The 121896-nt window shown below is 39.5% G+C and overlaps 3 protein-coding genes, 1 long non-coding RNA gene and 1 pseudogene across 4 annotated transcripts; 3 read left to right on the top strand and 2 right to left on the bottom strand.

Annotated features, from left to right (window-relative positions):
• The first annotated feature begins 51637 nt into the window (after window positions 1–51637).
• LOC119727333 (calcium uptake protein 3, mitochondrial-like) lies at window positions 51638–87142 on the top strand. Its single transcript, XM_038199186.1, has 12 exons — window positions 51638–51744; window positions 52221–52268; window positions 53137–53219; window positions 53733–53822; window positions 59553–59594; window positions 63498–63583; window positions 64261–64300; window positions 64868–65005; window positions 81750–81858; window positions 82431–82520; window positions 83035–83102; window positions 85332–87142. Exons 1-12 carry the CDS (start codon window positions 51678–51680, stop codon window positions 85401–85403), a joined length of 933 nt encoding a protein of 310 aa, XP_038055114.1. The 5' UTR covers window positions 51638–51677; the 3' UTR covers window positions 85404–87142.
• Window positions 67790–69816, bottom strand: LOC119727332 (beta-4C adrenergic receptor-like). Its single transcript, XM_038199185.1, has one exon. It carries the CDS (start codon window positions 68898–68900, stop codon window positions 67902–67904), a length of 999 nt encoding a protein of 332 aa, XP_038055113.1. The 5' UTR covers window positions 68901–69816; the 3' UTR covers window positions 67790–67901.
• LOC119727331 (beta-2 adrenergic receptor-like) lies at window positions 77120–79075 on the bottom strand. Its single transcript, XM_038199183.1, has one exon. It carries the CDS (start codon window positions 78248–78250, stop codon window positions 77168–77170), a length of 1083 nt encoding a protein of 360 aa, XP_038055111.1. The 5' UTR covers window positions 78251–79075; the 3' UTR covers window positions 77120–77167.
• Window positions 87143–88077: 935 nt separating the features above from the next.
• On the top strand, window positions 88078–107891 carry LOC119727473. The gene is made up of 4 exons (XR_005270968.1): window positions 88078–88208; window positions 91568–94602; window positions 95088–95199; window positions 105089–107891. It is a non-coding gene; the product is annotated as an uncharacterized LOC119727473 (long non-coding RNA).
• Window positions 107892–120440: 12549 nt separating this feature from the next.
• Window positions 120441–121076, top strand: LOC119727209 (annotated as a pseudogene).
• Window positions 121077–121896: the final 820 nt, after the last annotated feature.

A 121896-nucleotide genomic window follows, 5' to 3' on the forward strand; every position in this document is an offset into this window, starting at 1 on the left:
CCGGAAGGATATTTGTGAGAGTTTAAAGGGATCGAAGCGTCATCTGCCACATCATAGTCAGCCGACATTTGAAGAAAAAAAAAGTAGGGGGAAAAAAAAAACGCGTCATAGCTGCACCACTTTTGGGGAAAGCTCCATACCAGAAACCGGAGACTTTTTTCTTTTACCTGAAGTGCCTTGGCATTTTTATGCCCCGCGGCGAAGCCGAAGGGGCATACTGTTTCCGCCTTGTCCTTCCGTGGGTGGGTGGGTGGGTGGGTGGGTGGGTGGGTGGGTGGGTGGGTGGGTGGGTGGGTGGGTGGGTGGGTGGGTGGGTGGGTGGGTGGGTGGGTGGGTGGGTGGGTGGGTGGGTGGGTGGGTGGGTGTGTGTGTGTGTGTGTGGGTGGGTGGGTGAGCTTGTCTTACATACGCAGTGTGGACTTCCGAACAAAAGACGTCCACATAATGTAGGTAGCACCGACGTTGTGTGGACTTGCCCACGTCCACACAGTGTTTCCCCATTTCTGGAAAACAGGTTTAGAGGCATTTTTGGGTTAGGTTTATCTGTAGCAGAATGAAGAGAAACACTAAAGGGAATCATAGAAAAAAAATTGGGTTGAAAGAGTTTTCACAGTTTGAAAAAAATTAGTTTTTTCACTGGTTTTTCTTAACTACACGAAAGCAATGGAAAGTCCACACTAGTCATGTGAAACAAGTATGGGTGTGTGGGTGTGTGTGTCCGGACAAATCTTGTCAGCGCGATAACTTGAGAAATACTTAACATATGAACTTCAAATTTGGTTTGTGGATTGTTGTTGGTAATCCTAAGAAGCTTTTCGCATTTGGGGCCAAAAGGCCAAAGGTCAAGTTCACAGTGGCTAAAACAATAGAAATCTTGTCAGCGCGATAACTTGAGAAATACTTTACATGTGAACTTCAAATTTGGTTTGTGGATTGTTTTTGACAATCCTAAGAAGCCTTTCACATTTGGGGCCAAAAGGCCAAAGGTCAAGTTCACAGTGGCTAAAACAATAGAAATCTTGTCAGCGCGATAACTTGAGAAATACTTTACATGTGAACTTCAAATTTGGTTTGTGGATTGTTTTTGGCAATCCTAAGAAGCCTTTTGCATTTGGGGCCAAAAGGCCAAAGGTCAAGTTCACAGTGGCTAAAACAATAGAAATCTTGTCAGCGCAATAACTTGAGAAATACTTTACATGTGAACTTCAAATTTGGTTTGTGGATTGTTCTTGGCAATCCTAAGAAGCCTATTGCATTTGGGGTCAAAAGGTCAAGTGTCAAGTTCACAGTGGCTAAAACAATAGAAATCTTGTCAGCGCGATAACTTGAGAAATACTTTACATATGAACTTCAAATTTGGTTTGTGGATTGTTCTTGGTAATCCTAAGAAGCCTATTGAATTTGGGGCCAAAAGGTCAAGGGTCAAGTTCACAGTGGCTAAAACAATAGAAATCTTTTTTTTATTCTGAGATTATAGGGATTAGGGATTAATTCATATAAAACCTACAGAAGACACTAATGCTGTCAATGAATGTTCCATGTGACCAAGGTACATGTAAGTTGATGTTAAAAGAGTGGTGTTATGTCATGGGAACAGTCACGGTTGCGGGGCATTTGTGTTTGTAAACACACCTGACTTGTTTGCTTTTAGTTCGAGTGTTTTGCAAACAAAAACAGGAAAAAAATAGAGGAAGAAGCAAAATGAAATGAAAACATTGCAACAAAAACAAAATTAATTTATTCACATACTGTATCTTTATCATCATACTTTGATTTCGGAGTTGAAATGCCCTTATAAATTTACGAGCAACATCACAATAATCAGTAACATCTGATTATAAAAAAAAGAAATTCAGAGAAATGTTAAACAGAAATATTTCGAGGAGTGTAAAGAAGCTCTACTCCTGGCCTTAGTAGGCTATAGAACAAAATATCGTAGGACTGTATTTTTTTGTGGAACTTAAGACTCCCAAAAACTTAGCTTTAATTATTTAGGAAAGCAAATACATGTATACATGTGTAACTTGTAAATATGTTTTTGCAACTAAAACACTTCCAGAGAGGCTCGTGGTCTGAAAGTCATCATTTCCTGCTTTGAGAACCTTCTCTGGGGAGGAAAAATCTCAGGAAATTATTTGTGTCACAGTATCTGTCTCACTCACATGTAAACCTGTTTTTAATTTACTGTACATATGTTAGTGGCCTTGAATGTACAGGATTATAAGTTCAAGATGTGTTGATGAAGATGTTACATTTGTGTAACCTATACAAGAAGTCTGATAAGAAACTCCATGCAATTTGTGAGCAATTAGGAGTTGGTTTGAGATAAAAATTCAAGATTTTAATCACTCATTTAAAGGGGATATACAAAATGCAAACATCAAAAAAAAAAAAAAAAACTAAATTATTATGCAATACCTTACTGGACTATTAATGAATTAAAGCATCCTGTAAAATCATCGCACCTGGTGTGCTGTCATTTTCAAGAAAATGGTAAAATTTGGAAACATTGATATCAATTTAAAACAATACTTTATTTTCAAATACTGCCCCCAATTTATCATATTTAGTTAGTCCGCCTTTTGTTTGCAATTGATAACGCACCTGTGAACAGTTACATGCCAGCTAGACTGGTTCCCTGACCTTACAATTCCCCGACAACTATGAATTGCTCCGTTTCATCCTCAGGGGGGTCAGGGAACCTGACTACAGGAACATGATTGTTTTTCTTGGTTTTTCAGCATCTACGAACACAAAACTTCAAACAAGTCAGTGTAACAATATTTGCTATAAAATACTAACCCCCAAATCCATCCATTTCTGAAAATTACAACAAAAGCAAATATTGTATTCCCTTTAACCCATATGGCAAAAATGGGGGTTTGTGGTTTTTGGCTAACAAAGTTGCCACTAAGGGTGTGTAGAATAGGCCAAAAACATGTCACATGGTTGTCTGATTTTTTTTTTTACACTTGCCAAAAAGTGGTGACTTTGGGCAAAGAAAGGCAGTCTGTACCAGATTCAGAGAAAATGATTCGACGAAGCAGTCAAATATCTAAGCACGCTATTTCCGAAAACTTTTCCAAGAGTTTTAATCATTTGGTTCTCAAGAAGAGCACTTACATAAAAATCACTGACGAAGTGAGTTGATCCCAATTGAAGCTGGCTGATTCCATCTGAAGCTGTACCAGATTCATAGAAAACGATTCAACGAAGCGGTCAAATATCTAAGCACGCTATTTCCAAAAACTTTTTCTAAAGTTTTAATCATTTGGTTCTCAAGAAGAGCACTTTTATAAAAATCACTGATGAAGAGAGTCGATTCCAACTGACATTGCCAATCACCTTAATTGTCTGCCCTCTTCTCATGTAACGTGCGAGGTACCGGTAGTATTTCCCTGAAAATAGACCACTCATTTTTGTCAGCACAGACACATTGTGTGAATGTTACCTTTCCTTGGGATGGTACTAATTCAATTCTTTCAAGGAGGTTTTGATTGTTGTGATTTATAACAGTGGTCCTTGGCGACTTTTGAAACAAGGACAGCTGTCACTAAAGGTATAGAGTCACAACTCTTGACGATCTAATTCAGTGTGATTCACACATTTAACTGATCAGGATCTGTACTTGGTTTAGTGTAAAAAGTAACCTATTTTTTTTTTTAATCTTTAAAAATGTATCAATTTTTTTTTTTAACCTGATTAAAAAAAATAAAATTTGATAGCTTTCTAGACAGTTTAATTGGTGATTGTTTTTCCTCTATCTGCAGTGGAATCTTGATAAGTCTAACCTGAGGGGAATTGGCTCAAATTTTGAGTTAAGCACAGTTTTGAGTTATCCTATGGATTTTCTGTTCAACAGCAATTGACAGGAATAAGTTTTCACTTTTGAGTTACAAGGGTTTTTGAGTTAACAGGTTTTGACTTAACGAGATTTCACTGTAGGAGGAGTAGGACCATTATTTTTGGCTTTCTTATATGGAGAGGTTTTAGTCCGAGGCACCGACACTGGTATTTTCTTATCGTTTCAAGTGTGAATGGGATACCCGCACATTATTTTATGAATTACAAATGACATTACATCTTGGTTTACACGCATTCTTCAAGAAAAAAAAAGAAGATTGCTGAGAGGTTCTGGATGAAGGATGAGCCCGAAATGTCAACACGGCAAATTGCTCTAAGTGGCCCGCTGAAGGAAAACTTGTCAGGAGGATATTACCAGTGGTGTAAACCGATCAAGGTGCTCGGCGGGAATCGTCTGCTTGTTAATAATCCATGGCATTAGCCGCTAATTGTGGCAATATCGGATTCCAAATGGAGAGGCCGGATAGTCTGACTTGTTTGGGTTCTATCATCTGCATGTTGTACTGACACGCCAATGGTAGTTTTGGTACATGTAGGAATATTTTTGCCCTTCACTTGTGTACATTACAGGTTTGATAACCCTACACCTTTCCATTGAAATTTGTAAGGCTTACACTAGTTGATCTCTCAGTAAAATCTCCTGTTGTAGAGATGAGTGAATCTGTTAAATTGTGCTACTAAGGTGAGTCTCAGGATATTCACGTTGGCAGAGCCACGGTCGAACGTCTGATATATCCTAACATGCAACTTTGATGCGACCCCGCGAGCCAGCCAATCGGAGTCCAAACTGTGAAACTCATTTCGATCAGAAATGTGGACTAAGCTGTTCATTGGTCAATTTGGATGCCATGTTTTTGTAATACAATAACGGGTTAGCGAAGTCCCAATATTAAAGGTGCACAAGGTCAAGACGCAGTCTTGTTTTGCATAATTCATCTCCGAATCTGCTCGCATATCATAGACCCCTGCTGTGCAACTTCAAGAGGATACTTCATGGACTGTACTTAAGGTATGGATGCCAGAACGATCACTTTTTGTCAGTTTGTGTTCTGGGAAAAGTTCTCTCTCTCCCTTTCTGCTTCAACTTTTGTTTGTGTCTTCCAGTAGTCAAAATTGTGTCCTACTTCACTGAAATGCATCTTACAGATGGAATAAATGCGAAGTAATTCCGATTCCAGGTAAAACTTGGTAGGTATAGCATGTGTATAGCATATGTCGTTTGGGCGAAATGAAACAAGACAGTTTTTATGGGTTTCCTTGGGTGCACTTTCCTTCTGTGGTACCTGGGAGGTTTCCACATGGCTCGCCTTGGGAAAGGTTAAGAAAACACAGGCACAGATCAAGGCAGAGTTGTCTTGTCCTGTGTATTATATGGGACTCTCAACTTTAAACAGTTAAATGTCATCAACCCTGGCTTTTTTTCCTGTGTGTGATGTGGCTATATAGCTCTGTCACATTGCCGACTTTTCTCAGCCCCGGCAAATCGTATGTCAGCTGGTATTTTGCGGGGCCCAAGAATGCGCCCCAAGAATGCCGGGACCTTAATTCAGTAACCCCCCTTTATTAATCCCGAGTCCTCCTTCAAGGGTGATTGAGAGAATTGACAGTTCTGTCACATTGGCAATAAACACTCGTAAATGAAGTTAACTGATTTGTGGGGAATTGTTTAGATCATTGCAATTAGGGGGCAGCTCAAAAAAAGCTGGATGGGTCCGTCGGATTGGAACTGTCACTAGGCCTATATGCCTAAAGTATCTTTTCTCAAAATTTTGAGATGCCTCTTCACTGAATAGCCCTGACTAGCAAGTTCAGCTTTAAGACGTGATCAAGTTGCTTGAAAAAGTATCAGGAAAACTAATCAGTTCATTAGTGCATGTTCAGTTAATCAAAGTTATTCAAGACTTTTTCAACATCTGCTTTCTCCGTTCTTCAAACTTAAAATTGTCTGCAAAATCCATCTGGTTGAATAACTTGCAATGCAACAATTCCATCATCATGTTATTATTAGATTACAGTTGTTGGTTAACAACTGGAGTCCCTTTTCCTCATCAAATCCTCCCCTAACTCTCGATTATGACATCGGTCATAGGGGGTTCCTGCAGGAATCCCTAGGCGCTCGTCATAATAATAATAATAGACCCAAGGGAGACCCTGAATCCTAGAGACCAGTCAGCCTGCAATTCTTGTATGCTGACAGGAGCCAGGCCGGCCCGTTACTCCACACAGCCTGGGGCAATCCACACCACATACTGACCAACTTTTTAGAAACACTTTGCGGTTGCTTTCCTCCACTGACCCGATTATCAAAGTCAAAAACCTTGATTTCAATTCCTCACTGTTTTTCAATCACAGGTCATTTTCCTCCTAGTGTTGGAGATGACCGGAGACTCACCTCCGATTTGTTAACCCATTTTCGCCCCATTAACCTTTCAGCGATTGTTAGGAAAGAAATCTGTCAAAAACACACTTGTCAAGGCTGCCAAGGTAAACGTTATCACCTAGAAGCTAGCGTGGAATTGCCACTCAGACTTGTACTACATGTAATTGCATTTATTTGTCACACTACAGTAATGACAACAACAACAAACTAAACTCTAGTTTATGTGTCTTTTTCTTCTTCTACTTCTTCTTCTAAATGACCAGCAATTTATCCTTGGTGTAGCATGTACAATAGATTTCACCTGACTGTACAGACACAGCACACGTGGCTACACCTGTGGCTCTGCAACGCTAGGCCCCTGATGTATCCGATAATTTGTTACTGAGTCTGATTCCAAACATGACACACATGGAACACACCTGTATCAAGTGCAAGGGGTTGAACTCTAAACACTCCCCGTGGGATGCCGCACTTGAAAGCCTTAATCATTTTTTTTTTTGGTTCACAATCACCTCCTCTTGTTTTTGTTTTGCCGGAGGGGCTATGTGTGAGGGGAAAAAAAGGTTACAATTTTGTTTGCATTACAGCAGGTGATATTTTGTACCTTATTTTCTTTTTTATGTTTTGGCCTGCATTAAAAACAGGTTTATGCTATGTATTTTGGCTGATTTTGTTTATATTATACCGGCATGGTACCGGACATAACCAGCCCCCCCCCCCATCACCTCAATCCCACTCCCCCCCCCCCACTATCAACAGGGAATAATACACCCCAAAAGATCATTCCTATTACTACAAAACATAACTATTCATTCAGTTAGAGGTGTCAATCGCTTATCAAAAGTGGGGGGAGGACATACTTGATCAGAACTAATGTGAGCGCAAAGCCCTAACGGTGTGGTGTTTGGGGCCCACTTAAGGGCCCCCAAAAATTTTGGATTTTATTTCTAGACACTCTGTGGTGCAATCTTAGGCAATTTCTGACCCCTTTTACCAATTTTTTTGAGCAAAGATGATCATTAAACATCATTTTCGAGTTTGTAGTCCTTGAATCAGCTATTCTGAGCTATAGAATCATTATGTAGGCTACAATTTATATTCGGGGACAAAAAAAATGGTGGGGACAAACGATATATCCCCACATTAACAAAAGGGGGTTGGGGGGTTGGGTTCCCCCCACCGATTGACGCCGATGGGAAGAAGGGTTAGAGGTGTTGTTTTGGACTTTTCAGTGCATGCATGTCCTCACTCAGGGTCCTTCCAACTTGTCTGCATTTTGAAACAAACAATGACACAAAGGCATATCCTAGGCCTACCTATTGTGTTGCACCCTCGAACATGATTCTAAATAAAAAGTGATAGTGAATTTCCTCTTCGTTTCGCGTATTGCCCCGGTGTGACATCCATTTCCGGCACACAGTCATTACCTCCCCGAGTACAGACAAGCCCAGCCTCTTGGGAATGCCGTATTGGGTGGATCCGATATCTTGGGTCAATTCTCCGCGGCAAATACTAATTTCCTCTCCAGAGTCCTTAATTTGGATGGCGCTTAACGCTCCCCTAAGTCTTGTACACATTAACAGTAAGGCACTGTACAGATGAATGGACAGCGTGGCCTGTTGTGTCATGTGCAGCAATTGGGAACGATTGTTAATTAATGTAAAATTGTCCCGCCTATTTCACTTAAGATGAACAGGAAGCACTACGAGGCCACACCATTGGTCCTTAGGGACTCTGTCATCACTTGAAATAGACCATATATAAGTTCAGAGGAATAAGTTAAACAGATTGTCTTTAGCTTCTTGACTAGTGTCTCTTATAAAAAGAGATATTGCACATTGGAGATATACTGTACATTTATTGTTCTGGCACAAATACACAAAGAGGTTGCTGAAACAGGACACAAATGGCCTGACCAATGGCAACAATACAAAATAGAGAATGCTCTTTTGAATTTCAAAAGAGTATAGGCCATTCAGTAGTCTGGTTCCCTGTCCCCATTGTCATTCGGACTTCGAATATGGGGACAGGTAGATAGCGGTGAATTTGTCATACATCAGGAGGCATCCCTCCTGATGTATGCAAATGATATGCATGACGTGAATCCCGCCTCCTGAATTGAAAATCACAACGGTAATGTTTGCCCGCAATCAGCCTATTGCAAAATGGCAATAGGACGCACTATGAATGTACAATTTCAGAGGTGATGAGCTTTGATTTTTGCTAATTTCAAAAGTGTCTCTGGCAAATATCAATCAAGAGAGAGAAATAACTGTTGCTTGAAAGTTACCTTCATGGAGACTCTGATGATTTTGTGTACTTTTTGTGGTAAGACAAGAGTGAGTTTTTGATGATCCTGTGGTCATTTACCGTCCATGCACGGAGCTGCTAAACAGCCATTTGAAAATAAACAATCATGATGCGCACATAGGTGATCCAATCAATGGCTTTAAATGGGAGCTAGCTATCGGTCCACATATTTTTAGGGGGCTAAGAAACAGTATAGCCATTCCATATTCAAATCATCATTAACATTCAAATGGATAAGTGAAAAGTATTTTCACTCAAAAAAATTATGTGTCTCAGAAGATTAAGCATAGGGCGTTTATGCCAACTCCGGTCAGCCTATAACAATTTGAAGATTTGGCCAAATGATGTGCCGTAGAAACAGTTCACTACAGTCTACCTCAGGGCCCAACATGCAACTTATGGGGCTACTTAGAAGCAGTGCAGTTTACTTGGTACTTGTGTCATGCTATTATCTGGAATTGCCTTGCATCCCAGATGGCTAGAAAACCCCGGACTGAAATCCTAGATGCAAACCAACTGCTGTGTCTCTGCTCACACAAAAGGCCAGAGGCCAGCCGGGCTCTCTCCCTGGTCCATGAAGTACAAGTTCAGCTCCAAGAACAACTCTTATTATCCTTGAAAGAGAACCTGGTGGTGCCTCAAATGGAGCAGGCGACACGGGCACAGCTAGAGCTTGTATCAGGCTGGTATTACGCTGATGGGACCTGGCAAGTAATCCAAGAATCATTTTCCAGGAGTAATTTCTAAGCATGCAGATAATTTGGCCCCCCAGAGATGGCTGGGACAACATGTACATTGCCGCAGCATCCAAGCTTACCGTGAATACAGAGGGGAAAAAAAGTAGGAGGATCAGCACACGTGATAATTGCAGGCGATTAAGCGACAAAGTTTTTGGATCTTAAATTCATTAAAGTAAAGGGCAACCCAACTCCTCTACCTTGTCAATAAGTGCTGTAAAATGTCCATCGCTAAGCAAACGCTGTAATTGACGAGCTCAAAGAATGCCGACAGGTAACCTGCTATAAGGCACCTTTGGGGGCAGGCCCGGGTGTTTTTGTTTTAAACCAAATGCAACACACTCCCTGCTCTGATGATCATGCGAGCGCCGTTGGCGGTCTCCTCTACCTGGCCGAGTTTATCGGGCCGGGGCTTGTGCCTTTGACCCCGGCAGCTATCGGGAATGACTTCACCCTAGGATGCTAATGTCTCAATTGTCAGTGATAGGGAGGCTGACAATCATGACAGCTAGTGGATAAGAGTGTGAATGTCCTGGGGGCTGGCCAGTCAACACACAGGTATTATCTAAATAAACTCAAACTGTCAGCTCAAGACATTTTTTCCCAATCACCAGTGTTCCCCCGCAGCATTTTCCTAAGCATCTCAAAACCACACGCTATACAAGGCAAGAAGTTAGACATGACTCCTCTGCCATGGTGCGGTAGCTAGCAGGGTCTGATCATGGGGGCTCTGGTGTGGTTAACCGTCCAAGTCCAAGTTGGGGGTTTGTAGTGGATGTGTTGTTTCCGCTTGTTCGGGAAAGCAGTTATTAAATGGATTACCCTATTTTTGTTGCACTACACAACTGCATTCTGAATACATTGCGTGACGGAATTTGGGTATCAATGACCTGTTGGTTGTTGGACCTGCTGGAATTGGCAAAGGCAAACTTTTCTTGGCATTTCAAGAGTGGAGTACAGACAATAATGGACACTATCTTGATTTGATAGTTTGGTTTGAAAAAAAAAATTATTTGTAGAGCGGCTGAAGTAACCAAGCTCACAAGGGGGCTATTCTCGTCACCATTTGAAATGCAATTGTCTCAAAACTCTTGAATCAACAAGCATAAGTGAGTGATTCACTAGTACACTGTATTAAGAATCAGTCTTGGTCATTGGGGGTGGGGGTGGGGCCAGTCCCCCACTTATATTTTCACCGATATCCGAACCTTGTTTCCATTGTTTCTTTTTACTTTAGATGCATGCGTACAACCAGCTTGGCACTTTTGGAATAATGTCAGGTGTTATTTATATATATTCTTTATGTATGCTTGTAGCTTATTTTATTTCTGAGAAAACTAATGCGGTACCTGGGAGCAGATCCCACAGTTTGTAGCCAACAAGGTTTTCCAGCGAGGTAACCTTCACCTGTTCAGTGGGAAGACAGATGACTCACTCACTGTGTCCCAAAACTCTGTTGGTTCTGCTCGGAGACGTCAAACTCAAAGTCAAACTCAAAGCCAACATTGACGTGTACTTGACTGGAAGCTGAGGCCACAGATACAGCATCTGTCTTTCCTTGAAAGAAGTTGGGAATTGATGACGCTGCTTGACAATATGTGCAATTTGTTCAGCTGTCAGCGTCTTTTTCAGTGAGATGTAGTGACATACATGTAATAGTGCCTTGGGACCATGCAACAAGAGGAGAGGGAGGGTGAACTGAATGTCGTTATGGTTTAGTAGGGGGTTACAAATTCTAAGCATTATCTCTGTTTTCAACTGCAGGTTAGGTTCCAGCTTCATTGTTTAGTTCCCTGACTTGATAGACTCCAGAAAAATATTGGTCCATTTTCTGCCATAGCTACACCAAACTCTATTACACACTGTCCATGTTTGGTATATTTTTTGGGGGTTTGATCATGGGATCCGTGCACAATTGCCCCATCAATGGCCAGAAAAGGAGAGTTGGGGGGTGACCTAAACTGGTTCCCGATCCAACCACTGCGTATTTCGAATGTATCCAAAGTTATTGGAGGCAGGGATTAGTCTCGGAGACCATCGCAAGTTGAATTCGAATGTATTTGCGCGCTGACGACGCCTGATGCTCTCGGGAAGACATGGTGGCTATAGCTTGTGCACATTAAGGAAGTCGCGCGTACTTTGCGCGCCAACAAGTACAGTACAGCACGCGCACTCTGTGTGTCCTGTCCACGGAGCTCTCCAAAGAAGAAAAACTCTCCCTCTTTTGTTTGTGCACGGAGCCCATAGCAGGGTTCTTGTGAATGTTTTAGCTGGAGACAAAGACAACGACACAAACTTCGCTTTTTGTGTATCATATTTAATTTAGAAGGCTCGTAATTTTTCAGAGTGATATAAACTCACTTTTACATGTTTTTTTTTGTATACATCTCTGCAGGCTGAGGACTATTCCAACTACCCAATATCAGACAAGGAGGAACGATTCAGAGCATTCGCATCTTGCGAATACAACGGCCAGATCTACATGACAATGCAGGATTTCTTGGAGTCTGTCACGGAAGAAAATCCTCGCCGTAAGTTTTTAATTACCCCTAGCTGTTCTGTTCTTCTTTTTTTCCCCTCAATAAATGTAGATGCTTGTTCAAACAAAAGTGACTAAATGAATTGTGCCAGCTGGCCGAGACTGCAACGTCATGGCGGCTTAGTCTGATCTGGTGGAATTTCTGTACAGTCATTCATGTGTATATAGCTAGGCACGCGGACAAGTTCCTTTTTAAACCCTGTTCTTTTTTGGAATCGTTCGGCACGAAAAACAGCGACCTTTGTGAAGGTATGGCATGTCTATTGAAATGCAATTGCTTTTATTGCATATGTAAATACAATTGTGCACATACAGAAACTGCATGGTGGATATGTTACCCTAGATTTCACCATGGGGGTCATATGATATGGAATGATATCAATGTCATGCTTGTAAAATGGCCAGCCAAGACATGGTGTGACATGTTGAGATAAGACACACCAACGTTTGAGAAAACGCATGCACCCGAATGTTCATGTACCGCTTTCAATTTGTTCACATGATAGGCCTACACTTTCTGACATACAGAGGGATCTTCTTTTCAGGGACTTTCTGATTTACCTGTTACATTACTTTGTAGAAGTAAGTTCCGAATACACCAGCCTCAACTCCATGGGCTGCGTGTGGTTCCTTCACTAACCCCTAACGCCCGTATTATGCGCTCGCGTTATCTCTGTCATGTCACGTATGAACAATTTTTCAAGACTGCGCAATGTCTGCATGATATGGGGTCTGGAAGCCTCATTTTACGCCAAAAATCTAGTATCTTGTAAAAGGGGACGAAAGAGGTACGTTAAGCCCATTTTATATGAATCCATGCTCTATAACACGACGTCGAAATTTCAACTTTGAAAAGATTGATTCAACAAAAAAAAAAACCTTCAAAAATTGAAAGCACTACGTTGCGCATTAAACGCATCAACTGCAGTCCTAATTTAAATTTCCCAAATCGTGGTATATTTCAATTACACAGTTCCAGGGGTTAAGATCGTGCAAGACATGATGGGAACCAACATGGGGAATGAGGTTGTGAATACGTACATGTGTTTGCTGGTGCCAGAGTTGGCCGGTCTGGTGTCCTGTTTGCACCTTTCTCACTGACTGACAGTTAAGACTTAGACTGGTGTAGACTACCGAAGAGACCTTGGCAGTGCTATCGTATAGGATTGCGCCAATGATTGGGCTCAATTGAGATTCATGAAAAGACTTCCTGGGAATGGCCAGTTTGAATCAAAAAGAAGTTTGTGTGTTTCTCTGGCATTGTTTTTCCTAATAATTCAGCTACCAATGGCTGCTTGTCTGTATTGCAAAGCAGCAGAGGTGTTGAATGCAAGATTTTTGTCTGGGACATCCGTACGTGGCAAGTTCGGTTATGAGATTGAACAGGACAGTTGTTGAGAGCCACCGTCTACCTGCTGTTCCGGCACCACTCTGCCTATACACTCACAGTGGGGTGGGGACCAGTTACACTTGGCCGGCCATGTCACTGCCACAACTTGTGAAGAGAGTGCCACTCAAGAAGTAGAAGGGGGCCCAAAAAGAAAAAAGGGAGAATGCGTTTTGATTGATCATTTAATTGGTGTTATTTCAAGCAGCGATTGGGCTGGAATGTGACATGAGTTTCTCTGAACCAATACAGTACATGTTCAGTCTTAATTGATTTAATTTCGGGTTGAACTTTGCTCAAGTCAAGTAAATTGTTTATCATTTTCGCGCGCCCAGGTTATACCAGATTATACCAGATTTACATTATGAAAAGATTGAAACGGGATTGTTCTCTCCATTAAAACTTATTTTCCGAGGTACATCTCAACAAGAAGAAATCACTTTTGAACACATTACAAATGTATCAAGTTGTTAGACTTTCAAATAAATCTCAAACAGTTTCATACTTCAAGTTACAACCATCAGTTACTGATAAAACAATTTTTGAAAACCTTGCAATATGAGCAGTTTGTGTGAGCCGTAATTTTGGCTTCTATTTGGTAGTTTCGTTTGGATATTTCAATTTGTTAGTTTGGATATTTCAATTGAAATTCATCACGTGATGTTGTGAAAGTTGAACGCTCTGACCCAGATAATTCAAGAGCAGATGCTGTGTGGTCTGTCATCACTCGCTTCTCCCTGTTACAAAGTGGAAGTTTCATTTATTATTTCATCTACTTTAGGAGCAGAACATATTGCTCAAGGTCTTAATAACCCGGTAGTAATTTTTTTTGTCTTTGGGAAATATTTACATAAGTTTCAAACCGCAGAAACCAGTGCGGCGCAGGGGAAGTGGTAAAAGCCAAGGCGGAGCTGTATGCGGTTTGCCAAATATAGTTTGCTTAATCGGCTTGATCTAAGCAACTTGCATCTTTAATCATCCTCTCTCCTGGCAACACAACTTAGTGTTTGTTTTTTTAACGTCTAGATGCAGCTGTATAGAAGGCCTGTGACAAAACAGTTTGCCCATAATAATGCCAGGAGTGCCAGCAAACGCCATATGTGGCGCAGACTGCCGTTAGTCCAAAAGAGAAAGTCTCTGCTTGCTCCCTTGTGATCTGTGTACAGCTAAACATCCCACCGTTTACACCAGGCCGGCATAAATTAAGCAGCGTATTTTATCACCAGGGTTTGTTTTCCCTCCGATTGACCCATTTTTCCACCGGTCATGTGTCACTTGCTATAAAGACACTACATTACACTGACTGGTCAGAAGTTTTTTTTTAACCCCAGTACGGCTGAGGAGTATTTGGATAAGGTCAGAGGGGTGCGGGTTGTGCAAGACTCTTAGGGTCTTCACACTTTTCCTCCCGGGCGGCGGCGATGTCGCAAGAAGAGTTTGGCTGTCCTCAAGAAAACAAATCCTAAAAGATATAAACACGCATCAGGAAGACAGAAAGAGATAATTTATAGTGTTTATCGAGCCTAAGTGAAATCTAGAAAGCTCTGCGAGGGACGGATTCGTCAGGTCCGTGTGCAGTTTCAGTTTGTACCGTGTACTGGGTAGAGGTCTTTCTGGCCCGGGGTGTTGTAATATCAAGAACCTGAGCAAGATTTAGTTTGCGAGGAAATTGAAATTGAAGCTTTTGTTTTAGGAAAAGTAATAAAATTCCCTGTTTGCCTCATAAACTGGCATTTTATGCACTTCATTTTTTTTTCTAGTCGCAAAATGATACAGTTAACGGCAGAAAATGTAACAAACAGTAACTTTCGAGAAGGGGCTATTTATTTTTCAATGTTTCTCTACAATTTGAACCCTTAGTGACCCCCCCAAAAAAGTAAGCAATCATTAGGTGTGATTGTGATGTGTCTTTGATAACAATCATTAAATTTAATTCCAATTATTTTCTTGTAATCTGAATTCCAAGAAGATGAAAATGAGCCAATTTTGTAAAGGTTTTTGGTACATGTTTCCTTGCCTCTTGTATAAAGTCAGTGCCATGGTCCTGACTAGTCGAAAAACAATTCACTAATTCGTTAGCCTGTTTTTTTATGAGTGGTGATCAATACCTTTTAACCAGTGCATTTTGGCTTCGGGCTCGCGTCGTTGTCATGCTACTTGTAGCACAATACTTAATTATGTACCCTATGTGAAAATAAAATTACATTTGCCTGAAAGAGTGTCAGAAGACAACTTCAGCTAATTTGTTATAGATTGGGGCATAGCATTCTGCCGCCTTACAAAAAACACCATATTGATACAAAGAAAAGAAAAGCTAGGGCAAACATATACTTGAATCATACGCTTACGAAACTACTGACCAGGAAAAACGAACAATTTCAAATGTCCCGCACTGCGAATTTGTCGACCATCTCCCACAATGCACTGGGAAAAATGAACTCTCCGTGGCAAACTCTTGGTGGCGCACTGCATTGTGAATCGCCCGAATTGCCGCCTCGGCAAGCATTTATCCTGCAACGCTAGCACATTTTTCCCGCGAACCTTTCGTCATGTTTGCATTCCTGTGGACTGTGATCCAGCCCTTACTCGACACATCGTGAACATCCCCAAAAGATCAGTAAACCGCAGCGCATATATCAGAAGGAAGGCCGGGCCTCCCTCACATTTTTTGAGGTATAAGATATCCAAACAAGCACATGATGTAGGCCGTACCCATGACCCAACTCCCGGCCGTAATATCGCTGTGATTCCCTTTAAGCACACAGGGATTATTTACAACTGAGGGGCAAGGCTTCCCGGGCCCTGCTGCGTGCAGACTCCCCTTCATAGATCAATGAATCATCTACCACCCTGTCAGATTTCATCACCGTGCCCATGCTGCTCTGATTTTTTTTCCCCCACCCCTCCTTTCGGAACAGCTTTTTTTTCTTTCTTCATACTTGGCAGTTCTTTGACCGTGATAATTTGTTGATTCTTAGGGCCCGGGATGAAAAAAAAAGTGATAAATTATACGCATGGAGATAGATATTTGGTTGTATAGTAGTTTATGCATAGATAGGACCCTGGTAGGAGCTGGTGGATATATACACGGTGAGGTAGACTGGAGTTCTAAAGGTGACGACTCTGACTAGCCAGTCATTCAAGCAGCAAGCTTGGAAATCTGACGAGCAAGCGATGTTGCCGTTTTCGGCTGACTCTGTATCCAAGTGCAAGACAGCGTTTACTATCAGTTTTATAGCAGTTTACTAGTTTATGTTGATTTACAACTTTTTATTCAAAGAAATGTGTTCCGAAAAGTTTGAGTTGAACAGTTGATCACACTTTTCAGAAATCTAGGGTGTGTTGCAGCAAGGTCCGTTATAACACTTTTATCCATTTTTTTTTGTGGTCCCTCTTCTTTCCAGAGCTTAATGAAGCTTTTTAGGGTTCATGGTAATAAATACTTAAATCGCAACATCTGAGTTAACACTCAAGCTGTAAGAACTGTCCTGAAATTTCTTAGAAAACCGAGATGTTGGGAAAATAGGGCCATGACTGCATGACCTCCATGGATTACGTTAATCTCTCTTCACGATCTCATTAACCATGGGATATCATGCAGTTCAGGAAAACTTTCTTCTACGAGTTTGTAAGCTTTGTGTCAAACATTCTACCGGTACCTCAAAAATCTGGCAATAATTCAACACCTGGAATGGTTTCGCAGTGTCCTTTCTGTCTAAATACGAAATGGTATCTTTTGTTGTGCATTCAGAGAGCTGGCCTATCAATCACCTACAGTCACATCATGGTTGAAACAAGTTACATAAACAGTCGGAGCCAGTCAATCCTGCATTATGTACATTGTACATGTATTAAGCTGTGGCTCTTAACTATTGAAAACAGTAACACAACTTTGCACAGAATGTATGTTCGCATAGGAGGGTTAAACCCCCCCCCCCCCCCCATAACAAAACCAAATACACAGAGATGACAACCATTACTCTTTTGGAGTAATTATTAGGATTTTGAGGCATGTTACTACTCTTGAAATTTCCAGCTGTCCTATATGCCAACATTGTGGTTACTCTGAAAAGTACTGTGGTTACTCTTAAACTTGACTGTTGTCCTATGGGCAATTCCATGGTTACTCACGTTACATTTTTGATGTACTTTGGAGTTTCCTTGGGCTGTAATTACCTTACTGAAAAGGTTCAATAACTGTTATCCCCATGGTAGATAGAGTAGACCTAGACCTACCTAAGCACCAAAGATGACATCCAGAAAAATGTGTTATGTATGATAAACAAGACGCACAAAATCGGTTACTCACGTTACGAAAATGTAACCCATTTTTCTGGATGTCATCTCTGGTGCTCAGGTAGGTCTAGGTCTACTCTATCTACCATGGGGATAACAATTATTAAACCTTTTCAGTAAGGTAATTACAGCCCAAGATAACTCAAAAGTACATCAAAAATGTAACGTGAGTAACCATGGAATTGCCCCTATGTATTTACATTAGCATTACTCTTTGCAGGAAGAATCATTACTATTTTGTAGTCTGTAAAGTTGGCATCTCTGAATACAGTTGACAATTCTGCCTGATCAAATGATATTTTTTTTTTTAAATGATGTCCATGTTGACCTACTAGAGCATGTTTTGAATTTTCACATAAGTTTTCCTTCTTTTATTTTGGTTAATCCTCTGTTCTAAGTTGACATGCATTTCCTCGTGTTTGTTAGTGCCTTTCAACCTACATGCGGGTCAGTGTGAGTGTGTTTTAAAGCGTGGGACTTGATTTCCACCTACGTACCTACACTTCCTCCTAAAAATAAATACATTTGTCAACTAAAAAATATCAGTGGGCAGGAATTATTGCGGTCGATGTGGTGGATTTCTGGGTCAAGTACTATTAATAGGCCTGTTTTAACTTTTAATTGATTGTGTATTAAACGGACATCTGTGCTGATTTTAGTATCATTAAAAGTCCTGTAATAGATTTTTGACTTGTTACCAAAATTTGCATTTACTGATTTTGATGTTCATACAAAAACAGATATTTTAATTTGACTACTTTACTCATTGATGAAGAGTGTCGATGGACTTGCTTAAATAACCTCATTTTAAGGATTATTGCCATTTTTCATGTACATAAACACCACTTTAAATGGTCCATGAAATTAATTTTACACTGGAGCATTTTTGAAGCAAAAATATCCATTCCTCTGCTGTGTATAAAAACTATAACACAACCTTTTTTGCTAAATATTTTTGCAAAGTGCACTTTTTTGAACATTTAAAATTTGTCATGCTTTCCCTGACAACTGAGAGTGTTGTTTCTGTGATGTCACTTTTAATAGGAACACCCTCTTCAGATTGGGGTTTCTCTTCAAATTGTTAACCCAAAATTCTGCTTACTAGAAACATTTGTGCATACAGTTTTCTCATAGTCTTACTGTCATAGACTGACACAATGAAGCATTGAAAGTATAAAAATAACCACAGCAAACCCCTAAAATTATGGTGACATTCTATGCACAAGCAGATGTGAAACTGAGATTTCTCTCATGAATGACATCACAGTCTTGCTCATGAATATGGAAATTTCCATCGCCACAAAAACCGAAAAGGCACCAAAATGTCCTTACAGTGTCAATAAGAAGAATAAAAATTAAGTTGAATGGAACACAAAGGTACATTTCAAGGTCTGCATTCACAAAAATTCTGTTACATAGGCCCTTTAAAACAATACAAATTTTCCCCTGGCATGCTTAAAATAAATAACATTTGTAAAAGTCTGCCATGATCGATTTCTATATAGATCCAGAAAAGAGCTGAATGTGATAAGTTTCCACAAGTGGGCCCCTTTCTAAAACGTGAACGAACTGATTGCATTCAGTAAAAATAAACATTTTATTCCATTGTTAATCCAGAACAGAAGCTAGTGTGAAAAAAAGTAGTACCGAAAAATTGCATAATCCCAAAAGTGCAACACTTTTTTTAGAGGTCAGGTGAGGAAAGGTGTGCGTGGGACGTGTACTTAAGAGTTCTTACTAGTAAAAAAAAAAACATTCCCAGGAAAAGGAAGTTTACAAGTTATACGCAAAGCCAAAAACAACGTTGAGAACAATGGTGTTCAGGGGATGAATTATGCAATAGCGATTTTCGTAAATATAAGTACATGTAACTGGTTAAAGGTCAATGTCTTCATTGAAAAAAAATAGAAGACCAAGGCATAGAGCAAACAAGAATTGATTCTAAATCTGTAGTGTGTAAAACAGTAAGCCTTGTTACGTAATTTACAAGTATGCCAATGGAGATCAGCATTTTGACCATTGGTCAGAATAAATTTGTGGTTTTCAGCCTCATTCTGACACAATTTTCTTTCAAATTCCACTTTCAACTCCGAGTTTAAAACAAGTGTCAGAATGTGGCCAGTTGTTCTCTGGTGGGGGTGGGGTGTGTTCTTCCTGTGTACATGAAGGAAAGGGGTGGTTGCGCTCGGGAGTTGAGTTTTTCCTTCCTGCTAAATAACCACATACATCCATTCACACGTGGCTGGCGTGGCAGCCTGGATGGCCGATTGGTTATTGACCCAGTTCAACATCGCAGCCCGTCTAAATGTTTCGCTCTTCCCCTAGAGGGAAGACCCAAAATGTGGTCTGAAGAATTCCCCAAGTTCCAATTTGACAGCATGTAATATTTCTCCCCGTAGTTGTTCACCGGGGTTCACAGCCCCGAGGAGTAAAACAACTTCATTCATCACTCTGACAGCCAGTCTGATTTTGGGAAGGATTTGGAGGTGGCCACACGGCCAAGGGTTTGGCATGCTTGTGTGTTACCAGACTAATGAGCTAACGTGTTTAGCATTTTATTTCTTCATATGTTCGGTCAGAAAGTTGTCAGTCAAGCATTGCTCTGTGGTCAAAGCTTGGCGCTTTTGATCTGGCTTCAAATGTATCGGTCTGTTGCCACTCCCAATCAAGGCTTTCGAGTTTGTGAGTTACAGTACCACAAAGAGATACTGGTATAAAAGTTTTTTTTTTATGTGACATAAAGCATCTTTATTGGGTCACATACAGGCACTTTTATAAATTAATTCATAAATACCTGAGACAGTTTACCAATTTCTATTGGTCGAGAGCCTGTCACGTGGGTGGTTTTAAACGGCTGGTAAAATACCGCTGCGTTCTGCGCCACATCGCGCAGTACGTGCTGTGCACACGCCAATTTCCATAGGATATTTTTTAGCACTACACGCGCAAGGCACATACCATATAGACATGGTCAGAGGGGTGTTTCACAAAACATGAAGTAAAATTATTGAACAAAATCGTTGGAAATTTGTGAATTTTTGACTTGTTTTGACTTTTTGACCGAAAGGTTTTTATGAATGGGAATAAATAATTGCTTGGCCGGTATTAAACAAACTTACAATGAACACCAGCGAGGGGTCTGGGCGTGGATAATGACCTTGCCTTCGGCTTGGGTCATTATCCACGTCCAGGCCCCTTGCTGGTTTCAAACGTTCTTGTTTAAAATCTGCCAGGCACATATTTATTCCCTTATTGATACACATGTACCTACATACAGTCTTGTTTCGTAGTTGTGGGGACATACACCCGTCTGTATGAGGTATTTTTGGGGACCGAAAATGCTATGGGGACAGCAGAAAGTCCCCATAACTTGCCTAACAATAAAAAAACTTCCCCATAACATGGTGTTGGCCAGGGCATGGTCATTCGCATATGGTGAAAACAGTCATGTTGGTAAAGTTCATCTCCCTTATCTGCTTTGTTTATAAAGGAACCACTGGTCCGATGCAGTTAAACCCAAATTGTTATTGTTTTTGTGGGTGCCCCCTGCCGCCCTCAAGCACGGGAAGTAATCAGGTATAAATACATGGAAAAGACTGTTCTGTCTGGTTTCTAAAACCATCGGTTTCCCTTGTCAACAAACCATTGTTCCCTGTGGTTAAATTCAAACTGTTTGACCAAAACCCCCATCCCTTGGTCAGGTGGATGGGAACTTCCTTTCCTGTGGCTACACAATATTATGGTTACTGACCCTCTCCTCCTCCAAAAATAGCTTCTTTTCCTCCATTTGCCGGCAGCCTTTTTATTCTTGATAACAAGTATCCCTCAAGGGATGTTAAGGACCACTCTTATCCTGTGACTCGACCCAGTCTGTGGTAGTTGTTGACTATCTGTGACAGATAGTGTAGTATCTTGGCTCGGATGACAATGGGGTGGGTGACAACAAGGAGGGCAGGAAAGGTAAGTGGCAGACATTTTATCTGACACCTTCAGAGAGTGAGTGGTGTGAAGAACTCAAGCTGTTTGTTTGACCTGGTTGGGGATGGTGTCTGACTCATCAAAGTGCAGAACATGAAGTGGAGTAGTACTAGCTACATGCAGCTTTGCAACTTTCTTCCACAGATGGTACTTTGTTTTGATGGGGTTGGAAGGAAATTGGTAATTTTGAATGAGAGCTTAGAGAGATTACATTTTTCTGGATTGTTAACCCTTAGTTCATTTACTTTTTTGTCATTCAAAAATGACCAGTTGGTCCCACATTTCAAGCGCTGTGTTTAGGGATATTTAGGGCCATCTTATCTGGCAATTGGGATTGTCAAAGAGTCAGTGGCCAGTCGTAGGACCTACCGTTAGGCACCAGTTTTGCCACCAGGCATCAGCACCTATTTCATTAGCACCAAGCACTGGAGCCTTGCATTTCATGTTGATGTTAAGCTGTACTTAAGCAAGCCAGGCCAAACTGGTAGCTCTAAAAGCCTGTTGGCACAGTGTGCTTTAGAACGACAAACTTTACATGTAAATTCTATACGTAATTGTACAAGTATGCAGCTACGTCAGCGTCAGTTGGTGAAATGAGACGGTAAGACTTTTAACTGCACTTTTCTTGTGTGTGGGTGTGCGTGTTTATGGTGTAAATCGAGGACACATACGTGCAACATCATCGGCGAATTGAGGACAGGAACCAAATCGAGGACGACCTCGATTAGAAAACGTGTACAACACCGAAGAGAGCCGTTGCAAAAAAATTTAAAAACAAAGGGAAAGGGAGGAGGAACAATGGAAAATCCTTGATAAACAAACGTGTATGGGTGCGTGTGTTTTATGGCACACTGTGGTATTTTTGGAGGCCCTCAAATTTTTTCGTAGCCCTCAATTTTTTCGTAGGCCCTCAACTTTTTCGTAGGCCCTATTCACAGTGCCTACTCTGCCTATTGGATAATCCGGGCCTGCAACCAGTCAGTGGCAAATGTGATTGTAAAGTATTATTGGGATCAGATCTACAGCTAATCATGTCCAAACCCGACTTTGGTTAGAGTTATTGGAATGATCCTATATGGATTTGAGTGTAAACTTCAATTGCCTACCCAAACCTTACAAAACGGCAGCCAATTTACCTCGTTAAACATCTGAAGCGAGCAATTACTGATGTGCCCCATCTCCAAGCAGCTCTATCCTGTCCAATTGGACAAACAAATTGAACCGAACAAAGAGAAACATTGTCCGCCTCAAAACGTTAGATCAGTGCGACTACTTGATGAGGACAGTTATTACTTGGGATATCCCACTGTGGAAGCTGTGTATCGGCCTCAGAATAAAAGGCAAAAAAAAAAGCTCCAGATGTGACTCAATTTTAAGCGGACCAGACAGAGCTTCAAAGAGATATGCTCAAAGGAATCCACTTTGAAGTCTTAATTCCATTAACAATGGTCTAGATTGACCGTTTACAATCAAACGTTCAGCCCTTTAGTCTAGCTTAAAACCCAGAATTTAACTGTCCAAGTGCTGAAAGGTAATCATCCAACGCTGCCAAATGACTGTGTGGTTTCTGGACCATCTAAGGCATTATTATGTGATCTGCCCAAGAATCATGTCTGCACAGTGTCATCCCCAACTGGACTGATAAAAAAAAAGATAAAATTAAAAAGGTGACAGCTAGAGTAGGACTTAAAACCAGCACTGGAGAACATAAGGGCCTCTCAGCGATATCAAGCTCTGGACAAGATCCTAGCTTATGTTTGTAGTTATCACAAACTCGTTTTCAAAAAACATTTATGGCTCATGTCCTTTAGAATCAGTGGGCGATAGGGGTAAAGGGGTGTTGTCGTAAAAACCAATCCTCACTTTTTCATTGCTTTGGTAGGCCGTTGACAGCATCTGTCATAAGTCAGGGTCTTTGGATTGTCCCGATTTAAGCTGTGGCTGATCTGCTTGAGATCTAATCTCGTCATTCTGTGGCTAAATGATACAGTGTTGGTGGTACGGTGAAGGGCTTTAAGGCATCGCGAAATTCTACCTGCAATCAAGCTTTTTAGTGCGGTTTCGTACCTACAGGTCATTTATCTGCTTGCTCTAAGCTTGACAACAAAATGGACCAGGAGCTAGAGGGTCCGTGACAACAGCGAAGATTCAGGGGAGAGGAGTTGTAAAGGTCACCATTGACAGAATGGTCATTTATTTCCTGGATCTGACTGACTACATGTTGTTGTCGCATTGTTGAATTGTCCACCTACGTGTAACCTGTTAGGCAGTTACAGCTTGTATCTGCCTGTCTAGAGTGCATTCAGTATACCGAACGAGGTCTATCTACCTTTGTATTGACACCAGGATGCAATTGAAACGGCACTGCAGGCCATATAGTCACACATTTCTGAACAGAAACCAGTTAAGTTATCAAAGTGGCTACTTTGTCATTGGGAGTCATGTGTGAGAGGTGCATTTTGATTGGTTGCCTACATCTAGCTTAAGACACATGGCAGACATTTACATCCAATCAGATCAAGGCAATCAAACCAAAGCTGTTGATCAATCCTAACCCAGCATTGTGTATGCATAGACAGGCAGATTAGGAATGGATATGTTGCAATGCATATATGCACGTAATGTGGTTTGATAGTATGTCTGAAAATTAAAAATAGATGCCATAAAAAAAAAAAAATCCTCTCAGTGGGTTTTTATTAGCAGACGCTGAGGAATACATATTTAGAAATCTTGCTCGGTGGGAGACAGAGCAAATTTCCACCATCTTACACACACAAAAAGTGATGAGACTTCTTAAGAAAATGACTTCCCACAAAGCAGACATTCAAGGAAATGCGGAACAGACAAAAAGGCCAAACCAGAACTTGCCCTCACACAGGGCACTGTCTTAGGGAGCTAGCTCTACTCCGGTAGCATGGATGCTGGGCCCATTAGCCAAACAGTAGGAGGTGTGGCCTTCACTTCCAAAAGTGCGCTATTTTGTTCCCCTCTTTTTTTCCCACTTAAATGAGGAAGGTGGGAGGTTACCCTCGAAAGTTTTGGCATGTCCGCAGCGGGACGCACTGCTAGTCTCCCACATGCATGCATGCAACCACCGCTTAGGTGGAACTTGGAAGGCATATCTTTTAGCCAATAGAGTACCTGACAAATCAGGGTGTATACTTGCGAAGGGTGGCACTGCAGTGCGGATTCGGATGTGTTAAGCACGCACGATGATGTACATTGATGTAATTGGACGATGTAATTTAACGGTTGGACACCTTTGGTTGGATATGGTTAACTACAATAGAGCATTTGCACTGCAACAGCCATGTTGGGGGTGTGTGTTTTAGGGCTACGCATGAGTAGACCTCTTGTGCATTCATTGTTAATGAATTAACATAACAAGACAAACCTCCAAGATGGCTGCTGAATGCAATCGATCTGTTTACATAAACTCACCTCGGCTTCACAGCTGCAGTCTTTTTGCAGGCCAAAGTTCCAATCAATCCACACAGCGACAGTAGTTTTTCGACCAGTTTTTCTCAATTCGAGGACGCTGTCGTTTGAACTTTTCAGGTGAATCAGTCCCGCATCTGGGAATCTCATCCAGGTATGCCCTTGCAATGTACACGCACGCGGACACAATTTGATCAGGTTTTGATCAAACATTAATTTGTGCTGGTATCAGTAGCCGCCTTTTTTTGTCCTGGCACATTTCCAAGAAAAATATATAAAAAAAAAAAATCCTCATAAATTGAAGTTTGTCTGGACTCTCTCGCACAGATTCCCTCAGTTTACTGTTTGCTGGAAGGCAGCCAAATGTTCTGCTTGTTTTTTCAATATTGCCATGGCGATCTGATCACGCAAGCTGTTAAGGAAGGGTTCATCAGTGCGTTGTGACGTAGTCGCAGCCACGGCAGACGCAGCCTCTGTCTTTGCAGTCCAGTTTTTGTCTGGAAACTATCAGAGTCCCGAAGTTGCACAACTCCACCTGATGGAGAATAAGTAACGGTCTGCCAGCTGATGTCGGGCATTTACTGCATACATGCTCCCATTTGTAGCAAGAGGGAACTACATTTGATCTCATTGCAGGCCCAAATTACTAGGTCCGCCCACTGTCCTCTAAGCATGCCCTCCCCTCAGACTCAAGGACTAGCCCACCGATCTTTTTTTATTGTCAAATTTGCAGATGCCCCGATCAAATTGTCTTGACATCTGCTTTAAACTGACAAACCAGGGCCCGTCAGACAGCTTGTGCCGTAACAGGTGCGTTTGAAATTGTCGGCTGGGTATCCCCTTACATTACAGAAATTGGTGTTATTACACTTGGTATGCTGGTTCAGAGGCAGAGAGCAACTGCAATAAATTTGTCAGACCTCCATCAGGCTGTCATGCCCTGGATTGTGTTTTTTTTTCTTTCCCCGTTTCAGTGCATGCGTGCAAGCTTATTTAATAGAGATGTAAAGGCAAGATGTTTGATTTCGTTCCGAAAGTTCATAGAAACCAGACTTATTAATTTGTGACAATTGCAAAGTGAGACATCTCATTCACTTGATTCCTTTAAAGGGTCCATGAAATTTTTTTATTTCTGAGGAACATGTTTTGTACAACTTTCTTCTACACCTCTCAAATGTATGAAAACTATTAGACATCCCTTTTTGGTTCATTTGATTAAAAAAATGCACTTCTTTAAACATTGAAATATTTTCAGTGCTTTTCCCCGATAACTGAGGGCGCTGTTGCGGTGATGTCGTTTCAGGAAGACACTGTTCAAACTAGGTGTTTTCTGTTCAAATTTATGAAATTGTGATCCCCAAAATTTGCTCATTCAAAACATTGGTGAGAAAGGTTTGCTCACTGGCTTACTGTAAAGGAACTGATGCAACAACGAATCACCAAAGAACAAAACCATTACGATAGCAAAATAACCAAAATTCTGGGAACTTTTGGTGCTGAAATAACTGTAAGTGTAAGATTGAGGTTTATGCCTGAAATTACACTTCTAGTTCTACTCATGAATATGGAAATTCACATTAGCATAAAAACCAAAAAAGGCACCAAAACTCCCTTGAAAATGGCAAAATAAAAACTGGGAAAAAAAAGGTTTAAATTGGACACAAAGGTGCATTTTCAAGAACTGCATTAATTTTTTTTCCTAACATGAACCTTTAATGAGGAAGGCAGACTCTGTTAAGTTATTGTCTCTTGAATTTTATGGGTCTGACCTAGAGTTGATCATTGACTTAGATGGACACTGTGTGAGACGAGAACAGAAGGTATTGTGTGGCATGGCCTATTCACAAGGACATGGGTGCTAACACGTGCTGCATCTTGCTTAATTGGTGGAAAATGGGGTGCGTGCGCAAACACGAGAGGGGGCTTTTTGACCCCTTTCTAGAGCCAAGTAATTATAAATGTGACACACCGAATGTGTGTCTGTGTGTACCGGTTTGCTTTTCAACAATAATTTTGTCAGTAATTTTTTGGAAAGCTGTTTGGGTTCAAAATTGTATCAGTTGCTACGTCAGCTCCAACATCATAGCCCATCATCTAAAAGATGGCAATTCATTCAGCAATCAAAGTGCTAACCCATCCCACTTCAGGAAAAGACCCTAAACCACCCCTTATCTTGTCTTGAGCGAGGGATTACTAGTCAGCAGCGTTCAGGGTGTGTGTAGGCTCAGAGACCACCCTTGTGCTGACACAATATCAGGTGTACTTGGCAGGTGAATAATTCAGGAAATGGATCATAAGTGGATTTGTTATATCATTACCCGCTTGGGTTGCGAAAGGGGGAAAAGTGTGACCTAAAACTAGTTTCTGGGGACTCCTTAGGCAGATTGTAAAACCCTCTTTGATGAACACCAGGAATGTAATCCTCTGTACCTTCTAACATGAGATTAATTAAATGTTAATCAAAGTTATTGTAGCAGCATGTATGTTTGGATTCCATCACGTTGATAAGAAATGTTAAAATTCCTTTTTGGAAATCAGAAATATTGCAGCGATGTAGCTTTCGATGTCATCGCGACATCTTCATGCAGCGTGGTGAATTAAACCACTCCGGTCATGTGACCACCTTTTGGGTGATCACAAACCAGCAGGTCATCATAGATGGTTGGCAGGTCGTATCCAGTGTCTCTATTAAGGGATGGCTTTTGTGTCCTGATTTCGATTTCGGGTATCTTCCTTTTCCAGAACTGGCTTCCCCGGTAATAACTTGGACATTTTCCAAGTCATCAGTGTTTTAATTACTATCAGTATGTACATAGCCCCAGTCCCCTTTTTAATGAAACTAAGATTCCGTCTCATTGAATTTTTTTTTTTTTTTTAAGTCTGCATTATGACAGAATATGACTGACCTTTCCCAATTTCATCCTATGTATTCTGGTCAGGGTCTGCCTTATGTTATGCGTAATTGAATGAGTAACAACAGCGAATTATCGTTTTAAGCCACAGAGTTTCGGACAGTGCATCACGATGTGTCAGTAACTGTACATGCACCATACATTTCAAGGATTGCGTGACGTTTACTAGATCAAGGTTGTCCACACAGTATAGTCGCAGCCGTTGATATTGATCCCAACAGGTGGACAGAAGACAAGAAAGTTCATATTTTTTTCTTTACATGTTGGGCATGCTGCTCGCCCCTCTAATTACTGTACAGTTATGCTTTGCCAGGGTAGGTATCGGAGATAAAATATTGCGTGACAGGTACATGTATATATCCATGACATTGACATGGCAACTCCATGTAGAATTCTCATCCAGATATCCATTTCATTAATTTGATACTTGCTGTCATAATAAACAGTTGCAATGCAAACAGTTTAGTTAAAGGTATTATACAACATTTGCAAACATCAGAAAACAAAACTACCAAATTTGTGGCGAATACGGTACCTTACTTGACTGTATGTGAATAATAGTCTCAAGCATCCTGTGAAATCATGGCACCCGGTGTGCTGTCATTTTCAAGAAAAAGTGGAATTTTTGTATCAATTTCCAAGGATGGTCGGCCAACTATTGTTGGAAAAAACTTGACTTTTGATACTGCCCCCACTTTACCAAATTAGGTAGTCCACATTGTGTTTGTAATCGGTTACACATCCGCGAACAGGTGCAAGCCAGCTAGTCTGGTTCCCTGACCTGGCAATTCCCCAACGTCTATAAATTGCTCCGTTTCGTCTGAAGTAGGGTCAGGGAACCAGACAACAAGAACAGCAATGTTTTTCTTGTTTTTCCCCAGCATCTATGAACACAAAACTTTAATCAGGTCAGTGTGACAATATTTCCTATAAATACTAACCCCCAAATCCATGCATTTCCAAGATTTAGGGAAGACTTCCATGTTCAAAGTTCAAGTAGGAGGATTCTATTCCTGTAATGCAATTTCAGCAGGCCCCTGGGCCTTCATTTCATAATTGACTTCATACTATGACTACTGCTGCTTGAGTTCCTGGAAAATTCAGGGAAGGCAGTTGTAGTAATCGTTGGTGAAATCCCAGTGCGATTATCTGTCAGTTTGACAAAAGTTGAGGGCAGGCCATTGTCAAGGTCGCACACAGCCCTTAAAGGGCCTCATTCCGAGCAAATCGGAATGCAAATCTAGATTAAAACATACATTAATCCATTAATCTGCACTCAAAAACTTTTTGCCAATTCTAAGTGTGTTTTAGGGCCTTTTAGGATGTTACATTCAGGCAAATTACCGTATTAGGGGCCATTCAAAATGTTCAATGATTTTAAATGTCAATTATTTTTTTGAAATTGTTTTGACCCACCCACCCACCCCAAAGTTTGTTCTTTAAATGTTGAACTGCTATCTAATAAGATGCTATCCAATATATCCTATACTCTGAGGAAAAAAGGAAATGAGCCAGCTATTTTAATGCTCGATCTCCCAGCTCAGGAGTTTTCACTGACAGTTGTTGCAGGCTTCCAGCATGCAACTTTGAAGTTGAAACAAGAGGAAATTGCCAATCATGCAAAACTTTGTAGTGTTTTTCAGTTTTCTTTTACCCTATATTTAAAAAAATGTAAAACAAATATAAACAAAAAAGGATTTCCTTATCAGCTGGAATGTTTTATGCCTGTATAATACCGGATTTTGGTACTGTTTTACTTTTAATTGATAGAACTTCACACAAAATGTGGACAGGGTATGCAAACACAACTTGAACATTTTCCATTGTTGCTGAGCGGTGGCAAAAGCTGCTTATTTAAAACTTTTGGACAACAAACTGGACGCACAAACAAAATGTTCATTGGGCGACCATGGATTACTCATCATCATCAGCTTTTGCTCTGTCAAACTGCAAAGATCTGCCGGTATCTTACACTGTATCTCACTCAGCCGATAGAAGCTACACGGTGTCGCGCACTTAGCCGACGAATTATAGCAACCGCGCGCGTGTGTGCATTGTGTCAATGCTTGCACACACTTTGCCGACTTTTAAAATCAAACTACTATCAGAAATGTCCAAGAATGCGTTTTTAGACGCATCGTTGGAATTGACCTTCTTTCATTGTTTCTTCAAAACGACAGCTTGCCAGAAAGAATAATGTCACAGGGAGTTGAGTGCCATATCACAATTTTTAAACCAAGTATGCTTTTCAACAGTAATTTTGTCAGTTACTTTTTGGATAGCTGCAAATGATGCACTTGTAGCTTTAAGGACGGTTTTTCTGACAGAGTTCACAATGTTCAGATCATGATTTGTACTGACATTTCCAGGGGATGGAAAAATATGGCGCCGAGCCAGCTGTTTCAAGATAAGAGCAGAAATCATGCATGCCTGTGTATAACATTGCCGAGCATCCGATGTATCTGTCTTCCAATATTGTGAGAGCATCTCTCTTCTCTGTCTCCGCAATAATCCTTCCAGTATATTTTCGAAGGAAGTGATTCCTTCCCCCTATGGCTTGTCACATGCGTGACTTAAATAAGCCCTCAGCAATCCCTAGGGAACATTGACGCGAATTAATTCTGTCTTATTTGGAGTGTCAATTTTCCCATCAGCTTTTCAGATTTTTATCGGCTGTTGTGACAGTTTCCTGAGCTAATTTCAGGCCAGGATGAGGGTGTATTTCAGTCATTTCTCGCTTAACATTTCTCGCTTAAGTTGTTTTTAAAAAAATTGAGAAAGGAAAAGTCCAAATTGCAAAAAAATCTCAGTTTATCATCCAAAAATGGGTTTAGTTTTAGGAAAGGGCATCCCTGTATTTGGTTATCCAGAAGTTGTATTTATTTGATAACCCCCTCCTCCCCCCCCCCCAATAAAACCCCCAGTTATCCTCCGTGTAAAATGTGTTTATGCCAAGAAACTTTTATCAACCACTTCGCGTCAGAGTGTATATTAACATGATCTGGCTGTTTCTATACACCGGCATGGCTGACGGGTTAAAACGCCAAGCGTGCCTGGACTCGCATCCAGATGACGTCTAAACACGCTAATCTTTTTAACACCATATTTTTTACACATACACAGAGTCCAAGAAGTCTATGGAAGCGGACCGTGTGTTGTACTTGAACTTGGCCACTGTGCATGGCCTACACTTTATACACTGTGGGCAAACCCTGGAGTGTGAAAAATATGAGGTTGCAGTAAGAAATATCGTACATATACTGTTGAAATGACTCTTGCGAATCAGTACTTTTATCAGCCGTTTATCAGAAGTTGGCTACTATATCTTGCCGAAAATCAAATGTTTGGCAAAAATAATCCCGGCGCGCGCTGGTCAAAAGATTTTACATCTGTTTCCACCCAGAAATCCCTCAGAAAATCCTTTTTTTTTTTTTTCAGATGGCCCCTCTGTGGGATTGGGCTTTTTTGTTTTTGGCGATCAGTTGGTCACAAGAATTGTTTATATTTCGCTTCCTACAAATTATTGTGAGGATATAAAAGTGGTAGCATCAGAAAATCGTCACCATCAAAAAGATCTGATTTCTGGTCTTCGGTTTCTCCCCCAAGATGAATTAGACCCTCCGGGACGGTCAAATAATCATCAAATAGTCATTGGTATTTGCATGTGCCTCTGGGGAGCCCTTCGTGTTGATTTAACATTCACAAGGGGCAAGTCGTTAACATTTCAATAATAATATTGGTCTGTTTTTTTTATGGCTAAAAGCATTGGTTTGCGGGTGGTGCAACAGGACACATTCTTGATGTGTTTGACTAACCCATTTCTGACATGCGTTTATGGAGTGGTGGGGGAGCCGTGCTCTTCAGGCAAGATACAAGCAGAATTTTAACTATACCTAACGGCCAAAAAAACAAGAAGTTGTATGTACAGTATCAGTTGTACATGGTTTTATCAATGAATGCTGTGATAACCAAAATAAGAAGGAGTGGCTGGGTTTTATTAATTAAAGAACATTTCCCTGTGACCGGTGGCAGGATGTTTGTTGTTAATAATAACAGGTTCTTATATAGCGCTTTTAACTAAGATCAAAGCGCTTTACATTATTATTGTTGTTGCTACTGCACAGTTGAAGTATAGAGCCTGAAAGCTCACCCTGAGTGGCGCACTTCAGGACCCCTTGAATAACGTGCAAAGGTTCTAAAATTTGCAGTTATTTTTGGCACATGGATTTCTTGAGAAAATCACCCTCGGAAAAAGCCTTTGAAAATCTAAAATACATATGCATAAACGAACAAGGAGACCTAGGAACGAAAATGCCAGATGTGAAAGGTCACAAGTAGAATTCGTTTTTACCCATGCCCAAGTGATTTTCTCAAAAAAATTTTCTTGAGGAATACCAAGATAAACATGAATGTTTCTTGGGGTGATTACAGTTAGAAATAGCAAGAAAAAGGCAACCTACAGCAGGCCGTACGAGGGTTCCAGAAGCTCTTAATACCAAATCATTCAGATTGGTACTTTGGAATCACAGAAAAATTGGCAATGGCCTGTGGTAGAAAAGACCAAGCTTATCTTGGGTTTATATCAATATTTTGAGTTTATATCAATATTTTGAAAACAATACCAGCTTCTGTGTTTATGGATGATTCCCCCCCAAGAAATCCAAACATAGTCAAGCTCAGCTATATATGAAATCAGCTCTTGAGATCACATGAAAAACGTTCGTACATCATATTCCTTGTTGGTATATTGGTCAATCCCTGCTCGTACTGTGTTGCCTTTTATGTCAAGATCCTCGCAGTATTCCCTTGGTAATATATGGAAACCCTTAATAGAACTGGCAACGGGAAATGGCTTGATTGATCTAATTCTGCGCTGTCTGTCAGTAGACGGCTTGTTGATCGCACATAACGTAGGAATTAATTCATTATCAAGCATCTCAAACCCGCGGGGGTCAATACTTCACTTCAGCGGATTATCATAAGGTCAAAAATGCCTCCACACTAAGTTTTGATAAACGGTGGCAAATTACACGTCTCTTATTTCAAGAAGGTGCGGGCAGATATTCTGATCGCAAATGACGCCTGAATCTATCCAAATTGAGGAGATGTTGTGGGCCATTCTTTGTCACGTGTGTGACATGAAATTGGGCTCGTCTGATTTTTGAAGCTTTACCCCTTGTTGACTACATCTGACAAAACTTTCACTGATTCAGATTAGTACTTTTTATTCCCTACCTCAGAGTATAGTTTCTACTTTCAAAAATTGTGTCAAAATATTAGGAGGGGTCATCAAAGTTTGGTCACGTGTGTGACATCAGACGTAAAAATGTTATCAGGCCCATATCAGAAATTCACATTTTTCTCCAAAGTTCTATAGCTATAAGGACACACCCACCCATACTTGAAGCAAGACTACTCTTTTGTGATTTACAGAATGCATAAACAATGTACATGTACACCCTCTGCTTTAGTTTTACTAAACAGGAATTGTTGTGTGGTGACGTGTGTGACGTTTTGATCGGTCACGTGTGTGACATTTTCAAATTAAATTTATGCTAGTTTATGCATGGAAAGACCAACTCATGAAATATCTTAAGAAATTTGCATCTTTACTTACTAGCAACACTTTTAGTGAACAATAAATGTTTGGATTATACAATAAAACCCCTTTTTTCCCTCCAAAAATTTAATTTAGTTTCAATTTCTGAATAGTCGCTAGGTAGCTAATTAATCTGATCATGATATTAGCTGTCGTTTTTGTTTGGCCCAAATCTCAAGTCTTGTCTTCAAACAGCCCTGAGAAGTCGAGATGTGTGAGGGCAGGCTTCTCTGATTTTGGTCCTGAATGAATACTGTTCATGTTGAGTGGCAAGTGGCCACACTGAACATTGTTTTCTCCTAGTGAATGGGGCCGAACTGCAACTAAAATACCAGCACTCTGAAGCATTATATTGGAAAGTCTTGCTCTTTGTATCAGCTCATCAGATGAAGAGATACACCACAAGGTCGGATTCCTAAGTCTATTACTGCCAGTGGATTTCTCATATTTGTGGTCTCAATTGTCCTGACCACCGTCTGAGAGGAGAAAAAAAAGAAAGAAACCCATGTGTAAACGCTTTTTTGCAAAGCCTGTTCTGATGTTTAATCTAGTAATAAACATACACGTGCACACTACACCAACTAAACACAAATACTGTCTGGTAGTATTAAATCAGTACTAGTAAGAGAGTCATCGGGTGGAGAGAGCTGTGGTATGGTTGTAAGGGCATCTCACCCCCAGGGCTCTAGAATTTATGAGGAGTTGGGGTAGAGAGAGGGGGTAACTCTGGCGCCCACTTCTAACCAGGGTCAGTCCCCGTTATATAGGCTGCCTGAACTAGGTCAGTGTCAGCTGGGTTGTACATGTAGACCGAATCAATCATATAAAAAGAACGACAGTCATTAGTAACAAAGACAATTTTACTGTGGATTTGCAACATTTAGAAATGAGAAGAAATGTGATTCGAGGATTGTCATCATCTTCCTGTAATTAATTGCAATTGAATGGACTACTTTAAGATTGGCTGGCTCTTCTGGCACAATACAATCCAGTTATCAGGTCTTTACTTGGGAGAGCGTTAGGCCGATGGGGTGCTGACAGTGATCCGTGCATGCAAATCAAGCCCAAATTACAGACTGCACTCAGCATAAGAAACCAGCTTCCTGTGAAAAGTGTGTTCAAAACTCTAATGTATTAAATGTGTGTCATTTGCCCATCTTCCATCTTTTATTGAAGTTCTCCACTTACTTTTAGGGCATACAGTATAATTATCATATGTGCCACGTGGCATATCGAGCTCAAAGCAACGTTACCCATACCACAGCAAAGTCTTGAGGATATCCCAGTCATTTCAACTGACTGAGAGTCAAGAATAGTAGCAATTGTGTTTGGCCCTGTGGTCCCATACGCCCGCAAGTTCACCCCTACCTTTCGATCCACCCTCCAAGTAAAATCCTGGCTATGATATGATTGGATAATCCAAATCACTGTATCTGCTTCTTTTTTTTTTGAGGGCAAACAAATAAACAGTGCTCACCTCCTGGGTCTATTACATGGTAAACAGGGGGGTGGGTTGGAAGCGGGAAGTGGTTTTTATCCTTGTTGGGCGCAGCGCTGATCAGTCGTGGGCAGACAGGAGGAGAGTCCGAGGTAAGCCGGGGCCTTAAATCTTGCCAGCAGTGTTGATGCTAACTGTCCTCGGGGGCTGCCATTGGCGCAGCTCCCAGAAACACAGCGCTAACAGATTTTTGACACTAATGATCCACGTACGGCGAGTTTGTGATACTGTTTTGCGGCGGGGCGCTCATTAATAAACGGGACGGGTAAAGAATCAATTTGTCACCTGATATAGGCAAGCCCAAACCCCCAAACTGGAGAGAATCATTCCCGCAGTCAACTAGATGTCGTCTTGCTTCCATCTGGGTCGTGAGGGAGGCTGAAATATTACCCAAATGCAAAACTGACATCTTCGCTTCACTGTGTCACAAAGGAGCAAATCATCGAGGCTATATTTCACACATAACACGACAAAAGCTCAAGTAACTGCTTCATGGTGTGAAACTCATGCCATTGTTGATCAGAAGTTGATGGAAATCTATGTTGAGGCCGTGATATCTTCCCCTAATTAACGGGTATCATCCCTAAAAAAGAAAGAAAAAAGATCTCCCCAGCCTTGTGTCTGGCGAATGCACTTTATAGCCGTGTCTGCGGTCTTTGATTAATGTTTCTTTTCTCACCCGGTGCCCATATTGGATGGAGTCTATTTAGTCTGTTTTTGATCATGCCTTTTTTTTTTTTTTTTTAATGTTTACATCCAAGTGCGGCCTAGTGATGACAGGGTTATCTGCCAGCAAGAAGCTCCCAGGAACACCGTAGTCCATATGCTGTTTCATTTTTTCAGAAGGGGTGAGGCAGGAATGTTTATCATCCTTTTCGGTAAAAAAAAACCCTCAGCTATCGGGCAATCCACAGCTGCCGGAAACAAGGTGCTGGGAAGAAAACTGGGTTGCTTGGGGTCAGGAACGGTGGGAAATCAACTAAGAGATGACAAGGTGTTGTCGCCTCGGTTCAGGCGTAGAGCAAGTTGCGATGGATAAGTGATTTAAATGCCGTTTAAACTGTTCCGTAATCTCCCTTCTTAACAATTGGCCGTCCCTACTCTGACCTATATTTCGATGGCAAAAATGTGGCAGTATGTTCATTTTTTCTCAATCATAACCTAATTAAACTCGTAAGGCACAGTTTGAAAAGTCGGAATTCCCTTGTTGCATCAAATAAGCGGGCAAGATGTCACTGATGAATACACAGTCATAATAGAGTCAAACCCAATCCCAACTCCCCCCCCCTCCCCCCCTCCAAAAAAAAAGGGGTGGGTGGAAAAAAGAAAGTGATTTTATAAATTGTTACATCAACTCCCGGTTCCTGACTGGTCAAGACCCTGAGGTCGCCCAAGAACGTCTTTAATAGAACAACTGAGACGACCAAGGAACGTAAACTGCACACAGAGCCAGGCTGTAAGACCTGGGCACCATAGGCCAACGGTGTCTCTGCCCAAGTTATTTTCATCGCAAAAGGTTGACCACCTCCAGGAAAGTTTCAGTACACCTCCCATAACTTCATGATCGCAAATCACATACTGATGTGAGGTTCATGATAAGAGAGATGTGTAGTGTGATTCATATCAATAAATTTACACTTGGCATGTGCCCAGGGTATGTAATCTTCCCAGTTTTGTCCCTGTCTGGTTAAGCTCTTCGGGAAACACCGAATTCGTCCCCTTGTGGATCCATGGTGTGATTTGTGGGCCTTCCGAGGAGCAGATGCAAACAAAGAGACAGCACAAGACAGAATTATGATTTAGTGGAGACTAGAAGAATATTGATGGCACTGGTGAGCATCTTGGCCCCGTTGTATGTCCTGGCAAAGGGCCCTTATATTTGTCCGTAAACCCGAAGCAGAAGAAAATGCAGATTTAAGTGGGCCACATTTCCAGGGTGGAGACCATCCTAAAGAAAAACAGATTTACGATGTGGTGCAGAAACATACTGCCCTGTTGTTGCTTACAGTCTACTTTCACTATCGCAGCATTTAAGCTAACTCCAATTTTTTTTTTATGCGTGTGTTATAAAAGATAATTCAGGAGTCCCATGTGAGATTTTGACAGTCCATTTCCATTTTGTTACCAGATATGAGCCAGCCTTGTTTAGCCAAGATTTGAACCCTAGGGCTGACAGTTTGGTCGTAAAACATTCCATATTATCATTTATGGGAGGAAATTTGGCCAGCTCTGTATACACTTTTCTAATTGTAGAACTATAAATCCAAAGCTAGTAGCTGGCTAGAAAAAAAGAAGAAAATAAAGGCTTGCTACCAGGTTTGACTTTTTGCTTTTATTTGTCTACCCCCTGCCATTCACCGAGCAGGATCTCACGCTTGCCGCTTGCTTGACTAGTACTCAGATATCCAGCCTGTTTAATCCTCTTAGATTCCTTTTGATCGCCACAGTGCTTCTGTTTTGTCATCCCCTGTCTCAATATTGTTAGTAGCCATGGTATCACCTGCCAACCCGTTTTCCCGGAGTCCGCCTCCCATCACACGGCCTTAGTCACATCAGATTGACATCTTACCCCCAGAAAAAAAAATGTCCTCTCTTTTTTTTCTCTCCCAATTTCCTTTTTGCCTTCTCCTAATCCGTAATATACACACACCACTCTACCTGCTGTAGTAGCTTGAATGATGGCATCAGTATCATTCTGGTCTATAAACCCACACCCATTGTCCCCTAGTCCAAATGTTTCATTAACTGATCCGACTCTCTCTTTTGTGTGGATGTTTTCAGGGTATTTCTTTTCCCCCCTGTCCTGCCATCAAAGCTCCATCTGCCGTCTGACTTTACGTCCTTGGAGAAGGCTGAGGGATGAATGGTGGACATAAGCTTCACTGATGCTCTCAATTAAACCATTTTTTATCGTTTTAGCATTGCCAGTTTAAAGGAGATCTGCCGCTAAAGCTTTCTTAGTTGGTCCATCTTGACAGATTGAAAATGATTGAGGGGGAGCGCACACAAACACATAGGACTAAAAGTGCCTGCCTCTTGCATGTTATGTGAAGGATTCAGTGGATTGGTTCTGCGTCTTTTTCTTATTTTTTTCTCTTTAAGATAACGACATACTTTTATTTATAGACAAATCTCTGTAATTTAACTGAAGTCATAAAATTGATCGCTGCATCATTTTCTGGCAGCGTGAAAATACTTAAGCCCATTATTGTTGGCCGACTGACTGCATTGCGTCTGTGTGTTGTTGTAGACATCGTTGGCGTTGATTTATTTTGCCTCTGTTTGCATTTAAGCCTTTTCTTAGCTCAGCCTGTTTAATGTGACAAATGTGTCATGACAAATTTATAAAGTACAAGAATATTACCGTGTGAGTGTTAAGTTCATGCATGGTTCAACCCAGGCCCGGTACAGCCACAGGGATGTATGTAATTGTTAATTTGCAAAAGGAAGGCTTCTCAATATTTTGACTTTTTGGGGTTGATATGCACTGTTATAAGCCAGTTCTGTATCTCGATGGAGTAGTCCAGGTCAAAGGTCATTCGGGATAAAATCGCTGAAGCGATGTTATACGATGTTATGCAAATGCCCAGTCTGCTCGTAATTAATGTGCGAGTGTCGTGCTCCCGTCTCCCTGCGCGTTCATGATGAGCGTTCGATTATCCCGACTGACCCACATCATTGTGCGCATGCGCAGTTGAAATACCTAACTGGCTTATTATCCAGAGTTAAAATCGTTCATGAACTTGCATTGCTTTTTCATCAGAGTTTTGCAAGTTTTAAGCAGTTTCGAGAAACATAAGTGTTCATTCACAGTTTTCATTCGCAGTTCAAACCGTTCGAACCCAATTTGGGAAGGATTTTTGTCAAAATTGTTTACACCTTTCTCATTTCTGAAGCCGTTGAACATACCAAAAAGATTGATACCTAATAAATTTGAAATCAAGGTAAAAAGCCGTTCTTCCTCAGTTTGGAGTATCAAGCATAAGATCAGAAGACACAAGATGTATACAATTTTATACAGAAGATGTTGGAATCTGTTCAGCTCAAGTTTGAGATTATTGTTTCTAGATGACCTCAATTTTGGATTGAAATGGTGATGTTGCTAATAATATTTGGAATGAATCGAATCATCAAGTGAAATGTCATTTATAAGTTTTACATAAAATCCCCAGCAGAGGGCAGCAGATAGAGTACATGTTATCTTGCCGTGATGGAGGCACTGGAGTTCAAGTTCGGGAAGGAGATGGCAATCAATGTTCAAAAGCTTTCAGCGCCCATCCACTTCATGTCAACCGATTAACTGATTGGTTACTTTGCATGGTGTAGAGTAAAATTTGAGGTAAACCCTTGGTTCTTCTCAGAATCGCACTTCTCTTATAGAGTCAGCCACTACAAACTTCTCAAACGTTTTGGAACTTTGGAAGGGGCCAAATGCCCCTCTTTTAAGCTGTATGAACCGTACTGGAGCACACAGTGAGGGATGTGCCTCTCTGAGTCCCCCCCCCAAAGATGAGGGAAGGGGGCGGAGCCTGAAAGCACTTCTCAAGGAGAAATCTTGTGTGGTCAGACATTATCGCTATATTGTTATCATGCACACAGTAGGCTTGCCGCTAATACGGGTACACACCGGTAAATCGATCCGCCAAGCTCATGAATAAAAGTTATACCCTCAAAATATTCTATATTAGAGAGTTCTGAGCGCCGTAAAATTGGGGAATTGAAGAAATATGGTAGTGAACCTCTGGCCCGGACTTGGGGCTTCCAATTCTGAGCATTTTGGATGCTATTGGGCTCGAAAGTGGCGCTATTTTGCCATGTTGTGGAGGGATCGTTTTTCAAGATGGCTACTTTTCCGCTTTGGGGAAAATAGGGGTCGTCTTCTTTGCGTGAAAATATCTCGAAAAGTCAATGGTCAACCCACCATAAATTGAAAAGAAATTGAAAGATGACACATTGATCATCATTTTTCTGTGCAGCTTGAATACCTGTGAGAGTTTTGAGTATTTTTAAAAGAATTTTGAAGTACGGGCATTTAGCACTAGTGTCTATGGGAGTTTATTTGCAGGTATGCACCCTATAAAGAATCACAAAGATGGCCGTTTCGCGCATGCGCTGTGCCGCGGCAGTGGTCTTTTCAGTGGGCGGAACCTACGGGGAGGGGGAAAAAGTGTTTTAAAGGTATCAACAAGGGTTTTTTTCCGTAACGGATGCTTCCAAATCATAAGGGAGCAGTAGGCTATCACCCGATTACAACAATTGATAGTTGAAAAGGGGGGGGGGGGGCATTTTGAGCTTTAAAGTAGCTGGAACTCAATTTATTGTCGCTGGGGGCGCTCTACAGCTTAGCAGGGGCAAAACAATCACTATTTTCGGGCTTAATATCGACCTCGGATAATATTTTTCTTTCATTTTTTTTTTCAAAATATTGACTTTGGAGATATTCTGCTTGTCCTGAATGTGATTTTGTGTTAAAATTTAAAAGTTGCCTGCTATTATAGGGTACACACCGGTAAATCGATCCGCCAAGCTCATGAATAAAAGTTATACCCTCAAAATATTCTATATTAGAGAGTTCTGAGCGCCGTAAAATTGGGGAATTGAAGAAATATGGTAGTGAACCTCTGGCCCGGACTTGGGGCTTCCAATTCTGAGCATTTTGGATGCTATTGGGCTCGAAAGTGGCGCTATTTTGCCATGTTGTGGAGGGATCGTTTTTCAAGATGGCTACTTTTCCGCTTTGGGGAAAATAGGGGTCGTCTTCTTTGCGTGAAAATATCTCGAAAAGTCAATGGTCAACCCACCATAAATTGAAAAGAAATTGAAAGATGACACATTGATCATCATTTTTCTGTGCAGCTTGAATACCTGTGAGAGTTTTGAGTATTTTTAAAAGAATTTTGAAGTACGGGCATTTAGCACTAGTGTCTATGGGAGTTTATTTGCAGGTATGCACCCTATAAAGAATCACAAAGATGGCCGTTTCGCGCATGCGCTGTGCCGCGGCAGTGGTCTTTTCAGTGGGCGGAACCTACGGGGAGGGGGAAAAAGTGTTTTAAAGGTATCAACAAGGGTTTTTTTCCGTAACGGATGCTTCCAAATCATAAGGGAGCAGTAGGCTATCACCCGATTACAACAATTGATAGTTGAAAAGGGGGGGGGGGGGGCATTTTGAGCTTTAAAGTAGCTGGAACTCAATTTATTGTCGCTGGGGGCGCTCTACAGCTTAGCAGGGGCAAAACAATCACTATTTTCGGGCTTAATATCGACCTCGGATAATATTTTTCTTTCATTTTTTTTTTCAAAATATTGACTTTGGAGATATTCTGCTTGTCCTGAATGTGATTTTGTGTTAAAATTTAAAAGTTGCCTGCTATTATAGGGTACACACCGGTAAATCGATCCGCCAAGCTCATGAATAAAAGTTATACCCTCAAAATATTCTATATTAGAGAGTTCTGAGCGCCGTAAAATTGGGGAATTGAAGAAATATGGTAGTGAACCTCTGGCCCGGACTTGGGGCTTCCAATTCTGAGCATTTTGGATGCTATTGGGCTCGAAAGTGGCGCTATTTTGCCATGTTGTGGAGGGATCGTTTTTCAAGATGGCTACTTTTCCGCTTTGGGGAAAATAGGGGTCGTCTTCTTTGCGTGAAAATATCTCGAAAAGTCAATGGTCAACCCACCATAAATTGAAAAGAAATTGAAAGATGACACATTGATCATCATTTTTCTGTGCAGCTTGAATACCTGTGAGAGTTTTGAGTATTTTTAAAAGAATTTTGAAGTACGGGCATTTAGCACTAGTGTCTATGGGAGTTTATTTGCAGGTATGCACCCATACCGTCTGAGATTTCATTTCCGGTTGGGGGGGTTGTTCTTTTATGTGGTGACATGCACTGCTTTAGATCCTAAACGTACCCTGTAGTGATAGGATTAGAGTGACTTAACGTCTTCCCCTGGTGTGATTCTCCGTCCCTGCAGGGTTTCTTCCTAAACTCTCTCGTTATTTCGCAAATCATTTCCAATTTGCTATAACTAAAATGCCCAGTGAGTTGTTTATCAACCAAAGTTTTTCATCTCTTGGTGTTGACACGTTTTTAAGCTCTTCTGGCTGGAGCTTCTACATGTCACTTGGTGGTTGGTCAGTCGTCTGTCTGTCCCCGAAAATTGACCAAAAATACTTGACCAAAAATTGACCAAATGCCATGCCGTGGTCGTATAAATGCACTCTTGCCGAAAGTTTTCGGAAGACAGGCTTTGCTTCGATCGATGCGGGTCTATGTTGTATATAGAGTGAGACACTCCCAAACCGGACCAGAGCTTATTGTGCACTCACTCTTGTTGAAATGAGAGTCACTTTTGAATTGACACCGGTGGGTTACGTTTTTTAGCTTGTCGAAGCAACTTGACAACCGTACCTTCCACGCAAAATAGGAACACAACATATGTTGGACATTTGACATAGTGTCGTATGTTACTATTGAATTGCTGCCTTGCTATTTGAATAAATTTACATATATGTACACATTAAATAGAAACTAGCTACATATGTTATCAGTGAATATTGTTATGTCCAGTTAACATTTGATGTCCTGTACATTAAACAATAGTTTTGAAACCGAAAACAAGAATAAGTTTTGTTGTTTGTATCCATAATGTCATTCAGTCATTGGCCTCTTGTTGCTTTGTCTCGATACATTCACATCCTTTGCTTAGGGTACAAAAAAATCCATTGTTCCTGACCACATAATTAATTTATTCACTTGAAATTTGCCAACAGGAAATGACAAATGCGAGCTTTTAGTTCTCTGAGATTCCAAAACAAGGAGTGCACTGTGTTTGTAATTTTTTTTGTGTTTATTGAGTGGACTTTGTAATCTCATGCAGTGGTATCCCTGGGCTTACCTAAGACTGCTCCTGCCAGGCCAACAGAAATTGAAAGTTGTCCTTGTGTAGAAAACAATTATGTACCTCATGCTGAAAACTGTGTTTTCCGTGCTGAAAGTTTGCATGTCTGTACTGAATGTGTATACAATTAAAATGAGAAGTGCCATCCTGAGAATCCTTTTCCCGAATTTGAGTCCCGGGTTTGAGTCCCACCTGAGTGATTTTTCCCAACTTTCACTCGGGAGGTAACACACTGAGTATACAGTGCTCAAACGTCGATGAAGGGCAAAATCTAATTTGATTGATAAATATATGTTTGAAAATTGGGTCTGTTTCACCTTATTAACCCTCCTATGCAAGCACACATTCTGTGCCAAGTTGTTCTTTCAGTCAAAATCAATCAAGTGACTGTTTTCAACAGTTAAGAACTCCCAACCTACATAAAGCAGGATTGACTGGCTGTGACTGTTTATATAACTTGATATAGATTTGCTTTGACTGTGTGTGATTGATAAGTAAGCTGTGCCCACAACTTGCCTGCTTTGTCTGTTCATGGTCTGTTGACTGAATTTTAACTAGTCACAGTGCTTGCTTGACATACATTGTATATGATCTGACTGTTGGTGACTAGCCTGTGTTAAAAATATATGCAGGGGAAGTGGATGGACATTTTGACTGCCTGTGACTGTTTAAATAGTAGGAGGGTTAACGTTATTAGCACACATTTATAACTTTTTTGGCCAGATAGAAAATTGTGGGAATTGGCTATTTCTGTGGGTGTACAATTGTAGTGTACCGGTACAGCGTAAAATGAATGCTTTGCCACCAAGTGTGCAATCACATACGGCATCATTTCTGAGTCACCCAAGAGTTCTCACATCCCTAGCTTGATCTGGAACTGCCATTTTGAAATTTCCCTACCCTGACTCCGTGAACCAAAAAGTTGATTTGACTGGTGCTTCCATCATGCACCATCGAGATTAAGTGGAGCTTCCATGTGGTGCTAATCTTTAACTTTAATTTCCAGTAATCACAAAAAAAATCCACTAAAGACTCACACAAGGACACAGAGATATAGATTTTTTTCAATAGTTGTAATCATGCTTCACTCTACCGTTATTTTTGTTTTTCATCAGTGAGCCCCCAAATTTACTGCCTTGTTGGTTGTTATTATGAGATAAAGTAGATTGCTTCTGGTTCCAATTTCCAATGGACGCTCTTAGTGTTATGTGTCAATTGATGACTCAGTCTCCTGTGTGAGACGACTGGAAGGATTTTACTGAGCAGTATCCTTTGGGGTAAACTAAGCGTGTTTCCACTCATATCGGCCTTTATGTGCAGTGAAATCAGAGGGAATAATCCCGCGGAGTTAATCCCCTAACTCAACACACTTGTCATGAGGGCTTAAAATCATCATTTCCTAACTGTGATGAGGGCTAATGTGTTATTCATGCATCATCATCTTCATTTTAAATTAACCAAAAGGAATCTTAAAGGGCCCATGTAATGTAATTTTTATCAATGCAGTCCTTGAAAATGCACCTTTGTGTCCCGTTCAACCCTGTTTTCAATTTACATTTTGCCATTTTTTAGGGTATTTTGGTGCCTTTTTGGTTTTGATGCCAATGCAAATTTCTCTATTCATGAGCAAAATTGTGATGTCATTTATGGGCAGAAATGTCAATTTAACAGTTGTTTCTGGACCAAAAGTTGCCAGAATTTTGGATACTTTGCTGTTGTAGATTTTACTTTTCTTTTGTGATTCGTTGTTGTGTCAGTACATGGCAGTAAGCCAGTGAGTTTTCTCACAAATCTTTTCAATGAGCCAATTTTGAGTTTACAATTTGAACAGAAAACCCATAGAGTGAACATTACCTTCCTGAAATGACATCACAGCAACAGTACCCTCATTTGTCTGGAAAAGCTTGGAAATAAACAAGTGCACTTTTCGATAAGATTAACCAAAAAAGGAAAGTCAAAAACTTTTCATACATTTAAGAGGAGTAGAAAGTTGCATCATGCTTCTAAGAAAAATCCATTGCTTGGGCCCTTTATGCAGAAACACCAAGATTGTATGTTAAATTGCCCATGTTGAGAATGTGTACAAGACTTGGTCAAGCGATCAGTAGTTTTCTCTATATATACGCTTTGTGCTAGGACAACCCGTTTTTGTGTTAACCTAACAATGTTAATAACAAGACCAACTCAGATCAAGATTTGCCAACATGAATGATGGCTTATTTTAATGTATTTAAGTTGTAAAGAAGTTTTAGCGTGAAAATGGGCCAAAATGGGTGAAATGTCCCATCACTTACTTGTAAGCCATGACAACATCTATACAGTTCATCTTTCTGCAAAGATCTGGGCAATCAATCCCCCCACCCCACCAACCCCCCCCCCCCCAAAAAAAATCCCCAAAGCCCAGTTGCAGTAGCATACACAAATCCTCCTTGTCTTCCTTTTAGTTGAAGCATAGAGCAAGGAACAGCTCTATGGTTGAAGGAGTTGGCGCCAATAGTTCAAACTTCATAATCTGTACAGTAGCATTGAAATTGGAGCAGTCATGTTTACTAAGAAAACTGACTGGGCTCCGCCAGCTAATGCTCTGACTAAGTCAGGTGCGTCACTTATTAGTGTTACCACAAAAGCACATGCAGAAAGCTTTTTTGGTTACTGAATGTAGCAAATTTCTTTAGGGAGCGGGGATGCGACAGGAGGGGCTGTTTATTTTGCTTGGAGGTAAAATGGAGAAACCACATCCATGAAGGAGGGGGGGGGGTGGAGGTTGAGGGGGGGATGTAATGCTAAGTGTCTTCGTGTAAATGTCTGTTCGTCTCATAATACTCAGTTGCAATGAACTCGGTTTATGGAGGGGTAGTAAGTACAGGGACAAGTGCATATAAAGAAATCTAAAAAATTAAGACGGCCTCACATTCCGATCTCAACAAGATCTTTAGAGAAAAAAAAGAGCCCCAAAACTTGCCTCTTATGAAGATCTTGTTAAGACCGGAACGTCAGGCCACTTTCAATTTTTAGATTCGTACAATCCAATCAGAAAACAGTTTGCAGCAGTCTTATTCATTTACAAAAAGAAAAATCACGACGGAAGAACATTAAAAGAAAATGTGTTTTCAGTGTTTTTCAAATCTAGTCTTTTGAGATAAACAAATTTGGAAATATTGTCTTTCTTTTGACAGCAATTTATTTCTCCAAGCAGATATGTAGGGCACGGTAATAGGACCCAAGCCTCTGCATGTTCCAAGTTAACTTTCTTTGATCTTCCCCCGCACTGTGAGCAACCTATCAAGTGTGACCACAGTTACGTGTGTGTACACACACATACACCACCGCAAACCGCACTGAAGGCTCCTATCTACCGACAGGAAATATTAATTTAGGAAAAGCTGTCGGCTCCCTGCAGTGTTGCCAACGATGGAGGGGATTTGTTCAGTTTTTTTCCCCTCTTTTTTTTTTGCGTGGGAGATGATGAGCTTTTCTTTTCCCAGTTGCAAATCTATCGGTCAGTATTGATCATGACGTTGGTTGCCACACTGGATTAGACAAACGTGCCCTCAGCACGCCATATTAAATTATTTCCCCAAAATATACTTTTTTTAAGGTCTTTTTTTGTCCCCAGCAGTGAAATCACCTGAAAATATCTTCTCCTGGTTGTTCACAAACATGACAAAGTTTTATGTGGTTCCAGACTCCAGTAAGCTCCGTCGATATCATAATTTTCATTAATCGATATATCGGAAATCCAATTTCGAGAATATTGGACATATCGATTATCCTTGGGATTGATTATCCCAGGTAAAAGTTAAAGACCGTAAAACGTTAAAGATGACACTTTGATTAAAAAAATACCAACTCTAACTCCCAATTTACCACGGCTTTCTCTTGAGCATATTGCTAAAACTTTTTAAAACAAATCTCAGCACAGAGAGTTTGTCCAGAACGGGTGGTTTCTTTTGAGCTTTTACATTTAGGGGGACCGCGAATTCCAGCAAACGCAGAACACAAAGCTACGCCGCTTGGCATCTCGCGATGTTTATATTTTGAGTCACAAGCACAAATTTCCGCCGAGTTTTATTTCACTATAGTACAGCAAACGTTAAACACAAAGTAAAAGCACAAACGGGAGATTATTTTGACAATTAATTTTCGATATCATTCCTCAATATAAAAAATTGTGATATTTCGATATGATTACAAAATTGCTATCGGCAATATCGATATCAAAATAATATCGAATAATTGAGTAATATCGACGGTGCTTACCTTAGTTGCAGTCTCTCACACATTTAAGTGTTGCTGATGGACAGTACTTGTTTGTTTTAGGTTTACTTGATAGGTTCAAGTTTACTTGATTGGTTCAGGTAGTTTATTTAAGGTTTACTAAATAATTTAAATTACAAAGACAAACAACAATATGAAGTCATTTTTTACCCACCTACGCAACACAGCTTGTGCGCTATACAGGTTTATTTTTGGACCTTCCTCCCACCGTCTTCCGTTTGTGTAATTGGGAAATAAATCTATTGATAAGTCAAACCCGCTAATAAAAATGAGGTACATCTAAGGGACTGGCATATTGCATTAAAAAGGATTAGCAATCACCTTAGCAATACTTTTGTGATCATCAATAATTACACACAATTTGTTTTACAGATTGCACTGATTTTTCTCTGTGATGTATTTTTTTCACTCCACCAAAGAACTGTATTGATCAGTTGCTTTAATTCCCACCCCCTCTCCCCCCACCCCCGCTTCAGTATAGTGAGTTGCATAAGAGCAATTCCAAGGTAACTTTCGTTTCATTTTTAGGCTCTTTTATATGCACTAAAGAGTCTCGCTACTTAATTTTTATAACTGTCCGAATTTGTTTAAAATTTGAACACTGTAACATCTATCTGTTTGAACATATGAACACAAACTGGGAAAGCTTCTTTTTGGGGGGCGGGGAGGGGGTGGCAACAGTTAAAACTTTGGTAAATTTTGTAAGATGAAAAGGACATGCATATTTTTTTGGAGGTCTTGATTCAAAAGTCTCCTCATACTGGACATGCATTGATAAAAGTAATGTATAGCATTTATTTGCTGGTGAAGTGAAGACACTCATTTGAAATTAGCTTGAAAATGTTTGATGTGTTCAGACCTTAATAGAGAGACCAAGCATTTTATAATTATCGGCATTTTGTGCCAAGTTGAATCAATCAAGTGACTGTTTTCAACAGTTACGAGCTCCCAGCCTACATAAAGCAGGATTGACTGGCTGTGACTGTTTATGTAACCTGATACAGTTATGCTTTGACTGTAGGTGATTGATAAGCCAGCTGTGCCTACTTCCTGCCTGCTTTTGTCTGTTGACTGAATTTGACTAGTCAGAGTGCTTGCTTTATCTGATATGATCTGACTGTTATTAACTAGCCTGTGTAAAAAGCATGGCAGGGGAAGAGTATTGATTTTTTTGACTGTCTGTGACTGTTCAAATAGCAATAGGGGTAATGGGTCCTGAATAAGCACTTTTTCCTCTGAATGGTCATTGAAAACTTCTCAGTTAACGGCACATCTGTTCAAAAAGTTTACAGTTGCAAGAATGGTACGCCCAAGTTTGGTATGTATATCTCTTCAGGCAATCAGAAGAGATCCACCATTTCAGATAAGAAAAAATGGATTGTGTTACCATCTTACTAAAAAGGAAAGGGTTTGGTGAAGAGTATATACTTTGTTTACTGAGAGTGCATTGTCATTTCTCTGGAGACAGAATTCTGTGGACTTGCTCGTCTTATAGCCTCATAACTCTGTATTTATGAACCCGTAAAACTCTAGTCAGGTTGGTCATTACTTACACATTGGAACGCCTCCGCTTTGTGCGCAGTTGACGCCTTCCGCTAAATAGAGCGTCACACGTTGTGTTGAAACTGTCGCTGTAATTTGTGAGTGCACACATAAAGCCCATATTAAACAAACTGAGAGGAGGCCCCATTGTCTCCTGGCGGTGTCGCAGACGTAATAAATTCAGAGACGCGGAGATGCTCTCGCATCTCTTTGGGGAACCCGCCCACGTCCCAAGCAAATAGGGAGTTAGATGCCATCGGTCACAGAGAATTGGTTTTTGCGGTAAATAATTGCTCTTCCCTCCTAATTGTGTTTGCGCTTGTGCCGTTATCTCAAGGATGTAGAACTTCTCCCGATCCCTGCACTTTGAAAGTGCTGTCTTGAATCCAGAGAGAGAGAACCGATACAAAAACCAAAGAGTGTCTATTGATTCTAGGGTATTGGTGGACAAACACAATCGGTTGATGACGACGATGCTGATGTCATAGTCTGACTTGTACGGTATTCATGAGGATTTGATCGGGAGCTTACATACACGCTTCAAGATTTCATAAGACCCTGTCTTAATGTAACATCTTCTGCTGTACTTTATTGGTGGTGTAATCTTCATGTGAAAATTGGAATTTTGTGTGCTTTCTTCCTTGACAAAAATACTCACTTTATTTTAATAATGGGTGTCAGAGAACATTTTGTGGTTGTAAAGCAACAAACCATTGGATTTGATGATAGGCATTCAGAAAGATTCTCATTTTTTTCTTTCAATACGTACTTTACTAGTTTTTCCGTAGGTTTTCATGTTTAGGTTTAACTGCATTGGTCCAACTGTCCGTGTGTACTTCTTGTTTCTGTTCTGTGGTAGTCCATCCAAGGCATCTCGCCACAAGCCTAGGCTTCTAGAAGATGCCTCCATCCCTATATTTTCCCTTCTTACACCTTTACGACAATTCCATTTACTTATTCATGTGTTCTCTGCTTATATTTTGCATTTGGTATGGAAATAAATGTGAGGTTGATTTAAATGGAATTGAATTTGAAATGAATTTGAAGTCAGAAGAATAGACCTTTGAATCTGCAGACAATTTCTCATTCCATTGAATCGGCCAAAACTTCTAAGACTGTTTCTGAATTGAATCTATTTGCCCTGCCTTTGCCTTACATATAGAGGCAGTTATACTGCCCTCATGTGGTAGTACTGTTTGCAACTTTTCCACAGTATGGGTGCATTCGAGTAGCTCACCCGGATTGACTCGGGTTAGCCCTGTGCCAGTCGAGTAACTCTGACGTCATTCTCGGGGCTCACCCTGATCAGCCACCCCAGACCCTGCTCATGGAGCAGAGTCACCGGTGGAAATACATCACAAGAAGCAGACAAATATGGCGGTCGGATAGCGGAAATCTCAAGTGGACTTAAAAATTAACTTTATTTGAAGACTAAGTGTAACCATTTATTGAGTTCATTGCGACTGTTGAGGCTGTAGTTCCAGCCCAAGTTTTTTTAGTTTTGCAATTGACTGAAAAGCAGTAAATCTCAAACTAAGACCCAGTCCGAAACGGACGTTTTGTCAGTGGCTAAGGCCGTTGCTACGGACATGACGTGAGGATCGTGATTGCCCACGGTTGAGCGTTTGATTAGCCCGGCTGCATGGCTAACCCGTCTGCCTTAAACCGAGTCAATCTGGGTGAGCTACGTGAACGCACCCTATGTGAGCTTCACTTCAAAACTCAGTGGTTGTTTCTGCATAATGTCCACATTACCATGTGCTAGCCAAGTTTACAGTACATGCATTCTTCCTGTTCAAAAGTCATGACAATGCAAAACATTACAAAACAGCAAATTGTAACTGATAAGTCATTAAACTTTCCATCAATGTGTATCTAGCCATCACGAATTAATTTCTCCTTCTTATCACTTGACTGACATTTACTACATGTTTACATTCGGGTATCATTTACCTTCCCTCACACATTACGGTGGCTTTACTTCCAACCCCCAGACCAATGTCTTGTTAATTGAAGTCTTTGCCGGCTTTTTTACGGAGCTGACCTAAATGTCAGATTAGTACACTGTGACGTATTCACCGCCTATATTGTGACAGGTAATTAACCTCCTTGGTAAATGTCAAAGATAATGACGCACATTTCATAACGCGTGCTCACTAACCCATCTCCTAGATTATGTGTTTGTTTGTGTGGGGAGGTAGCCGTCTTGGTGTAATTAAGTTTCATCATTATTGGGCAGTGTTAACACTTAGTCTTGATTAAACTCCTGGTGTTTTTCCCCCCTCAAAAACAGGTTCTTGAAATACTCACTGGATTGAGTCCGGTGATTAAAGCGTCAGTCTCGTGCCTTCTTTGATTAACTAGACTGGTGGTGAAGGGCTTTTTCACACATCTGACCTTTACAAGCAATATCAAATGTAGAGCCCGAATATACCGAATATTCGATTATTCGATCATCAACCAAACATTCCAATAGCTTTTAACCGCTTTAAAGATTCGAAGAAAAAAAATTTACGCTCATACTCACACCACTGTTACTTTATCATTGTGGCGTTTTATTGTCAGGTGCCACTTTTTTGTCCGGAAACTTTTTGTCGACGGCGTTGTTGTTTCTATCCTTTTAGCAGTTTAAAGTCCTTGACAGATAATTATATAATACAGCCGACCATCGTTGGAAATTGATACAAAAATTCAACTTTTTTTGAAAATAACAGCACACCAGGTGCCATGATTTCACAGGATGCTTGAGTCTATGATTCACTTTAATACAGAAGGTATTTCATAATAATTACAGGTAGTTTTGTTTTTTGATGATTGCAAGTTGTATATTGGCTTCAAGTGACATGTTGGACAATAAGGGACGACTGCCCAACATGGACGAAATTGAAGATGCTTACAGATTTGGACTGGGTTAGAATCTTAGATTGCTAATCTTTTTATTCCTTCTTTTTTTTGGGTCTTATTTCAGCTCGGATTGGCCGTTTCAAACTTCAGGCAGAGAAAGTGAAATTCATGCTGAATAACACCCCATCCAAGAAAAAGGGCTCCTCTCAACTCTTCCGATCATTTCTGGACAAAGGTAATTTCTAAAAAGAAAAGAAAAAAGAAGAAGTTGGTATTGCTGTGGGGGGGGGGGGGGGGGTTTACCATCCCCCCTCTTGTTACTCTTAAGAAAATTCTTTATTTAGTACACAATTGCATCCAAAGGATATTATGGCAAATGAGTACTTTTTACATCAGACATTACTGATATACAAGCCTTAATTTCCCAATAGAGGGCGCTATTCATTGTAAGGGGATGATCATGACTTGGGCAAAGTGGTGCATTTCTCTGATGTTGGGTATTTTTTATTTGATTGAACTTGAAGCATTTTCAATTATTGGGAGACCATCTACTCCATAAATAGAATAAAGAGTTCTTTGCTCTTAAATTGTTCCAATATTGTACTGATTAAACCATATTATAGCTGCTACTTTGAGTTGGTTTCATGGGAATTATGTACTGGTGCAACATCCAATTTTTACACTGTTAACTTTTTCGTCACTTCCGTACAGGTATCATCTCCTACACTGAATACCTGTTCCTGTTGTGCATACTGACAAGTAAGTATGATTCCCGGGGGCAGTGAAACAAACAAACAAACAAACAAACAAACTGACGTATTTCTGTTTATTGGGACTGTAAAGAGAAGTGGTTCTGGGAAAAACCAAAGATGATAACTCAGTTAACTCACAACGTAGTAAACTTAGTTGAGTTAACTAAAGTTGAGTTAACTTAGTTGAGTTAACGTAGTTGAGTTAACGTAGTTGAGTTAACGTAGTTGAGTTAACTTAGTTGAGTTAACTTAGTTGAGTTAACTTAGTTGAGTTAACGTAGTTGAGTTAACGTAGTTGAGTTACCTTAGTAGAGTTAACAGTTGAGTTAACTTAGTGAAATTAACTTGCGTGGATATGATTAAACACCTCTGCTTCTTTCCAGAACCACTTCTTATTTCAGATCCAGTTACTTCACAAGGTGTATCCACCATATAGTAAAGTCTGTCACAAGCCAATATGGCCCATCAGGCTGGCATTTATTTCAGGTTTTCATGGCAATGAGACAACCGAGAATATTCCTATGCCCCCTGGCCAGGATGCCTGTCCATCCAAGGTTACTGCCCAGCTAATGCCGGTACTCCTGGGTGGAGAGAGGCAAGTCTGGGTGAAGTGGCAAGTCTGGGTAAAGTGGCTTGCCCAAGGACACAACAAATGACCAGCGGGTGGATAGGAACCACTAATAATGAGTCATGAACCCTAACCACTAGGCCACAAGCCACCATATAAAGCCTCAAATATCATTTAAGTATCCACAATGAAATGCATTGTGTTAGCACCTCCAACTTTAGTTATTGCCGTTTAGATTTGTTGTATATGATGATGTCATGTATAATGATGACCCTGCTTAAATTCATCTTTTTGTTTTTTTTCTCAGAACCCAAGGCAGGATATGAGGTGGCATTCAAGATGTTTGATCGGGATGGAAACAACAAAATAGACCGCCGAGAATTTCTTCTGGTAACATTCTGAACTTAAATTTAGCTCTCCGTTTTCTTGCCTCTTTGTGTTACTGGCTCATCAGTCAAATATATGTGAATAAATTCCAAAACTTCAAGCGCTGGAGAAAGGCATTATATCTTTTGGCATCTTTTTTATGACAGAAAAATATGCTGGCAAAAAAATTCTGGCAAATGTTTGGGCTGAAATAGCTGTAAAATTGAGGGCTCTGCCTGAACTGACATCACACTTTTGCTCATGAATAATGATTCACATTGGCCATAAAAACCAAAAAAGCACCAAAATGCCCCTAAAAATAGCAAGCTGAAAATTGAAAATAAGGTTAAATGGGACACAAAGGTGCATTTACAAGGGCTGCATTAAAAAAAATTACATTACGTGGGCCATTTAAACCACGCATTAGAAGATCGGTTGAGAATATGATCAGTGATGTGTTAAATATCTTCAGTTGATCAGGCTGGTTTATGGAGGAAAATGTTCCCATTTCTTGATTTTTTTCCTTTTTTTCTGCAGATGGAGGAGATATTCCGCAAAAAGACAGAGAGTGAAAAGGGCAACGATTTTGTGAGTTTACTAACCAAATCCCGCGAACCACTTGAATCCGTATGTATTGTGCTCCTCTTTTGCAGTGTGCACACGGCAGGCCTCTGTGTTTTGACTGCTAGACTCATGCATTGTTAGCGTGATGGTTTGTTTCATATTTTTAAAGGAAAGTTGTATTTTTCTTGCTGATATCCTCTAACTTTTAAACATTTTTAATAAAAATATGCTTATTGGACTTTAACTACAAGCTGTTATCTCAAAAAAAAAATTGATAAGTTTATTGTGCACTACTTTTTTATGCATGAACTGCTTGCATGAAAAGAAATGGTTACACTATGACAGCACATTCAGCAGGTGTATGGCCTTTTATTAAGCAGCAGTATTTCTTAAGTTTTGTTCCGCACAATATATATCTTTCTTGTGGGGTTTTTCTGTTTGGTTAACACTTTCATTTCTGACACTGATATCAAACTAACATATTGTCTTTGTTATTGAATCTCACAGAGTTGAACTGCGCACTGACAATATTGTGTTGCCCTTTTGTGAAGCGTTTTGGGAGCTTTTGCTATCTTGTTTTTACAACTTCTTTTTCCGCAACGTTGGAGTGTGCGATGCTTTTTGTGCGTCTGTAACAGTCAGTGAACACCAGGCTTTGTGTGTGCCACTTTTTGTTTGTTTGGATGAATATAAATTGCTGTTTGGTAAGGCTGTCCTGAGTGTACCGAATATTCGAATATTCGATCACCAACGGAATATTAGAATAGCTTTTTGCCACTATAAAAAGTCAAAAACAAACAAACTACGCTCATACACTCAAGACTGAAATGTTATTTTATCATAAAGTTGCGGCGCTTTATTGTCAGGTGCCGTTTTTTTTGTCGACGGTAACTTTTTTGTCAACAGCGGCTCATTGTTCCCATCCTTTTAGCAGGTTAAAGCCCTTGACAGATAAAATACTTACAGCAAAACACTCCAGCGCCCTCTATCGATCGCCGCACGCCCCTTTTAACAAGCGCGCTCTGCATGCAACTTCTGACTAGCACGGCATGCAAGTTGCAGCTGGCAGTTTCGAATATCCGAATATTCGGTCAGACACAGTCTCGGGTAATCGAATACTAAATTATTCGAAAATGGACAGCCCTACTGTTTTGTTGTAAGCTGGAATGGTTGTATCTGAACAATTCTCATATCATCAGATATGAATTCTTGTATCTGCTCACTGGTTCAAACATGCTAAAGGCCTTTTCACACTGTCCAAAATCTCCGGGTTGGAACCGGTTCCAACCCCGAGATTTTTTTCAACCCTTTTCCCACTTCTAAAATTTCAACCCGGTTCCGACCCGGGTAGAGTGCTCTAGCCGGATCGAAATCAACCCTGGGAGGGACCAGGGTTGAAAATCTCAACCCGGATCGAAATTGCATTTTTCGGCGTGAACCGTGTCGAAAATGATAGTGTGAACCGCCCCGGGTTGAGTCACTCACGGCCGATCCGTGTTGAGTTGAGGCCAACATTTTACCGAAAATCTGACACGCCGTGCATAATATTTCCCTCCACCACTATCGCCGTCACAAACACCGATCCCGAAACAATCGCTCCCTAATTATCATCCAATAATGTATCGGTGTATGGAGCATCCTTTACCGAGTCTGGGCTTGTATTAGGTCCGCAAAATGTACCCCAAAAATGTACATTTCTAATGTTAAATAGAATGAATCGTCTAACGAAATGACCGGAGCCATTTTGGAAATATTGCACACAGCTGGGCTGGTGTCGTACAAAAATTGGACTCCCAAATTGGATTCGTTTACTCTCTTATTATTGGTCAAACCCTTTCACGTGACAGGTCCTTCTCCTAATAGGCATGCGCAATACTACCAATGAGTCCGTATTTCACAGAGTAGTAAATTCACGCTGCACACCGGCCTGTCCGTAAGCCTCGTGCGCGCAGCAGCCGCGTGCGTCGCAATGCATTATGGGATTGAGAAAATCATCGCAGCGCCCTGTGCCGAATGCGATCCGTGTCGAGAATTTGTAGTGTGAATTCACAGGGGCCGTAGCCGGATTGAAAAAGTTACACGGTTCACGTAGCGGCCGTTCCCGTAAAGGACAGTGTGAACGTCGCGTCTCTCCGATCCGTGTCGAAAAATACTCGGGCTGAACTGGGTTGGATCCGGGTAGGTTTCAACACGGTTCGAAACGGAGATAGTGTGAAAAGGCCTTAAGTGAAGTTACTGTATGCACTATAGAAAGACATTTTCAAAGCTTCAATTTTTTTGGAGCAAATACATTGCACCGCTTTACAGTTTTTTGTTGGCAAATTTTGTTATGCATTTGCTAAGAAAAATTCACTGTCAAGCATTGCTATTTCACTGATTTTTTTATCTTTGGTATGAAATTGTTGTGATACAACCATTTGTTTTGGATTTTTTTTTTATGTCGTTCAGTCATTTTCAGGCATATTTCTTTGCTTCATGAACTGAAGTAGTCATCAAAAGATAAAAAGTGTGCTTTCATTTTTGTCAAGATACTTACCTCTTAGATTTGACGCTTGCATTTTTTTTTGGACTGTATTTTGCTCTTGCCGTGCATCTTTCACCTCTTTTTGTAGTTTTTAAATGATTATTGGAATTCCACCAGGATCCTAATGCAGACACGCATCAAAGTTGTCTGTCAAGTTCCCATCGTGTGTTGATCACTACAGGCTGTGCACAAGCCAACTTTCACTTGTGTTTCTTTTTTCCTTCAACATTTTCAGTTTTCATGTTATGTCATTACCTTTTCTGGTCCTTTCATTCTCATAGACCTGAATTTCTTTAGCTCACGAACTGTTGAAACCGGTTCCCTTTCTAACACAGCCAGCCCAACATCCTTACTAATGCAGTGCACTCATTTACACAAATGAATGAAGTTGGGTCTTTTTTTTCTGCTATTTAGTAGCAGAACATCAAAATAACGGGAGTAGTCAGAGATAGGTGGAGGGGAACACTCCGAAAATCTGCTGTAGTTGTACATGTACTTTTTCCCCTAGATTATAGACTTAGACTTGTAATTCACGTACACCCGTGCGTGCATGCACCTTGTTCATCACGTCCTGTCTCCCGTGAGTTCTGCACAGTCTTAACAGTATAGCGCCCTCTAGCTGTTCTTGCAATTAGAGTCCATATGGTAGATGTGACAGTAGACCTTTTAGAAGTAGAAGTAAAACCAATTAGTACAACAACAGTAGCCATGTCAAGGTGGAATAATATTAATGCACGTTCACAACCTGAAACCATCTATGATTCGTTGCACTTTTGAGTGAGGAAATGAATATATAATTTCAGTTTCCCTGACCTATTATGTCCTTGATGTTGAATGTGCTGGTACTAATCAGTTGATATTTAATGGAAGTGTTATGGAAATGTTCATTCCCAATCATCCATTAGTCAGGATAGCCATTGATTTGCTTACTTACACTTTTTGTCAATCTGCAATTAGAAATGTTCTCCTGCTTACCTATATTGCCTTTCAATTATTTGAATACATTTGTCCTCGACCATATACAAACATTGCCAGTCAGTATCTCAAGAAAAAGGTGTACGTATTAATTTACAGCAGAAAAAAAAATTCACCCATTAATTTCTTTCTTTCCCCCTGGCATTATCGAATCACCAGACTGCCACGACTCCATGCCGTCAAATTTCATGTTTAACCCCAACTATTGCACTTTTCATCTGATAACTGAAAACATTGACTTCCTTTTTTTTCCCTCTCAATTTCCAAACAGCACAACTTTTGTTATTGTATTTGTTCCTGGTTGTTTTTGCAGAGCATTTAACCGACACATCCTAACCCTGTTTTTTTTCTTTCGCCCATGTTCCTTCCCTTTTCCGGGGGGGGCATTTGACTAAACTGGATAAAACTGGTCATAATGTGCATGTAGGTATTCCCTCCGAGATTGCATTATGGTTTTTAACTTGTAATTGTTCATTCTCATTTGCTGCACAATTTGTAGATTTGCATGAATGGGTAGATTCTTCAAAATGTTCAAATTATGGGCGAGAAAGTACACATACCTAAAAATCGGATTTTAAGTTATACACTTATACGGTGCAGTGCTTTTTTTTTTCAAATTTGCTTAAACCTGATATTTAAAAGGAAAACCAAATTATTTTAGGACATTTATCTTCAAAGTTAGCGTTTGCAAAAATGATTTTATGAAAATTTAACATGTAATAGATTTTGGACCCAATTTGACATAAAATGTCAAATTGGGTTTCCATGATCAGCAACGCTGTCCATCCAAAACTGAGGTGTTACTTTCACTGCTGCTGCTTTTATATTTCTCATTCATTCTGCTTGAGCCTCAATTGCTTTTGGTAGTTCCATGCTTTGTAGTTACGCATTGCTAAAAAAAACCTGTGATTTAGCAAAAGAATGGAGTGTAAAAATGTCGCCAAAAAGAAGCTTTACAGTACATGCATTTTATTTGCTGAAGGCGCATGCTCTATTGCATCAGCATACAATGAAAGCTTTTAGATCTCTTTCGATTTTATAAACACAATCATGTGAACAAAAACCCGGTGAAGTTTTGCTTTCAATCCGTGACAAACAATCAATCAAAATTACCATACAATTTTATTGACAACTTCCATTTAATGACAAAGTTCAATCAATGGATTAGTTTTTTAAATTGCAGTTTTTGAAAGACATGAAAATACAGGTTTTTTTCTAGATAACAAAATTTAATCTTGAAAGACTTAATTTTCATTTTTTAGAAAAGACTTCCATATCGTCTGTTGTTTAACATGCTTATAACTTGTCATGCACAGAACTCTTTGAACAAATATTTGTTAGGAAAATTAATTAGTTAAAGCTTCAAAATTTCAATGTCCGAGTGCACTGGAAACAACTGGATTATGTAGCAAATAATAGCTTGCTTTATTTTGTGACACAAAGAACTATCTGGGACTTTTTCTCAATGCCCAAACTTTCCACTGATTATTTTCCAAAGCAGCAATACTAACTCACATCAGTATAAATTCTTCATCCTAACTACAATTAATATCTACCAAACACTGACGTTCACCTTAATAACAACACTTAGTCTTCTTCTGCCTTGCTGTCTAACCTCCATAACAAATATTTCTATAAGTCATTGATTCTCAGTGAACAAAGTCTGTGGCAGATGAATTCACCTTGAAATACCATTGTCACAATATTTACCAGAATTTTCCAACTGCTGTATAGCAAGAAAAATGATTCCTTGGCTAGTTATTAAAACAAAAGTTGTCAAAGGAATTTGACATAATCTGAGAAGGAGAAAGGATTGAAATGCTTACGTTAGTCTAGATGAGTGCCCTAACCCAAGTCTATGGTGATGTGGGGTCAACTTCTCCAGAAATCAAGGGGGTCTTGGGTTCGAACCCCAACTGAGCAAGATGGTGAATTTTTCTCACTAGTCATTGGAAACCAGTGAAAATAGAGGACTGCCTAAAACTATAGTTAGTGAATGGCAGACCCCAAAATAACTTTTACTTTCACATATTTTGTTGTTGATTATAAGGAGTCGCTTTGCAAATAAACTCAAGGGAAATTGATCTATTTTTAAAAAAAAAATTATGTTTATTTCTTTTATTTTATTATTTTTTTTGGTCATCTTGATACTATGATTTAACATCAGCATCTTCTTTTTTTTTTTTGCACTTTGTCATAACCAAGTAGCCCGTGGGTTATTTATTTATTTTTTTTCCTTTTTTTTTCTGGCTTTAATCATTAAACCTCTTTCCTCCGTCGACCTTTCTTCCAAGGGTTCTGGTGAGAGTAGCTCGAGTGGGTCGTCAAGCAAACTGGTATGCATACAAGTCAACATCATTTGATTCCCAAAACCAAGCAAGAGTAGGCCTAATGGACGCCAATTCATCATTCACTAAAACGTAACAAATTGAAAAAAAATCTTTGAAGTAAACGTGATCATCAAAGCTATAATGACATTAAGATGATCGATTGCAAATGGGTGCCCTCCAAACATTAATAATAAATAATGCTTATAAAATGAAAACGCTGCAAATAAAAAAAAAAATTACATACAGATGAATTAGGTCAAGAAATTGATTCTAGATCAAAAAATTGCAGTTGGACCATTTCATGACTTAAGTCTAATCAATCAAACCATTATTGTGCAATATGATAATCCATCCGATGACTTGCTTTAAAGGGCCCATGCAATGTAATTTTTGTTAATGCAATCCTTGAAAATGCACCTTTGTATCCCATTGAACCTTATTTTTCAATTTTCATTTTGCCATTTTCAAAGGTATTTTGGTGCCTATTTGGTTTTTATGCTACTGCTAATTTCCATATTCATGAGCAAAACTGTGATGTCATTTCAGGCAGAAGCCTCAATGTTACAGCTATTTCAGCATCAGAATTTTGGAAGCTTTGCTGTTGAAGATTTTCTTTTCTTTGGGGATTCATTGTTGTGTCAGTACATGGCAGAAAGCCAATGAGCACACCTTTTTTTCACAAATGTTTTCAATGAGCAAATTGTTGGGTTCACAATATTAATTTAAATTCATTGCATGGACCCCTTAAAATACACACACTTAAAAAGTATAATATTCCAAAGACTGCTTTTGGGGAAAGTATCTTGAGTGATTAGGTTTACAGAATGCACAAAACAAACAAAAACCATACATCCTTCGGATGGGACGTTAAGCCGTAGGTCCCGTGTGTTGTGTAATGCACGTTAAAGAACCCAGTAACACTTGTCGCTAAGAGGAGGGGTTTGCCCCGGTGTTTCTGGCAGTGGCAGCAATTATGCGCCTCAGCACCTAGCAAAAAAAGGTGCTACATAATGGGTCTCATAATGTTCATATACTTCATTTACCTGGCTTTGGTTGCATTCTCCCCCAGCGCTTTGTATCCTCTGGCAAAAAGCGGTATATAAATACAGTTATTATTATTATTATTATACATACATGTTTGAGCTCCGCATTTGTCATTGCTAGTGTAATCCTTTCATCCGCTGAGTTTTATTGTAAGGTACATGGAACTTATGACAATTTGCATTAATGTTTCAAATTTCCTTCATGCCTACATGGTTTGCAGTGGCTTTATGCATCAAGTTCTGCAGTCATTTACAGATCCTCCCTGCTAATAAAAATATAATAAATTTTCAAAATCTGTAATGCTTTTCATTATGCTTAAAGGTAATATACAACATTTGCAAATATCAAAAAACAAAACTACCAAATTATTATGAAATACCCTACTTGAATGTAAGTGAATAATAGTCTAAAGCATTCTGTGAAACTATGGAACCCGGTGTGCTGTCATTTGCAAGAAAAGTGGAATTTTTGTATCAATTTCCAACGATGGTCGGCCGACCATCATTGGAGAAAAAAAAAGGCCTTTTTTCAAATACTGCCCTCAGCTTACCAAATTTAGTTACTCCACATTTTGTTTGCAATTGGTTACACATTCGTGTATGGGTGCAAGCCAGCTAGTCTGGTGCCCTGATCTGGCAATTCCCAGACGTCTATAAATTGCTCCGTTTCAACTGAAGTAAGGTCAGGGAACGATCGTGTTTCACAGAGTGTTTTTACTTCTTACGTTGAAAATATAAAATCGCCATCTGTGTAGTCAGCTTTGCCAAAAATATAAATAAAGAATGCCCTTTGTTACACTTTGAGCTGCATTGAAGAAAAGGTATTCAGAAAATAGTTTTTTATTTATTGGATTGGAGCTAGTTATTTATTTATTGACCTGAACAAAAACCCAACACATCTGACTCGGGTTTTACTGACTCGGGTTTTACTGGAGCTTTTTGAAATCCATGACACAATTTCCATAATTCCTTTCTGATTTCTAAAAGATCTGCAGAATATGAATTTGATAAAGAATTGATTCAAGAAATGATCAAATGTAAGCACAATTAGTACAATTTTTGTTTTTTTTCCCCTTGAAACGAAAATGCAGCAGGTTTTTTTGGGAGGTTAAATCTAATTTCCTTCAGCTGGCTAATAATTATGTACTATTACATTGATTGTAGAAGGTAATCTGATGTTCATAACAAACTGCATTCCGTACTCATTCAAAATGCTCCAGTTTCTCTTTGTGCGTATATTATATGCGTAGCAGAATACTCTACTGAACACCTACAAGTGTTAAAGCAAACAATCTTGTCAGGATTATTTTTGTTTAAAATGGTTTCATACTCAAAGAGTGTGCAAGTTTTGTCATAAAAAGAAGGGAAAAACAACCTGTTTCAGTCATTTTTTTTTACATTACTTGACAAATTTATATACCCGATTACAAGAATACATACCCTCCAAATTTGAATTCAGCTACAAACTAGAAAACTAGAAAGCACTCAGAGAGTGCAAACCTCTGCCAAGGCTCAACAATTCCCCGCCGTATCGTCGGTACACCCAAAAGAAACATTCGCATAAATGGTGAAGAATCCTTTAAAACAATCCTGGATCCAGACCCAGATCCGGATCACTTCCAAAATCTAATCGATTTGTACTTGTACCAAGGACCACCCTAACAATGTTCATGCAAATCAGTCCATTACTGTTTGAGTAATCTTGTTAACAGACAAACCAACCAACCAACAAACTAACCAACAAAACATAAACTCCTTGGCGGAGGATTAATAATTAAAGGTTCTTGCAAGTTTTCACAAACAAAACAGAAATCTTTATATTACTCTGACATCACAATGTACAGTTGATACACTTTAAGGCTCAATCGTTGAGATAAGGACATCTTTTCTTTCAAATTTTCAGCATTTTTTTTTATTATTGTGCTGCAAAAACCCTTTCTTAGAGTGGCTAAATGTGCATGTCCATTTTCTTATTCAATTGGTTCAATTGTTACTTTTTCTATTTGCATGCATTTAATTGTTATTTTCAAAGTTATTTTTCATTTAGATAAATCACTGTAGAAGAACACAGTCACAATGCTTCACCTTAGAACACATTTATTCAGTAAAAATAAACAGTAAATGGTGATTCAGTCAACTGTTTTCATTTTGTATATTTTCCTTTCGTGGAAAATGGTTTCTGTTTCCCCAAGTTGTTTGAAGTGGATCGTACCTGATTGAGCCGTCAGAAAGATTAATGATTTTGATTGTTCGTGTCCTCACTCGGAAATTAATCAAATTCCACAAGCAGTGCTTCAATAAATGAAGTTTTAATTTCCTGTCATTGATAGGGTATGTTTGGTTTCTATTCTCCGAAAAGAAAACATTGATATTAAATGTTTAGGCTATCCGATGATTCAACAAGTAGTTCATAAATCATTGTCTTCAAGTAAACTTGAATCCTCGATCCTGATTGGTGTATCCATGGCAACAAGCCGTGCTACATATAACCATGTAGCACGGCCACGGTTCGTACCGCACTCCGCGTATTACGCTTTTCTAAGATGCGATGTGTGCGTGTTCCATCTTAACTGTGCGTCAAGTTTGCTTGAAGATAAATTCGTTATCGCGCTCGTGGAACACGGAAAATGTAGTGCGTCTGTGTCCCACATACAAACACACTACATTATTCCGTGTTCCACTCACGCTTGCGGGATAACTTATATTACCCCCATTTCAGTTTAGCTAAAGCATGGTCCTCATAGCTTAAGATACCTTTTAATGTCTGATGTCAATTTTCTAGAACTATTGCAATTTGTTATTGATAAGTACATTAGTTCTTTGGTATGCTGACATACTTTCCATCACATGAACTTACTATGTCTAGGATCTCCAGGTTCAGGAGACAACATTGCTGCGATATTTCTTTGGTGCCAAGGGTACGGACACACTGAATTACGCAACATTCTGCACGTAAGTAACTCCTGGCCCACTACGACCATCTTCAACTAGGATAACCAGTGCAGTGGCTCATATATCTTGCATCGAAGAAGAAAAAATGGGATAACTTTAGCTGCAAACTAAATTTTTAAAATTGTGTTTCCGTGAACAAATATGAATTGTACCATTTCAGCTATTTTCTTTTGATATAAAGGGTATTTTTTTTGTTATTGCTTGAAGCTAGTCATTGGCAGATTTTAAAGGAATATCCGTCCCTGAAAAAAAAATAACGATGCTTTTGGTTTGTTTACTTATTATTAAGATATTAGGAGTAGAACACCTCAACTTGTTGTGTTGTGTCATTGACCATTGGGTGGCTACTTACATTAGATTTACATAAACGAGTTGTATTAAAGAATGTGTTATCTAGACGTCACTTCTTTGGTTGTGTACAAAGTCTACGGAGAGTCGAGTGCATTTTTAAAGTATTTTCTAACAAAATTGGAAATGTTTCTCAGTCCCAGATTCATGTCTTTTCAATTTTTTTTTCAATGAATGACCTTCAATGAGATAAGATATGATGAAGAAAATGGCGTGAGGATGCAACATTCTTTCTGGATTTTTTTAGACAGAATATTGAATGGTTCTGTCCTCCGTGGTTGTACCCTTGGCTCAATTGATAAACCCTGTTTGTTTCTTGATCTGAACAGGTTCATGGACAACTTACAGGCAGAGGTTCTGGAACTTGAGATATCCTTTTCTATATCAGTGTGGTAGAAAAACATTTTTGCTATCAAATTTAGAGCCAATTGTATACCAAATTTATCTATGAACTGATGGATATTGCATTTTTAGTTTGGACAAAAAAGTGACAGTTCACCTCAGAACGGACATACAGCATTTTCAAAATGACTGGCTTTTGCTTCGTCTTCAGCTTGTGGAGATTTTAGGCCCCCGACTTCTGGAACTCCAGCTACATTTTGGTGCCTGTTACGCTTCAGAAACTTTTAATCACTTGATATGAAGCCAAAAGTTGGAACGTTTTGTTTATTTACCTCTCAGTGATTCAGAAGTCGGAGGCAAACCCGAAGACGAAGCGAAGGTTTCGAAAAACTCAGCAGTCAAAGAAATACTAACTTTAAAGGAAACTGTTAACCTGATTAATTGTAAATCAGCAGTTCTAAAACAACTTAGTCTCTGCTATATAATGACATTAAGAAGCAATATAAGATGTTTATTATTCGTCTGTTGTATAATTTTTATTTAACTTTGTGTAAATGCAAATAGAATAAGAATTGTCCTTGACTTGATTATCACTTCTATGAGTTCTCGAAGGGAATGCCCACCATCTCGGAGTCGGAGTTCGCCCACATCCTGCTGCGGTACACCAACATGGATGAAGACAAGATGAAGGAGTTTATACACACTGTGAGGAAGAGGATGCCCGAGGAAAAGGCAAGACAATACTCCCTTCTCAAGAGGGTGAAATAAGACACAAAACTGCTCAGGGAAATTTCTTTTTAATAATAATCCTTTTTTTTGATCTGTCAATCGCATTAAGAAACCACATAGAATTTTTTTTGTTCGGAAAAATTGGCAAAATTGTCAGTGTATGTCTGATGTCTGATAGATTTCACCCTCTTTCTTTTATCCGGAAATTCTTTTAACCAGTTCACGCTGGGATTATTTTGACAAGAACGGATTGAGGCGGAGAATTACTTTTCACTCGACCTCAATGCCAGGCGGGTTGAAGCCATCACCCTCGGGCAGCACACTCACATTTCAGGCCTCGCTCGCTGCGAGCGGGTCGCTGACAGATATCCCTGTGTGTTTATCCGTCATCCCTTCCGCAAAATACCGCAAAACCTTCAAGGGTATACATGTCATCCGGCGCGAACTGGTTCATGAATAATTAACTGAGTTATAAATTGGTCAATCACAGGTCAATCAACAATTGGCCATGAGTAGCAAGGGATGTACAGTGACACAAAAGTGCCATTTGTCACAGGTCGTCTGAACACCTTGTGAATGAATTGACTTGAGACCTGAGGACCTATGATTGCCATGTTGTCAACTTGTGATTACCAGATTTCAATTTTCTCAATTTGTTACGATTTTCACGAAAGGACACACATGCACTATGTGCTTCAGTTCGTGAAAACCGCGTAATCCAACAATTTCATGAGTTTCATGAACTAACACGCGGGTGTGTGCGCGCACTTCGTACTCTGATGTTTTCACGAACTGAAACGCAATCATGTGGCGGAAAACCAATTCGGAGAAAAAAACAACACAAATTTACTCCATCCATATACCTAAGGGGTTACAGAAACATTTAATTAAAAACCTTTCAACCGGTGAAATTAAGACAAGATTCAGTTCATGAAAACGAAAATGTAGGGAGTGTACGTGCGCATGTAGTGCTTGGGTGTCGGTGCGTAAAAACCATAATTACACGGTTCTGTAAAGTATGTGCGCGTGCCGGGCACTCGCGCATCACCGAGTGTCAGTTCGTGGTATCGGTGACAAATTCATGTTCATCATTAACATCATTTTAATAATAACATCTCTTCAAAGAATACTCATCTTTAAAAAAAAAATTAAGCGATCTTGTGTTTTTTGTGGGATATACATGTATGTATGGCTCATTAGTGGATTGATTTCAAATTTACAAACTCATCATATATAAAGTAAACAAGTGTAGTATGTACATGCGCAAGAATTACGAGTACAGCTCAAATTGGTTGTGGCATTGTAGCTTGTTTATAATAATCATTCATGAAGATCAATCATTTCTATTACTTGTCATTGCCAAAGGTTCAGCCTCATTGCTCATAGTTTTACCCATCAAGCCAACCAGTACACGTGGCAATTCTTTTCCCTGCGATACTTGTCTACCATATAACAGTACCGAAAAAGCTGTAAATGAGAGATTTACATGATTAGGCACCCACAAAATCTGAGGCTTAAGTTCTGACGGATATCATAAATTTACCTAATGATTTTTGTCTCAATACACGATCAGGTTGATAATCATTGTAGTGGGACTAATCAAGTGGGCTGGCGCCAGCTCATAATATTTGAGTGTCCCACATAACAGTGCTGCAGTAAATTCAGTGGGCAGTTTCCTTGAAATCGTCGCTGAAACTTGATACAAACAGTTTGATGGATACACGGTCTTGTTTATCCATTCAAAATGCTTCATGCAGACAAGACTTGGAAAATAAAAACTCATTAGTGTTGCTGATGGGGATCATTTGGCCAGTCCAGTTCAGGCTGGCTATGGTCAGTCCACACTGGAGGCAGTGATTGAAAAAAGAAAATCTGTGGAGTATTTTTATTTCTCCAGGGCCACAATTTGCCTAGTTTGAAGCATTATTAAAGAGTACGGCAGATATAGGATTGTGCCTTTGATGATACAAGCATGGCATTTGGCACACAGTCAGAGTATGTCATGAGAAAGATATTTGGCTATAGGGCCGTCGCAGATTTATCATTAAAACAAATATAGGTAACATAACAAGCAATGGCAGCCATGTCGATATTTTTGAAAATTACTTGTTATTCTACCTATATTTTTTTCAAAGGACAAATCTTTATGGATACGTACTGTGTGGCCAAATGCCATGCTTGTATTATAAAAGGCACAATTCCCCCAAATGTTTCCCCTATCTGCCCCACTGTAATTAAGACTGTTTGTCTCAAAAGTAACAGGAAATGCATTTTGGGGTGGCCTAGTTGAACTCTGACTTTGGTTGAGACAGATAGTTTGAGTTGGCAAGTATGTGAATTACATGTGTCAGGCACAAGTCTGTTTGGTCTCTACAGTTATAAAAGTACTTTTTTTTCCTTAGATATACTTGCTTCATTATATCCATTATGATTTGTGTCCTGCCATCAAGACATAACCGTAAACATATGACACACGACGTATATACAAATTGAGGATTCAGTGCTTCTGGAATGTTATAGGATAAGTCCAAGAAAAGTTCCCTTTTTTTGTCCCATACTTAACGCCATGTTTTCTTTAATTACATAATCATCGCAAAGACTAATAACGTAACAAGTCTCGTGGTGAGGTATAAAAACATGCGGCATTGCGTTGCGAATGGGATTTCGGTTCCGACCGCTAGATGATGATAATGATCCTTGATTTGTTCCGTACATATCAGCATTAGGGAGTTACCTTACTCTGTAAGGTTCCCGAGAGGCTCATTTTATTTAACAGTAACTTTTTTGGGATAGCATCATTTACAGTACTGAAGTAAAGTTCTTCATATTTCATTTGTTTTCTTCACACGTTAGCGTTACAGAACCATCTCACTGCAGAAGACGCCCAGGTTCATTTAAGTTACTTTTTGCAGCATCCTTTGCAGTACTGCAGTACTTGCAAGTAGAGTTCCCAGGCCGCTTCCTGGAAGGCTTGATTGCGTATGTAATACACGATCACGTTTAGCCAGCTGACCGACGCCAGTGGTATCTGCGTGGCGATGATGAACGGCACTGACGGTTTCTCCACATTGGAAAAGCCCAAGATGACCGACGGTAACCACCCGATGACGAGGGTCGTCGTTATGATGAAGACAGTCGTGAAGGACTTTCTGTTGGGAGAGCCTGGCGATGGTAGCTCATTTGCGCTGGCCATGCTGGTAACGCTGGGACGGTGTTTAGCCATGTGGGCCGCGTGCCGCTGCGCGATCACCAGAATCTTAACATACATGACGGCGATGACTAGGAACGCCCCCACCCCCATCACGGTCAGTGTCACCACCGCTTTGCCGTTGTTGAACTTCCCAATGGTGCAGATGAGGTAGTAGGAACTGAAACACTGCGTCCAGTGTTCCAAGATGGAGGTGAGAAGTCCGTAGAGGTTTGCTACGATCCAGACACCGCAGGCGATGATTCGGGCCCTTCTGACCGACATCCATACCTCGTACTGCATAGGATGCACAATGGCAATGTATCGGTCAATGGTGACTAGCAACACCGACACGCCGCTCATGGGTAGCGCCGTCCTAATCACCCAGGCCTGGATGTAGCAACAGACGCCTCCAAACGGCCACATCCTACCATTGAGGAACACTCCAACCGTCGGCATGTAGAAACACAGTCCCAGGATCAGATCGCCGATAGTCATGGACTTCAAGAAGACGATAGTGGCCTTACTGAAACCCTTCACTTTGTGCAGCAGGATCAGACACATGGAGTTGAGAAATAGGATGAGTAAGGTTGTCAGAGTCCATATGCAGACACTGGCAAGGTCCATCCAGAAATCATGAGTTAATACCTCTGTAGTGAAATTGCCAGGGCTGGTTGCGTTCAGCTCAGTGCCACACGTGTTGCCATCCATTGTGATATCGCTCGAAGTGTTGCAACACGGTTTAGTCCAGTGTTAGTATCCTCTTTTTTATTCGCTAGGGATGGTTTGCCAGTTTCTTTTCGTCCAGTGAATCATTCATCATGATGATCACTCCTTTTAGCATGAGTCAGCTGTTGATTTATCACACATTGATAAGATCTGCCGTAGAGAAAGGATACACCATAGTGGCCACGCAACCTGCCTGCATGTACTTGCCCACAGTCACTTGTTGCCGATGTCTGGTACAATCACTCTTCACCAATCTCACTGATTACAGCAGGTTCAGGTTGGATTATACAACGTGACGGCACAGCACAGGCGGCAAGTTCTTAATGAGAAACTTCCATATTCCTCCTACAACTATGAATACGCCAAAAAAACAATTCGCAGAAATCGGCTAGTGAATTGAGCAATTACATGTAGTACAGTGATCCACCCACAGCAAAAGTTGTTGCCGATCTCACTTGCCCTTGCATGTGGTTGGCTCAGGAAATAGTGCATAGGATGTCCAGCTATATGAGGAAGTATGCACAATACGTTGTGTGCAAGTGTGGCATTGAAATTGTTGGTGGTGTAAGAACAACCAGTAGGAAGTCACCAAAATATTTTCCAAAATGCCAGTTGCGATAGTTGTGGTGTAGCTAGAGGCTATACGCCGTGAGTTGTCCTGGTATTAAAATAGACATGACAGCAGTACTTAAAAGAAAAGCAATTAGATAAGTGACGTTCTTAAAAGGAAACATGACAGCTAGCAGCAAACATGACAGCAGCAAACATGACAGCAGTTCTTAAAAGAAAAGCGATTAGATAAGTGACGTTCTTAAAAGGAAACATGACAGCTAACAGCAAACATGACAGCAGCAAACATGACAGCAGTTCTTAAAAGCAAAACAATTAGCTAAGTGACGTTGTGACGTGGAAAGATAAAATGCAGCAATTTTACAGCGAAGAACAATAGGTATATACAAAACCAATGAACCAGGAAAGAACTGTTCAGTAAAAACAAACAAACAAACCACCAAACTACATGTACCATGTGCAGTAAAGATCTTCAGATAACTGTTTCTTTGAATGTGGGTTTTGTTGCGTCATGTTTTTTCTTTTGAAGGCCAACTTTGGTGAAACACTGTCATCTTCCATCCTTGAAAGTGCTTGAAAATATAGAAAATGCTACACAGGCATACATGTATGTCAACATGCCTGGCTACACGAGCTGATGGGATGGGAATGTCTGTTTGTTCTATTTGCTGTTTCGAGGGGCTCTCAAGGGTGGTTGGGAGGGGGAGGGGCTAGAGGGCATGTCTCTCCCCCCCCCCCCCCCCCCCCGCGCCACAACAATATCACAGTGCCCCCCCCCTTTTAGGTTCCCTCCCCAAAAAAACCTAAAGTTGGCCCTCGCCCTGGAGTGCCCCCTGGCACCATATGAGCCCCCCCCCCCCATATGAGCCTGTTGGCCCCTTGAACACTTTGGAAAATTTTGTTATGGATCGGCCCTTGGTGTGGCCCCCCCCCCCCCCCCCCATAAAATGCTGGTGCTCACCCTCGGAGCCCCAAACTGATACAAATCATGTAAACATTTGAATTCTCTGTGCCAAAATTAGGAGTTTGCTGTCCAGTGTTTCCGTTCTTTGGTCTGTGTTAGTCATGTTCGTTAATATGTTTGTCGTAAAGTAACTTTTGCCGGAAGTAGCGTTCAGAAATGCCTTCAGTCAACACTTACATTTTTCGGTGGATTCTCTTTCATCCACTCAAAACCTTTCACGGCTGATTTTCAAAACTATTTCCACTCCACTTAAAGTTTCAATGGTCCTAGCTCAAAAGTAGGCAGACTTATGGTTGAGTTATGTAGACGTATGATTGAGTTAAATACACTAAAATAGAAACAACGTTTATGCAATGAATGAGCTGGACCTCAGCCTGTTGAAAGACTCTGACTTGTTTGCGACAAAAAATTCACCATCATCTTTTCCTCCAAAAGATTTGGTTAAAGTGGTCAGAAATAGCCTCAGATCGTACCACAGAGCATCTAGAATCCAATTTTTTTTGGTATGCTGTCACTTTATCAGAAACATCTCATGCTAATCACTAATAGAGAGGACTTGTTTAATCTTAGCAGGTAGAAAAAAAATCTGCTGGTGATATCACATATAATGTTAGAGGTCTTCCACCCCTTTTAGAATTACAGATGTTTAACAGCTGTTTTTGCTTTGTGAAAGCAAATAGAAAGAAGTACATGTTTGGTTTGCGCCGCGTATGGAAATTGATTTCACTTAATCAGTTCATACCTTGGGGTATTTTTTCCTGGAAGTCATCAGCTGTATATGTGACCCTGATTGCTCTACATGTGGGCCATGTCATTGACAGGATTGCACAGGGCATCAAACTAGAGGGTTTTTGTATTGTCCAATGCGGTTGTGAAAAGGAAGGCCCTTCAGTTTCAGATTCAACTTTCCGATCGTCCTTGTCAGCCCACTCGTCAATTGTCATTGACCTCATAAAGTGACGTGCCACTTCAAATCCAGCCTCAGCCAGTGCATACACGTTGATTAATTCTGCACTGGGTCAATAGGCGTTGATTGGTTCTGCAGTAGATTTACTGGAAAGGGATAAATTGAGAATTTTAAGTGCAAACACAGAAAATAAGCAAGAAAAAAAAATTAACCCAGACGTTGGAAGTAATAAAAATCCAAGGTGATGAGAGTGATAGGTTTGGATATCATGTTCTTGATATAGGTCAGGTGTTGTTGATTGGACATGTGGTTTCCTGTTTTCCTGATTTGCTCATGGTCATGGCGTTGTCATTTTCAATGGTCACGCTGAAGTATCAATTGATCTTTTTCATGTGTGTTATCAATTGCGCTTTTCCGCAAGACGTAAACCGATACTTGAGATATGGCAGAGAACGGCAGCCAAATTGTGACTGATAATTCTCCAGTGTGGAAAAAAAATTGAAAAACTGGGATGTAGATCTCTTCAGCAGACCTATTGGGGAAACAGACAAGAGGATTTTCCCTAATAAAGTTCTAGTCCTACACAAGTTTAAAATAAATTTAAAATAAATACAAATTCAGTGTAGCAGGGATCGAAGCAGCAACTGCTGAAACACTGCAACAGTACTTCACCAACTGATGATGTATCCGGTCCGATGATGGCATCTTCCCAACAATGGCTGTTCTTGGTACTACTCAATCAGCATGGCAGCGTTGCATGCCTCATGGCCACTGCGTAAATCGTTAACCAGTCTAGTCAGCGGTCATTGACGATGACAAAATAAGAGGGCAATCACATCTTCAGAAAACTATAAAACAGATAAAACAAATTAGCACAGCCGTATAGAAATGAGGACTAGATAAGGGTCTGTTTTATTTGTCTGGCTGGCTAGTGAAAAAAAAGTTCAGGGCAAACCCTGGGTCTATGTGTGGCCTAACTAGTAAATAGCGGTACACATTTTTGTAGCACCAAGAAACCCATGACTCCTCTATCTCTGCACACTGACCGATGAGAAGGAACAAAGCGTGTCCCAGGTTTCCATGGCAACTGGCAGGAAACTGCTATCGTAATCCCGTACTGTCCAGTCTCTCTTAACACCAGATGACTGAAACGATACTAAACCGAGCAGGGCTAGGATAAACAAGGGAAGCACAAAGTCCTTGGCTACAGTGTGAGGGATGACATGAAAGGGCCCATGTAATGTAATGTTGTTAATGCAGTCCTTGAAAATGCACCTTTGTGTCCCATCCTCCATGGTCCCATTTAAGCTTATTTTCAATTTTTGTTTTGCCATTTTGAAGGATATATTGGTGCCTTTTGGTTTTTATGCTGATGAACATTTTCATATTCATGATCAAAACTTTGATGTCATTCCGGGCAGAAATCTCAATGTAACAGCTATTTCAGCACAAAATGTTGCTAGAATTTTCAATATTTTGCTGTCATATATTTTCTTTTCTTTGGTGATACGTTGTTGTATATCAGTGCATGGCAGCAAGCCAGTCGGCAACCCTTTTTCACAAATGATTTCAATGAGCAGATTGCAGGTTCATAATTTGAACAGAAAATCCCTAAACTGAGCAGTGTCTTCCTCAAATGACATCACAGCCACAGCGTCCTCTTTTCAATACAAATAACCAAAAATGGATGTGCTACATGCAAAATTTCACTAAAACAATGGTCCCGACGTTTGGGTTTCGTTTTTTTACTCACCCTGTATATGTTACAAAGTCATATATTACCACTCTTTTCATTTGATTTAATAATGGTCTACAAATTAACAGTGTGTGTGAGAGATTACCATTTTTTTAAGCTGGAAAGTTACTCTAATGTATTTTGTGTCATTTTTTTAATGGAATTTATAACGAAATGGTCCCAAATTGAGCCGTGATGTCCCTAGGGGTTGCCGCCTTGTCAGTTTCATCATGATTAATCAGATCATTAGATGCCCGCTTCATGCTGGAAAAGACTATAAGGATTATATTCCGTGATGAGCATTAACTTGTCATGAATGATCCGCAGCCTAATAACCCATGTGTCGTGACTGCGCATGTAATCCCAGTTCTTTTTATACCGGTTCATGGAGGGATTGTTTGTAATTTTTCCGTTAACAAGTGCGAGTTGTTGGATGTGGAGTTTTCAACACCCAAGAGGCGCGTATACACGGCTCCAGAGGTGCTGCTGAAGGTGCCATTTCAATATCATGTGCCTAGAGGTTGTTACAATTGCCATGTCTCTCATCACCAAGTATGCTTGAATTAATTAACTCTCGTCTCTGTCTCACATGCGTCAGGAGAAACACAATCTGGATTTGTAATATGGCAGTTTCCACACGTACCGACTGATTATTATAATCTGCCTCGTAGCTATTGAGCGAGTTTGACATTGTGAAACGAAATTAAGGTTTCAAAAGATATATTAGTAATTCTATAAAGTTAGGGTCCAAATCGTGACACATGTTCACGTCCCCTGTTTACTTTGTAATTTGCCATTCAAGTATCATTATGAATGACTTCAAACGATTTGTTTATTTGTTGGGTATGTAGTTTGCTATTCATGATCACTCTTGGAGGACAACTGCATTTAAGGGTGTCAATCGCTTCTCAAAAGGTTTTTTTTTTTGGGGGGGGGGGAGAACATACCTTGATCAGCACTAATGTGAGCGCGAAGCCCTAATGGCGTGGGATCTGGGGCCCGTTAAGGGCCCCACAAATTTTGGATTCTAGACGCTCTGTGGTGCGATCTGAGGCAATTTCTGACCACTAAAACCAGTTGTTTTGAGCAAATGATCATCTTTTAAACATCATTTTCGAGTTGGGAGTAATTTAAACAGCTATTCGAAGCTATAGAATTATTATTAGTAGACTACAATTTATATTCGGGGACGGGTGAAAAAGTGGACCCCAAATGCACAGAGTGACCCATACGCTAATTCATCATAAGACACTGACCAAAAGCTTTCATCAGTGTTGCAATAAGTAAGTTCATTAGATCAGTGAAATTATTCTATCCTGAGTGCTCATCTCGGATGATTCACTTTGTAAAACATCTTGACTCCATTCAGCAAGATGCACCATAATATACTTGGGCATGAGATTATTGAGGACACGTTTCTTTAATGCAGCTCTTTTTTCTTAGCTAGGCAAGTTGTAGTGTAATGGGGGTGAATTGGTCCGCCGCGTCCTTTAAGTGCATTTTAAGTGAAGTATGTAGATCTCCTCTGTCATTGATAGATTTAGATGGTTGGTGAGAATGGAGAATGATGATACGCAAAACTGAACAGAAAATCTGTATTCTGATATTTTTTTCTCTTTCCTGATGTGTTTTCTCAACTCAGCTTTCCTTTTAACTTACATATGAATGGACATAAATGTTGAATTGAAATTGATGTGGAGAACCAAGAAATTTATACCCAATTGCTCTTATCACAACATTGCTCGTATCTTATTGATATCGACGGTGTTTTCACGAAGTGACAAAACCTCCATGTCCTGTAAAAAGGTCATAAGATAAGCGCATTTGAAGTTAATCCTTTTTTTTTCAAAAGACAATTTCGACCACTTTGTAGTAACATATTTGGGAATGTCATTTTTGTTGTTGTATTGTCTAGTAAGGTATACTCTGTTTGCTAATTTAAAGTTGATGTTAAAAGTCTCTCTTAATTAAACAGTAATTCATTAATTAAAACTCTTTTACACTTCTTGAAAACAGCAATAAGCAGAGGCCTTTACTTGTAGTTTGTACACAGTCTTTGTCACTTCCTGAAAACATAAAAACATTGTGAGAAATTGTTACTTTTACGCATCATATGACAGTGGAGCGCGCGCGTCTGTTCTTTTTCAACATCATTCTTGAGCAAACGTCCGCTCCCAACCTGATGCATGTAGAGCAATGCATGATCCCTTTGGCCTTGCTAACGAGGTGACTTTTTGTCGCTTCCAAAACAAAAAACAAAACACCCACGGATTTCAGACTTTTTTTTCGCTTTGAAACTTGGTCAAATTGTTCTTTGTGTCAAATGTAATTAAAAAGCCAGCTAAACTAAAAATCGAAAAATTATCGATTTTCCAGGGTTTTGTCTTTTTGTGAAAACACCGACGATATGCATTACTTCAAAAATGCATCAATTCAAAATATGAAACATGTTTAATCTGTGATTTTTATCGTTCCAACTTGTTTTTTGTTTTTTAAATGCCCCTCATCTGATGCTTTAAAATTAGCAGTTCAGTTGGAAGTTTTTACAAGGTTCCACAACCACCAGTGTAAAAACTTGTTTGTGACACTGAAAGCAGGAAGGAAACTTGGAATATTTATGTCATGTCACACGATACTTTGAATTTTATGTTGTTCCTATTATAAGGTATGAATCATTTTTATGGTCGTAATTTTGAAAAGTGAATCAGCATCCTTTAGTAGTCATGTTGAGGCAAAGGCCAAACACATTGAACTAGAAATAAATCAACAGAGTATTGGTAGATTAAAACCCGTTTCGAAGGTTCTTTTTAAAAAATATAGAGGTCGGTGGAAAGACTTGGCTTTGAACCTCGGTAGTAAAATAATTTAAGCTAAAATGAGAGTTAAGAATTGCCCAGAGACAGTCTACTACCAAAATAATGTATCAAATTCCAAAAAAATTAACAAGGACAAAACAATGTGTGCTTTTTCATAGACTTGGACAATATTATTTACATTTCATAGTCTAGAAAGTCTTTTTCACATCGATTTATATACAAAACCTGATTAACACTTTGATGTTATCACACACCATTTAGTTTTTACACTTGGTAAACTGGCCTGATTTGAAACTCCTTCAAACTGTAACTTATGGTTTGTTGTCAGTAAAGTAATTAGTGCCTATTTAAAAAAAATGAGGCTTCACCTCGCCCTCTACACAGGGGGAGGTGGTTGTCCGCTTCACGGGCGAGAGGCGGCTTTCGGTTCCTGCTTAGGGGTCGAGCAACTTCTGAACACACACACATTCACATACAGTCTCGTTTTTAGGAAGACCTCCCATATGTTTTGTACACAAATCCAAATAGGGGACCTCTCGGGAATTGGTGACCCTATTGTCCTCTTTTGTTCAACGTCCACTATTGAATGCAGAAACAAACTCCCCCTAGGGACCCCCTATTGTCCCTAATCTTCATTCCTTTGTTTGTACCTTAATAACTTTTTAGCAACAGCTCTCATTGGTTTTGTACATGAATTTCAATCGTGGACCCTGTGTTTGTGCCCTAACCCATTTGTCCCTAGTCCACGTTTGCCGGTGTTTACATACTCACATACACACACAGTCGTGAATTTCTATACGCCCGAGGACAATGCTTTGTGTTTCCCTTTCTCCCTGTAATTTAACATTCTCATATAGACTAAGCACATAATTGAACGATCGAGGACCGTTTTCAATAATAGACCCAGCGCTCGAGGTACCATGGGGACCGAAGATGCTGTGGGGACAGCAGAAAGTCCCCATAACTCGGTCCTAATTTGCCTATAACGCGGTGACGGCCTGCCCAAGTATACGCCCTTTCTTCTTCATAGTATAAAGCACTGATGTAACGAAATAAAAAAGGAGTTCCTAATGGAATAAAAGTAATCATAGTACTTTTAAATAGGTGTTTGTAGCGAGCTTTAACATGGAATTTCTGTTGTGCTGTGACAAGATATGCATTATATTTGTTTTAAGTATGGGAGAAGTTTGAGACTGACATTTTTTTTTATAGTTAAATTAACTTTAACTTCAACATTCAAAACAATAATATTAATTGTTATGCCTGAGCTCCTCTACTTGATCTGGAGTGTTCGTAGCTTTGTCCAAAGTTGTTATTGTCTTCGTTCCAAAGTCCGCAACAGTTCCTGGTCGTCCTGCGTAGAAAGGTCTGACCTGCCTCTCTGAAGGCCCGATTGCGCACGTAGTAGATGATAACGTTCAGCCAGCTCACGGACGCTAGTAGTATCTGGGAAGCCACTCTGACCTGAGGGGCGATGTCTTGGGATTTATTCATGAAGCCCATGACCAAAGATGGTAGCCAGCCCAGAAAGAGCGTCATGGTGACGATGAAGATGGTGGTGAAGGATTTCCGGTTCATGGGCGGTGGTGATTGTAACTCACCATTGATGGTGACTAGCGGATGCTGGGACGCGATCAGTGCAGCCTGGCTCCGAGCGATGATGAGTATCCGTATGTACATTAAGATGATGATCAGTACTATTGCCATGCTTAGTATGGTCTGTAAAAAAGCTGCGAACTCGTTTTCGGGTTCATCGTATGTACACACAAACAGGTAGGGATTGTAACTGCTCTTCCAGTTGGCCTTGATGGACGACACCAATGCGTAAATGTTCGTCAGAATCCAGACTATGAATACCGTTACTTTGGCTCGTCGTCGGGTTAGCAGGTTTTTATACTTCAGTGGGTAGACAACGGCAATGTATCTATCGATAGTGACTAGGAGCAGGGACAGGCTGTAGGCCGGAAGGCCCTGCCTGATCATCCATGCTTGAACAAAACATAGCCCACCAAAGGGCCATTTCCTTCCTGCGAACGAGACACCGATCATGGGTAGATAGAAGAACAGGCCCAGCACCAGATCCCCAACGGTCATGGACTTCAGGAAGATTTTGGTGGCGTCGTGAAACTCCTTCACCCGGGACAAAATGATGAGGCACAGTATGTTGAGCAGCAGAATGAGCAGCACAGTAATGATCCACGCACAGGCGCTGATGATGTTAAACACATGATCCTCCTCCTCCTGGGTTGAGTTTGTTGGTTCCACTGTCGTGCAGTTCATCTTGACAGTCGAATTGGGAAAGCCCCCATCCATGGTCACATCCAAAAATCCTGTGGTCATGAATCTGTGCTTTCCCAGCTGCTATACACCCGTATTGAATGTAGTCCGCCTGATGTAATTGCACTCAGTGCATTATCAGCTTCCTTGTTAAATGTGCCAGTTAATCATGCCGCGGTATCAGCCAGACTGCATAATTAGATCACTAGCCCACACAGCTCCATCCTGATTCGATGCTTGATCATCCACTGGTGTGTTGTCCACTGAAATGGTCCGCTATTTGATCAGATATGATCCTCCTATTGTGTTTCCTTCACAACTGGCAGTAAATCCTCTTCCCACGTGACACCTAGCTGCATCCTGCCTGTACACCTACAGCGATGATAAGCTCATCATCAACTTCTGGAGAATTTTTTTTTGTTTGCAGTGTCAGTCTGTACACAACGGCCACAGTGTTTGTCGTGCCCATGAGGGTCACTTTGCAAAGAATCACTTAGTGCAGTCCTCTATGCACAAACAACTGTTCATGTGGTGATCACGATCTTCCCACACACACACAATGCCGAGTCTCTTTTCAAAGTGTATTGATCCTGATTCTACTTCCTTCTAAGACTTTCAAGATCTTTATAGAGTTGCCAACTGTCACATTAAAAATTTACGGTTCCCTTGCATTCCCATGATGATTGACCAGCAAGTGTGACTTATTACTTTAGGGAAACAAAAACAGGTTGTGCACAGGCTATTTCAGTGAATTCCGGATACTCCAACTCTCATGGGAAAACTGCTGTATAGCTGTGGTAAAGTGGATAAAAACAACTCTCAACAAGGAAGTAAAAAACAAGTCAAGTGTTTTTCTAGAAAGTCACCATTTCCTTTGCTGTGTCATCTGGGTGAGGTTAAATGTATATACCCAAACCAACCTCAGAGAAATCTTATTTTAGTATGGTTTGTTTTCTGGTAATGAAACCAAGGATTCCCTCAAAACACCCATAGCGTTCTAGCCTGAAGAAAGTTTTGGAGAGAGTAAACTAGTTGTAGAAATGTTGAGACAAGAGGTGGGAAAAAACCCAGACAGTTTATCTAGGCGGTAAACCCAAAGAATCAAAGAGTGACTGAAAACCCAATCCACATTTCGGCCTGGGTGGGAATCGAACCCAGACCACAGAGGTGGAGGATGATTTCAATCAATACTTCGGTGATTATCTTATTTTGCTGCATGTTTCATTTTTAAAAACAGTTCTTTTTCTAACCCTCCTGCTATTCAAACAGTCATGGACAGTCAAAATTCACTTCTACTTTCCCAGCTATACTGTTAACAAAGGCTAGTCACCAGCGGTCAGATCATGTTTTAGCAAGCACTGTGACTAGTCAAACTGGGTCAACAGACAAAGCAGGCAAGTTGTGGTCACAGCTATTTTATCACTCACCCGTAGTCAAAGCAGGCTGTTTCAAGTTACTTAAACAGTCCCAGCCAGTCAATCCTGTTTTAAGTACGCTGGGAATTCTTAACTGTTGAAAACAGTCACTCGATTGATTTTGACTCAAAGGACTATTTGGCACAGAATGAATGTTTGCGTGTAGGAGGGCTAATAACCAAAAGTGCAGTATCAAAAAGAATTTAAAAAATGAGTAAGTAATTATATGATTATAAAAACTATTAGGAACCTTTTGCACAATAACATTTATTCTTTGGAAATTCCGAACCGAGGTCATTGTTACAATTTGATAATGTATCTGTAGGGTTGGAAAACATTAAAGCAAAATACTTAACGGATGAACTGCATAATTTGGAGTATGGGCACCACAATGCTTAGTAGAGAAATTACTGCGTGGGCGCCTATTCCATTAGTAATTTATGAAGTAAAGTGCACGCGCGCATTACTATTTAATTTGATGAGGAGGCACACTTACCCCTGTTCTTCTGTAACAGTTGTGTCGTGTTTAATTCAGAACCACGAGGGTATTATCTAGTAGGGCTTAAGCACAATGAAAAAAATAGGATAGACTTCCGAGAATGAGTCTTAGCCTCAATCCGATGTGCTTGATGCAGGTTTTAAGCACGCTTGGTGCGCGTCACGAATATACATTTTTAATGGGGTTTTGATGTCAGGGCTGTAATTGCCATACATGGAGATCTAGGAAATTCACGCATCATTATCCCTGAGTCCATAACACAAACCATTAGCTAATGCAGTGGCGTAGCCAGGAATTTTTTCAGTGGGGGGCGCTGGGGGGGGGGGGGCTGGAACATTTCATGGGGGGGGGGGGCGTCATGTAGATCAATGATAATTTTTTTAGAAACTCAAAATCTCAGTGGGGGGCGACTGGGGGGGGGCGACAAGTTTTCATGGGGGGGCTGTCCAGCCCCCCCCCCCACGGCCCCCCGTGGCTACGCCACTGAGCTAATGCTGTGTAATTAGGGACCTTTGTAGGACAGAATGGATCTTTGAGATTGATAGCAGTTGAGATGACACAAAAGCTCTCCATGTTCGAATGGGCCGTTCCAAACTGATGTATTGGCTTATTATAACTGGCAGAGAATCCAAAGATGAAATGATATATATATTTTGTAATTGACACGGTGAAACTGCACAGAGATACACAAGTATATCGTCGCTGTACTCAAAAATTGACAAAAACCTCTAAATCTGGCAAAAGTTCATAACGAGATAATCGCATTTGCAGTTATTCCTTTTTTTCCCCGTAGACATTTTCGACCACTTTGCAGTAACAGAATTCGGAAATGTTTGCATTGTCCAATAGCTTGATTTGCTCTTTACTACTTAATAGTTGGTGTAAAAATCTCTTTTAATTAAACAGTAATTCATTAATGAGACCTTTTTGTACTTCGTGAGAACATCAATACGCGGAGGCCCATATAGTTTTCCCCATTACTTTGTACACAGTTTTTGTCACTACGTGGGAACATGAATCGCGGAGGCTTTTATTGTTTGTACTTTTTGTCCGTGCAACACACCGTTACTTTTATGCGTCTTAGGACAGTTGAGCGCGCGTCTGTTCTCTTTCAAAATCATTTGCCCGCATGTGTAAGCTCCCATCCTGACCCGTGAAGACGTTCGCCCTGCAAATGAGGTGACTTTTTTGCCACTTTGTGAGAACACGTACTTTACGCTTTTTTACACTTCGTAAAAACAAAAAACAAGGATTTCCGGCTTTTTGTCAAATGTTTGTTTACGATAATTACAATTTTAAGTAAACAATATTTTGCTTTGAAACTTGGTCAAATTGTTCCTTGAGACAAATATAATAAAAACGCCAGTATAACTCAAAATCGAACAATAATTCATTTTTGAGGTTTTGTCACTTTGTGAGCAAAGCAACGATATGCAAAAATGCCTAATTCTAGTTAAAGGAATCTCTGCTTACAGGCTTTTCAAATCATGCAAATGAACATGTTTAACCTAGGTTTAATAAAAAAACAACAACAAAAACCCAAGTTTTGAAACATTGGAATCAGCAATGAGGAGCACTGAATGTTTGAACGTTTACCCTGAGCAAGAAACTTCAATTAATTCCTGTCATTACAATTATTCCTTTCCAGGGCATCAACTTTGTGAACTTCAAGGATTTCTTCCAGTTCCTGAACAACCTGGACGACTTTGAGATTGTGCTGAAAATGTTCACCTTTGCTGATCAGCCCATGAATGAAGGTAAATTATAATTTTTTTAATTTGAAAAATTAAGAAAAAAATACCAGCAAGCTGCTCACTGGCTGGAATCCTCCTGCTGTCTGAACAGTCACAGACAGTCAAAAATCAATCCTCTTCCCCTGCCCTTTACACAGGCTAGTCACCAACAGTCAGATCATATTTAAAGTACTGTTACCAGTCAAATTCAGTCAACATACAAAAGCAGGCAAGTGCTAGCCAGGCACAGCTGGCTTATCAATCGCCTACAGTCAAAGCATTGCTGTATCAAGTTACATACAGTTCAATCCTGCTTTATGTAGACTGGGAGCTCTTAACTGTTAAAAACAATCACTTGATTGATATTGACTGAAAGGACAACTTTGCACAGAATGATGTTTGCATAGGAGGGTTAAAAGTTTAGTATTAAGGTCCTTCTTGGATAGAAAGACCAAGCCCCTAACTTATGTGATTTGGAATTTATTGAATAACATCCTTGAATTGCACCTCGGCTCACTGATCTCTTAATTGAGTGAAATGTATACCTGTACTGTGTTGAGTTACTAACCAGCCTGATATTGTACCATATGTTGCAGCTGAGTTCGGCCGTGCTGTTCAGGTGGCAACAGGTCACATACTGGATCCCCATGTGGTGCACACTGTTTTCCAGATATTTGACAAAGATGGTAAGTGACAGACCGTTCACCGTGACTGAATATTTAATGTATTTACATGCTTCAGAGACCAATTTGTAAGCATATGTCCAGTGTCAATTTCTGTAAGCAAAGAAACTACAGGGGGTAGTACAGGGTGGTGACTGCAAAAAGAAGGAAACCACTTTTGACAGCAATTTTCATTTGCATGACTGAGCTCCGGAGCTTGATTTGAAGACCAAAAAACACTACACTAGACTTACACATGGACAACAGTGATTTTGGTCACTTGGATTCAAATTAGCTTAATGACACTATTCTTGCGATTTTTTAAAGATTTTATCACCACGTATGGTTGAAGAGCTATACATGTACTTCACTACATTATAAAAAAAAACCAGATCGAATAAGTTAAGTAAGTAGGTTGAAATTCCTGTCAAAAGTGGGTTTCCTTCTTTTTGTACCACCCTGTATATAAAGCTTAGAATTCAAAAATTCCAATTTCTGAAAGCATGTTTCCTAATTGATTGACACTTTTTTTTGGCAGGGGATGGGAAGCTTAGCCAGAAAGAATTCTTGGGAGTGATGAAGAATAGAATACATCGTGGCTTCAGGGTAAGCATTTATTAACTCTTTGATGGTCCGTTAGTGGATTCAGCAAACGTGTGTTTAAAATGCTGAAAACACTCCTATAATTATTTTTTTGCTAGAAGTTATATCAGTGAGGTTCTTGTTGGACCTCAAAATAGTTTTGCATTGTTGGCGTGTTTCTTTATATAAATTGCATGCAGATATAACATAATTCACCATTGCCTGAAAGTGTTGTTTTATCTAAAATCACAGTTATTGCAGTTGTATATCCAACATTGTGAAATAAATATCTTGTAATCAGTGTGTAATTTTCTAAATTGCGCTCGATTTTAATATCCATTTATAATTTTGTTGCATCTTCTTATTACCTCTATCACACTCTCAGACGGTAAGTGTCCTATATCTACATTTTGTGAAACTATCTGTCTTTTTTTCTCTGCACACTTTCTACTTGCATGCACATATTCACACTCGCAATATTGACAGCTTAGGAAACCTTCCAATTTCTAAGTTATCCCAAAAAGAATTAAAATTTATACAGTTTAACAGATTAATTTGTAATTGTTAAATTAATTTCATCATTTGTACCCAAATTAGCAAAAAAAACTTGCTGGTTATTTTCAAATCAAACATAACAAAAGAAATCATTTGAGCACTAATATTATAATACCTACATTTTTAAATCTTGTGTGTGTGTTTGTTTTTTATTCTAAAGACGTTAATCTTCTCATTATTTAAATGTGAAGAATATTAAAATTGTTCTTGAATAGACTCATATTTTCCTACTCTGGCACCCATTGTTTTTACCCTTCACTGTATTGATCCATCCACAGTCATTGTTCAAATTCTCTCTTTTCTTATTGATGCTTTTGTGATTGGTCACTGTCGGTTCAAAGAAGAAATAGTTAATTGACTTCCAGATTCCACCGAATAATATTTCAACCAAATTACCTTTATTTGGAGAAGTAAAGCAGTCAAAATTATTTCGCATACAACTTGGTGATTATCTTTCAAGCATCATGTTTTATTTACTCAACACCCCAAACTACTAGAATGAATAGGACACTACACATACACATACAGTCATGCAGTCACTATTTGATGAATGAAAACAAATATGAAATCCATTGTAGTGTAAAATTGTGCTCATTAAAAAACATCTTGCAGTATGTGCCTTTTGAGGCAGCATTTTTGGTAGGGACTATTTAGATTATAAAGTGGAAATGAAGGCTTTCTTCGGAGGCAAATGACAGAGGAACAAGAAACAAACATGTTTTTATTATTGTTAATTATTCTAGTAATGAAACCAAGGATTCCTCAAAAGCCCCTAGGCACTGTAGCTCGCAAGCCTGAAGAAACCTGTAGAGAGGATACAATCAGAAGAAATTACAGTTTTAGAGGTGGGAGGAAAACCCCAGAAGAATATTCTGGGGAAAACCCACGGAATAAGGCAGGGACTGAAAATCCAATCCACATATTGGCCCAGGTGGGATTCGAACATGGGTCACAGCGGTGGAAGGCAAGGAAAGTACTGCTACACCAACCTGACTCCCCTATGTAGGGGACACACAAGCATGCAGGGTTGGAAAGAGAAACACCATAAATTATAAAGAAGTATTTGTCTCTGTGCAATCGTTCCTGTAACCATCAAGACTATGAAATTGATGTTTTGTGAGTTGAGATCTTGAAATTGGTTGCACACTTTTTGTTTTGTTGGTTGGTTGATTGTTTTGTTTGTTTGTTTGTTTGTTAATATTGTCTATTGTTTCCATGATCTTGCAACATTTCTCACTTTGCCCTCTGCCCCAACCAATTACGTTTTCCACTTAATTATAGGTTGTAAGTTTTTTTCTCTGTGCTCTTGTTCATTAATGTAATCTTAACTTGTAAAAAAAATCCATTGTTAGTTCACAGCTTATTGCAAAGCAAATCACATCTTGAGACAAATATAGTCGTAGAAAAAAAAAGAACAAAAGGTAGCATCTTTGTGAAAGTTTTAGTTAGTAAAAATGCTTGCCTTCATCATATGATTAGCGCTTCTTCAAGACAAAATCTTGAATTTGTTCAATTTCATTTCATTTAAATTTACCGAACCCTTTTTTTCAATATTGTCACCGCGTTGCACCTTTGATGGACGGTAACTGATGATTTTTTATTGTGCAGTCAGTCATATGTTTTTCTGTTCTCCTTTTGCTTTCACTTTCCTTTCTGCAATTCGAAACTAAATAAATATTTTTATTTTGTTGATGACAGGAACATCTGCAGAAGCCCGTGGGTTGGCAAGGGTTCAAGGCGTGTGTCAAGCGAGAACTGAAACAGAAATAAACTCAAATGAATATTTGTACGATAAACTTACTCATGTTTTCTTTTCAAAGCTTCTGTACACATTAGAATCCATCTCAAATTTCAAGTGTATTTGCTTATTTGCATGTACACAACATCAGTTGTCTTGAAATGTTAAGTTATCTAAATGCTATATATGAAATAGATTTCAAGATTGAAAAATAATCTTCATAGCTTTAACCTACACCATTCAAAAGTCAAAGACAGCAGGTTTCTGTAGTTTATGATGAGAGATTTAAAGTGTATAATCTTCACTCACTACCAATGGAGTACACTTTTTTGTAGTTTCAAGCAGGTTTAGAAATATGTCAAGACCTTGTTAATCAGTTAATTATATTCAGGTTTTCACTTTCACCTGATTCACTTTTGTCTTTATTCAGTTTTTTTTCCATTGAATTTAAGTAATGATGGTAAAACTCGGGATCTCCTTTTTAAGCATAAATTCATTTATTTGTAATGTTTTTGTAAGAAAGGGTATCCTACATATCATGAGGCATTTTTGAAATGAGCCAGATGTTCCACTCGCGTACCCTTTGTGTGCCTATTGGAACATGATAGGTAAAGGAGGAAAGGACCAGACGTGGCTTGTGCTTATTACACCTTGCAAGTACAGTGGGGCTCTTTAGTACAAACTCTGTTACAACAAAATTGTGGTAATAGCGAAAATAAAGCCTCGGTCACGACATTGCATTGATATGTAGCAAAAATTCATATTTAGCAAACTTTTTTTGTTTGATAAACTGACTTGGTTTTCACAGCAGATAGTTTTTGATATTCACCTTAATTATTTTGCGCTCTAATCTCTGCTCGCTCTATAGGACCAGTACATTGGATGAAGGGGGGGGGGGGGATGTAGGCCATGCCCCCACGACTTTTTGTTGTTTCCAATTGGAGGAGTGAAGACACTTTTGGTCTTAAATTTTTAGGAAATAAATTGAAACGTTGCGTGTCTCCCTCGCAAGCCATCAGCTACACATACCTTTTAGTTTTAATATTACAATGTAGAAATAGCGCACGATACTATATATATATATTGAAAAACAAAATACTCGCACCCATGGACTTGCCCCCCCCCCCCCCACACACACACACACAAATTTGGTTCTGGATGCGCCCCTGGACAAGTATTTCATGTCGTATCTTATCACATTGTAAATTATTATAGAAAGTTTATTTCTCTAAACAATACAGGTGCATATTTCAAAAGCATCGTATTGGAGCCATTTATTTAAAGATCATATCATTCAAATACATTTTGTGACTGATTATCTATGTTGCTTGTGCAGCGCCACTTTTCTTTATATTGCGGCGGGTTTAAATTAATTTCTATCAACTTATTTGGTCCAACAAAATTAATATTTCCTTCAACTGGTGACTTGGTAATAATTAAGTAATAACTAAATACTGTTATTAAGGAACTAGACAAACTTTGTCTATAAACTCTATCTATGTTGCTTGTTCGAAGCTACTTTTTCTTATAGTTGTGTCAGGTTTTAATTAATTTCTATCAAGTTATTTGGTCCAACAAAATGCATCCTTGAACTGTTTACGTGTACATTTAAAATTGAATGTAAACTAACAACATAATACTGTGTGATTAAGGAACTAGACAAACTTTACATGTATATTTATTTGAGGTTTATGTATGTGGTACGATAATGATAGTCATATTTATTTCATTTCAAAAATGATATAATAAATCAAAACCATGTACTCTATAATATGTCAGGTTTTGTGATCTTTCTGTGGTTGTTAATGAGTGGCACATAAATATTCCTGTCTTTAAGCACAATGTATGAGCAAAACAGAAATAGCGAATATGTCATCAGAAATTCGTTTGTGAACTGGTTATTGGGGCCCCACTGAAGCCCATTGAATGAGGTGGAAAGGTTAAAGGTCAAGGTCAAAAGTAATAAATCTCTGGAGGGACCCAACATTAATGAGCCCAATTTTGCATTCTGCTAGGATTTGTTGCCAAGAAGCCTATTGAATTTCACTGCCCTAAGGTCAGAGTGCTCAAGTTTATTAGAAGCGCAAAACCGAGATAAATTTTGTCTGCTCATGAACTTGAGGAATGTTTTGAGTATGGAGGTCACATATGGTTGGTGAATTAGTCTCTCAGTTTGGGGTGAAATGACAAAGAAAAAGGCATCACACGCCACTTAACAGCTAGAAAAACTAGCATTTTTAAAGACATTTCAATTTTTGGAATTGTGTTTGCGTCCCAGGAAAGCCTATTTAGGTTTGACTGGAAAAATGAAAGCTTCAACCAAGAAAACTTAAAGGAGTTTTAATTATTAAAAATTGAGGGCGCATTGCTAGCGCGAGGCGATCCACCACTGATCACTAGCGTCTTGAACCAAGTCTATGCCTTCCCGGCCCCACCGAAATTTAAATAATAAAAGGTTAATATGCATAATCGAGCGTGTTTCACTCTTCATTCAAGTCTCATTTAAAACTTTCCATATCCGAAGCGTTACCAGCAAGGCATAATACAGTCTTGTCAGGCTTTAATCAAGTCTACCAGCAATGAATGCGCGCGCGCCAAAAGTCGCTTGAATTAATTCCGCAATTGCACGTGTTTCGCTGGTGTCCGTAAACCTGATAGCCTCCATGTGTTACTGGCTGGTACCAGTGAAACACGAGGGCGGCCATGTTTAAATTTCGACGAGGCGGAAAAATTCGGCATGTTTGGTGTTCACATTTACAGACAAATTTTCTGCTCGAAATAATTTTGAAAAGTCTTCCAAAAGAGACAATAAGATAAAATAATGGTCTGCCATCAAGGTGAGTACACTAGGGGACCCTTTTTCACCTTATTTGTGAACAAACAAGTTTCAAAAATTGCAGAGTCGGGTGAGTGGTACAGGCGTGCAGCTTGCCACGCTTGAGATTAAATAAGGGGCGGGGCCTCATGTAAGATAAGGAGTAGATTTCCCCATCACAACCTTATTATTGGCGATCGTGTATCTACGGGCCCGGTTCCGGCGATCATGAAGTGTAGGGCCCCTGTTTTGTTTTGATCAAATTTGAGTCAAAACTATTTTTTATTGCTCAAAAATCACCTTTACAATCAAAAGCAGACTTTTCTCAATTCTAATGACACCCGTTTTGCAAATTTGAACAGATTCTTGGGGTAAAAATCACGATTTTCCTGCGCGGTTTGTGCCTTGCGATTCAGTGCGCCGTGCACGCTCACGGTACATCGCGGGGTGATCGCCATCTTTATTTTCGGGTCGCGTGTTGTCGCCGCGCTGTCAACGTCATTTTACCCCCAAATTTCCCTCAAAAAAATCAAAACCCTGCCCTCTATCTATGACACACCTGTTTATTGAGAATGTCGCCAACTAGTTTGGTAGGTCCAATAATTTTAAAGTGGAATTTGTTCCCTTAAAGGAACTGGGCCCTACACTTCACGATCGCCCGGGTTCCTATAATATAAGGGAACAAAATCCACTTTTAAATTATTTGGCCTACCAAACTTGTTGGCGACATTAAGAACATGCAGGTATGTCATAGATAAAGAGCAGGGTTTTGAATTTTTGAGGGAAATTTTGGGGTAAAAATGACGATGACGTTAAAACGCAACATGAAAATAAAGATGGCGATCACTGTGCAATGTACCGTGAACATAAAAGGCACACTGAATTGCACTGCACCGACCGTAAACTGCGCGGGAAAATCATAATTTCTACCCTAAGAAACTGTTCAAAAATTACAAAAAAGGTGTCATCATATTGAGAGAAGCCTACTTTAGGTTGAAAAGGTCATTTTGGAGTAATCAAAACACCCTTGACTCTGATTTTATTGAAACTAAACAGGGGCCCTACACTTCATGATCGCCATTTTACTTATTGGGGTACAATTGTTACAATAGGGAAAAGATTCCCATATCTGGCCAACACTATTCACTAATTTTTCCTTTCAGTGACCTGTCAGCCATCAGAACGTGATAATGTGACCTAAAGAGTCCAAATTAGCTGGGAAAATATCACACTTAAGTGCTCAAAATGATGCAAAAGAAGATCAGGCCAACTTTACTCACTCATTAGCCAGCTAATTTTTCCAAAACATTCACTGGACAAATGAAAGGTCCTCAGTATTTCACCAACCAAGTTTTAAGACTCAATTCAATTTTGAAAGGAGACTTTTCTTCAATTTTTGGCAGTGCCTTGCACAAGAGAGGGAAGTCAAGTGATTTCAAAATGAGGCTGAAGACTAGACTTCTACATGTCCATCCATGGTCCAACTGTTTGACAAGACTGACTTCTTCATTCCTTGTCATTAGTCTGGTGCCTGACTAGGCAGAAATGTGTAGAAATATTGACCTAGTACCCGGCATCCTAGACATTTCTTTTGGCACAGTCAGCTGAAAGTTGATTGATGCAGTACTGAATAGTCCCATAAAAGTGACTGAAATGCTGGACTACCTCTGTATATCACAGTCACAGAGCCACGGAGTATCCCGTTGCTAGGGGAGCCGAAAATTAATTAAAGATCGAAATTATTTTGTCAGCAGAAAATCAACCCAGCTATAGTATAGACTTGACTCAAGTCGGAATTGCTTTAAGTCGGTATTTAAAAAAAAAAAAAAAAAAAAGTAGTAAAAATCACTTTGTTTACTTCTTTCCAGATGCCCGACAAGGTACACTTCAGCGCGCGTTCCACTTCAGTGCCGTATAACAATGCGCACACACTGTATGTACATTGTACAGCACGCGTATTACATGTGTGTGCATGTGTTGCAGAGCATGTGCATACATGTGGTGCAAAAGTTAGCAATTCCGACTTGATCAATCTGCCATCAGCACCCCCCCTCGCGTGAACGCACACGTATTCATCGATGCATAGGCAACACCATCTCTATGCATATGCAGCAACATCGCTTGACCAATCAAAGTAACACATTTTTGAAGACTCGTTTATTATTTTCAGTAGGTATGGAAGGCTGGATAACAATCTGCAAAAGTTTAAAAACGTAATCTCAATTTGTAGAGTTCAAACACATTATATTGGGATGATAATGCTAAGATCATCTGCTCTTGGATTGAATTAATAAAGAATACGACATTCAAATGTTATTCAAAACCTGTAAAAGATGTTGAGATCCATTGATACCGCTTCGTGTTGTGCGTACCCAGAGCCGTTTCAAAGCATTCGAACGTACGCGTGCGTGTATCTGTTTCTACTCCTCACCATGGGATGCGTGTGCGTTCTCCGCGAAACTTTGGCTGCGCGAATACGCAGACAGCACTGATTGTGTGTTAGGAATAATATCAAAACAATCTGCGCGCGTTTTTAAGAATCAAAACGCTCATAATACTGAAATACTGTGATATGATTGGCTTCTACCGAAATCGGTAGAAGCCAATCACATCGAGAATTAATTTCCATAGACTGTGTACAAACGTGGAACAAACCAGCGCGTACACTTGGCAGATTGACCAAGTCTGGGTTGCTGCATCACTTGAAAATAACATGTACATGTACGTTTTTAACATGATGGTCCGGATTCGACGCATGAGGGCGGGCGTTCTGTAAGGACGTATGCGATATGCGCTGTGAGTGGATTTACTCTAGGCACAGACCGAGCGCAACCCAGACTTGGCCAAGTCTAGCTATAGTATGACTGCTAAATAGCCCAAAATTGTTAAATTCGGTACCTTCAGAGGTCTAGTTATCCAAAAATCATGGTAATTCGTCAAAGAATGCAGACGGTTTTGAGCAACATGGCATCGCTGATATGTTTCACGGCCACCCTAATAATAGTCAAGAGGCCAAAGGGGTCAGGGAACCAAACAAGAGCTTTAATCATCTACTGAGCGTGCGTCAACTTTGGCAAAGCGCACCGCGGCTGTTCCCTGTCATTCCAAAATCTTTGCACTCTGTGAAGTGCCCGGATGCAATACGCTGCCGCGGATGAAGAGCGCACACAAGAGGGCGCGCTTCGCTGCAGAGGGCTTCAAAGATTTTGGAATAGCAATTTTTCCACAATATGTGATTTTATTTATCGAGGCCCAACTACTGAATTGTCTCTGTTTTCCACCTGTTAAACATTGTGTTGAAGGTTTGCCCTTTTCAGTAGAAATAGGCTATTGACTAAACTAAATATTATCTAAAAAAACCACCCTTTTTCCCTTGTTCAGATGAGACTTCCTTACAAAAAGGGCTAACTGCTGTGATGAGAACAACGCACTGCAGGTGTGGGCGGACTCCAAAAAAAAATGCCTGCATGTACTTGACTCTCTGGGTCCATCATCAAGGAGTTCCAGTCTCTGCAAGTTCATGGGGAAAAATGATGGAGGAGTAGACCTGCACGAAAAACCGTGGGGCACCAGAAACCGTGAACTGGCACCTCTAGAGCTGGATGAAGCTTCAGTGAGGAAGGATCTGCAGTTTCTGTTGACCAAGTTGAAGCGGATCCTACAAAGCATCCCTAGATGGCTTTGGAGACATCTGGACTTGAGTGAACTCCAGTGCAAGTCGTTAAGCATTGATGTTACGCTGCAGGTGCGGTCGTAGTTGCCAGTGATGTGCTGCGCTGAACTTGCTCCACTCTTCTGACCTTTGCAAACCATGTTGAGGCTGGATTGGACCAGACCAGTGCTTAGACTAGGCAGGACAGGCTGGATGACCATCACCATGGTGACTGGGATGACCTTAAGGGTGAGTCAAACCAAGAATACAACCTGCTCCATCAAAACTCATCACAATGTGCACCATTAAGAACCTCCTTTGTAAATGACCATCATTCTCTCATTCGATTCTTGTGAATTGGAGTTTTGTCCTCAACATTCTGATTGAAAGAACTTTGATACTTTTACCTGACAGTATCACGGACAAAACATGTATTGTAATTTGAAGAGGAAAGAAAAATGAAAATGATATCTCAAGCAATGGTCATGGCAGTCATTTTTGAAAGACCGAGAAATTAATAGTTGCCCTCTTTAATTGATTACTGTGTGATTTGATATACATAAACATAAACAAACAAGAAATTCCATTTGTGTGAACTGTCCCCCACACCCATAAGACTTCCGTGCTCACATTAGCCCTCGGAACAAATGCCCCAACGCATCGTTGCAACAGCTTTTACAAACTAAACTTTTCAATTGATAAAATGCCTTTCCCAAATTAAAATGCAAGAAAATAGGAAGACGGAAATACATGATTTTCAACTTTGAAGTACACAGTAAGTTAAAATTTGTAAAAGCTATTTGAAATTGAGATATTTGAAAAAAAAAACAATTATTATCTTAAACACTTTTCCTCAAATACATGTTATTTGATACAAAATCGATTTCAAGGACAAAATTGCTCGTTATATATCTAAACTTGTTTTAAATCAAAATTGTACCTTTTTTTGATAAAAAAATGCACTTACTCTTTCATAAAATTGAAATGTGCTTTTTTATTTACTGCTTACTGCTAGGGCCAAAAACAGAACAAAATGACACAGGTTGGGATTAATAGTGTATTATTCTGTAATTTGTAATTTTCCCAACCTTCTAATTATGACTAGTGTCCCGCCCACAAAAGAGGGAGTTTGCTCAAATGTTGTGGTTTTCATGTAATTTGAACTTCATTTTTCATTTACCTCACTGCGAGAAGTCTTGATAAATGAATCAGGTTTTTTGTATTTACTTTGCCATTTCTAATAGACAACCCCACCCACAAAAAGGTAGGGGAAAATGGGTATTCAATTGTGTACTCTTGATTTGGTACCACAAGCCAACTGACTATTGGTAAGCTTACAGTGACTTTTTAGTAGTAACCATTTGCTTGAGTATATGGACCTTCCATTTGCTGAGTTGCATCTCACCTATGAAACGCTGGAGCTAGTCATTGCACTGCAGCCATAGTTGAGACAAGACTTTCCCTTACTCCCCCTGGTGATTCCTGACTGGCTCATCACCGTCCATTCCTCCCCATACCTCCACCCTTCCTTCCGCCTCTACATACCCCCACCCCTACCTTCCCTACCTTCCATCCCTGCCCTCATCCCGTGTCTATCATCACTCGCACGCACGCACGCACTGTTTCACGTCTGCCTATCCTTCTTCACCCCTCCTCTTTTCTTCTGTCACTCGCACGCACCATTTCATATCCACCCTTCCTGCTTTCACTAACATGGGATCATGACAGCTACCTTCCCGGTGGTGATCCTGTTAAGGGAAGTTTTCCTGTTAAAGGGAAATTTCCTGAACTAAAGCTGTCAAATAGGGGATGCTAGTACACTGGATCTTTTTGAACGGTTATCAACTTTAATCTCCATTAAGTCTTTATAATGGAGATCGATGGTCATAATTTCATGTTGCATTATGCAATTTCATATTGAAACAAAAGAAAGTTCCAAATTTGAAATACACTTGAAAAATGTTTAGCTTGCGCCATTTTACACACAAAATGTAAGGAAATTTTCTTATTGAAATTTATCTGAAAATTTCCCTTAATTTGCATACTCTAGTTTTGCATACTTTATTCGCAAGTTATGTCTATTTCGCCATTAATTTTGCACAAAAAAAAAATGCTTCAATGTGTCCAGCTGGCATCTGGCTGAATATTGATTTACAAGGTCAAATGACAAGGAAATGCAAAAACGTTTTGTGTGGACCTTTATGCACAGTCCACCTCCAACTTGCAGTTTGACACTCGGACTACAATCACTTCTTGTCATCACTCTTCAACGATTCGGCAATTCATCGTGGGCCAGGACCAGCGTAGTGCTTGGAGTTGACGAGTCTGGTGAGAATGAGACGGCTCTTTTGAAAGTCAACCGGCATGATAGACAGTGACCTCCATGACCACCACGTTCACTTCGCTCAAGATTTACATGCACGGGAAATCAGTGAACTGAGATTTGACTGGTTTTTATTTTCAAAACTCAAACTTAGTTGCTCCATGAGTTGCTTGCGGTTCACTCCATCTTGAACTTGAATTACAAAGATGATGTTGATATACCTTGTTGGAATGTAGCCTTTTGGACGATTTGGGAGGCCGCTGCTTGAACTTCTACAGTGGCAGTCTGCAGTACTTCTACTTCTACTCTGGTACTCGTTAGAATCCACAAGACTGGATGTAACGCTGAGGGACTTCTTGAGCATGAGCGGTGCAGGAGGTGCATACAACCTGCAAGTAAAAACTTCGGCACTTCATGTGAACAACGCCATAGCTACTGTGGGTGAGTGAAGCCTAATACTTATATTAAAAGCCTGAATGCCTCTGGCCGTACGCTATGGAAACGGGTCAAGTCCTACACATGCCTGCTTGTATGTGGCTAACTCTTACGCGGACCAACTGGTACGCGAGCCAACTTGTTCGCGGGTTGCAATGATCGTGCCAATTTAAATGAATTGAACGATACCGTTTCTAGATTGGACGGCGTCAAGAATTGTTGACCACATTTAATTTTATCAGCACTGAATAGTTTTCATTTAAAACATTTCTGGAATCCCAAAGTGATCCGCTCATGAGATTCGGGCATGCAAGTCGGAAGTATCACAAAAAGAGGAAACTGCAATCTTTCCAAGACTTTGTACGGTGTTTTTAAATTTTTCATTTTTTTTGTACACTACTAATATTTTTAATATTTTCATTGAATGCATGGAATCAAAAGTGAAATGAGCGAATTAAGATTTGACTGATGTTTTTTAATTCAGTCCTCAGAAGAGACTGACCTTTACAAGCCATGCTGAGGCTGGATTGGACCAGACCAGTGCCTAGACTAGGCAAGGCAGGCTGGATGACCATCACCATGGTGACTGGGATGACCTTAAGGGTGAGTCAAACCAAGAATGCAACCTGCTCCATCAAAATTGATCAATGTGTGCACCAAATCGCAGAAAAAAAGGTGTTTGTGAAAGACCCTTTTTATCTAATTTGATCCCCATGAAATACATGCACATCCTCAACATTTTGATTTGAACTTTGAACTTCAGCCATGTTCTGACATGCGTGTAAACTGACAGTGATTTCTGGAAGAAAGAGGAATGGGGGAAAAATCTCTAAAATGGTCACTGTCTGACTATCAAGAACTGATTAAGCGTTATTACAGCAATGTGGATGATTGAACAGAAATGTGACAAATGGAGTTCTCCATAAAATGTGCAATTTCAGTCATTGCCTTTTGTAACTATAAATAGATGAAAATTTGACAATTGAGCGTGAAATATTTTTGATGTCACTCAGTTTCATTTATGGTGCACACGTTTGTGATGGAGCAGGTCTTCAGTTTAACATCAAAGTGACAAGAATCTGATACTGAGAGGAAAGTTGCTCTACCTGTGCTCTCCAAAATATTCAATTTTTTGTCTGTAAAACATATTTCAATTTGTATGCTTTATTTTAAACAGAAAAAGCTACTCATTTCTCATTTTAGGTTTTTCCAACGTACTTTATACTACGCTTGTATTTTGGGTTGCTGTTGTGCCCAAAAGATATGCCTAAATATCGTTGGGCTGTGAATCCATGTCTCAAAATTTGGACAGTTAATAACCATAAATAAATATTCCTTGGGGATATTTTTGTTCTTTTTCTCATTCAAATTGCATAACTTTTGTATTCCTAGAAAAGTATAGAAGTTTACAACTTAAATCTATTTAGGGGGTTCTACTGGAAAATAGCACAGGATGAGCAACTGAAAAAACCCATTGTTGTACTGTTTAGCTGCTTAACCCAATATTTAGTATGGTAATAGTACACACATTTCTCATTCTTTTGGTTGCAATGTTCATCCCTTTTCACTTTAAAGTTGGCCACAATAAATTTTAGTCATGATGGGAAAGTTCACAGATAACTGCATGCAGAATTTATCTTGTGTGGTGCCAGTTAAAATTACAGGTGTTTGTCGTACATCATCAAATTTGCTATTTTTGAAACAGTCAACCAATATCAGGAAATGATTGGGATAGAAATATTTTACTTTGTCAATGAACGTTTCTGAGAGACGACACATTATGGTGGTTTTTCTTGAATGTTTCACATTGTCAGTGAACGTTTCTGAGAGACAACACATTATGGTGGTTTTTCTTGTGTCGGTCTCATTGATAATTTGTTGGCAAGAAAAATTTCTCAAAATGCTGAACAATTTGAGAGTGTTCTACTTTTGTACAAAAGAGATACATGTATATGCGTAGGTGCCAGTCTGGATCAGGATCGCCTTTGCTTTCTATCACAATCTATGACCATGTGACAGTGCTTTCTGACACATGATGTACGTGTCATAGCGCCTTCTGGTTTATTACAAAACCTTGATTGCTTGAGAAAAATCTCTTTTTATCCCCCTCTTTCCATTTTGGCTCCCGCTTTGTAAAGCTACTTGTAGGTAGTCTAGTTTTGATCCTTTCATGTGAATCTTACTTATTATTCGTCTTTCCTGGTTTCCAACACTGATAATCTGTAATCTGGTGTTATGTACATGTAACTATATCTGCGCTATAACACCCCCCCCCCCCCCAACAAAAAGACCCTGAAGCTGTTATCAGCTTTTATTAGCTCTTCTCAAAACTTGCATAAAAAATCTGAAAGGTTACTTGGGTGATTTTTCTTGGAGAACTCTCAGGGAAGAAGCAAAAGTTACACTGGAAACGAAATACTGTAATTTAATCTGTTACATCGTTTCCCCTAAAGTTCAAGGTGGGTCCCAATCTTTCAGGACTTCTCTGGCTTAGACATGGAGGGATTCTCTCTTTTCGCGTGGATCACAAATATGTGGATGATTCATGAAAGGTATTGAAGACTGTGACATCATCTTGGACAGTTAAACCTTGGTTGTGTTGCCAAAAAAAGATAGGTTTCTTCGGAAACACACAAGTTTTTGCCTAAGTATTTCCCAGCTATGAGTAATGGAAGGATGACTGCTCTGTAAATCCAACAGCTAATTAAAATATGAGGCATATACCGTTGATCATGAGAAATCCCTCAAACTCATACTAAGTAAAACATCAGGGGCGATCGCGTAGTTTGTCGGTCAATAGCAAACTCAGTTTGGTGGTTGGTCACATTGTGGCAGTCGTGGTCATGTCAGTCATCCCTGAGAGTCACCTTCACACTGGACACCCAATTCCTTGGAATTCTACCCTTTTCCTTGGAATTTCCTTGGAATTCTACCCTTTTTCTTGGAATTTCCTTGGAATTCTACCCTTTTCCTTGGAACTCTACCCTTTTCCTTGGGACTCTACCCTTTTCCTTGGGACTCTACCCTTTTCCTTGGGACTCTACCCTTTTCAAACTCCAACATTTCACCAACATGCTTTCTGATACTTTAAGTGGGAATAGAAACCCCATGCAGGGCCAAGAATTCTTTTGCTTTGATCTGGCAACATTTTCCCCCCATTACTGGCATGATAAAACCTATTCATATTATTCCCTTGCCATTTGTTTTCCTTCATGGAATTCAAACTTGACCAAAGTGTAGCTACAGTGCTAAGCTTTAGCCTCCCTTGTGTCAGCTACATTGAAATATGAATTATCTTATCTCTCAAGCCTTGCTTGTACACTTGCCTGCCGTTTTATCCAATGAAACCAAGTAGTTGGGCCTATCTCTACTTTGCTTTCCTTTCCCTTCCTGTATTCTATCTTTTAAATTGCACTTGGCTGCATTTTACAGTCCAACCAGTCACATGTAGGCCTTTTTCTTTGAGTTTTGTCCAGCTCTAGTACATTATTTTCTCTTGCCATCTCTGACCAAAGCTGGAGCCAAGCCAAACTTGACTCGGACCTTGTAATAGCTGTACTTTCAAATTTCCTTTCTTAACCTGTATTACGCCCCCCCCCCCTCCCATAAAAAAAAAGGATTAAAAGATGGAGTTCCATTACAGCATAAAGTGGATTGGGGGCTCAATTTCAGACTCTTTCTGTGGAGAATGTTTGACTGGCAATCCGGAAAAGATTTTGAATCGATTAAATAAGTAATGCTCACTAGAAATGTGTTTCCAAAGTTAAAGGCAGAAGGACTTACACACAGGAATTTTATATTGTCTAGTATTAGGCAACCATAAGCACGCCTTTTATGTCATCCACTTGACCACAAGAAACGTGGATTATTCAAGCTTTGCAGACTGTCTGATGATGTCTTGAATTGTCAAGTACAGAAAGTGGGATTAAGTCTGTGGAACTGCATCAAAATATTTTAGTGGAGTACTATACTTTGTATTTTTGGGATGCCTGGAATTGGGGAAGTTTAATTTCCTTGTCAGATTCTCATTCAGATGCATGAACCGTAAGTTCTCAATTAAGGCATTTAGTTGGAATTGGTAAATTGCTCAAACCGATTCTTTTTTTATAAAAACATTCTGCAATTCATTATCTTACTTTGGTTAGTCACAGATAATGTTTCACATTTCAAAACAGGTTTAAACAATCCGGAATGTGTGTTCTTCCTCTAAAATAAAGGGAATGAGAAGAGGAATGAATCTTTTTAGTTTAGTTTAGTTTAGTTTTCTTTTTAAATTTCTGTTCCTGCATGATTTCCGTTCATCCATGAGTTTGATTTGGGGATAAAACTTTGGGAAACGTAAAGAAAATATAATCAAATCCAGACGATCAATTCCAGAAAATTTGAAAAAGAAATTACAACAAAACCCTAGCCCAATTCAATTTTTGTTCTGAAAATATATTGTATAATTATGTTTGTGTGCACACCTTACAGCATGTTTAAATAATTGTGGAGCTGGTTGACCTGATGTTGATAATGATGAATTATCTCAGTCATATCATGTTTCCATATAATCATTTTAAATTATTCAAATAATGAATGTTTGTGAGTGCAGTGTTAAGAATAATTTCATGAGGTGCCCGAAAGGTGGAATGTTCCATATTGGAACACTCCATCTGTCACCGAATGAAATTATTCCTCCCATCGTGAAACATTCATAATTTGTTTTACACAACACGTGAATATATCCTCATCAGCTGATTGGTCAAAGTGTGACCATGCAATGGAACTTCCATTTACCGTGGGATGAAACTTCAAAAATCTTTTGCGGTGCGGCCGGGCGATACGTTGGGACAAATATTTCAATGACATGTGATCAACAACCCACCAATCAGATGATGAGGATTTATTTAGATGTTCTATAGTATTAACTATTATTATTTATATCAGGCTTCCAGCGGTAAAAATAAATCAGCATATTGTATGCTTGTTTGAAACGTACCCAGATGACAGCAATATTGTCAGTAAAAGTACCCGGATTGCGGGCAATATTCTTTTGATATTGTCCTACGCGCCCTCTTCTGGGCATTTTCGCTGGTTCCCGCTCGATCAGGAGCGTAGACACTCACAGTTGTCAACCAGTCAACAGAACATAGGGTGGGGTTCCGTCGAACACGGACGTCCACACGGTGCGCAGCAGGCCAGGTATATGCGCAATAATGTCAACAATTACAATGGCAGCTTCAAATAATTTGATGAAATAGGAGAAATGAAGACAGAGTCTTCAATTGTATTTCTTGCGAATTAAGTCGGCCTGATATAAATATTAATACTAATATTGGATGGCTTTTTTCCGGGGATACTATACATAATAATGAATGTTTGTGAGTGCAATGGTAAGAATAATTTCATGAGGTGACAGATGAAATGTTCCATTCCACGAGGCGAAGAATGGAACATTTCATTTGTCACCGAATGAAATTATTCTTTCCATTGCACGAACCTGAAACATTCATTATTTGTTTTATATAACACCTGAATAAATCCTTGTCATCTGATTAGTTGACTTTTAATAGCCAATTTATATTCAATTTCATATTATAATCATATGATAATCATATTCAATTATCTCGTTTTAAAACAGCGCCACCACCAGCAGCAGTGACACCGTGCAATGGAAGTTCTATTCACAGTGCAATAGAACTTCCATTGCACTGTGCGCTGTGCACCATGCGCGCGCCGTGTGTTGGGACGAATAATTCAATGACATGTGATCAAGGATCCACCAATCAGATGACAGGGATTTATTCAGGTGTATAAAAGAACATATTGCACTTGCTCTGACAATATAGCTTGTGCAAGATACTCTTACTTTGTGAAAGTATCAACCTACATGTAAGCCATCCAATATTATATAATTACATGTATTCTCAAACAATAATGAACAGTTCATGCTACAGTGTTTTGATTAAGGTCTAAAACTAGTTTTTATAACATTGTGGATTTCTGATTTAAATGTAAATTCACAGTCATCTTACACCTAACTTGAAGTACAAATTTTGAATACTAAGCAAATCCATTGGTCAAATAACACGGATCACTTTAAATAAGTGGAGAAATTGCAAAGAGACCACTTATTGGGTGGCGTGGGTGGCTTGTGCGTAAAGCGCTTGCCTCTCACCAAGGTGACCACGGTTCGAATCCTGGCCGCGGATCGCATGTGAGTAGAGTTGTGCGTTGGTTCTCTCCTGTTCCACGAGGGTTTTTCTCCGGGCTCTCCGGTTTCCTCCCTCCGTAAAAATCAAACACTTTCGATCTCAGGCTGTGCTCCGTGGTCATATATGGGTCGATGTGGCCGGCAGCCATAGGCGCCTTTACGTGCCAGCGGCCTGAACACGTTGTACATGTAGCCGCGTCCTTCGCAATTCAGCATACCAGCTGCGAGTAAGGATGATTAGCCTCCCAAATTATTATTATTATTATATTTGCGAAAAAACAAGGTTACACCATCCATTTAAGCCTAATCCACTTCAATGCTAAAACAATGCCTCGGAGCAGGGATGACTGCTAAAAATGCAAAAGGTGATTAGTTTTGCATCAGTGGTGACAATTGTAAAAGTTGTTTTTAATTGACAAAGCATATCTCTTTGATTGCAAAAATGTCAGTGCTGAAGATTATCACAGAAAAGTCAATGTATATGACAGTTCTGACCAAAATGATGTTTTATACATCTGGTTCTTAGAATTAGGATTGTTTTGGAGTTAATAACTTCACAGTATTTATCTTCAAACTTCTCTCGAGTTACTCAAGTTGGACACTGGCTAACTTGAAACGTCACCAGTAATGAAAAATAGCTATAGTGTTCAGAAAGTTGGCAATTTTGTCAGTTAACTTAAAACCCTCCTTTTGTTTGATCAGTCATAGACACTTAAACATTCAATCCTGTTCCCCTACAATGTATTTTACACAGGCTAGTCACCACCAGTCAGATCAGAAGGATACTTGTTATACATGATGACATGGCAAGTTCATCTGTTTTTGATACAGCATTGATTGAAGTTGATGTCTACATTGCTTGTCGTTATTATTGATTGTCAAAACCATTGATCACTTGCTGAAGCATGATTGATTGAAATGGAAATGGAGAAACAAGGCCTCTCATAGATGATCAGTGATTGCAGCTGGTAGATGTCACCGATTGGAAGGTTGACCACTAGCAGAGAAAAAAATGATCACAGTCACTTGTGGAGAAATTAATTGCTGTTCTAATTACCTTTTTGTAGAAACTGGTCACTTGATGGTTGCAATGTATCTCTGCTACAACGGTGATTGGTTGTGATTGTTTATCCAGCTTGTGTTTTAAACACTGATCCGTAACGGAGGAAGTTTGTCTCTGCTACAAACATCAAAAAGAAAAGAAAAAGAAAACTTTGTGGGTTGTTTTCTGGTAGGAGGCACCCGATCCTTGGAAAAGCCCCACTTCAGGGTGTTGCCTAGGTAACTATTGCCTTGGTAACGGAGATGGCGTAACCCATGCTGCGGTGTGGGAGCCTAGTTGGCGTGGTGTGTGTCAGTATAGTAACTGAAATGCTTAAAAGAAGTTTGGAAGATGCAAATAGTTTGAGATCAAGTCGCCGGTAGAACTAAAGTCAACCATTTCCTGCATTTTCACAGTGACATCTTGCCTTAACTTCTCTTTGCCTACATGTAAGTTTAAACAAGAAGGTTTCATACTTTCATATGAATATACAAATATTTTCAGGAGGTTTAGGTTGCCACTGCAGTCCATGCTAAATGAAAGATCTCACAATGACTCCCTTTATGCAGAATTCACACAGATTCAAAATTTCTAAGACTTGATCGAGGAGTGTCATTTGATATCTGTTTTGTTCCTCATGATTTGTGCTAGAGGAAGATGCTTTTTGGTTGTTCTAGTTGTCATGGTAGGAGGCGCCTGATCCTCGGAATAGCCCCACTTCAGGGTGTTGCCGAGGTAACTATTGCCTTGGTAACGGAGACGGCGTAACCCCATGCTGCTGTGTGGGAGCCCAGTTGGTATGGTGCATGGAGAAGGATTTATAATTGAAATGCTAACAAAGTTTGGAATATGCAAAAGGTTTGGGATGCAGTGATCTTAGAACTCAAGTTGACCATTTCCTGCGTCGGTAATTAACCCTCCTATGAAAACATGCGTTGTGTTAATGCCATTGAACTTCTCATGAAGACAACACAACTATGTGAAATGCTCTCAGGATATGATGCCTGTAAGTTTTCTACGTCTTGAACAAATACGTTGAAATAGAGCATTTTTTAAAAGTATTCTTTCCTAAAACTGAAGAGCTAAAACTACCGCAAGGTTGACTGATCAGCATATTGCATATTTGAAAAATGATGTTAAATTGGAAAAGGAGTGTAGGCAAGGAGATAAGCCCGCTAAAAAGAAATATTGGCTCCCCTTGAAAGTTTGAATGTAGGTACATGTACATGTTAATATCTTTTAGCAAAAATGGTTCTGTTTTTTATTATTCTAAATTCATAGCAGAGTTTAATTAATTAAAGGTCGAGGGCAAGTCCAAGAATATGCCCACGTTACGTCCCAAACGTATAACGAAAATGTAACCCTCCAAGATATTCATGGATTTCAGTGCTTTTTATTCTACTGTTGGGAAACTGCAAGGAGAATACCCACACAAATGTTTGTTATTATTCTTTTCTTGGACTTACCCTTGATGTGATCTAAGGCTGAGAAAGTCTTGATTTATCTCTGCTTTAATTTATCTACTTGTTTAATTTCTTAACTGTAAAAACATAAGTTTGTTGTTAAGTATTCAAAAAGGTGTGTGCACTGCATAACAGATAATTGATGTCTGGATTTTGAATCAGGCCAAGAAAGAAAATCCTGTGTTTCCGGTTACCTCACCCAACCTAGAAACACGTGCTAAATCTTTTATTTAAAAAGAAATAATCAATTTAAAAACAAACGATTACAAATATGTGCTGTACCGCTCCTACCCTGTTTTTGATGGACATTTTCCTGCATTTTGTTTGCAAAAATATACCACATTTTTTTGTAAGTTGGTCGGTAGTCCAGTCTTTGTTTCAAGCTTTACAAATGTAGAGCAAAAAAAAACCACAAAGATTTTAATCATCCACCTACCCTATTTTTTCTTGAAGACAGTTCATTTCGGCAAATACCGTAGGGTTGACTAGCATATTACTTAAAAAAAAAGAAGGGAGTTTATATTTTTATTTGTTTTGTTATAATTTTTTTGGAAAGAATGTTACAACCTGACGCTGCTTTTTGTTCTTCATATATCATCTCAATGAAGGTCAGTCATTGCAAAAATGATAAGACATTAATCTGGGACTGAGAAACATTTCCAATTTTGTTAGGAAATACTTGAAAATGTTCTTGACTCTCTATAGACTTTGTTCACAACCGCTGAAGTGGCGTCAGGTTGCAACATTCTTTCTATTTTTCTTTGCAAATAATGTTTTGATGCAGTCTGCAACTCAATTACTTATGTCATTACTCAAATAGATTATAAGGAAGTCTACTGAATTACACTGCAGTCAGTCTTCACTGTAACTGATCAATCCACTTGGTTTCATTGTCAAACAAGAACTTGGAATACTCCAGTACTTGTTCTAAATCTGGTCCTTTAGGTCATGTTGGTTACATGTTTATGGTCAGGATAGTGAGACAGTTTGGATTAGCCAAGTTCTCCAGCCCCGTCCCCTTCTCCTCCATCTCTCCTTGCTGAATGCTTCTTGTTAAACTCTTCCTGAGATCCATGACTGGCACACTATTACCAAGGTTATTTGAAAAGAAAAAAAACTAGTTAAGGAAATTTGAATGACAAAAAAATCACACTGGCTTCTTTACAATTAAGCCAGGTATCCTATGCTCAGACTGGCAGTATTTAGATAATTAGTTGGTGCCAAAATGGTTGAAACTTGTTTAAATTTCAGGGAAAAAAGGAAACACAGACTATACAGAGCACTAAAACCCGAATGAAATGTGTGTGTACTGTTACTTGATATTACCATGATATTTTAGTCACATTGATAAGGGCGTCTTCAAACGGCTGGCTTTAACATTCTGCTTTATCTGCTATGTAACTTTGGTCCGGAAATATTTGTTTCAACAGTCTATTGAAATCTGCAAACTTTCAGCATTTAACTGAAAGAAAATAGTATTCATACTTTGATGAAAACTTTGTAAATACCTTCTTCATATAATTATATGAAATTAAGTTTAAAATAAACCCCTATATTCTTTGGACTTCAGATGCAATACAAAATATACTATGGAATATCATGAAGAAACTTGCAAATGCCAGTACAATTTATTACAAATACTGATACTGGCAGGGCACTAACCAAGCAGTTAAAAAATGGCCAAAAAAGAGAGTTAAAGCCAGCCGTTCGGTATGCAAGTATTGTTTCTTGGTCTGCATTGAATGTAATATCAAGACACTCTGATGTCTCTTGTTCTTTTTCCCCCATCAGGTGACTGATCACATGACTCAGATGCTGGCTATTGATGGAGGTTTCTTCAGGCTCATCTTGAAGACTGCTGAAGGGACTCAGCTGGACTGGAGTGGCTGATGTTGGACAAAGCAAATCCATGGCAATGAGAGGTCTCTGTCACGCACGCACGAAAGAAAAATGGAGATCTCTAAATCCAAACGCACACCCAGAGAAATACAAAAAATGAATAAAACTCACAATTTCTCCGAGTTTGCCATTATTCACTCTGTGAGGAAATGCCTTCATTGCCATGGATTTGTCTAAAAACCTATGAAAAACAAAATGAATGAAATACTTATCCAGGCACATGTCACAAATTCCAAACAGCGTCCCAAACATAAGAACCCAGTTGTATAATGTTCTCGAAGAGACCTGCACCCAATTTCACGAAACTGTTCGTAACTTACGATGCGTCGCAGCGATGCGACGCATCGTATCCCTACGATTCGTCGCAGCTGCGACGTGTCCTGCTATCCATTTCACAAAACACGTTGTTAGTGCGACGCGTCGTATGTGTATTTATAGCACAACTCGGTGACTGTTTTATGTATTAAGTCAACGTACAGAAAATAGTCGTCTGGTATTCAACAAAGAGCTGTCGGATTTCCACTCGAAATTTGTTAAAACGTAGGACAAAATTGCGGCCGTGTAATGCAATTTTAAACGAAAACGAGCTCTCAGTGGACTGTGTAGCTACTTTGAAATTTCAAGTGCAATATTCCAGAGTAATTCAAAATTATTCAATGAATTTTCTATTTAAAACTTTACACACCTTGCCTCAGTATTATAATCTCGTTTATGTAATGTTTATGGCACAAAACTGGCTAAAAACGGACTCTTCTTATTTTGCGACGACTATTAGACACGTCGTAGCTTGCGACGTGTTTTAAGCCGTTGTCAAGGAACTTACGAAGTGTTCAACACATCGCAACTTTCGTGAACTGGATTATACAACACGTCGCGAGTTGCGACGTGTTACATGTCGTAACTCGAGTTGCGACGCGTCGCAGCGCTTCGTGAAATCGGGTGCAGATGTTTCAACTTGATTAAAGTTAATAATCATGTATTTTAAAATACCTCGTTTTGATATAGACATAGCTCGCCGTGAATTGACAAGTTCACTCTGATATAAGAGTTGCAATTCAACTCTTCTGTTTTGTACAAATTTTGGTGAAGGCCTTTACATTCATTCATGCCAAACTCCTAGACCCTAAGTGCATTCAAAAGCGAGGAAATTTGAACAGGTTTTTATTGTTCTCAAATGGAAAAAGTTGTCGGGACCAATTTGTTGACATGTGCCTGGTTAAAAGTGTGTTATACCTAATTTGATGTATTTATCAAAATACACCCAGCTTTTAGTTATAAACATGTATCTACAATGGCACATCATTAATTTATCGCTGATATTATGTAATTACAGCCTGTCAAGTTGCTCTTTAGTGCTATTTTTGAGTTGAATCCCTGGAAATGTTGTCTTTAAATTACTAATTTTGCAATAATTTTGAATGAGACAAAACAATCCACCAGTGTTTAGTAATGGAACATTTACTTGCAAATAATTCAGCTGTATTGTTTACAATACTTCAGCTGTATCGTTTTATGCATTATTGGCGCAAATGCAACCCAAACTAAAAGCGCATTTTCAAAAGTTTGTTAAAAAGATTTGAAAATTCGATAGGAGAAAAAAAATTGAATTTGTTGAAGAGCATAGATAGAGCAACTTGTTTAAAGTGCTTACTTTTTCATTAAATGTTACTTAATTATTTATGAATTTTCAAGAGTTTGTTTCTCACACTGAGAATGTTGTTTTATGATCTGAAAATTTATTGCTGGAATATTTCAAAACTTTCAGTATAGAATGGAACTTGTAAAACATTGCCAAATTGAGTTTGTCTACCGGTAGTTTGGTACTTGTTCAGATATTTGGTCAAAAACATGATTGAGTTGATAATATATCTGTTAATTATTCACGGAACTTTAGTGTTTCTGTCAATTCGAAAGCTCATTATTAATCTAGTTTGAAAGTGACAGATTTCGCATAAAAAAAGAAGAAATTCTGTTAAATGTTGAACTAAATAGATCAATTATACAGTTACTAAAGACAAGAGGATAACTTAATGATGTGCCATTGTAGATTGTTTATTTTTGTGACTTGAATAAAGTATGTTGGTTTGGTGTGATTGTCTTTTTTTTTATTGACATACCTGCTGTCTATTTTCACAAGTTTGCAGCACAAAAGAATGCCGTGTTCATATTTTGTTGGTTTAGTTTTTTGATGAAGATGTAAACAAGCTTGAAATAACTGGGTGGATGTTGCTTGAAAACAATGATCTTGTAAGTTTTTTATGGTTGATGATGATTGTAAATTCAAAACATGCTCATTTGCTGAGCTCTTGTTTGAAATTGTAGAAAAAAACTTTTAAAACTGGGAACAACTTCCAACTTCCACCATAAAATTGTTACCAAAAGTGGTGCAAATTAATTTGACGAAAATAGACGGCAGGTATATTGTTTTTGAAGTTGAGTAGGGACACAAGAGGGCCCCCTTCACAGTTTAACTAACTTTTTTCAAATTGGAATAAGAGGGCGCCCTTTTTATTTTTAGAGATTTTTGTAGAAGTCCAACTAAAAGAAGGGCGCCCTCAATTTCAGTCATGACAAATTGTTTCGACTCGTACTGTGAAGGGAGCCCTCTTGTGTCATGTTTAAATACTAAGTTAATATCACACAAGAGGGCGCCCTTCATTTTTTTTTTGTATTTTGACTTGGGGCTGGGAAAGAATGTCATGCCAGGAAGGGCGCCCTCTTGTGTAATGTTAAACTTGTAATTTTTTTGTCAACTCCAATTTTGCACACAATGAGGGCGCTGTTTAAATGAAATAAACCAGAATTCAAGAAAAAATACAAAACTAAATTGTTTGAATTTATTTTTACATCTTGGTATATTTAAAAAAAAATTTTTTTTTTTAAATATTTAAAAAAAAAAATTTGACCTTTGACCTAACCCATGAACTTGGCTTTGAACTTGGCCTTGAACTTAACCTTGAACTTGGCCTTGAACTTGGCCAAAAAAAAAGCCCAACACATGCAAGTCCCCCCGAGGCGTGCACGCATGGTGTTCCCCGCCCACAGACACCGACAAGCCCAGCAAGTCGCCCTCTATCTACATCAACTCATGATCAGTTGATCTTAGTGCGCACTAACTCCCCAAACTTGCAAGTCCAAATAATCGCAAATGACTTGGTTAACTCCAACATGATAAGGATCCTTATGAACTTCAACAATCCGTTTACTTTTCTGACAAAGTCGATGCCTTATTAACCATTTCAATTACTAAGTATTGCCATGGAAATTATATACCAACTATCACTCCAAAAATTGCCCAAGTAGAGATCTCTCTTGCATCTACTTATGATTGTCTCACTCAACATTTCCGTTGTTCACTGTTGCATCATGTTTCTGATCCATTTAAATGAAATGCATTACAAACAGGCTACAATTTGCCAGCTTTCTCCGATATTTCCAACGCAATAAGATTTTAGCACATTTATCTCAGCTACCATTTACGTAAATAACTTCCACGATATAACTCAGAAATCTCCCTGCCGTTTAATCACATCAACATGTACAGTGATCAGTTCATCTCATGAGTGTGTCAGTTCAATTTATTTATTAAGATAGCAAGTAATTGTTGTTTTTAATTGACATGCATGTTGAAAGTGAATTGGCGAAGGCCGAAGAACCAATTCAATAATAACATTTTCAAGATGGCAGAAGTAAAGTTTGTTAACAATGGTTAAATTTACCATCAAGTTTTTATCTTTAATTTTCAGAGTCTTATCACAGTTTACAATCGCTTTGCACTTGGGTAGCACATGTACATGTACATGTACTAATATTAGTTCATCAGATATTTTAAACCATCACAAACGATATTGAAATTTTGTACATTTTTTGGCGGCACTTTCACTAGTTTCTTATTTTTTTGAAGGGTGTACAAGAATAAATTAACGTCGAGTGAAATACTAACTGTTTGGAATATCAAATCAAATTGTGTATCACAATTTGCAAGTCTGAAATGCAATTTGCTTTGCGTAATATGTTTTTTTATTCATTTCATTTGTTTTCTTTATTCCAACTTGGAACACACCCGGGGAGGGTTACCTCACCATTTGAAACATCCATATTTTTGGCAGGAGAAAGCTAACTTAGAAGGCTAATTTAATAATAAGCCAATTTATTAATTAGAAGTGAGATTGACTGATTTCAAAGCAACTTCTTTTTGTATTTACCTTGTTTTTCTGAGAGCTTGAATGTTTTTTCAAGTCTTTTTATCATTACGTTAACTTTTTGCTCTTCTTATCGAAGTATGCACACATTTTGAAGTGTAAAAGTCCTTTTTTTAACAGTTGCATGCAATTCTCAGTTTGAATGGGCTAATACATCACAAGTTGTTGTTGTTTTTTTGGAGAAACAAAGCAAGAGGTACCTTTCCTGATCTTTGTGCCATCATTAATAACTTCTAGAAAATTGTCGTCGTCGTTAATTGTTGAAGTAATTTTTAGTGTTACAATTTCAAACAGCCCAAACCTATTTTGTTGGGTAGTTTAACTCTTTCCGAGTTATAAATTGGTTAGATTGGAACAGATTTCCAATTTTTCTTTTCTTCTTTGTAAAATGTACATCACATGTACACTTTTCACTGAGTGATCGAACACTTCTTTGCTCAACATTTCTGGCCAAACACTTCAAAATTTGCTTTAAACCAAGCGCAAGTTTTACAAATAAATGTACATTTTGTACACTGAGTAAATGCTTGGAACAATTCCAAGTTTTCATGTGGAAAACAACTTAGTTTTCTCAATTTGGGAGGCTCCGATGTGCCCTTCTGAAGAACCATGCTATTTCCTGGTTAATGTGCAGTGGCGTAGCTCATGGGGATGGGAGGGGCCTTCTAACATGTGGAGGGGGCTGTCTGTCCAATTGGACAAAATGGGATCTATCAAAATCCCATGCTCGGCCCATAGTTTGGCCAAACCAGATGGGCCCATGCATGTACATGTACATGTATCAAAAGTAGCAGCCAACATGTGCGGTCAAATGGTCAATTTAAACCATCAATTTAAATTTGATGTAGGGCCCACATGGACATATCAAGGGCTTCAATTTGTCCCCTCCTGTTTTCTTGTGGCCCCTCCTTCATTCTAGCTACGCCACTGTTGATGTGGTGGCAATCTGCCCCTCAGCATCCTCAGAAGCTGTGGCATCATCATGACACAGGGACAGCCTTGTCCCGCCATGGCCATCCATGGTCAAGTTTAATTGAAGTTTTCATTAATTCATGCACTGTAAAATGACAACATACATCCTCATCTGTTTTGCTTGCTAAACCCTTGTGTATCATGGCATTCGGAGTAAACATACAGGGCGAGTCAAAAAGAAAGTGACCTGGATTAACGATTTGTTCTTCTTTCTAAAAGCAGTCAAAGTTGATACATCAATGAAATACGTCTACAAATTACTGAACTTGATCCAGGCTACCAGAAAAACCTATTTCTATAGCTGTCCATGAACGCATTTGGAAGCTATGGAGCTGATAATTATTATTTACACACAGGCATTCGAATACAAATGAGATTTTGATCATTTGAGTCAAGACTGAAACAATATTTTTATTCAGTCAGATTTTGTGTTTTGAACATGAGGAACGAGTCAACTCTTTTATTTTCCTGAAATATTGATGACGAGTTTTGTCTGTTTGTCTTTGCAAATTTCCGTGGGAAAACGTCCATGTGTCATTTTATTTAAGGCATATTCGTAGCACAGTAGATGATCACTGTAGCACGGTAAATGATCAGTGGTGGACAGCTGAAGTTTGAGATCTTTTTATTAAAATAGACACAACTTGGGAATAGAGTACGCAAATTGCGTGAAATTTTCTTAGTTACTATTCAAGGACATGTACTTTATCCCGCTGTTATTTTTCTAAAATGGATCGAGTGACGTATTTTAAAGGCACTTTTTTTCTATTTTGGTCACTTTCTTTTTGACTCACCCTGTACTGCTATATGCCTACATTACAACAGATATTGCACATTTATGCTCTCATGCAAACCTAGGCAGGCCCCAGGACAAACTATTAAATGGCAGTTTCCGAGATATTTAAGTCCGAAATGAGACACTTGCGCATGTGGCAATCATGAAACATTGAAAGTTACATGTACATGCGCCATGAAACACTGAAAGTTACACGTACATGTACGTCCGCCATGAAACATTGAAAGTTACATGTACATGTACGTCCGCCATGAAACATTGAAAGTTACATGTATACATGTACGTCCGCCATGAAACATTGAAAGTTACATGTACATGTACGTCCGCCATGAAACATTGAAAGTTACATGTACATGTACGTCCGCCATGAAACATTGAAAGTTACATGTACGTCCGCGATGAAACATTGAAAGTTACATGTACATGTACGTCCGCCATGAAACATTGAAAGTTACATGTACGTCCGCGATGAAACATTGAAAGTTACATGTACGTCCGCCATGAAACATTGAAAGTTACATGTACGTCCGCCATGAAACATTGAAAGTTACATGTATACATGTACGTCCGCCATGAAACATTGAAAGTTACATGTACATGTACGTCCGCCATGAAACATTGAAAGTTACATGTACATGTACGTCCGCCATGAAACATTGAAAGTTACATGTACATGTACGTCCGCCATGAAACATTGAAAGTTACATGTACGTCCGCGATGAAACATTGAAAGTTACATGTACGTCCGCCATGAAACATTGAAAGTTACATGTACATGTACGTCCGCCATGAAACATTGAAAGCTACATGTACGTCCGCGATGAAACATTGAAAGTTACATGTACGTCCGCCATGAAACATTGAAAGTTACATGTACATGTCGAAGTTCATCAACAATGCGTAGTGAATTGCACATTCATTTTTTGGCACATTGTTTTCGTGTGTGCCTTTTCTGGGGCATTTATTTTCCCGTGAATCATAGGTTTGAGCTTGTCTTTACAAAAGGTTGTGAGTACGAAACGCCCTGAATTAACGGCTCTCTTGTGGCCAACTACGTACTATGTACATGAAGTACATGTACATATCATTGACGACTTGACCAAAAAAGAAGATTTCTTAAATATTCTGGACATTATGTCCATTTCTTAATCTCAAGTACAGTCTGATGATAGTCAAGTAGAAGACCAGAACTGCAAGATAAGTTATCTGTTATTTCTTAGATTTCGTACATTATTGAAACTGCCAGTAATTGATGAGTTTTCCTGGGGCCTGCCTATAACAACCGCAAAGTTACGACTGACTTTAAACCTTTGAACCTTTGACATCATTAAAAAGAAACTGAAAACCAACAACTACCTGCACAGGCTTAATATGTCTTCCCAGACATTTACAAAAATGTATCCCTGCTTAAGTTGCACGTAGCCTAGTGTTCTGTGCCCTAATGACCTATCATTCAAACCAAAAGAACATCAACAACATCACTAAGTCCTAATGAATCTAGATCTCTTTGACTCTACCCTAGCATAGTTTGGCATTAACTTAGGAACTTTCCTACAGGTTCCTGGGGAAGGAATTGTGCCTTTCCAAGTTATCAATGTTTTTTTTACAATCAATATAATGATTATGCAATGGATGAAGATGAGGTAGAAATCAAACTGATTATAATCCTAATGTGCTAATTATATGTATTGCTGTTTCCTTATTTTTTTGACTGGAAAAAAATCAACATCAGTACGTCTAGCAAATTAGATTGCATTTTAGCATCTTTACCTATCCTGATTTTAATGCTTCATGATGATTCAGCCACAAAGACGTGAATCCAGTTTGGGTCAAAAATTTAAGCAATGGGCATGGATTCTTACGTTCAAATTGGAGACCTTTTCTGTTATTGTTGAAGACGTCAAATTGGTTTGGAATTTAGCACCTACATACCTACATGTATTTAGTCTTGCAAGATTTTGAATTTTTAAAAATATGTATCACGTACAGGTTTGATTTCATGGTTTTATTATATTAACACAATATAATTATTCAATAATTCTTTTCAGAGATACATGTAGTTTAGGCATCGGAAAATTAAATGTATGAAATTTAATGCTTAAAAAATGGAGATACATGTATCAGATGAGCTAAGTTGACAATATAACTACAAACCTACATGAATTGTGTGATCGATGCTTCAATGAATTTAGAGGTTTGCAATATATCATGATACCTTTTAGAAACTTTTTTTTTTGTATATTATAGCTGGGTTAGTGTTTAGCTTTTCGAATGAACACTAAGCCAAGTTACGATCAATTTTAATGACAAGGTCTCATTGAAAAAACTGTTCTACATATATTTTGCGAACCTCCTAACACTAAACTGAACTCTAACAAATGACCTGAACAATGACTTGATCAACCTTTAACTTTTTTTTAACCCTTTAGTGACCGCAGTGACAAGAGGCGGCTAGATCTGAAGTTCTGAACTGTCAAGTTATGTCAACCGTCTTTTACATTAACCAATGAAAGTTGAAGCTTTTAAAAATTGATTATCAGTTCAGGTAATGAGATCTCCAAAGATCCAACTTGATATTTTGAAACTAACAATATTTGCCTCATCAAGAAATGCACTTGGTAAACTGGTGTTGAACACTGAGAGAGGTGTGGTCACTAAAGGGCTAAAGCATGGAGCATAGCTAGTCTTCAGTCTGTGGCAATACCAACATGTGTCCTGAAAGATCTTCACCTTATCTGATAAACTATGGAAACTCTATTTCTAAAAGTTCAGTTTTGGCAGAGTTGTTGAAGTTGCTCAAATGCAAAACACATCTGGAAAATCGTTCTCACTGACCAATATTTAAGAGTGCCGCGTTATGATAATCAACGGCTTTGCACTTTTTGTTTTGACAAAAAAATGGAATCAAACTGGATAGTAAGAACACGTAATTCCCCTGGATTATTTTTTGGGTGTCAGATTGGGTTTCAAAACCTTTCAAAGATTTTCCAAATTTTTCAAGGATTTGGTAACATGAGAAAAAGCAGAGGAATTTTCAAGTTTTTTTTTAACTTGTACATTGGTTTGACTTCCTTGTAGGAACAATGTAGTACAATGTTCAGATATAAGATGAGCTTGTCTTTCTTACATCAAGTAACAGCTCTCGGAAGCCTTTATGTAGATGAACAATACTGCTTAATTTCTAGACCATTTACAAATTTGGAAGAACCGGTCACAAGTCCAAATGAATTTCTCTTTAAACCGCAGTGTCAACTGCCGTTTGTACAATTGTCTTCAGAGAGAGAGAGTTCATTCAAAAGCACCAAGTGGTCAACAAGAACAAGTCCAGGTATCCAACGGACCATCTCAAAAATGTGTTTATTCAGAGCTAAGGCGAAGATCTTTCAGGACTCGAAAACCATTCAAAGGTTAATATCTCATCTATTTTTTCTTGAGTTCCTGAGACTCCTGATTCCTAAACAGAAGAGTAACAGGTTTTATCTCTTGGTTCATACAAAGTATTGCCATTTTGTTTTATCTTTTTCGTGAGGAAAAGATTTGTCGCACATTTCAATCCCACTTAAAATTGCAAGTTTGTCATGACTTTAAAATTTTACACGACAATGAAACAGTACCAGTTACACGTTGCAATAACGTGTAAAAAAAAAACTACTGGGGTTAAAAAACTGAAGTGAGGAGACTTTTGCATAAAAGCGTCTCGGATTTAATTTAGAAAGGAAACTGACCTATTGTTTTTGCTGCAAGGCTATACTTCAAAGCCTTCGTTGAAAGTGTATACTCTTAAGCATGGTTTCCGATTGCTGTATGGACCTTCACTGCAGACAAATGAACGCATTCGTCAATCAGATCACCAATTAGTGATCGCAAAAGGTCAGTTTTAAATAGACCTGGTGGGAGATTTCCCCCATGCAACCACCTATCAGGTGGGTGATGAATCTATGGGAGGCTGCAGTGATTGCTGAAGCCCAAGGTTTCATCCAATCATAGGATTGGAGTGCAGAGGTCACAACATTTGACCATGAGTTGAGTAGCAGCACTTTGAGTGCTTGCAGTGAGTGTCGAGTCCAGAAAGATTGCTGAGTTTGGGTGAGATGTTTGCACACCAATGAAATGGCTTTGCAGCACTGTACGATTGTAGGACACTCAAGTAGAGTATCGGCATCTCTTCAGCAATACCTAGTTTAGTGGGAATTGACCAGTTCCTAGAATTTTTATGTTAATACCTTGATTCAACTTTGATTACAGATGACAAATGGCATAGTTTTTGTTTCTCATCGTTTATTTACTTAAGTGCCGAAATGAGGTTAATTGGTATTGCCACAGACTGAAGACTATAATGCACAATACTGTTTTCCTGTAATGCAGACAGATAGCGTTTACTCCTAGCCATGAGATACACATTTTACCATTGGGTTTAGCAAGCAATGAGGATGTACACAGTGCATGAATTCATTCTACAAACTTCAATTAAACTTACCATGGATCCATCTGGCAGGACTGGCTCCCTGTGTCTGACACCACAGCTTCTATTTGTTAGGATGCAGGGGGCCTTTTTGTCCACCACATCTTCCATCTGGCCAGGAAGCAGCATGGTTCTCCCCCTCTGCACACCAGGACTTCTCCCCTACAATTTGAAGAGTTTGGCCTTCTTTCTTTCTGTCTTAATTTTTTTTCTTCCATTGTAACTTTTTTCTTTCAAAAGCTTTTCTGATGATAAAAATGATGGCACAGGCCCAATTCATATTTTGTTTTAGGCAGAAAGTTTTTCATAAGTTTTGGTACGAGCACTGGGAATTTTTAACAATTATTTATGAGTTGCTTTGAAGTCGAGACGTTGTTATTTTTTTTTCTTTTTGGAAAACCTCAAAAGCCTCAATATTCTAAAATGGAAAAAGACTCAGAGGCAGGTAAGCCGTCTTTTTGGAACTAAAAGGCAATATTGCTCATTATTTTTATGTTTATCAAAATGAGAATTATGTGCCGCCAAAAACATGACAAATGATTTTTTTAAAAAGGTGGGGTTTTTTGGTTTAAGCATTGGATGCTGAATTAAGACCAAATTTAACGAGATTATTCTGACTTCTGCATTTTTTGTTGGTTTCACATCATACGGATGTAAAATACAAATAATTTTCAAAGATTTTAACATGATGAACGACTGTGCAATGCATGTCTAAGATTTGAACACACTCTATGAGAGAACTGATTGAACATGATGACACAATAAAAGGCAATGAGATTTCAGAGTTATACCATGGAAGTTATTCACATCAATAGCGGCTGAAACACCTGTCCGAAAATCAAACCGCATTGAAGAACATCAGATATACCAACAACAGTACCCATTTGTTAGCAGATCATTTGGATCAACATGATGCCATGGAACTATTGAAATGCAAGCAGGACATCAAGAGTAGATGCTCGATTGATCTCTAGATTTGCAATCTCCAGATTGATAGATGGTACATAATTTCCACAGCAACACTCGGTAAAGAAACGGCTAAAATGACATCTCCTTTGCAGAAAGGCAAACTAATTGTCAAAGTTCAAAAGGATCCTTACCATGTTGAAGTCGACCAAGTCATCCACGATTATCCAGACCACAAGATCAGGAAGCTAGCACACACCTTGAACAAAAGACCAATCGTCAATGCAGATAGGGACGACCCACCAGACAAGCCGGCATCTGCAGGCGGGGAACACCACACGTGCACGCCCCGGGGGACTTGCATGCGTTGGGCTCAAGTATATCAGAACATTGCCTGTTGGTAAAATGTCAAGTATAAATGGGTTACTCAACAAATTATCATAAAAGATTTTTTTAAGTGTATAGTCAGCACTGAAAGCATCAGTATTTTCGTTCTTTCTTGTTTTGACGTTGCGCATAAACATATGACCATTTGCTTTCAGTAAGTAATTAGCAATTTCAGCAGTGTCTATTTTGTTATTCAGTATTGATTGATAAATAATCAAAGCTAAACTGCATTTCTTGAGGTTTTCAAACAGCTGCGTCCACAAAAACTTCAACTGTCAAATAACAGTGATTTTGAGATTCAATTTTTACAAGTATTTTTCACTTTGAAATGGAACATTTTAGGCGCACTGAATTTGACTTTCCTGAAAAGTGCATGATTAAAGCAATATGAAATGATTTCCTTCACAGCCAAAAAGTGTCTTTCATACATTGGAACAGTGCTGACTATACTTGATAAACAAAAGCTGGGTGCAAGATTGGCATGGCAACTAACAGTAGCCAGCTAAATAACGATGATCTGGAAAACATTTCAACGGTTTTGAAAAACTCATTTCTGAAGAGTTCAAAGAAATTTTGAAAGTATAAAAAAGTTGAATAGTTGATTTTTGTTTGGCGAAGTGAACATTTACATGACTTTCTGGGTTGTTTTTTTTTCTCCATGAAATTTTAGAGTAAGAAATTTTGGTTTTTGAAGATCTCGAAATACTTAGTTTAATTTAAATTGTTCCAAACATTGGTTCAAAATCAGATTTTGCGCAGCTGTATAAAAAAAAATATTAGTTCAAAGAGATGCATTAGCGCTCTGAGTCAACACAATTTGTTTTAAGAAGTTTGTTCCGGCTTCCGGGAAAACCAATCTTGCACCCAGCTATTACCAATCAGGCAATGCCACAAAGAAATATTTCAGATTAAAATATCAAACAATTTCACGTAACCAGCTCCCTGTCTTTCATATGCAGACGAAATTTGTGCATCACCAAAATTTTTCTCAAGAGGGAATATTTCTGCAATGATTGAGCAGCGCCTCAGTTTGAGCAAATATTGAGGAAATGCGTGCACAAGAAACTACACAACCTTTCTTTCGCAAATGAGCAGGAATTTTTAAACAGAAATGAAACACGCTGCTATAACTATCAGCAATTTCATTGACTGGAGATTTTTTTGTGATACGGGTACATGTAAGTGATAGTTTCAAGCTAATTATCGAGTGCACCAAATGAAGTAATTTGCCAATCAGTTTTTGGAAACCGAGCAAAGTTTGCGGCAAGAGGCTGGTTACGTGTACTGTTTAGAGGCCTCTCCTTCATTTTCACAATTTAGTGACTGAATTTGAATTTTAGCTAATCGTGCCATCAATTTTGGATCCTCGATGAAAGAATGGTATACTTTTCAAGCTTTCGGTTAAAACATTTCGCTTACAAGATAAAGAGGATCTTGTCTGAACTGTCTCACTAATGTGACGACTATTTTACTTATTTATCTTCAGATGCTTTCAATGAAGATTTTTGAAACATTCTTCTAAAAAATCTAGACTTCTGTAAAACTGCGGTCACCTTAGGCAACCAATTCTGCATTCAGGATCACAGAGGCGACCTCCAGTGACCTCAAGGAAAGAGAGACCTCTACATTTTAAATATAAAACGTCCTTTTACAGAGTTCCATTTCAAAAGAGTTCCGTTTCAAAAGAGTTCCATTTCAAGAGTTCCGTTTCAATAGAGTTCCGTTTCAATAGAGTTCCGTTTCAAAAGAGTTCCGTTTCAAAAGAGTTCCATTTCAATCGAGTTTTGTTACGAAAGAGTTCCGTTCCAAAACAGTTCCATTCCAAAAGAGTTCCATTCCAAAAGAGTTCGGTTCCAAAAGAGTTCCGTTTCAAAAGAGTTCCGTTCCAAAAGAGTTCCGTTTCAAAAGAGTTCCATTTCAATAGAGATCCGTTTCAAAAGTTCAGTGTTAAAGAGAGTTGAATCTTGAGAGTTTTTGCCAAAAGTTCCTCATGAGAAGTCTCTGCCAGATTGGAACAGTACATGTAAATGTGACTTAATCAAGTGTTTTTGAGGCTGGCCGAAGATAGCTCTATGTGAGCTCCTCTTGGTGGTCAGTCCAGGGCTGAGATAGATATGATTTCATGACGGTTCTGATGGCGAATAGTTCATGTATTTTGCAAATGTCTCTCAGCAGTTGTCTCATGTCTGGAGTGTCCTTTGAGGAAGTCTTTGTCCAGTTGGAGAAAAAAGCACAATTCTTCAAGCAGTTCCTGAAGATGTCCACTTGACTAGCAAGACGTTCGAATATCTCATGGCAAAGTAAGCCGGAATGTGAAGAACCGCAGGTAAACTGTTTTTGGGGAAGTCCAGTTGCTCCTGTGCAAGTCCTGCTGGTCGTGGTAAAGCTCGTAAACTTCATTCCGTTCACTACGCGGATCCATCTTTGACGTGAAACTGGTTTTGCTGACTCTGACTGGCATTCCACAACATCCGGGATCCTGGCATTCAACAACATGTTGGGATCCAGGAATCAGTCGCTGAGGGTTCCCTGAAGCTGGGCAGCTCATCGGATCCAGTGTTGATTGAAGTAGCTAGCAGTCCATGAAGACTGTGGAGAAGAGTGCCTCTCAGTGAAGGGCTGGGTTTTCTTGTGGACAACAACACGCTGGTGTCAGGATGAAGTTTGGGTCACAGAATCTGTGCGCAAAATAAAAATTCAGGAAATCATTAGGGGGATGTACACATTGAAAATTGAACTGCAGAGAAAATGCGACAATTTTTGGGGGCAACAGAAGTATGTTTTAAAAGGGTGCATAGTTTTGCTGTTGGTAGGAATATTGTCCCTTGTGGATTGAAACAAGGAACCTATGCAGATAACTAGGCCAACTTTTTTTTAAACACTGCATACTCAGTTTTGTCCATAATGAGTAATTTGTATACAGTGTTTATAAAAAAAAATACATCGGCGAAGGGCAAAACCCAACATTGAATTTACACACATGTACGGATGGCTTTTGTTTTGGCGATGATAGTGAGCGGACGTGTCTCTGTGGCGCGAAAATTTAAATCTGTTTTTTTGCCCCCACCAGTGACTGAAATTACAATCACCGATTCCTCTCCTGGGACACAGGTAAGCTACATCAGTATATCGAGAGGTGTATCGAACTTTCTTATTTCTATCCCTTGTTTCCCCTCCCCCTCCGGGAAAAATCGGCCAAATGGCCGATGATGACTGGGGAACACAATCCGAATATGACTCATGGGATAAGCTATCTCAACAAACTCCTATGAAAGCACAGGAAAATGACCAATCACGCTCAACTCTTGACATCCTGATCAGCCAAGCTCAAACTAACACTCAATCCCAAACGCAAACTAGAAAACGGCCGAAATCTAGCACAAGTTTTAGCGACGTCTACTCTGATTCTGATGACTCCCCTGACGAAAAAACCACAAAACCCCGCTATGTAGGTAAAAAATCACTCAAAACCAACCCACCCTAGTAATCATCAACTCACCCGATGTTAAACTAGCAAAGATGCACCCGATAAGAATTGCAAAAGCTCTCAATAAAGCTGGAAAAGACCTTGTCAAGAGTGTGTCTAAGAATAACCAAGGCGGGATAACCGTTCGATGCCACACTCCTGCACAAGCCAGAACACTTAAAGCTATAACCCAACTCGATCAATGGGTAGTACAAACCGAATATGCTAAATCAGAAACCCAAAGTAAAGGCATTATAACTGGGATAGAAACCCGACATTACAGAAGAGGAACTACTAGCTACCTGTAAGAAAGATGGAATTATCAACGTTAAACGACTCATGCGTCGCCAAAACGGAGAGCTAGAAAAAAGTCGGTTTGCCTAACATTCAACACACCAAATTTACCATCTGAGATACAGGTGGGTTACGAAATCTTCAACATTAAACCCTACATCCCACCCGTTATTCGATGTTTTAATTGCCAAAGACTAGGGCACACTGCGAATAACTGTAGAAGTTCCACACGTTGCGTACGATGCGGGGGACCCCACTCCTTCGAACAATGTAACCAAAAGGAAAACGTAAAGTGTTGCAGATGTGGAGAAAACCACTCATCTGCCTATGGAGGCTGTAATACCATAAAACAGGAAAAGAAAATTCAAGGGATCAGAGTAACATACATTGTATAACATCTCGAGACGCAGCAAAATCCATCAAAACTGATATCTATTTTCGCCCTGACGAGACACCTACCCAGTCAACCCCCTCAGTTCAACCCATCATGACTAGCAACAAAGAGAACAAAACCTATCCTCGACCTAGCGCCTATTGACCAAGCACCAGTAATAGCGCAAATAGGCCTACCACCAGTAAAGAGAACACCGATAGTACGCCCACAACCACAAAACCCACCTCCAAAGATGCCACTACTCAGACTGACGTAATCGCTGAAACACAAACGGAACACACACAATGTACCTGCAACGGACAATACCTAATTGAAATACTAACTGGTACCATGCAAATTTGGGATACAATCAAAAACAAAGAGGAAAGACACTCGGCGGTTAAGGCACTTGTGAACCACATCACCCAATCTGTGGCCACTCCCTCACATACCGTAAGGAAACAAAGAACACCTGCTCAGCCACCAGCCAACACAAAGAAAGGTACATCAGGCAGAAGGTCATCTCAACATAAGGCTACGGCTCCTCTCCACAAAACAAGTATGGACCTACCGACAACCACCAGTCCAAATACCAACCAGCCACCAAAAGGAAATCAAAATACAACGTCATCATGAACTTTCTCATTATGGTTCTCATACTTCAATGGAATGCGCAGTCACTCTTGGCACATAACAACGAACTAAAAAACTCCATCACCTCCTGGCCTCATAAGCCAGACCTCATATGTATACAGGAAACCTGGTTAAAGAAGGGAAAAATTTCACCATCCCCGGTTACAACATCTACCGCTGTGACAGGCATAATACTGGACCCCAAAAAA

Source organism: Patiria miniata, unplaced genomic scaffold (assembly GCF_015706575.1).
Source record: "Patiria miniata isolate m_02_andy unplaced genomic scaffold, ASM1570657v1 HiC_scaffold_20, whole genome shotgun sequence".
NCBI classification, from domain to species: Eukaryota; Metazoa; Echinodermata; class Asteroidea; order Valvatida; family Asterinidae; genus Patiria; species Patiria miniata.

What these genes read in the sequence shown, in the direction of transcription:
- LOC119727333 (XM_038199186.1), top strand. Translation starts at nt 51,678, where the DNA reads ATGCTGAATAACACCCCATCCAAGAAAAAGGGCTCCTCTCAACTCTTC. An exon ending in CCGATCATTTCTGGACAAAG is followed by an intron (nt 51,745 to 52,220) that starts GTAATTTCTAAA and finishes ACTTCCGTACAG; the next exon opens with GTATCATCTCCTACACTGAA. An exon ending in AGAGGATGCCCGAGGAAAAG is followed by an intron (nt 65,006 to 81,749) that starts GCAAGACAATAC and finishes ATTCCTTTCCAG; the next exon opens with GGCATCAACTTTGTGAACTT.
- LOC119727332 (XM_038199185.1), bottom strand. Translation starts at nt 68,900, where the DNA reads ATGGATGGCAACACGTGTGGCACTGAGCTGAACGCAACCAGCCCTGGC.
- LOC119727331 (XM_038199183.1), bottom strand. Translation starts at nt 78,250, where the DNA reads ATGACCACAGGATTTTTGGATGTGACCATGGATGGGGGCTTTCCCAAT.